General features: G+C 37.6%; 8 protein-coding genes across 11 annotated transcripts; 3 read left to right on the forward strand and 5 right to left on the reverse strand.

Annotated features, from left to right (window-relative positions):
* Positions 1-21,538: 21,538 nt before the first annotated feature.
* sema3fa (sema domain, immunoglobulin domain (Ig), short basic domain, secreted, (semaphorin) 3Fa) lies at positions 21,539-61,749 on the forward strand. Of its 2 annotated transcripts, XM_056749932.1 has the most exons (19): positions 21,539-21,806; positions 22,362-22,531; positions 46,373-46,533; positions 46,960-47,022; positions 47,231-47,350; positions 48,073-48,162; positions 49,327-49,420; positions 50,029-50,148; positions 50,912-51,051; positions 53,529-53,643; positions 56,478-56,547; positions 57,590-57,734; positions 57,817-58,039; positions 58,367-58,455; positions 58,560-58,601; positions 58,817-58,974; positions 59,507-59,574; positions 59,660-59,793; positions 59,963-61,749. In XM_056749932.1, exons 2-19 carry the CDS (start codon positions 22,402-22,404, stop codon positions 60,395-60,397), a joined length of 2,397 nt encoding a protein of 798 aa, XP_056605910.1. In that variant the 5' UTR covers positions 21,539-21,806; positions 22,362-22,401; the 3' UTR covers positions 60,398-61,749. The 2 variants fall into 2 exon arrangements, with proteins under 2 accessions (XP_056605910.1, XP_056605911.1); XM_056749933.1 differs by lacking the exon at positions 48,073-48,162.
* A 320-nt stretch (positions 61,750-62,069) lies between these two features.
* Positions 62,070-67,728, forward strand: gnat1 (guanine nucleotide binding protein (G protein), alpha transducing activity polypeptide 1). The gene is made up of 10 exons (XM_056749934.1): positions 62,070-62,209; positions 62,857-63,217; positions 64,288-64,330; positions 64,412-64,553; positions 65,368-65,525; positions 66,176-66,304; positions 66,494-66,623; positions 66,799-66,952; positions 67,241-67,436; positions 67,678-67,728. The coding sequence occupies exons 2-9, from the start codon at positions 63,112-63,114 to the stop codon at positions 67,429-67,431; spliced, it is 1,053 nt and encodes a 350-aa protein (XP_056605912.1). The 5' UTR covers positions 62,070-62,209; positions 62,857-63,111; the 3' UTR covers positions 67,432-67,436; positions 67,678-67,728.
* A 1,099-nt stretch (positions 67,729-68,827) lies between these two features.
* Positions 68,828-74,872, reverse strand: edem1 (ER degradation enhancer, mannosidase alpha-like 1). Its single transcript, XM_056751403.1, has 12 exons — positions 74,281-74,872; positions 73,584-73,656; positions 73,362-73,465; positions 73,107-73,278; positions 72,758-72,941; positions 72,427-72,601; positions 72,125-72,245; positions 71,818-71,988; positions 71,588-71,661; positions 71,371-71,467; positions 70,269-70,430; positions 68,828-70,090 (listed from the first exon to the last, which is right to left on the reverse strand). Exons 1-12 carry the CDS (start codon positions 74,742-74,744, stop codon positions 70,001-70,003), a joined length of 1,887 nt encoding a protein of 628 aa, XP_056607381.1. The 5' UTR covers positions 74,745-74,872; the 3' UTR covers positions 68,828-70,000.
* A 1,371-nt stretch (positions 74,873-76,243) lies between these two features.
* arl8ba (ADP-ribosylation factor-like 8Ba) lies at positions 76,244-82,723 on the reverse strand. Its single transcript, XM_056751079.1, has 7 exons — positions 82,478-82,723; positions 78,491-78,571; positions 78,307-78,380; positions 78,128-78,221; positions 77,972-78,039; positions 77,291-77,361; positions 76,244-77,166 (listed from the first exon to the last, which is right to left on the reverse strand). The coding sequence occupies exons 1-7, from the start codon at positions 82,598-82,600 to the stop codon at positions 77,117-77,119; spliced, it is 561 nt and encodes a 186-aa protein (XP_056607057.1). The 5' UTR covers positions 82,601-82,723; the 3' UTR covers positions 76,244-77,116.
* A 194-nt stretch (positions 82,724-82,917) lies between these two features.
* tnfrsf18 (tumor necrosis factor receptor superfamily, member 18) lies at positions 82,918-86,474 on the reverse strand. 2 transcript variants are annotated; one of them, XM_056750884.1, is made up of 6 exons: positions 86,303-86,474; positions 85,810-85,989; positions 85,475-85,562; positions 85,331-85,395; positions 84,233-84,382; positions 82,918-83,801 (listed from the first exon to the last, which is right to left on the reverse strand). In XM_056750884.1, exons 1-6 carry the CDS (start codon positions 86,430-86,432, stop codon positions 83,659-83,661), a joined length of 756 nt encoding a protein of 251 aa, XP_056606862.1. In that variant the 5' UTR covers positions 86,433-86,474; the 3' UTR covers positions 82,918-83,658. The 2 variants fall into 2 exon arrangements, with proteins under 2 accessions (XP_056606862.1, XP_056606861.1); XM_056750883.1 differs by having other exon boundaries at positions 84,233-84,385; positions 86,303-86,469.
* A 3,493-nt stretch (positions 86,475-89,967) lies between these two features.
* Positions 89,968-94,619, reverse strand: si:ch73-361p23.3 (tumor necrosis factor receptor superfamily member 4). Its single transcript, XM_056750993.1, has 7 exons — positions 94,503-94,619; positions 94,274-94,384; positions 93,545-93,676; positions 92,222-92,294; positions 91,435-91,634; positions 91,235-91,339; positions 89,968-91,146 (listed from the first exon to the last, which is right to left on the reverse strand). The coding sequence occupies exons 1-7, from the start codon at positions 94,585-94,587 to the stop codon at positions 91,085-91,087; spliced, it is 768 nt and encodes a 255-aa protein (XP_056606971.1). The 5' UTR covers positions 94,588-94,619; the 3' UTR covers positions 89,968-91,084.
* A 4,025-nt stretch (positions 94,620-98,644) lies between these two features.
* Positions 98,645-100,311, forward strand: tcta (T cell leukemia translocation altered). The gene is made up of 3 exons (XM_056751490.1): positions 98,645-99,008; positions 99,126-99,180; positions 99,906-100,311. Exons 1-3 carry the CDS (start codon positions 98,798-98,800, stop codon positions 99,946-99,948), a joined length of 309 nt encoding a protein of 102 aa, XP_056607468.1. The 5' UTR covers positions 98,645-98,797; the 3' UTR covers positions 99,949-100,311.
* On the reverse strand, positions 100,308-103,941 carry glyctk (glycerate kinase). 2 transcript variants are annotated; one of them, XM_056751489.1, is made up of 5 exons: positions 103,738-103,941; positions 102,156-102,566; positions 101,848-101,999; positions 101,438-101,613; positions 100,308-101,320 (listed from the first exon to the last, which is right to left on the reverse strand). In XM_056751489.1, the coding sequence occupies exons 2-5, from the start codon at positions 102,518-102,520 to the stop codon at positions 100,451-100,453; spliced, it is 1,563 nt and encodes a 520-aa protein (XP_056607467.1). In that variant the 5' UTR covers positions 102,521-102,566; positions 103,738-103,941; the 3' UTR covers positions 100,308-100,450. The 2 variants fall into 2 exon arrangements, with proteins under 2 accessions (XP_056607467.1, XP_056607465.1); XM_056751487.1 differs by lacking the exon at positions 103,738-103,941 and adding an exon at positions 103,439-103,564.
* Positions 103,942-117,448: the final 13,507 nt, after the last annotated feature.

The raw sequence follows: 117,448 nt of genomic DNA on the forward strand, positions 1-117,448 counted from the left end.
AAGCCAGAGGCGGTTTGGTTGGTGGACGGCAGCCAATTTCAATGTGTTCCTTACAGACTCGTTCATGCGTACAATCTATGCGGTTGTAGTGGAGACTAGAGCATGCAGTCATGTAGAAAGCAGGGGTAACAGGCGTCTCTTAAAAAAAACAGTGTTTCAAAACATAATTCAAAGAAGACGTTATTGTCAGATTAACCGAATGTCTTGTATGAAGCCATGATTTGATTAAAAAGTAATATCGGAATCTTCACTCATGGGGCTGAAAGCAGGATTATTATCTTGTCATTGACAGGATTAGTGTTGATGAAGAATGGGTGTACGAACAATAACGGGGGGAGATCTATCATCTATAGTATCACTCTGGTTATGTTTCTCTGTGTGTGGGGAGAGAAGGGGGGTTACAAATAACATGTGTAGATGTTACAGTAACATTTGTCTTTCAATTGCACATGGGTTGTTCTATTGTACTCATCGACTACTATAGTAGAACAATTTGCTTTATACATTTATTTGTTCTGTTGAACACAAAAGAAGATATTTTGAAGAATGTAGGAAAGCAATTTCTGGAGAGCTTTTGACCACCATTGTAGTTTTTCCTTACTATAGTAGTCAATGGTGGCCAAGAACTGTTTGGTTACAAGCATCCTTTCAAATATCATTCTTTGTGTTCATCAAAACAAAGACATTTATACAAATTTGAAGCAAGTAAATGATGACAGAATTCAATTTTTGGGTGAACTGGCCCTTTAAGATCTTCCCTAACGTTGTGCTTACCACAATTCATCTCAACATGCATATACATTCTCATTATTCCTAATAAAGAATCTTATCCTTTTTTTCACAGAAAATTAGCATAAATTAAAGTTAAATGATGACAGAATAAAATAAGTAAAACAAAACTCAAACGTATTCTTATAGTTTCGTGGGAATAACCAATCTGGATATTGTGGAGTGCAATAAATGAGGAGACAATAGACGAAGTTGCGTCGAGTCAGCTTTACTCTCCAATTTAATATATCTCACGCTGAACAGCGAGTGAGGTCAGAAACGACCACACGCATCTCAACCCGGAACTCGCCACAAAACTCCCTCCTTCCTCCCTGAAAGGTATACAGTACCTTGGTAAACGTCTCTTTCAGTCTTACTTGTGGTGCACCACAATATAGTATTACCCCAATCATTGAAATATCTAAGGACAGGTGTGCTGTACAATGATCATGGTTAATGTTACAAACATGACAGATCATTTTATTTACACTTTAACAATGCTAGTTTTTAAGCTTAGGTCAAGCTGAGATTCCTGTGGTGATTTTAATGGCATGGTGGCCACCTCTAGGAGGATGTCAGCTCAGCAGGATGGGTTGTGGAAGAGACGCTGGCAATTAATCACTTCCTTTGGAATCACTGTTCTGCTGAAACCTACTTCCTCTACCCCTCAAAACCAGAGTGAGGGGCCGTTTTAAAGCTCACTGGGGAGGAAGGACAAACTTTGAGCTATTGTCTTTGGCCCCAAAGGTTTATGTGGCCAGTAAAAGTGTGTTGGAGGTTAGCGGACACTAGTTGTGTTGTCGGAAGGTCAGTGTTGGTTATGATGTTTTACATTTGAAATACTGACATAATTTGCTTACACAGATATAGATTTCTGGTTTTACTAAATATTTTATTTGCTGTCACATTTGCTGACAAATGTTCTTAAATACTGCAGCTGCTCACTTATTTATTTTTGGGTAAAAATAAACAAAACATCAGTTAATGACCAAGTGAATCAACTTCTGTATTATTTTTGTATTATAAGCTTTCAAAAATAATGTTTAATTTAGAAGCTCTCTTATTTGTAAATCACTTTGGATTAAATTTATTGTTAAAGAAGTTGTTCACTTCAAAATTTCCCCAATTAACTTTCCATCATAGGATTGATGGAAATGAGCATGAAAAGTGAATAAGGGGAATTTTGAAGTGAAATACTCCTTTAAATGAATAAATGTAATGTAAATGTAATCATTTTATCTGTTCGCAGAACATTTAAGTGTAAACCACGTATAAATAAATGCATCAAGTTTCACAATTTTGATTCCCACTGAAGTCCATCAACTTTAGACACTTGAATTTAGATTCAATACACGTATTTGCCTAAAGCATGTTTCTTATATCACTCACTCTGCCCTCTGGGTTTTCAGATCAAGTCTGGGTGATGGTTTAAGAATTCCGTTTAACCCCGCAGCAAACAATCTTGTTCCTCTCTGAATGGTGATGCTAGTCTGTCCTCCTCCGAGACCAACAAATCCATTCTATCTCCAAACGTCTGTCATTGTGTCTCTCCCTGTTGACCTGTTCGCTAGGTACAGCAAGAATACAAACCTGAGCCCTTGCGTAAATAATCGTTGGAGGCCAACACAATCATTAACCAAAGGCAGCGCAATGTCAAAGATCAGCCAGAACATGTGAGGCCTATTCAGAAGAAAATAAGATTTCAGAAGGGAGGGTGTGAAGATTGAACAGATTATCAGCATAAGGGGACTGAAGAACTGATCTTTGACTGTATTAATAAACGATACTGGGGTTGCCATGTGACACCGTATAATGGAGAGGGTGCACTTTCAAGGTTTAGAAATACCACAAAACAACTATAGAGCTGTCATGGTGTACTGGTATTGACAATAACTAAGATATTAAAAACCATGATTATCAATATATTTACACATAGTATCAATAATATTGTAAATAGCTACAATCATAATTCACTGGGGAAAGAGAGAAAAGACAAATAAAAAAATATATTCTTAAATACATTTATTTCTTTAAAATAGTGTCAGATATATACAAAAAACAAGTACTGAAAATCTGATTTTATAGAGTTTAGATCAAAAGTAAAAAAATTATAATATATGAAATTGGTATTTTGTAAAACAACCATTTTAGAAGGATTGCGGTTTTTGCGTTGACGTTTCCATGATGAAAAAGCTACATTTCCCAACATTCTCATTTGTGTTCCAAAAATTTGAAAAATAAAATAAAAGAGAGAAGTGATGTATGTTTTTATAAAAAAATGGTATGTGTTCAACTGAAAAAAGAAAAGCATATGCATCGGCGATGGTACGTTTTGGATTAAATATGTGTATATAGTTCAGGCTTGAAACTCTAAACTTATTGCTAATTGGCTCATTCAAATGTGTCCCGAGCCAATCAGAAATGCTTCCCTACTTACGCAACCATATATTGTATATACAGCACTCTAACCTGTGCGCAGCATGCTGTGCGATTATGAATTATCCCTCCTCCTCCCCAGCTCCACCTGTAGAGATCTGCTACTGGGTTTTACATTCTTGCAGCAGCCTTCCTTTGTTATTGTTGAGTAAGCTGAACTATTTCTGTATTATCATAGCAGTGTAGCAGATCTGGTCCGCCAAAATCAAGCTTATGTCTATTTCATGTCTATGCTAATAAATGCAGGTAGAAATTATCACTCCGAGAGTTGTCATGATTGAACTGTTCCTTTTAAGATGGAAATGTGCTGTCACATTCCACAAAGTTTTTTTTTTGCAATTTCATTGCAATACATTTTTTACATTTGTTTGATTACCTCCCATTTTTATCCAAAGCAACTTAACAGTATTTGAAACAAATCATGTGTTCGACTTTGTGGCTCTGGTTACCATCATACTGCCTCAAGTTCCTCTATGAAGTTGTATTGTGCTATGTCGTCGGCTCGTAAGAATTTAAAAGACTTGAACTGTGGGCATACACATCATACACATCTTCAGGATTCCCATAAACAGATTATTTTTGGCTGTACTTGACTTTTGACTCCCCTGCACTTCAAGCAACATAACACGATAGAGGTCGCGGTCAAGTGGTGTGAAGTTTTGAAGATGGCGGACATGAACTGTAAGACTGCAGAGGTCAATGAAATCAAATCTTTATGAGCGAGAGTCACTACCGGTACATCAGAGAGATCGAAGGAACGTTTCAACGCTGCGGTTCAAGACAGCCTGTCTGTCGTGAATGATGTGGGCAAATTTATGTCTCTGTGGGAAACGTGCAAATAATAAAAACAAATAAATATGGTTTGTGTATCATCTCCAATGGCGAGTACTGAATTGAGTTACACAGACTAGCTTATAAAGAGGCCGCATAACTAAAAGTGAGTTGAGGTTCCTTGGGAATTATAGATATATGATCTATGTCTCGAGGTGTGTGTGCATGTCATGAGAAAAGTCGGTGACGTTGATTGATTCTGACGGAGGTCCCTTTGCGCTGTGATGTCTTCTCCCACACATGTGCTTGGGATTTAAAAGCACTCAAACCCATGTTTCGTTCCAAGTATAAGGCAATGATCATATTTCTGTCTCAAATAATCACTTTCACATTGTACTCTTCAACCTCACCTTTCCTACAATGCCGGTAGAATCAGACAAAGGTGCGCTTTTAAGCAAAATCGCTTTCCCTTATGGTGAAACCGAACCCTGTTTTCTCATTAATCTTTCCTGGGTCACACATCAACTTAAGCAACCATGAAAACTCAAACCAGAACCTGATTGACAGTGCAAGGCCAAAGATCAAGGGTCACATCCTTTGTGGTCAGCGGAAGCCTTCGACAGACATTACTGCACTAATATTTGGAAGCAAACGTTGTTTGGTGAAAGGAAGTTCTCCATATGCTAGAGGAAATGAGTGGACAAGCAAGTGACTGTGAAACGGAAGCTCATTTGCTGCTTGCTTTCAAATCATATGGCGTGTTTAGTCTATAGAATAACATCCAGGGTTGAAAAACATGGCAGTCCCTCAAATGATTTTGCATATGTTGTGTAGAATGTTTAACATGAATATCAATATTAAAAATATTAGTAAATAAATCAGCACCCATTTATAAATTTGCCGTAGTAGCCAAAATTGTTTCAAATCTCTTGTTAGACTCTCTCTCTCTCTCTCTCTCTCACTCACTATCATATTTTGGTTGTGATTCACTAGACAAATATATATATATATATATATATTAAATTTACTAAAAGCATTTATTTATTTATTTTAGTAGATTTGGCAATAATATTGTTTATTTTCGCTGCTTTCCTTCCAAAACCTTGGATGTCCAAATTCTCTTTATCAGGAAATGGAAAAACACTACTTTTTAAAGGATTAAATACTTTTTTGTCAAGTTCAAATGCACTTTTTATTGTTAGATATTAGCAAGACCCAGTGACAAACATAAAGGGCTACTAATTATAATTATGAATGGCAAAAATATATAAAATCACAAAACTGTGGAGATGAGGTAATAATATTTTGTATTTAGTGGACAGTAAGGTTAATAGAAATTTTATAGATAAGCTTTTGAATCTTTTCTACAGCTCCCCATGACATCAGCGGATTTATAACTTTTCATATTGATTTCCTGAAATTTCTTATTCACTTTTGTATTAGATTGCAGTTTCAACAGCATTTCTTTTTTACCTCTCACATTTTTTCAGACTGGCAGATGTCGCCGAATTGTCCATTCCAAAAGAAACAGAGCTGTGAAAAAGAGATGATGGTGATAATGTGCTTAAGTGAATAGGAAACCTGTCAAAATCACAATGCTATGAAGATGACAGGTGAGAATTTTGTGGTGACATTTTCAAAACATAAACACTTTTCTCGGTCTCAGATTTCAGTATTATGTGAAACCGACTACACTGCTCATGTTTTCACCCTGTAAATATGTTCTTCTATGTTCTCTGAACAATAATGTACTTGGAGACATCAGCCCTTGATTCTGTTTCCCATTGCATCTAGCTTGAATTACCTTTGTGCCTTCTTAAAACCAGCGAATGCTAAGTTCTTAGTCAGTGCTGGCATGCACAAACAGATTGGTTTTCTAATGTCAATGATAAAACCTGAGATGTGTCAAATGTTATGTGTATTTGCCTTGTGCGTTTGTTGGTTGAAAAAATGTGGCCCAAAAAGCACAGATGATCCTTAAAGGAAGGTGAGGAGACGTTTTGAATAGTTGCTGACCAGATGGATGTTCTTTAGGGTCATCTGGACATCTGAGAGTTGATGGACCATGAATCCTCTTGCACCAAATATTCGGAAGTTTATTCAACACGACTGAACCTTCATGTAGGCCGAGATTTTTCTCCAGATTTGAGACAAACTCAAACAAAATATAATCGAGATTTGCTTTGAAATTTACCATCAAAAGGGATTATTGAAGAAGTTGGCATTTAGATTGCTTGGATATATATAGCTGATATTTCTATGTTCTGACCATCAAGCATTTTTCTTTAGCTAGATTCCCCTTTGCTAACTTAGAATTGCGATTTATAGTCATTTAGAAGGGAAACAATTCCACCTGACAAACATAATTACGACAGCATATGATTAATTGGCTATTTGTAGCTGATGCACAACAATCATACACTGTCCAAGCAATTTTTGCAATATGATCTGCAAGGCCACGGCTTGGTGCCGATGATTGGACCTTAGAGATAGTGTGAAAGTTTTCTTAGTGTCACGACTGAAATTATTTTTTATTTTTAGGGGTGTTCTGGCATCATAACGGGCCAAGGAGACGCTTGGAGATGTTTCAGGGCCACACAGATCCTATTTTAAAGGACATTCAATACCCTGACTCTCTTTCCAACAGCTTCTATGAAAAACTCGCTGGGATAGTTTATAGTGATTTTCAGCTTCATGTTTCACATGATTTTCACCTTAATACACTAATGCTACTTTACTTAAAGCTTTTGAATCTTTTCTTAAAGGACCAGTGTATACTTTTTTGGAGGCTCTATTGACAGAAATGCAATATAATATACATAACTGTGTCTTCTGAGGTGACCTTTTATAATGAAGCGTTATGTTTTTATTACCTTAGAATGAGCTATTTCTATCTACATACATTATGTTGTTCCTACTTTAGACCTAAACGGACAAACTGCTCTACAGCGCACATTTCATGAATATGTTATCTCCTTTGGCAAAGAAGCGAAAACGCACCGCCATCTTAAGCGTAAATTATAGTGGTGCGTAGGACCTACACCATAGGTTAAGTGTCTGTTTTAATTAACACTTCTCCGTCGTTGTCCGCGTTGAGAAGGAATGACCACTAGGAGGCAGTACCCAAGCGCGTGTTACTTGTGTAGCCAAGAAAAGAGCAGAAGAAAAAAGTGTCTTGCTGCTTGAGATGTTAAATTCAGATGAACAAATAATTTACTGAGATAATTCCTTCAGAAATGCGTTTGAATAAACATGATGATATCGCAGAGTTTTTTGACCTCAGGGTGCAAACAGACCAATCACAGCGCTTGCAGTCCAGCGTAGGGTCCCCGTTGAGTTGACGTGTTGTTACATTTTTGGAGAGGTGGGCGTCAGGCTACGGTGTAGGGTATGCATAGGGTACACGATTCTAGGTAAGCCATGCCGTAGGTTACGGCGTAGGTCCTACGCATGACTATAACTAACACTTTAGTCCTGTCTCAGCCTTCGTTGTGCTTCATAAGGGAAGGAGGAGCTTTGGAGTGAGCTGCTGGTTGCAATTCGAAACCACTCCACTAGATGCCGCCAAGTTTCATACACTGGACCTTTAAGCGTTGTAATGTTTAACAGTACATTAATGTTACCTTTTTCATTATAGTTATCTATATACAGTATTTATTGCTTTTAGGTTGAAGCGCCATTTATTTTTATTGCTTACAAAAACCCGGCCCCAACTTTTCTTAATTGTCATTGAAGGAAGACATCATTTGGAATGAGATAAGTGTGAACACATACATACTGTATATAAATAATATATATATTATAACTGAAATAGTTGTATTCAGAATCTTTAGAAAATCCAAATAGAGTCAGGTTTTTTAAATTATGAGACACAAAAAGTGCAATAAATTGCATTACCATTCAAATACTCTAATTTAAATTACGGATATAAAGTGTCCAAAATATTTGATACTGTATTTTCAAAAATGTATAAAGTAAAAAATGCTTTCTTATAGTCGTTCAGAACTGACGTTTTGAATGGGTCCCGTTTACCAGTATTTACTCTTCAACCAACATGCTCTATTCATTAAAATGCTCATCCCTCCGTCTCTATGGTAACACAATTCTCAGAGATGCTGCTTAGAGAGTGCGAGATGTGCGAGTGTGTTTGTACATGTGTATGTCTTTGTGTACGTGCGATTGAGTGTTTGTGTTAATTGTCCGAATGTCTGTGACAGATTATCACAGATGGAACATGTTGGACGTCACCTTAGGCAAGCCTGAAGCACTTCCTTTAACACAGCATTTACTCTTGGCTCTTTCACTGAATAATTCATCACAGACAGGTGAGACTTGCCCTTTTCTTCATATTTCCATCTATCTTCATCTGCAGTCGTACTACAAGAGAGGATCTCATTGGGGTTTCGTGTATTCAAGGAAACCTCAGCTGGTTTATCAGTGATTACTACCTATAAGAGAACAAAGGACAAATAGATATTTTGACAAGACAGACAAAAAAAATCTGGCCCACAGAATAATAAATGAATAAAACCGTGTTTGTCGTCACTGTTTACTGGGCCCATCTGCAGAAAGTTAAACACTTTAAAACCATAAAAGCACTTAGTAATGGAAATAATTGAAAGTGGGCATGCTGTTCTGAGTATTGATAACAGCTTTTGAGTCTGTGTGGTCTGTAGCTTTGGCAGAGCGGGTTTGGATCAGCGTGACTAGTCTAACAAGCAGAACAGACCTAACGTGACACCAGGATCTCATAAATCACCTAAAGACGAGAAATCACACATTTGAAAAAGATTAAGAATGGCTGTTGAGAATCAACAAAAATTGACTTTTCTTATCAAATATGTCTTTAAATGCAAGGTAATTCCATTCCATTCCATTTTCTACCGCTTATCCGAACTACCTCGGGTCACGGGGAGCCTATCTCAGGAGTCATCGGGCATCAAGGCAGGATACACCCTGGATGGAGTGCCAACCCATCGCAGGGCACACACACTCACTCATTCACTCACGCACTCACACCCTACGGACAATTTTTCCAGAGATGCCAATCAACCTACCATGCATGTCTTTGGACCAGGGGTGGAAACCGGAGTACCCGGAGGAAACCCCCTGCAAGGTAATGTGATATATAAAATTTTCTAATTTTTCTTTAAGACAAAAAAATGCTTATTAGTTTAATAAAGTTATTAGATGCTCAAGGAATCATTCTCCCCAAAATTACAATTTTGTTATAATTTAATCACCATCATTTCCTCCTCTTTCAAATCCTGAACATAACTCTTACTTCTGTGAAACACAAAAGAAGATATTTTTAGAAATAGTTTTTTCTCCATACAATGGAAGTCAATGGGGTGTATTATTGTGGTTCTTCAAAATATATTTTGTGTTCTGCAGAATAAAGTTTCACATGTTTGGAATGACATAAGGATGAGTAAATAAAGAAAAAATAATCCTTAAAGACACTTCCTTATTAAAGGTAATAAGGCAGTTCAATTCCTTTTTTGCAGCAGGATTTATTTCCTTCCCAAGGAATAAAAGACCAATTTAACGTTGTCCAATCATCCGGAGTAATTTTGCACGTTCTGCTGTGATGCTGTTACTCACATAAAATGCTTTTTTGCTGCTGCAGGTGGAATCATGTTAACTGGTCCCAGTAGGGTCACAGGCATTAACAGATGCAGGTGCACATATGTTCAAAATAAATCGGGCACAAACCTGTCAACCGTCTCACAGGTTGAAACCGTCTGGTGCCGCATTAATATTGAATAGACCGCCCCTCTGCCACTTGGTCACATGCGATTCTTCACAGATATTAAGCCAAAGATCCCACCACAGCCTCAACCAATCCCCTCGTGCTTTCCCTATTGTGCGGATCGGGGTGCCAGGCCTGATGAGGTGGTCCTGGCTCCATCATGACAGCAGGGGGAGGGGTTGTGGTTTACCGCTGGGGAGCAATCAGCTTCTGCCTTCAGTCAACTGAGCTTGAAATGTCAAATTTGAAAATCTCAATTAAACACGAATCGGAGCTAAAATAGCAGCAATTTAGTGATAATTGTGCGAGTTCTACATCTTCCCAGCAATTAGATATTGCTTGATTAAATGCAAAAGTGGCTTCTGATGGTCAGGTGACGTTATTGTCAATTGTACCCAAACTTATTATGCCATAGAGAGAAAGCACACCATTTTCTCCAAGAATCAAAGACACAGCTGGATCAGGTCAGAAGTTGGTTGTTAATTGGATGATTTTCATGGTGGGTGAGCTAGTTATTGATAATTTAGCGTCAGTTGTGTCAAATTGGTAGTCTCCATTGTGATGAGAGGCTATCACACACGGTTCACTATAACTAATAAATAGGCCTATAAGGAAGAAACCGGCAGGACGTTTTGAGAACATCACTCACACAGTTAATTTATTGATTTTAATAAAATATTTTGATTATACAGAACATTTTATAATTATATTTACTTTTTAGCTCATTAAAAGTAGTTCACTCAAATCTGAAACTTTTCCCATAATTTACTCACACCCATGACTGTCATGACTTCTGTTCTTTTGTTAAACACAAACAAATGATTTTATATTGTATTAAAATGTCTTCGTGTCTCTTACGTTTCAAATTGCTGATGCAACATACACAAGCACATACATCCATCATTAAAGTCCAAACACCTCCAGTGCGGATTTTATTATAATATAAATTTGTTACAGTTTTATTATCATATAACAAAGTATTACAAAATGTTAAGCCTACAGTATTAAATATAACTGATTTAACAATGCATTGTCATGCTGATGTGGACAATTTTGCATCGATGCAAAAAAACAGAATAATTGAATATTACAAGATACTATGAAATATCACGTGCCAATAGTTACTGTTTTTGTATATAAATGACATATTCCTAATATGTGAACCTGGATCCTAAAACCAGTCTTTAGTAGCACAGGAACATTTTTAGTAAATGCCAAAAATACATTGTATGGGTCAAAAATTATCGATTTTTCTTTTATGCCAAAAATGATTAGGATATTAAGTAAGGATCATGTTCCATGAAGACCTTTTCTTAATTTTCTACCATAAATATATAAAAACTTTATTTTTGTGAGTGGATGGACTGCTACTGTACATCATCTCTGATTAACAACTTCAAAGGGAATTTTCCCAATATTTAGATTTTTTGGCACTCTCAGATACAAGAGTAAACTGTTGTAGCTCTGCCAAATATTGTCCCATCCTAACAACCCATACATCGATAGAAAGCTTGTTTATTCGCCTTTCGGAAATGCAGGAATCTCAATTTCGAAAAATTGACCCAAATTGTCTTATTGTCTTATTGCAATGCGTTGTGATGCTGTGTGACCCCTATGTGTCCTAATAAACGAAAATTAAGAATAAATGCATTGGATTTGGGACTTTCAAAAGCAATGGTTCAAATTTTGCAACAGTTTTCAGTCTTGGTTAGCTGTCCAGGACCTAAATCCTTATAGGATTTAAATTTTGATAGTTGTGTAAAATACAATTATTTAAAAGTAAAGTTATAAATGTAGTTAAATATATAATTTTGCTTCTTTTAAGATGGATCCCTCATCTGTGCTTTGTTTCTCTGATCTCCATCCTCCAGATGGTAAGATGGTTGTATTTTCCGTCCAAACAAATGTTTCATAACACCTTTTTTTAGGCTGTGGTATGTATAATATATATTGCCCTCCTGCTAATGGGGCAGAAGTCTGCTATGACGGTAGTGAGGGCTAATGGGAGTTGACAGCAGAGAGCTGCCTGATGTCCTCAGTGGCCAAAAGCAGTCAGCTCACATTTACACTGATGACAGCTGATTAGAGGAATACCGACCTTTGACGGACAGGGAAACAGAGAGAAAGAAAGAGATACGCAGAGATGCTGCTTTCATTTCTTTAGGAGTTTCATGTCAGAGTTAACGACCTTAAAGAAATAGTTTGCCAGAAATAAATCCTGCTATTTATTCACCCTCATGTTATTCCAAAACGGTATGACTTTCTTCACTACGAAGCTGTATAGTTGTAGATTGTCATTGACGGTCTTCAATATAATGAAAGTGAAAACTGTGAGGGTAAACCTTCAAAAAGAACCCAAAAGCAATATAAAAGCATCATAAAAGTAACCAAAAGTTAGATCAGATGACTTACAGTCGAGAATTCTCATGTCTTTTGCTAAGGATGTCAAGATACTGTTAGAATTTTGGCTGTGAGCTTTGGTCAGTTTTATTTTGATGAAAAGAATATTTAGGATATTCTTATGTCACATCATGTAGTTTGGAACGAAGGGGCAGTAAATAATATCAGAATTTCAAAATAACTGTATTAAATGGGATTCTTTGCTGACAGTAACAGTTTGAAGCAAATGTAGAATTGCAAATGCAAATTACCACATATAAACAAAATCACAGATATTTGTTGTGCGTTGCTTATTTTTTCTGGCAAATTAGTATTTTCACTTAATTCCTACAGCTGTAAATGAATTGGTCCAAATTATGGCACATTTTACTCCGTACGGAGTCTTAATTATAGCGTCTTTTACAGATTAAAGCTTGTTTGATGTGAAAAAAACAAACCCTAAATTACTTGGGAAAACTGTGAAACCCAACAATCACGCACGCACATTCACATTACTTCATCCGCAGTGCTAGACAGCATATTACATTACCCACAATGGTGCTGGACTATCATACATGACACAGACAGACACAAACAAGCACACACATGTGCACCATGGGATGGATATGACAGCTCTCTATAGCACTAAGCAGTTGAGTTGTAAACAACTCCAAAACCAATATATGAGGTACAAAGATGAATTTGACAGAATTTACTTTACAGCTTCATTACACATACAAGTTCTTAGTGTCTCAGTACAGGCTCAGATAAGCTCTCATGGGGCACAGTATGTAATAATAGTTTATACGTAGCGTTTGATAAAGCAGAAGAGTGGAGTTGGAGTGTGTGAATAGGGAGGGAAGACAAGCATGAAGATTGAGATGTGTGAAACGATGCTAAGGCCAAATTAAAGGTGTAAATTAAAGTTCAAGCTTTAAAGTACTGAAGGGCTCCTGCTACTTTGAGAAAATCCTGTGGGTTTCACAGCACAGTGTTTGAACTAGTCTCGCTAAAGCCTTTGGTGTTATGTATAAGACAATGGTTTCTGATCAAAGAACAAGTTGGAACTTTTGACTCCTGTAACCTGAAAATGAACATGCTTTTGTTAAAGCCATAATACATTGAGAACAAAAGTTACAGAAAGGAAAGTTAAGAAATAATTCAAACTTTTTCATTTTAGAAGTTTAGAAGCATAGCACCTGGGGAGTGTGTATCAAAAATGGCAACACATACTCAAAGTGTTGAAATTTTAATTCGTTTAAATATCAGCCCTGTGCAATATTTAGTAGTAGTAAAAAACTACTGAAACAATTTCCATCTTTTAAAATCTGACTTCGGATTTATTCAGCTGCATAGTACAAATGATCCTTATGATATGACCTCTGGGGCGTGGGGGAGGTTGGTAATACCGCCGGTTCTTCAAAATGCAAATTTTTGATTGACATCTAACTGTCTGTCTAAACCTGACCCGGACACCTATCATAATGAGCTCCATACCACATGATGGTTATCACAAATATAGACCAGATGCATGCGTCCATTGATCTGAAGTGTTTTTGAAGTGATTGTTTGCATATGTTTGTGAGTTTAGATTTCTGTGGAAATGCTGTTAGTGCAAGCGTCTGTCCAAACAATTTTGATTCTGTTTTGAAATCTATTTTATACACAGCGGTCATGTGACTAATGCCATTGTGCTTTTTTATACCCGCATTGAATGCTGAATTTTGTTTTTGTGTGGATGATGGATGAATACCGTGCAGTTGACTCCGTGTTCATAACGTCACCTCATCAGTCAAATCCTCATCAGTGTAAAATGTCTTGTCTCATTAGTACCTCATTTGTCTGATTAAAAATTACCATGTCAACTTTAAACCGCATATTTGAATGATATGATTGTGTGCTGGTTTTTATTTTCTTTTTTAATGCATACTCATTTAAAATCAGAAAGGATAATCATACCTAAATATTAATGATTCAGGGTGGCATCGCTGTCAAGCTTCACTCTCGTACCGGTGAGATTAATGAGTTGAATGATGTCATTTTTGGGTGAACTATTTTTTGAAGCTTTGTACGAAATCCATTTTAGTGTCATATAATAATGACATATAAACATATTTGCCTATATACACGTGCCTATTATCTGTATTTAACAGAATTGTTTGGTTTTGTAGATTCATAGCTGTGGAAATCAAAGCTTGATTTTTGTTACTGAGGGAGCTTAAAAATGTGGAACACATTGCAGCCAATCACAAACATTCCTCAAGGATTAATAAAAGGGCAACTGTGACATCACTGTAAGATCAGAGCCACATGTTGTGTTTTCTGGTGTTTAATCCAAACCACAGTGAGAACCACACACACACACATACATGCCAGATAACTCATACTGGGAGCTGACAACTGGGAAGGAGATAACATGTGTCTTGAAAACATGCATTTTGCAGGAAATTCCAGTAACAGATGTGTGAACATTGTCATGTCAGCTTTGTGTTAAACAGGATGGCTATCAACTCCACTAACATTTTTCATGCTTAAAAATCTTACTAGTTTTCCAGGAATGGAATATACACTTTTATTCTCTCTTAATGTAGGCTTCTGTACAATATTTTTTAAGCCTTTTCATTATATATTACATTTGGTAATATTAAATCAAATGTTTCTGCTACAAAATGCCTGTCAGGCAAAGTTTTGTAAAGCTATTTTGGCGATACACGCGATCAACAAGCAAGATGGACTGGAGTACGTCGTCTTCATATTTCTTTCATTAACATTGTGTACTTGTATTTGCATACATGTCACTCCTGGAAACATATACATTAATTCATTCAGCAGATGTTTTCATCCAAAGCAACTCAGAAATTAAAAGTATTCCAAATCACCCAAAGATATTCGTAGTGCTCAGACATAATGTTAAATTATCTCTTGTTTGTAGATTGCTTTGAATAATAGCATCTAATAAACTGATACATTTAAATGTACTGTAGCCATATCATTAAATTCGAAACAGATTAAACATTTACATTTAGTCATTTATCAGACGCTTTTATCCAAAGCGACTTACAAGTTGGGTAAACAATGGAAGCAAATGGGTCAAACATTAGTACAACAAAAAGTATAAAAACATCTCTCACAAAGCCTACTACAGTGTACACAGCCAAGTTTAGTTTATCTAAGCATGCCTTTTTTATTAGATATTGTAGAAAAGATCTAGAAATCAAAAATGATCAGTCAGGTGCAGACGGAAGAGAAGTGTTTTCAGCAGATTCTTAAAGATGGCGACAGTCATCTCTGTCATCTCCGATATGTGTATTTTGTAAACCAGAATACACATCATTTTAATTTATTTATTTTGTATGAATCAATGCTTCAAAAGGTTTAAATAAGTTATAGCTGCTTTCAGTATAATGGCATAATTGGATCAATTGGTCAAAGCTATAGCAGAAGTACAACCAAAAATGCATGAAAACCACTCATATCATTGAAGTTGTAATATCTAAAGCCTTATGTCCCCAAAGGAAGGCGGATTAACTGTTAGTAATCCAGAGGGATTTAAACATGCTCAGATGTGGCTCAGCAATTCAGGGTTTTGTGCATGAAAGTCAATGTCACTGCCCTAAATCAAAGATTCCAAGAAGTGGCAGACATGTCAGCATCTTTGAACTTTCACTATTGGTACGCTACTAGACATAATAAACCAAGTTTGTAACTTTTGCAATAAAATCCTCGTGTCACTGCAACCTGTTTGAGTTGGGGAATTCTGCACAAACCACAAAGTAGATATGATGTAGATAATCTTCTTTTAGAAAGGAGGCAAAGCCGCTTCTGTAAAACCGGCATTTAAAAATGGGTATGAACACGAGGACAAGGCATACAGAGCATTCAAAAATACTTTTTTTTCAGACTGCGATGCTACCGCCAATCCAATGCAGTGACCTGACATCAGTTCTTTCCTTTGTTTTTCTCATTTGATCAATCCCAAGAGAATTGGTTCCATCTCCTAAGAACGATCCACATAACATTATTTTCCACACTCAATAGAATCTCTCATGCCCTCAGTCTGTTTCCCTTGGTCAACAGAGCAATGGATTTTGTATATCAAGTACATGGTTCAACTTTCATTCACTGAGTTACTCATCCAAATAGGGGCTTTCTGTGGTTTTCTGGGGCGGCAAGTAGGCGTTTGAGGTGGGATTCATACAGCCAACACTGACAGGACGATGGTTACACAACCCTGCTTCCCGCAGGATGCGAGGAGAAAGGCTTTTTCAGACAGGGGCCATTTTGAAAAAGAAACCATTGTTGTTATTCGTGGGACACCTCAGTTTGTAATAGCCATGATTAGATCCATATGTGACCGCTAAAGTAAAGCTGGAAATGGATTTAGTGCTGGGAAAGAGGATTATTTTGTGATACTCAGTGCGTTTTAACTGTATGTACTGTAAGATCAGGCCTGTAGGCTCTTCCAAAAATTTAACACAAAAACCATCATGAATACTATAGACATACTTGATTCAGTTTCAACTTAATCCTCCAGTCCCTTTAAAACACAGTTGCATTGGCTGAACCAGAATCTGTAAAAGATTCACAACAACCAGGCTATAATCTTTGAAAGCTGTTTGTTTGAAAAGATTGAAATTATATGTGTTTAATGCCTCTAACCTTTAACCAAGCCTATAACTCGGGGTCAACAGATTAGATTGGAAAAGTTAAAGTCAACATAAAATTTTAAGGGACAGTACCATTGTGTTGCAAAATGTTGTATACAGTACATTGTATTATGTATGTGTGTGACAAGTGGTTTTAAATTTATTATTTTATTTGCTTTTTCTTAGAAAATAAGAAAAATGCCTCGCCTACACTTCACATCCCTGAAGCAGAATAGGATTTTCTAAAATGTACAAATAAGATCGCACAAATGCAGACAAATAAGTCAATTTGTGAAATTGTTGCGCATCGTCATGAGATTGTGTTTTTCATCTGACCTTTTAATGTTCCAATATGTGATTTTTTGGAGGATCTACTGACAGAAATGCAACATAATATACTGTACAGAACTGTCTTCAGGTGTATAAAGACCTTACAAAATGAAGAGTTATGTTTCTACAGAGCGCGTTTCATAAATCAGTTATATCATTCGGCAAAGATGGGAAAACGTGCCAACATTTTAGTCCTGGGTCAGCCGCCACAGTGTTTCAAATGGGAGGGGGAGATGTGGAGTGAGCCGTTGGATGCCATTTCCAACCTCACTGCTAAATTTCATACACTGGACCTTTAAATCTCTTAAGTACATTTGTGTGACCCATTCAACCCTAACCCCTACACTAAAACACAAGATTCAACTATTTTACGAGTTGCCAACTTCGTATGAATTCATATTTACATTTACGCATTTGGCAGATGCTTTTATCCAAATAAACTTACATTGAATTATACTGTACATTTGTTTCTGAGTATGTGCAATCCCGGAATCAAACCCATGACCTTGGCATGCTGGTGCCATGCTCCTACCACTGAGCTACTTAATATGAAGTGAATGTAAAAAATTAAAAATAAATAATGAAGCCACACCTAAACCTAATCATCTCTAGCCCCAAAGCAAATTGTACCAACACGTTTAAATAAGTTTGTACGAATTCATATGAATTAACCATCTTGTAAAATAGTCACATACTGCCATGAGATTGTGTAAACAGATCCTAAAGTTTTTCTCTGATATCGAGGGACTAGACAGAAATCTAGTTCACTGAAGTCACTCGTCTCATTGCTTTAGGTTTATGACTTGCAAACACGACTATCTTTTTCCTATTTAAATGCTAATGAACAGAGACTGGTGAAGGAGGCTGTGCAATTTTAATGTCTTATCTCAGAGGTAAACGGTAGCAGCTACTGTGCAATGACTGAATGGTGAGTACACGATCAGTCATTACATGCACCAGAGGTGCTCTAACCTGTGTGTGTGTCTGTGGGTGTATATAATCATGTCTTATAGAAAATTAGACAGAACTAAGCACGGATATTAATAAACCTGATCAAGAAGAGTGTATATTCGACCATATTGTAACATTTCAACTTGATAGTATTATATTCTTTTTGGAGATGAAAGCATTGTCACTTTAGCCACGAGTATAAAATTCCCAAATAGAAATGGAAAACAGCGACTAGACAACTTTCCCATGACCTCCGTCTTTCAAGTAACTACAAAGGAATTATGTCATTTCCTCTAGTCCCACTTTTCCTTGATTGTAAGCGATAAGTGTTTTTCCATTCTGCTGTAATAATGCCCTACACAGACAGGATCCATCCATTTCTCCAGACGTTTCTACTAATATCAAAGATAATCCAGAAAGAGGCAACAGAGCCCACCAGGAGTATTCCATACCGTCATATCTGATTCTAAAACACCTCATAAAATCCCAGGAAATGTCCATGTTTTTAATGTAATTTCACTTCATATGAATTAACAAGCATCTGGTTGCGCAATCACGGTATTAAAAAGAATAAAAAATCTGATTGTGAACAGTCGTAAAAAGCCACAGCAAATAACTTGTATAATTAAAAAGAAGAAACTGCACAGACCTAAAGATATAAATTAGAAAAGAGAAATGCATTGAAAGAATTGCATATGATGTACAGATTATCAAAATACAAATTTGAGGAAATCATTTGATTGTGTTTTTTAAGCGAAATGCATGTGATACTTTTAGTTTAAATCAAACTGCATCTAATACCTAAACAAACCTTCATTACTGAGTAGAATAATCAACTCAAGCTTAATCCATCTGTGCGTATCACAGTCTCTGTTCAAATTATCGGCACAAAATCCTCTGTAATAGACTGACATATACTCGCAGACGAGCTTTGACTGTCTGCTGATGCTGAGATAATGGGATGCTTCACCGAGTTGAGAGTGGTAATTGTCTCGCTTGGTGTTTGAAAATCAAGGCCATTTCGTGTCTCCATGTCATTGCCATCCTGGTTCACACCTGTTATCTGTCTCCTTTAGCCGACTGCAACCTGTCACTTACAGCTCACATCCTCTCGATTACACCTCTGTATTTATTTTCTTATTTCGATCGGAAGATATTTTTGAAGCGTTGGCTCGCAATGAGTCACTTTGGTTATAAAGACTTCAGACTTCTGTCTGTTCCTCGCAAACACACACATGCAGAATGACTTTGCTATGCTTCGCTAGCAGACAGTCAGGTGTTGAAAGAGAGAAATCTCTCTCTAATCTGTCTATCTTCATCTGTGCTTCTCCAAAGGGAGAGAGAGAGAGAGCGAAGAGAGAGAGAGCTCAGACCCACATTCCGACATCAAAGGGGATGCTTTGAGAGATTTGTTTATCACAGGAAAACTATTTGACGGAATTTAACTCTGACCCACGTTGTATTTCATTGTGCTCCTGAGCAATATATATTTGTCATATCTATCATAAATATTTTGTTTTCGTGCTTTCAAAAACAATATGTGAACATGCATACAATCAATTGTTCTTTGTCCTGATTTGGAGAAAAGTAACGATTATACATCCTTTTGAATTAAATTTTTAAGAAAGAGCTGTTGGTTTTTTATATGCTGAAGAACAAGTTGTATAAGTCATATTGGGTCTGAAGAGAATTTCAACACTAGCCACTGCCTTCACCATACTACACTATCCTAGTACATCCTTATGTTTTCTCAATGTAACCTCAACACTCAAACAGTAAAAGAAAACAAAGGCTATACTGTAACTCACAAATTCAGGGAAGATGTTTAATTAAAGCTTTGTGCATTGTGGTTTGATGTTTGTTTTGCGATTCGTCTGTTTATTTGATGAATAGGCCTGGCTGTCATGACTCCGGTCAGGCCAGGCTCTAGCTGTTTGCGCAAACCTGCTGTTACATCAAGTTGCACACATGCATCCAATATACACATTGAACTTTGACTGTGGAGTTTTACTTTACCTTGCAATATAGACTGGTGGTTTAAGAGTGATGCTTTAACAAATGTAACATCTTCACAAATAACATGTTTTTATCACAGAAATTCGACCTAATCCTCAAGTATTTAGCGTGTCCTTCTAACCAGCAAATAAAACCAAGGAAGCCTTGTGCCTCCTGACGGCAGAAGTCATTTTGTGGATTGTATTCTATTGGCATGATTTTCTTGGTATGATTAGATGGAGACTCTGAGGCTGAAAACTGTGCTCCTAGACTATAAACGTATACATACGTTTACGCCATTATGTTATGGAAATTCCATTCTTAAAGGAAAAAAAGAACACAGGGGGTGTAGACAAATATTTTAGCAGTTATTTAGAATCAATTCAAGTTTATTAATATAGCGCATTTCACAATGTGCATTGCTCCAAAGCAGCTATACAGGGGCAAACACAAAAAACAGAAAACGCAAAACACAGCACAGCGCAAAACACAGCACAGCGCAAAACACAGCAGAGTGCAAAACACAGCACAGCACAAAACACAACACAGCGCAAGACACAGCAGAGTGCAAAACACAGCACAGTGCAAAACACAGCACAGCGCAAGACACAGCAGGGGCGCAAAACACAGCACAGCGCAAAACACAGCACAGTGCAAACACAGCAGAGTGCAAAACACAGCACAGCGCAAAACACAGCACAGCGCAAGACACAGCAGAGTGCAAAACACAGCACAGCGCAAGACACAGCAGAGTGCAAAACACAGCACAGCGCAAGACACAGCAGGGGCGCAAAACACAGCACAGCGCAAAACACAGCAGAGTGCAAAACACAGCACAGCGCAAAACACAGCACAGTGCAAAACACAGCACAGTGCATCATGTTCCATGTAACTTGCAGCCCAGTAATATTTTACCTGATAATGCAAAGCTTACTTTACACTTAACATTTAACATAAGGCCTAAAAGGTATTCCTTTTGTGAGCATTCAGTGACTTCAAGGGTTATGAGTGTGTTTACATTGTTATGTGTCTGAATATAAATAAATGCTATACATTTTGATAAAGTTAACTATGAACTTGATATTAAAAATGCAATATGTATAAATTAACAGAAAACAGATGACGAAAAATGGTCCCGCATTCAACAAAAAACGTTAAATTCCCTCTTAACTTAAAAAATGTCTTGCCAAACACACATTTTCCCAAGAACAAAGCACTAAAAATGTGTTTCATCCCCAAATAACTGTTCTCTAGTGTCGTGGACGCGTGTGTGGCGTGGGCGTCGCCCAGGGTGAGTGAAAGAGCGCGAGGCGGGCGAGCGCGCTACAGATCTATTTGATACAACAGTTATTGATGATAAGCGTTGCACCCCCACTGCAAACATATCTCCTGTTTTTGTTTTGATTTTGCGCGTGTATTCGCGATGCAAAATTGCAAGGGAAATATAAATGGGAGTTACTTTTAAGGTAAGTCTCCGCCCAGGGGGAGTCACAGCGCTTTATCCACCTGCCAGACTCCTTCAGTGGCAGACGAGCATTGGACCTGATGAGAGCGGACACGCTTGGACGAAACACAAGGGGAGCGTTTAAAAACTCCTGTCGAGGGGTGTACGAGCAAGGAATCGTTGTCGAAAGCAGGAAAATAAGGAGCGAGTACTTTTTGGACACTTGTATGCAGTGACGGACGATTTACTTTTTGCCTTTCTTGATGCGCGTGCGTTTGTTTGAGGATTGCAAATGATTTGGACGTTGGGACGCATAGGATCGGACGTGTTGTAGGTGAGTTCTGCGGTAAATGATGTTTATTATAAGGTTAATTGAATGGAAATAAACGCATCTCATTCACACTTTACTCTAAATCGAACACTTTAATACAATCTTAAATTGGTTGCACTAACATTTGCTATTTGCAGATGTGACACGTTTTTTTAAGAGAGTGAGGTTATTGATATTTTTTTATACTCATTCAGAAGAAAAACTGTATGTGTAGATATATTAAGAATACATCCTGAATTATTTATTCTTGCTGGAAAGAGGAAATGCCGCCGCTGTTAAGAATTGAAGTTCATTTATAGCATCCTTTCGTGTCAACTTATTTTGTTTAGTGATTACAACACGCTGATGTTCCTATTGAATATTTTTATTGACCTGTAAACATGTTTAACAACAACCACAAAAAACAAGTGGGCAAAATCGGATCGAAATATATCTACACAGAAACCAATAATAACTGATGTGATCATTTGAGTGATAAAGGTAAAGGTAAATATATCTGGAACTTTTTTCAGTACATTCATATTTATTTGAATATTTTCTGCCTCCCTTCCCACATAGGACTGAATAAATCTCTAGTGGGTCTTTGGATAAAGCAACCATGCAGGGAGCCAGGACTTTGGTACTGGGGACCCTTCTGGCCTCTGTGTTCTCAGCTGTCTCGGTCCACGGCAACCTTTTGTCTTCACTGCCACCCGCCTCTGTTCCACGAGTCTTCCTGTCTTTCAAAGGTAGGATGCATCTCCTCTGTTTGCTTATTCTCGCACTGTTGCTCTGTGGATGCCTACAGCCCCTACTGGAGATGAGCTTCACTGCTGTTCAAATATATACATAACTGGCAATGTGATATAGCCTAGATTGAATCCATAGTGCATATTCAATTATCTTCCATTATTTTGGCTTTATTATATGCTATAATATAAAATTTAATTGAGTCTGGTGGGATTTTTTTCAGGTTTTGGCTCATAAAGTTCAGAGCAAGCTACTTCCCTTCTTGTGTTACGTGTCCGTTTCACCTTTCTATTTCAGAGAGTTTCACAGTCTGCTGCCTGAACTAATTTTCCTTTCTATTGGCCGTTTTTGTGTTTCTTTAATTGGTTTTTCTAACGCTCCTCGACGTGTGGCGTGCCAACCAGAAAGACCTGAATGTTATGTTTGCTCATCACTCTGTGACTGTGAGTTTAACCCATTCTGAGGGAATTGGTTTTCATGTTGGGTCTGTTGGGGTTTGTACACGCCTCTTGGTTGGCTAAGCACTGCAATTAGTTTTTAGTTCTGAAAGAGTATTTCCCTTGCGGATTTTCGGAACTATTTTCTTCTGAATGTCTGTTCTTGGTAGTTTCCCATTTTCAGGGACTGTGCGTTTCTAATTTCTTCTTCACAACACAATGGTTTTGGAAGAACATGGCACTAGAGTTTCATTCGTAAGGATCGGAAAAATGTACAGCTGCATATTACATTAAATATTGCTTGAATGTAAGAAAATGCCTAATTTTTAACATGTTACATTTCCTCATTTTGTTAAATTTGCTTATAAGCTTTAACAGTAAGGCTGTCTTTCGAAAATGAATACTGATACTGATAAATATATGACTTTGCTCATATTGTTATGATTGGTTGTGATAATGTAGTTCTATCAGTCAAGACAATGTCCACTCTTAACTGGCAAGACACACTGGAGAACATATCTCAAGCATGCATGGGAGGGATATTTCAGCTTGCGATATGACAAAACACGATCTGTGAGCTGTCTGGAGATTATCAAAATACCACAGCAGAACTATTGATGAAAAATAGAACTTGGTCTGGTTTATGTAGGACATATTGGACGCACATTAGATAAATCATGGTTTATATGTCTGGGTTCTTTAGTTAAAGCTGCTGGACAGAGAAATAAACACTTCAACCATGTCCCTGACCTGAAATTGATTGTCTTGTGCTAAAAGACTACATTTGTTGGCTTATATTCAGGTCTTCTGTCCCACAAACAGCTCAAGCTTAGCAGAATCCTGTTTTGGTTTTGTACTCTATCTGGGTCATTAGAATACCATTATGGCGGCTAGCCGAAAACCAAGCTTTGGCCATAATCATCTGGCTTTGTGCCCTGTGGCAAGTCTTTGAAATATACAGAACATCCTGTCATACGTCTCTCTCAGTTACTTAAATATGAGCAACGACTGTTTATGTAATGAGGTCAGAAGTTGTTTGCGGCTTTATCGGGGTGGCACAATGCTGAAGTGTTGGATGAGATTTATTACTTGTTTAGAGCACAATTGGTTAACTTTGGAAAGCTCACAGTCGGTGCCACAAAATCACAGTCAACATGTGAAGAATGTTGGCAAACGAACATCGGCGGTACCCATTTACTTATATTGTATGGACACAAATCCAATGCTATTCAATGGGTGCCGACGTTGGTCGGTTACCAACATTGTTGAAAATATCTTCTTTTGTGTCTTACAGTATTGTGCTGCAGATGTCCTTGATATAAACGATACAATCTTAACCGGTTTGGACATTTTAATGTTGCGCTGTACATGCTGTAATAACTCCAGCCCGGCCTTTAATCACTATTCTAAGAAGTAATGTTTGTGATCATTGCAGTTGCCATAATAATGACAACATCACACAAGCCAGAAGAACTCGAGGGCCTCCTGCACCCCGAGGGCCGCGTGTTAAATAGTTCTGCTTTAGACAATATGCAATTTCATGCATGGTGTGTGATGATTCGACGTAGCTTAAGGTGCCGTTTAAGAAAAAAACAGGGTATAGAAATTAATGCCTTTCAAAGTATCTTCCCTGGGGGAATTCAGGTAAAATGCTGCGAAGTGAAACTCGCACACACATTTGGTATCTCCCTCTTATTATTTTCCAGTACGATCATGTAGGGAGGGTAGGGAACCCTGCCAGACAGAGTCAGTTTCAGAGTCTGAGGGAGGACTTGGCTGCCTGTGGTGGTGTCGGTGAGTTAAGAGAGGAGATACAAGTGTCTTCTTGTGCCCTTTTACATTACAGACAGTCCAGGCCGGCACATTTTTGGAAGCCAAGATAAATCATCTGTGAAGTTCAAGGTCTAGTGAACCGTATCGGACATGACTTTATGACATGAATTATTATGGAATTTCAGGCCTTTTTATTTCGTGTTAAGGATTCTGCAAAGCCTAAAAAAGAGATTCTGTCATCATTTACACACCCTCTTGTCATTTTAAATGTGTTTGACTTTCTTTCTTATGCAGAACACAGTTGAAGCTATTTTGAAGAATGCCGGTAATAGAACAATGGTGGTACCCATTGACTTCTATTGTGTTGACTGTTGACACAAAACCAATGCAAGTCAATGGGTACCAACGTTTATTTGGTAACCAACATTCATCCAAATACCTTCATTTTGCTGAAGAAAGTAAGTCATACAGGTTTGCAATCACAAGAGGTTGAGTCTATGATGACAGAATTTTTACTTTTGGGTGAGCTATCGCTAACTTAAAGTGTCTGTGCAAAACAAGCTGACTTTTTCTTTCTATCACGCATACAAACAAGCATTTCTGTTTAAATCCCCTCTATTCCATCTTTCTCTGCAAGTCTGGGGGTACATGCTAAAAAGTAGCCCAGATGACTTCTGGAGTCACATGGCAAGCTAAGTTCATCTTTTTGCGTACCAGCACTCGCATAACTCCTCGTTTTGGACATGACAATGGATTTTGAGCGTGTTTATGCATATCATATCGCTGTACAGTGGTTGAGAATCCAAGGGCTGGTTCGTGGAGGAATGCTTTGTGTGCCTGTGTATGAATAGTGCCACGGGTGTTGTTTGTGCACATTGTTTTAATTTAAATTCCATAAGTAGAGTCTCAGAAGGATAGCACACTCATTGCTCAGTTAAACGAATGTATGCAGACACTTTGAAGCCATAATCTCAAGGTGCTCGAGGGACGTGAAGGTGGAGCGGACAGCAATGCATATATTATCACGATTAAATCAAGCATACAAAGTGTTATGACATCCTTGTGGGTAATGTTCTGCAAAACACGTTTTTCTAATACAGCCCGTCTGCTGTAGACCAAAGTCTGTGAAGATTTTCTAATGGGAGATTGTGAAAACCTCTTGGTTGAGATCTTTTTGAAATCTTGATAGACAGATATGTGCTTTATTTGAAACTCCTGTTAGCTATATCTGTGTCTGTTCAGAAGGACATTGTAAACAACATACATTCTCATTTAAATATTTGACCAGTGCACAATATGAGTGTGGTTGTCTGAGGTGGAGTCTATTTTTATCTTCAAACAAGCTCTAATAACAGCCTATTTAAGGGTGCTGGGGCTGAGGTTATGACCCCATAAACAGGAGCAGGTCCCTTTCAGGCACTCCGTCCTCACTCTGTGTGGGAAAATTGAACGGATTCCTCCTATAAATGCTTGTTAAACTAATCTGCCACCCCATTTGAAAGCATTTAACAGTTCTTGCTGTTTATTTCATCATTGTTGAGAAACACCTGGATGCAATAATGGGCCATGTGTCAAATGGAGACGAATATATCCAAACAGCCAATTGGAATTATACTTCTGAAGTGAGATTTTATTATCTGATATCCATACCGAACAATGTTTGTAAAAGCAATTATACATCTGATGTGAGGTTTTATTATCTTATATCCATACCAAACAGTGTGTGTACATCCCTATATAATGAAATGGCAGGATTTACTTTATTCCAGAGCATCTGCTGAGACCGAGATACCTGTATAGCTAAAGGATATGTTTGATTTCTTATATTATACTAGTGCTATATTACTTTCTATGCCCTTTCTTTGTTTTTCGTAATTGAAAATGTGTTTGGCTTTAAGCATGACATGTTTTCATTTTGCAGGAAGAGCAAGATAAAGAGAAAGTATTAGTAACACTTCGAATTATTGTACACTTAATACTTTACACTCATGAGTTGATTAAGTTCATCCTTATGTTACCTATAACTGGACTCTAACTGGGTCAATCGTGACACCAGAGAATTCACTAAGTGCTTCTCTCTAACACACACACGCTTGCAGATAGACAGAGAATGGAAAAATCATGTGTAAGAGAGAGCCCCTGAGCAATCAATGTTTCTCTGAAAGGTGAACCTCCTTCAACCTGCCAAGATCCGCCTAAAAGACCCGTTCAGACAGAAGATGAGACTGTCTCTCACAATTTCACATCAGAGATGAACTAACAGCTTAACGCACAATGCCAATCGGTGAGGATCGTTACTTCAGACATGTCTCACCTGTGGCGCTGATGGGAAATGATCTGAAAGCGATTGTGCGCGTGTGTGGGCACATTTGTCTGTGTTTTTGGCCCGATCTTCAGTCTCCCTCAGCCGCATCATGTATACATTTTCCCTGATCCAACTAAAACTGCGTTTGTCTTCAGGTAACAGACCGTTTTTATTTTTAGCTAAAGCTCACTCGTGCTCTCGTTTTGTACGCTCAAGCTCAGCGATGTATCAAAACGGTATTAAAAAGCACAACGAGATGGAAATCATCTAAAAAATGCATTATTCTGAGCTGCTCCCATGGGGCATTCTCTAATGGAGCGCTTGGCAGAGAAATAAACTTAACCTCGTGACCCTACATCGAGTTTCAGCTTCGTAAGAATCACTTAGAAAAGGCTGCATGGGACGCAGACAGGCGAGGTCTTGGAGGCCTGTTCTTTGTTCTCTGGACTCTTTTTTGTTTTTGCCAAAGGGTGATGTGGTCATGTGCTGTATTAACGTCTCAGTCTAGTGGTTGGTAACTTAGTATTGGCACTTGAAAGATTTTCACATTCATTTTATATGAGAGCAAATGCTTTTGTCTGTGATGCAGGGGTGCAGATGCTCTCAGTGTGGTTGTGTCAAGGTGTTGGTGTATCCCAGCATCATGTGCTGCTGCTCTGGATCTGAACTGTCACATTGAGCGGAGAGCCAAGGTGACAGCAGCAGAGCTAAATATAGAGACCCTGCACTCCTACACCACCCCTTACCTTCTCTTCTCTGGATTTCTCAAATAAAAACATACTGGAGAGTACCATAGTTATGCGTGTTTTTAGACATGTACTGTGACAATACTGACGTTTTTGTTAATCGTGGTGATCCAATATTTTGTTTGAAATTGTTGTAAACACCATGTCATGTGAATTTGGTATTCATTCAGCATCATGATGACGTTGAATACGTTATATTCATATAATACTTAAAATAACTATATATTAAGCCGAGTCACGGTATTGCTACAGAACTATAGTGCTTTTGAACTGTTTGGGTAAAAGATCTCTAGATAAAAAATATACCTATTTTATACTCTAATTGTACCCAAAATTAAAAAGAAAAATGATGTCTATCTCTCTCTTCAGAAAATGTTTATCTCTTGATTGTCATCTTTAGCTTTTCTCTTCATTCCCTCTGCTCTCAGGGGAGGTGTCAACATGTCACCCTCCCGAAGGAGTAGGAGCACAACCATAAGGAGAGAAAGAGCGCAGATATTCATTTTGGGTGATGTCTGGGTCACAACTCATCAGATGAGTCAAACAGATGGGCTTGTGAGTTGTTGGACGTGTATGACGGGGAGATGCTCATTTCAAGAAGCTGTCATGGGGACACAGGATCCAGGTGATCACGTCCAGGCGCTTTTGAGGGATCATCAGCTACTTAACTTAATAAAGAAAATCATAAGAAAGGTTTGCAAATAAGATATCTTTAAGGGGATAGTTTACGCAAAAATGAAAATTGTCATCATTTACTCACCCTTGTGTGATTCAAAACCTGTATATTATGTTTTCTGGGGAAGAAAAAGAATATATTTTAAGAAAGCATCAATGGTTTTGTGTCTACAATGGAAATCAATGGGTTACAGTGTTGTTTGTTTACCAACGCTCTTAAAAAAAATATTTTGTTTTCTGCAGAATAAAGAGAGTCATTTAGGTTTGAAAAGGTGAGCAAACTGTGAAATAGTTCTAATTTTTGGGAGAACTATCCCTTTAACCAATTCAATTGAATGGAGAGGTAGTGGAGATCTGCTGCTTCTCAGACTTGTGAGTTAGAAGAGATACTAATGTTTCAAAATGTGCTCAGATTTGCCAAAATCGCAACATTTAAAATATTTAAATGAAGTCAAACATTTCCCAAATATCAAAGTGTATTTTTAACTGTATAGTTAAAAAAATAATCTTACAACATTACCTTACTGCCATTTGTGTCCATTTTGTGATTTTTGCAGCCTAATCTAACAGGAACTTGTACTTTAGGATTTTGGACATTTGTATTCACATTGAGAAGTGCGCAAAATAGTATGATATTTAGAAATAAATTGCTGGCCCATAAGCAGGTTTTACTGTATAAAAGAGAAAAATATGACTATTAATATTTCTGTCTTTAAATGCAGCCCCACAACACATACGATTTGCTGCTGTTGTCTAATGTAAAATCATTTTCTCTTTTTGCACACATAAAATTTTGGTTGTCATCACTTTTGGTTATCTACATTGTACAACATGCCAAGCACATCCTTACTAACACCACTCCACCATCCACACTCATCTTACAACACTCATGTGTGCAGACTGCATGTTTTCACGGTTTTATCGTTCCTCTGTTCTCATCTAACTAATCACAGTTCATTCTGACACAATCTCTCCCCTCACGTTACATTTCGATCTGTCCGAAGCGCTCATCACTAATACATTGTTAGCGTCAAAGACACTTAAAGTGTCTAGATTGTAGATGACTGCTTTGTTTTGAAACAGCCTTCGAACCAAAGGTTATCCGATCTGGATAAACGCTTTGCCCTGTCAGCTGGTTTGATGTGTTTCTTTCACGAGTGTAACTTGAGGGATTCTGTAAGCTCATGTGGAGAATCAAAACATTTTTCTAATACTGTTGGAGAGCGAGTTTGGGAAAATGGGGAAATCTTTTTCTCACTGTGATGAGTGCGAGACAGTGATTCTCTGTTTGGGCATTGTGTTATGGTGCCTTTTGTGCCTGTCCCATGATAATTGTGGTTTGTGTGAATTAAATGTGTTAGAGAGACTGAAATTAACCCAATGGATGTATAGGTCTGACTGGGGTTAGTTGTCACACTTCTTACTCCCAAGGTATATTTATTTTGAGTAGTCAGTTTCTGTAAGCACACAACTTAAGACCCAGGTCTTGAGTGTATGAAAGTACCAAATATTTACACCTTTATTACCTTTTGTGACAACATGTACCATTTTGTGTAACTTCTGCGTACAGGAACTTTACATTTGAGCAAACAGACAAAAATATAAAACCGTTTTGAACGACAACCTTTAAAATCGTGTGAATTAATAATATTACATCATTTGTAAATTTGCCCCAATTGGCCATTATGAAAAAAAAATACAATTGACAATTCGAATCAAATGAAACTAAAGTTTAGTGTAATTTCGTAAATGCTGCAACTTGTTTAGTGAAATTAAAATGGAGTGACATGACCATTTCGGTGTCACTCAAGTCTCTGTTCTCTTGGACTCTAATTGCTCTCTGAAGGAAGTGAAATATCCCCTTTGACTTGTCCTATTGTGATCCTTCACCGCAAATGGAGAAGAAAAAGGACTGTGTGGTCCACCGTGATGTGACAACATTTAGGTCTGTTATAATGGGTGGTTACAACAGCCTTTGATACCAGGCAGCTTTACTGAACCGCAGACCTGGACCCCCGTGACACCTTTTGTACAGTCCGGGGAGTCCAGAACTTGCTATTGAAATGCTGTTTTACTCTAGGAACAAAAAATATATGCATCTGCTATGTAGTTAACAGTAGCTCTTTAGATGCAAGAGATTTAATGAACTCTTTGAGATGCCCCAAAATTTTAATTCTATTCTCTTTCAGCTGGTGGGAAAGATAACAAATGACAAAACAAATATATTTTTCAGGATATTGGCTTTAGAAAATATAATTATAATAAATGAATAAACGATATAATAATTAAATACAATATAAAATGATTTAATAAATATATAAAATAATAAAATGTATTAATTAGATATGATTTGTATATACTTTTATGTATAATTCTATTTTGCATTTTATATAATATTTTATATTTCTTAGACCAATATCAATTGTTTTCACACAATAATTGTTCATATTGTGTTATTATTTAGGTTTGGAACGATATAAGGTTGAGTATATAGTTTTAAGGTTACAGTGTTCCTCTAAAAAGGCAAAAAGAAGATAGTGGATTTATTTGATTATTCTCTATAAATATTCCATGTTTATGTCAGTGTGTGCATGTGTCCGTTCGTCCATTTGTGTCTTTCCATCAACAAAGACAATGCCTTCTCCTTGTGTCTGCTGGTTTAGTTGCCATGGAAGCACTTCTTTTGTTACCTGTCGCTGCGTTTTGGCAGATTTCACCTGTTATTCAATCGCTGTGGTTTCCTGCATCCAATTCCAGGAAATTTGTACTTCCTATTGATCTACAGTAATAAAAAAGCAAATAGCCTACTTTTTAAAGTGTATGCAAATGAATGACTCCAGATTAAATAATTTGAGTCTGGATTTACAATCGTGAGAAGCCAAATTGTTTAATTCCCTGACACGAGCACAGAAAGCCGCAGAAGGATCTCCAGATGTGGTTTGGGTGTGGGAGTTACAGCCTGGAGGTTACTAGACAGTCTTGACCTCGGGGGGGGGCGTGAGGTCAAGGGTTCCTCTCTCTTCATGTTGTTTTAGACTGCCACCATTTATTACCATCTGTCAGTCAGGCACGGACCCTAATGCCGAGGCAGTATTTAGACTCATACAATGACCCGTTCTGACACACCGAAGCATCGCGATGGGGAGAAAGCAGAGGGGGAGCTGGCCAATCCATGCGGCGGGATGGAAAGAACACGACGTGAATCACAACAGGGGTTATGGGGTGGTAAAAGGAAAAATGTGTCTTTCACTGACCTGCAGGCGTTCTTTTATGATTTTAGAGGACAGTGAAGGACATAGAAGAGAGAAAGAGATACATGGAGAAAGCCGTTTAGAAAGGAAAGAAGAGAGTTAATGCTTATGTTCTCTTAACATTTAGGGACCTCATAACTCTGTGTATGTGTAATTTTGTATCTTGGAAAGACGCTTTTCTAAACATATTATGTACTGGCTTTAGAATCATTTACATATCAAGAGAAAATAATAAACCTGGTTTTACTGTGCTTGTTAAATGCTCATGTAGTGTTTTGTAAAGTAAATACGAGTTTGAGTGTATTACATACCTGACAGTATAATGATATGGTTGATAAGATGTTGCAATCATAATTATTGTAAGCAGCACCAGTAATCTTCTCTTGTATTTAATTCAATGAGAGCTTGTTTGTGCGTCTCTCAGGTAAGTCACTCCTCCAGATGTCACTGTGGAGAAATTATATGTGTGGGCTGGTGAATTAGAAGGGTGGGAAGGTGCGTGTGTTTCTGAGACTTAAGTCTCAAGAGACTGAATTAAATGCTGTTTAGATGGTGTGAATATTGTGCGGGTGTGCCTGCAGTTTGTGATCGATGCTGGAAATAATGCTGGTTGCTGGTTGACAGGTTGTTGTTAAAAGTGATAGTTCACTCAAAAAAGAAAATTCTGTCATCATTATTCACCCTCTTGTCATTTCCAACCTGTATAGTTTTCTCCTGCATAACACAAATGAAGATATTTTCAAAAACGTTGGTTACAACTGACTTGCATTGGTTTTGTGTCTGTTTAAAAGAAGTCAATGGGAATGGCGTTGTTGTTTTCCTTTTTCTCTCTCCTCTCATTTCCGTCTTCTGCCTCTTTTCACTTTCCCTACTCTTGCATTTCACATCTCTTTCTCGCCCAAAATCAACAGTTAAAATTGGTCTCATTTGCTAATTCTCTTCTACCCACAGTCTGCTTTGAACTTTACATGCACCTCAGCAAAGAAGCGCCAGTGAAGTCTTATATAGGACGAAGTCATGTTCTCATCCCACATGCACACACTCACAAAATCCCCAATGAAACTATGACTGACATGTTTATGTTGCTGGAGTGAAATATTCCCGGCTACAATTACTCTGGAAATTCATTTTTAATGAAAAATCATTGTCCTTGCTGCCACCAACACAAGATGGGAACACTTTAGATACTTGGCTTTGGCTCAGATGAAATGGCGTGGTAATATTAACTCTCGCTTGAGCTTCTACCAGATATTGACAAGTGAATAAAATGTATTTGAACAACAGATCAATTCATTAGAATTTTAAAGAGATTATCAAGATAAACATGAACACATTGTGAATAGTAAAGACACTTAAAGTGTAAAAAGAATAGTAATTCTGTTCTCATTCTTGTCATTTGAACAATGTACTGGATCAGACAGCAGATGAAGGTACAATATTCTGAGAATTGCGTCCAAAATGTCTGGAAGAAGAAACGAGGAATCTTTTGGCACAGAGGCTAACAAAAGATTTCATTAATTGTGGTCTGATCACTACAGCGTCTGGACAGGACATTGAATCATTTTTACAGTTTTAGAATCTTTGCAGTATAGGGACAAAGGTCAAAATCATTCCTCTTTCAGACACAGTTTGGTTAAAACCAAAAGATTAAGTATCATCCCTTCATAGTTGAAAAATATAGCACGGAGGCCAAATCATTTTTGCTTTTTACAGTTTTCTGCAGCTTGAATCTCGAGTCCTTCAAGATGCTCCCAGTGGAGACATGAGCTTTGCAAAATAGATATGCTAAACCTTTATCCTGGGAAATAAAAGACAGAGAGAAACAGATGTGAAATCGGAGAGAGTGAAAGATAAATGTGGCTTTTAACATCGTGCACACGTCCCACCGTTAAAACCTTCCCACAATTCATCAGTTTGAGCCTCCTGTAAAATGAGAACCTATTTACTCGATAACAAGATAGAAACGGAGATGCGGAAAAAGAATGTAATAGGATAAGAGAAAGTGCGTGCTGGACAGACGCCAGTAGGAATGTGTTAGGTGTCTGTCTAGAGTCAACTAGCATCTGTTTCGCACTGTCTGCTGATTTTGTTATGAGGAAAAAATATTAAATACTTATAATATTACATGCATGCTTTCAACAGAGATGATCTGAAATCTGCTATATATGAACTGTTTGTTTGTAAATGTTATATAGTGGTAAAATATATAGAGAAAAAAATTCTGTTTGAACATATATGATGTTCAATATAATAAAAATGTATTTTCTTTTCATAATTTAGAATTTAGATCAGGGTTGGACTGATAGATGAAATCGCCCATCGCTGATGGCTGACAGACATGACGATATTGAGCCGGCATCGTGATTCCAACAAAATTTCGTCGCGTGACTCTCACTGCTCTATGCAAATCGGGTTGTAAATCAATGTGAACAAGGCTCAATCCGCGGTCACACTTGACTTTTCGCAAGCCTGTCCGAAGATATTTTATTTAAGTTTGTGATCTCTGACCTGCGAATTTGCCTCACGTGAGTACGTGAGGCCTAAGAAAGATCAAAATGTCACATCGTGACCTCTCGGTACAGAAATGGAAAAAATGGAGGAAACGTTACTGTTCCTTGTCGTACCATCGTCCGAACCAAATTCAAATCCTGCAGAATTAGGGGCATATAAACTCACAATGTAAAGATCAGACTGGCCTGTCTGCACAGCCCCCGTTGTATATAGAAGACTCAAGTCTGCGCAGCCCACGTTTTATATAGAAGACTCGTGTCTGCGCAGCCCACGTTTTATATAGAAGACGCAACTCTATACAGCCCGCATTGTATAAAGACTCACCTCATTTTATAACTGTTTTATTGAATGTAATATCAGAATAACAATTAAATCAAGCCTCGCTTTATAACTGTGTAGCTCGTGCTGTACAGATGAAACATGACTGAATTTATAAGTGCCCAGCGCGCGCTGTATAAAAAACGGCCTCACCTTATATCGCCGCAGGGTGATGTCATCGTCCGTCGGGATATTTTCCCAACCCTAATTTAGATACGTAATAGAAACAGAAAAAAAAGATGTAAGCCTTGCTAACAATACTTAGAAACGATGACGGCAATAGATCAGATCAGTTTTTTTTACCTTCATGTTGTTGCAGCCAACCTCTTTAATCTCCCATCATTTCGTTTCTCTCTTGTTTTCCTTCACAATCCGCTTATCACTTACTAGTTTCATTTGGCACGTGAATTTAATTAGTTAACCGAACAAGAGACAATCCCATTAGAAAATTTCATGGCTGGTTTAGTGTTAATTGCCTGTTACATGGATTAAATGATTGGTGTTATTAAAACAAGCAGGGTGATCCATCTCATGCAGATTTCAAACTAACAAATTAAAGAAAAATTGTGCTTTTTCCATATCGTTAGTTAACTCACATGCTCTCATTTAAATGCACTTTGCTCTCTTGCCCATTTCAAGTTATCTCCATCACGCTAATAGGACTTTAGCCCCTTTGAGATTTCTTTCATCTTGTCCTTCTGTTTCGGTTTAATATTGTCAGCTAAAGTGGCTCCAAGAAAGCTTTTGTTGGTCAGGGAGCGCTTAATGGAACAAAGGACAAGTGAAACTAAATAGAAGTTCATTGCCACCCCTCGTCGCAAATCACATGATCCTTGCTATCAGGCTGGCTCGGGGGTTACGGGGTCAGTGGAGGGGAGCGCCCACTTGTCTGTCAAATGAGAAAGGGGGCTTTAGCTGGAAAGCCTGTGCTTGTTTTTAGTGGGCGGAGTTTGCTTGTCTGTGACTGTGAACTGCAAAGAGGTCGGCAATCCATTGGCTTTTCAAACTGTCAATCAGCTTTGCATTGCATGAGTTATTATTATATACTAATGCAGAAGGAGGGAAAGCTTTTCAGTCTTTTTCTTGAAATTCATTCTTGAAATTGAGTTGATGATTACGGTTTCTCTCATGCTGATCTTGTATGACTCTAGAGGAGATGCCCATTTGCAAGGTAATTAGCTTTAATGTATGTGTTGCCAGAGGCCACATTTAGTGCCCGTGACAAATGGAGTGAGATGCTGGAGCTTGTGCCATTAATAAGAGTGAAGCCCTCTGTATTAAGATTCTGTCACTGGAACGGACTCGGTGGCCTGGTGTCTGTCTGATCTCTGACATTTAGCTTCTGTGAATATTATGCATAACTTTTGTACAAGAAAAATATAACAAATAGTTTTTAATATGCAGAAATATTTCCTGTAATATTTTGTAAATGTTTTCTTTAAGCTTTTTGTTTTAATGTACATTCGGAAAAGAATATGTAGAAAAGTTCACTTCACAGGGTTTACTTAATTTTCAACAGTGTATTTGATGTCTGAAGATTTTTTTATGAATGGTTGCTTGATGAAGGATGTTAACAATTTGGTGTGCATTACAATATATACGTTTGAAACAAAACATAATTTTACAGAATTTTACTATTATTGTTTTTACAGATATTTTACATTTAATGTCGAAAAAACTATAATTTTACAGAATTTAATTGACTAGATGTTTTCATATGTTTTTTTTTTGTCAAGTCTTCACATATTATATATTGTTATTTCAGCTTTGTTGTTGTTCAGTTCTCTGGTTGCTGGCATAAGGTTTTATAGAGTCATTGCACCCCAGCTTTCTCAAAAGACTTTAATGGTCTGTTTTGTGGTTAATATGCATTTTGATTGACACCTCCAAAGGGTACTCTCTCCAATTCATATGGTTCCTCTCCCATGAGACTGAGCTACATCTATGTTAATGTGTTTTGCTGTGTGTGCCCTGAGAGAGTATGTGAGAGTGAAACAATGAGAAATTGGAGCGCAACAAACATTAGAAAGATAAGAAAATGCAAATATGAGTTTTTGGAGTGAGCTGTCTCTTTAAGAGTTGAACCTGTCGTTGCATTTCAGAGCTTTTACAATCAAGGCAGAACAGATGTGAAAGGCACTCAATAAATGAATGAACAGCAATAAATGAACACGCACACACACTTCTCATCAGCAGTCCATCAGTAGCCGCTGCTTTCAAAAGCTTGTTTCTCGCCTGTCACATGCCATTAAGGATTTTTACTTGGTTACGGGTCACTGTGAGCATTCAGAATGACCTTTTCCCTTGTTTCTAAGCAACAGAGGTCAAGTGGATGTGTGTTGAGTATCCAGCAGGCACTCTGCAGACCCTACCTTTAGTGATCGGGGGCCGACTGGTGTTCAGTTCTGTGCTGGGGTGTATGATAACCTTTGTGAACCCTTGATCCTGATTTAGGGAACCAGCCTTGCCATTGTGTGTTGACCTTTTTTTGTGTGTGTCAAGGATAAAGGTACCAAACCAACCCACAATGGAGTTTGGAAAATACAGATTTTCACACTCATTTAAAATGAGCAAATATTGAATGCTCAAAAGGAACCTGCCCTTTTAAGTTTTAATAAAAAAATATTGTTAAATTATTGAGATCAGCTTTGCATCTTGTGCAAAAAAGGATTTCTTAAACGACTTAAGCAACTTTTGCATATAAAAAAGTTATATTTTTTTATATAATTTGTATTAACTTGATGCATAAAGATAGGTTGAAATACAAGGGAATATACATTCAATTTATAACCTATGCACTGTAAATCGCTTCGTGTCTAAATGTGAATTAGAGATTTGAATGAGAGAATGAATTCAGCAGGTGCTTTCACTCTGTATTTAACACTCTCACCTGACCCAGAAAAGAAGCGGGAGGTGAAAAATTATAGAGATAAGGGTGTGAATAAAAAATACATAAAAAATCAAAAATATATGTTATCTCTCTCCTGGTATGTAGACACACACAGCTGAATTGGGAATTGGAGCTAGGAAAAATGAATCTCTGCCGTTTGAATGCCATGAACTGTCCGATTGATATTGCAAAATAGGAAGTTGCTGGTCTTATCTTTTGACGCCCTCATTTAAAATGAAGCATCCTGGTGATTTGAGATGATCATTTCATAAACCTTTAAATCTTTAGACACTTTTGCGTGCTTGCTTGTATGAGGAGTTGGCTGTAATCATCATGATGATGAGATTATTTTGTTTTTGGTGGGTTATGTAATATTTATGAAATACTTGTTAGGAATCGGCTCGCCCGACATATAGCAAATCTGTTGCCGAACATCAAACACACCAGTAAAATACAACCAAATCGCCATTTTTTTACTGAGGATGTTTCCCATATTTCTTGCTTCCAGAATTCCACACCTACGGTGATTCGGTACTTTAGAAAAAGCTTCAGAGTTTGTCTCGCAAAGGCCGAACTTGATTCTTCAAGCGCATTAAGAGATATAAATCAAGAATCTAAGGTATTGCTTTTGGCTATGTTTAATACACAAAGCAAAATGGAACGATATGAACAGTATAAGCTGTCACGTGGAATCATAATGCAAAATAAACAGAGCTGACTATAACATAACACAGGCCATGATCTTGTGCAAACACGTTTTGACATCTTTAATTTAGCTGGAGCAAGGATTTTGGGTCATCACACCAAAACGGAGCCACGGCCTGGTAATTATTAACATGTTTCTGCTGTTCTGCTGCTTTTTGTGAGAAAAGCTCCATTAAAGGTTTTTTTTGAGAAACGATTCACTAGGACTGTATGGGCGAGGGCGGCGCGCTGTGCTGGGTTCGTCCCTATGCCTTTGAGCGTGAACTTTGACCTTAACTCTCACTGAAGCCATGGGCTAAAGCAAACATTGGCTCCCTTCAGTCCCTAAGGAGACGCTCCCAACCGTACACATCCCTCGCTTTTATCTGTTTTTGTTCTCTTATTCCTGCTGTGTCCCTTTATTTTGTCACTCTGCTTTTCCCAAATCATGCTGCCTTTCTTTCTTATTCTTTCTTTTCTTTTCTTTATTCTTTCTCTCGCTTTTATTTGAATTCTTTTACATCCTAAGATTTGATGGACAAATGTTTTCCCTGTGTGATTTGATAAAATCTTTCACTTTAATCGTGCCATCTTTCTAGAAGACTCGGCTGAGATAAGGAGGATGCAGTAATCCTTTGTTAGATATGAGGGCTGTTAAAATCAATGCCTCTTATACACATACCAAATGCAAATGGAGAGTTTTCATCTTGTTACGCATATCAGCAAACACGCACACACATGCACACTCGATTGCAGGCAATACAGGTAATGTCTCTCTCTCCTTGTCCTTCAACCTGTCATTCAAATCCATAGGATCGGTCAAGTGACAGCGCTTTGAAGCTTAGAGATAAGACCTAATCTTCAAGTGATTATTTAGGCTGGACAGCTGAAGGTAAAAATCAATCTCCAAAGCCTTAGTTGTATATTTGTGTGTGTATGTGTGCGTCTGTGTGTGTTAAATTTAGACCTGTCAGAGCAGATGAATGATTGTGCTTGTGAAGTAGTAAAACCCAAAGTTGCTCCGGTCTCCAGATGTCTAAGTGTCTTTGGTGTCCACAGAGATAGTTTTAAGCTGTTTAGACTTATTTTGTTTGTTTGAAATAATAGAAAAATAAGGTAACACTTTACTTGAAGCATGTTTGTATAATGCAGTATAAATGTCACGGTTCTGCCTATCTTGTCTGGCTAATTCTTGGTCTTGAGGCAGAACCAAAACAGAATTCCCTGTTTCATGTGGGGAGAGAGATTTTGGACCTTTTGGGCTTCCATACTCTCCCCGAGTCTCGTCTGTGTTTCCCGCCATTTCGTGTCATTAGCTTCCCCTTAGTGTTTCATCTGTTTCACCTGTCCCCTATTAATTATCCTGTCATTGTCTCCCTTTAAGAGTCCTCTTGTTTCATTGTCTTGTGCGGTTCATTGCGTTTGCCCTGCTTGTACTTGTGCTCTGTTCCTGTATACCGTGATCTTACCTTGTTCCCGTTTCCCGTGTCAAAGTGAGTGTTAGTTTAGTGTTCTGTTCCAAGTGCTTGTTTTCTTAGTTTTAGTTTAGTAATTCAGCGTCCTTGTTTTTTGTCAAAGTATATTTATCCCTGTATTGTTTTCCCCCATCGTGGGTTTTGTTTTGCTTGTTTGTTTAGTTTAGTGTTTATTGTTAATAAATATATTTGTCAAGTCTTCATCCGCCTTGCCTCTGCCTGCACTTGGGTTCTCTGCCATGCCTATCGAGAAGACTCATGACAGAATGAACCGCCTCAACAGAACCCAGCAGGCAACCGCGGACGATTCCTTGCGGTCCCACCAGGCCCGACTCCTGTTGGGTTTTAAGCAGGGGGATCGCGGGATCAGGCAGTTCGCTCGGGAGTTCCTGGCTGCAGCTAGGGAGACTGAGTTCGGTGAGGCAGAGCTCAAGGTTATTTTTAACTGCTGCCTCGCCGAGCCTCTCCGGCGGTCTGAGATGAGGATGTTGAGCTCCCTGTGGATGGGCGACATGATCAGGTATGTGGTCAACCGGGATGATCCCTGGCCATTAGTGCCAGACTGGGTGTCCACCCCCGTGGCTACCGTCCCGGAGGACCGCGCCCTGGCCGCCCTTACCCTGGGGAGCTCGGCACCCTCATCCGCAGCACCTCCTGCGGCCACTCTACCGTCGGCCAGTCCCACTGGCCGGCGGAGGAGAAAGAAACTACCCAGTCCGGAGCTACCCAGTCCGGAGCTACCCAGTCCGGAGCTACCCAGTCCGGAGCTACCCAGTCCGGAGCTACCCAGTCCGGAGCTACCCAGTCCGGAGCTACCCAGTCCGGAGCTACCCAGTCCGGAGCTACCCAGTCCGGAGCTACCCAGTCCGGAGCTACCCAGTCCGGAGCTACCCGTTCCGGAGCTACCCGTTCCGGAGCTACCCGTTCCGGAGCTACCCAGTCCGGAGCTACCCAGTCCGGAGCTACCCAGTCCGGAGCTACCCAGTCCGGAGCTACCCAGTCCGGAGCTACCCAGTCCGGAGCTACCCAGTCCGGAGCTACCCAGTCCGGAGCTACCCAGTCCGGAGCTACCCAGTCCGGAGCTACCCAGTCCGGAGCTACCCAGTCCGGAGCTACCCAGTCCGGAGCTACCCAGTCCGGAGCTACCCAGTCCGGAGCTACCCAGTCCGGAGCTACCCAGTCCGGAGCTACCCAGTCCGGAGCTACCCAGTCCGGAGCTACCCAGTCCGGAGCTACCCAGTCCGGAGCTACCCAGTCCGGAGCTACCCAGTCCGGAGCTACCCAGTCCGGAGCGACCCAGTCCGGAGCGACCCAGTCCGGAGCGACCCAGTCCGGAGCGACCCAGTCCGGAGCGACCCAGTCCGGTGCTACCCAGTCCGGTGCTACCCAGTCCGGTGCTACCCAGTCCGGTGCTACCCAGTCCGGTGCTACCCAGTCCGGTGCTACCCAGTCCGGTGCTACCCAGTCCGGTGCTACCCAGTCCGGTGCTACCCAGTCCGGTGCTACCCAGTCCGGTGCTACCCAGTCCGGTGCTACCCAGTCCGGTGCTACCCAGTCCGGAGACCCCGAGTCCGGAGCTTTCCAGCCCCAAATATTTTTTGGGGGGGCGCTGTGGGAAGGTGACGGTCCGTCCGGCACCCAGCCCTGCCCAGCCGCCGTCAGAGAGCGCTGCCCAGCCGCCGTCAGAGAGCGCTGCCCAGCCGCCGTCAGAGAGCGCTGCCCAGCCGCCGTCAAGTCCGGCTGCCCAGCCGCCGTCAAGTCCGGCTGCCCAGCCGCCGTCAAGTCCGGCTGCCCAGCCGCCGTCAAGTCCGGCTGCCCAGCCGCCGTCAAGTCCGGCTGCCCAGCCGCCGTCAAGTCCGGCTGCCCAGCCGCCGTCAAGTCCGGCTGCCCAGCCGCCGTCAAGTCCGGCTGCCCAGCCGCCGTCAAGTCCGGCTGCCCAGCCGCCGTCAAGTCCGGCTGCCCAGCCGCCGTCAAGTCCGGCTGCCCAGCCGCCGTCAAGTCCGGCTGCCCAGCCGCCGTCAAGTCCGGCTGCCCAGCCGCCGTCAAGTCCGGCTGCCCAGCCGCCGTCAAGTCCGGCTGCCCAGCCGCCGTCAAGTCCGGCTGCCCAGCCGCCGTCAAGTCCGGCTGCCCAGCCGCCGTCAAGTCCGGCTGCCCAGCCGCCGTCAAGTCCGGCTGCCCAGCCGCCGTCAAGTCCGGCTGCCCAGCCGCCGTCAAGTCCGGCTGCCCAGCCGCCGTCAAGTCCGGCTGCCCAGCCGCCGTCAAGTCCGGCTGCCCAGCCGCCGTCAAGTCCGGCTGCCCAGCCGCCGTCAAGTCCGGCTGCCCAGCCGCCGTCAAGTCCGGCTGCCCAGCCGCCGTCAAGTCCGGCTGCCCAGCCGCCGTCAAGTCCGGCTGCCCAGCCGCCGTCCAACCCTGTCAGGCTGATCTTCAGACCCTGGTCCAGCCCGGCATTCCAGCCGTGGTCCAGCCCTCCAGTCCTGCAGGGGACTAGGACGGTTCCCCCCAGGACTACCCCTGTCAAGCCTCCTGGGGCTCCGCGCCCTGGCGCGTCCCCAAGGGCTGGAACTTTCCCACCCAGCCCTCCCCCCCTTGGACTTCCCATGTCTTCTTGTTTGCCCCCACCCCCCCTCCCCTGTTTGTTATTTTTATTAAGTCACCCTAATCCCCTATTGATTCTTGCCTGTCTGCCACTGATTTTGTTTTCCATGTTTTGTTTAGTCTTGTCTATGTCTCAGTCTGTCTTGTCCTGTGAGTCTCCTTGAGGAGCGTCAGGATGTCGCTCCTTAAGGCGGGGGTTCTGTCACGGTTCTGCCTATCTTGTCTGGCTAATTCTTGGTCTTGAGGCAGAACCAAAACAGAATTCCCTGTTTCATGTGGGGAGAGAGATTTTGGACCTTTTGGGCTTCCATACTCTCCCCGAGTCTCGTCTGTGTTTCCCGCCATTTCGTGTCATTAGCTTCCCCTTAGTGTTTCATCTGTTTCACCTGTCCCCTATTAATTATCCTGTCATTGTCTCCCTTTAAGAGTCCTCTTGTTTCATTGTCTTGTGCGGTTCATTGCGTTTGCCCTGCTTGTACTTGTGCTCTGTTCCTGTATACCGTGATCTTACCTTGTTCCCGTTTCCCGTGTCAAAGTGAGTGTTAGTTTAGTGTTCTGTTCCAAGTGCTTGTTTTCTTAGTTTTAGTTTAGTAATTCAGCGTCCTTGTTTTTTGTCAAAGTATATTTATCCCTGTATTGTTTTCCCCCATCGTGGGTTTTGTTTTGCTTGTTTGTTTAGTTTAGTGTTTATTGTTAATAAATATATTTGTCAAGTCTTCATCCGCCTTGCCTCTGCCTGCACTTGGGTTCTCTGCCATGCCTATCGAGAAGACTCATGACAATAAAAGTAGTTTTAAAGCATTGTAATGCACATTTTAATGCATTGTTATGTCTTATAAATAATTTTTGTTACAGTTAAAACATTATAACACTTAGCAATTCATTTTACCCTACACATTTTAAATTGGTTATACTTATTAACAATTACATAGAATTAATTACAACACACATTATGAAGAACTATAATGCATTATACAAACATGCTTCAAGGAAAGTGTTACCAAAACTAAAATTCTGGAACTGTTAAACAATAACAAAAAAGTCAGAATTATGAATAAAAGGTTGGAGCAATGGTCTTGGGGTTAGTAGATATTGAACTTCGTCGCAAGCCAGATTAAAACCCAGCATTGTCTGCGGAGTCCTATCTTATTTACATCTTCTTCAACCCATCAATTGATCAATTCGGTGGCAAAAAATAAGCACTTTGTGAGAATGTAGATTTCTGATTTGAATACATTGTGTTGAGTGGCACAAAATAAATCACTGTCAATACTGTATCAAAAAAATGCTGCTGTCAATGAAAATGCATGTTCATTTACCACGACTGATACTAGACTGCATTATTACTTTTGGCAAAGATACACAAAGATGTCTGAGGACTTGTGGAAACACGGTGGATCTGCCTTTTGGCTTAATTAGGACCTTGAAATGAAAGAGATGAGGAATTCTAGCTATGTGCCAAGAATGCCCACACAGGTAAATGGGGTTTTATGTTGTCTATGGCCCCATGCTAACTTGCTTTGTATAAGACTCGAGTAGATCTCATTGTCTGATAAGATATTCGTATACTGGTAGTGTGCAGAAGTGGATGCATCTCTATCGTTTGCACATTCCAGTGTATTACCATTGTTTCCAGTGAAACTTGGCAGAGGTTGTGATTTGTGGTCTAGTTAGGATTTGTATAGACAAATGCGTTAAAACTTGTTGTTTTTTAATTGCCAGCTAGAAATTTGATGTTTTTTCAAACAATGCTGTTATTTTAAAACCGAGGAAATAATTTAGTTTGAGGGGAAATCCTTGAGAAAAGTTGATTCCAACATTTATGTAATTTGCTTGCCTTTGTAATTCTTTCCAAACCTAAATGACCAGAATTGTCATTATTGCTGTACAAACCACAATGCAGATACCGATTAAAAAGATTTAATGAATATTTCTTAACTTTCTTAATGATATGAATTCATCTTATGGCTATTAATATTGAGCATCAAACTGTGATGAACATCAGACTGTGACATTTACATTTTGTAAATGAAAAGCACAAATTCAATGTTTTTTCCTGTCCTCCTTTGATTGACAGGATATATAAAGCCTGATCATCAGCTGTTTTATCGACCGATAGCCAATGGTGTGAAAATTAGCTTTTATCAACCAATACTGATTATTGACCGATATATCGGTTCATCTCTAGTCAAAGAATCGGCATCTGCATCGTGATTTGTACAGCAATCTTTATTATATTCTCGTTCATAGTCTCATCTCTTTTAATTTTGAGGTTGCAAACTTGATTTTGGGCTGCTGAGCATAAGCAGTTGTTCTTTTTCTGTCATGGGCTTAACACCAGCTAGCTTTCAGGCTTTGATTTGCTGGTACTTTGTCAAGTTGGACCTACACTGTGGAATCTGGCACTGATGAATGTAATTTGTAGGTTTGTTCGTGGGTTCAGCTCGATTTTCTCTGGATGGAGTCAGACGGGAGGGTGACCTGCAGATCCTTTGAGAATACAACCCTGTATTCTTTTTTTAAGCTTGAAGATTCATGACATGGATATCTTTTATGACAGGCAGTCAGACTTGGTGTGCAATCATTGTATGCATTTTATCTACATGTGTGTGTTTTCTAGGAATGGAACCCTTGACCTTGGCGTAAGAAGTGTACTTTATCATCTGAGCCACAGGAACATTTTATTATGACAAATAATCATGTTATTCGTTATCCCCCCCATTTATTTTATAAACTTTTGCTTCCTCAAGGCCTTCAGCACAGTTTTCTTTCACAATACAACTGGGAATTGTTACACTTGGAATTAAACATGCAATTTTACTTCGGCCAAACTCTCTGTGTAGTTTAATTTGTATGTAATCCATTCGCCACTGCCAACTGTCTGCAATGCATTATTCCCCTCCTCTACCCAGCGTTCTGCAATCCATCCTCAGGTAGACCTTATCAGCTTCAACCTCGCCAGTTCTCAGACAGGAGCCGAAAGTGTGTTGTGCTACAGTAACATGAGTAGTGGCATTCCATTCTCCAAAGGCTTCCCTTGACACGCACCGTTCCCCTGGACGCCGCCTTGAAGGAACATCCAATGCAGACCTCTACGGTCATCCAAAGAGTCTTTCCTGTGAACTCTCTGAACCATAACCTACAAAGCACAGACCCTTTATTGAAATGGTGGCAAGCTCGGTGTGGCTGGAGACTGCTTGTGGTGTTTTGTGGGATATCTGTTTGGTTCATGGCAGCGGACATAATTAAGTTTAAAGGCGTGCACTGAGTGTAACGCAAAACATTCTACATGGTTTCACGAAAAATTAACACACCGCAATACATGGAAGTCTCCAGTAAACCGCAGTTTGTATAAATACTCGCTTTCCAACAATGGAAATTACGCCTTTTGGGTAAAGATGAAAATAAAGGGTGACACCACAATAGTAATATTGGATGAGTAGTACTATTGGAAGGCAAGGTCCAGAGAGCCAAAAAGCCTAGAGAAATGCAACAAAACACTAAAACAATATAAATAGCAAAAAACATACTGTAAGAATGAAGACAGTTCATTGAACCTCAGGGAAACACTCCAGCGAGTGTTCATGTCCAGGCAGCTGTACAGATTTAGCATTTAGGAAAATTTTTGACTTATGATAGTTGGATTGATTGTTTGTAAATCCTTTTAGAGTTGTAGAGTTTGCAAAGTTGGAACATGGAAAAGCTTGTTGTGTGGATGTTAATTCAATAGAAGCCTACGATCAATAGAAATAAATCTTGTTTTGAGTTAAGTGTCCAGTGTAAAGAAAGTTTATTTTATGAATCTGAAGTCGAGGGTTCTCGACTGAATATGTAATCTAGAAACCGTTGCGGTAGTTACTTTGTAGAGCACCAGACCCAAGTGCATAAGGCTTGGCCCCCAAGTTTAAGATTGTGAGTTTAAGTCCCATCTGGAATGGCTTTCATAGTAGTGTACGCTTGTATTTTAACTAATTCACAACAATAACAACACCAAACCGCTTTTGTAACTTCTTTTCTGTAACCTCTTCTCTTGCTGTTTATTGTTCTGGTTTATTGCGGTCATGTATATTGGTATTTCACTGATACGTTTCTAGTATTTCTCCTAAAGTCGCTTAAGATACAATTATTTGGTAAATATACAAGTATACATTTATTTTTTATTTTTTCTGTCTTCTTTTAGAATTGAAGTCAACTGGAACCTCCCATCACTTTGCGTTCCTGCTCAACTCGACAGACTACAGAATCCTTCGCATGGACGAGGATCATGATCGCATGTATGTGGGGAGCAAAGACTACATTTTGTCTCTAGACCTGAACGACATCAACAAAGAGCCCCTCATAGTAAGAGCCTTCTGTTACACTAGCACAAATGTGGTACAATATAGAATTTTGTTCACTTCAACAAATGCTTATAATTTTTATCATTATTATCTTAAAACTTCTGTTTTGTAATTGTTAATCAACCATACAGATAATGCACAATAAATATACAGTATTTATTTGTATATATATTTATTATAGTGTTATATTTATGTTTTATATTTGTATATATAAGATTTGATAATTATATTATAATTTAATGTTTATGCTTCTAGTGTTTTCAAAAAGAAATGGGACCCAAATGTGTGCTGTATTTGTGGAAAATGTCTTTTTCTTTAACTCGAACTTGCAACGAATGAAAGCGGAGTAAATTTTGGCAGTGAAAAGCTGGTCACTGGAGATTTGGATGACCAACATTTGTTTGTTTATTTCTCTCTTTCTCATCAGATTCACTGGCCCGTCGTTCCTCAGAGAAGAACCGAGTGTGTCCTCTCAGGAAAGGACATTAATGTAAGAATTCATAAGGGAAAAGACATTTAGACATTGATGTTCTCTTTAGGAGTTTTCATTAAGATCAGTCTAGACTGTTGCCAGAGTGCCACCATCTTGGCCAAGCAGAAAACCAACTGTGTCATTCCAGCATGTACATGTCAGAAACTACTCTAGCATTCATTCAGAAATTAACACAACATTCATGACAACGCTCTGTTTTCGTCAGGGTGAATGCGGGAATTTCATCCGTCTCATCGAACCGTGGAACAGAACACACCTGTACGTGTGTGGAACGGGAGCTTACAACCCCATCTGTACCTACGTGGACCGAGGGCAAAGGTCACAGGTAAACCATCACTCACAGGTGACCTGTCGCCATTTGCGGGTCAAGGGTTTAATCTGTTGACTACATTAGTTAAAAGGTATTATGTCATTAGAGGGGAATGTTTCCCCACCCTAGATCAAACAGTATAATCCGTACCACCTGCAGGTTAATTGACTGTGTTTAGGAAAGTAATTGTATTTCAAGGTAATTTCTATTCAATTCAACCTCCCACCTTTCCCATGACCACCTTCCATCTTCAACCCCTCTTTCTAAAAATGTATTTTATCAAATGTGACATAAAATAAAGAACACAAACAGTACTTTGTTAATTGATCAGTTGACCATAAACACATAATTAAATATATATATTTTAAAAAAAATGAAACTTTTCACTCAAATTCTTATCATGATAATATCATTTGCCAGCAAAGTAAAGCAATTTATTTCATTAGAAAGCTCTAAGCATTTTCACATTTGGTTTCCGACTTTTTTTCAAATGTTTTTTGCCCACATTTAAAGGGTTCTACTTTTTGCATGCCCGTTTCTTTGCATTTCATGAGCATGTGCTTACAAATGTCCAGCATGTTGTGCATGTACTGTATAAAACACAACCATCATTGTAAATAAATCCATCTTTACACAACAAATATAGATATCCATAAAACACAGATTGGGTCAATCTCTTGGGTTTAACGGTATGACCAGAAAGAGGTCTTTATTAAGGAACACACCTTGTTTTATAGGCCATGCTCGAAGATCAGCTGCCTCTTGCGGGAGGCCGAACCAGTCGAGCAGCAGACCCTAGCGCTTCACCAGAGCCATTCGCACCCAAGGTGGGATATGAGGTCCTCCTTTTGTTTTAAACTAAGGCCATTTTAAAGGTATTTTAGGTCATACTAGACATTGAAGGGTATATTTGATCTTAGACGTTCAGTAGCTTTGTGTGGAAAGGTTCTGTTCACACATAATAATTGGATTTTCAACAGTTGGTTTTCTCGATCGCTGAAGGCGATGAGAGGAATATGAGTTGAGCTGTTAGCCGTTGAGCCTCTCTTTCTCAGGTTTGCCTACACTTGTCCGAAGGCTGCCTTTGGCGCGGAAATCTAGCAGAACGTACAGAGATTACACCCACACCCATCATCAGACTCCATCATGAGTTCAAAGCGATTAGTCAGCACAAAATCTATCTGCGGTTATTGTCTGAGGGGCGTGTAGAACTTCGAAGTAGAATGATTTTCCGAAGCAGATATTTTGTCGAGACATGTTGATGCGTTGATGTTTGCCGAATGGGATAAACTTCTTTGCTTGGATATCTACATACAGTAAATCCCCTTCAAAAAACAATCTGTAAAACATGCGATGTTTCCATTTGCTGTAATTGGCTTACATATTTTTGCAGGTGTGAAAATATTGGTTTGACTGTAACTGGCATGCAGACTGCATGAGTAGAGTGGTTTCTAAGCTCGAAGAGAACCTCAAGATATTTTCTTAAAAAAACAGAATGAAATAACCATCACTAACCCTAGACGCTATATAGATATAAACTTTTCTTAAAACCAAAATCCTAAAGTGAGAATCATTTATTTTCTTTTGAAACCACCAAGATCCTTGAACTTAAGAAATAATAAAAAAAGAAACGATTATGGTTTCAATGTCTTTTCAGCATTTACCTGGGCAGTTTCAGACTAGCCAGCTTTAGTTAAATGCCTTGATGTTGGCATTAGACAATATGTAAGGTGCCAACAGAGTGAAAGGAGATAAAAAGGTTGTTATTACAAATAAAAATAAATAAATAGGTACCTAATTATATTTACTGTATAACAACCTCAGCGAAGCAATGCCGAACCTTCCCAGTAACCCAGCGTGCGTTTTCACTTCCTGGCTTTACCTCTTAAATACTGGCAACTTAAAGAGTCAAAGTAATCTGAGAATCAATACTGCACATCTTATTAACAAAAACCCTTTGCGTATGTATGTGTACCTTCTTCCCATTCCAGGAATACATTTTCCGTCTGGAACCTGGTAAAGTCGATTCTGGGAAAGGAAAATGCCCCTACGACCCTAAACTAAACAGCGTCTCGTCTTTGATAAGTATGTGACTAGTTCAAGAAATTGAAATGTTCTTTCATTCAGTCATTTACTCTCTTATTCTTAAAGGGATACTCCACTCAAAAATGTAATTTCTGTCATCTTTTACTCGCCCACAAGTTGTTGCAAATCTGTATAAATTTTGTTATTCTGATGTAGACAGAGAAAGATATTTGGAAAATGTTAGCAACTGATATTTCCGGGACATCATTTATTATCATAGTATCATAGTGTGTTCTGTGGAACACAAAATTTGATATTTTAAAGAATATAGGAAAGGAAACAGTTCTGATGCACATATTAATTTTCCCTACTATGGTAGTCAATAGTGCCGCAGAAATGTCAGTTGCTAGCGTTCATCCAAATATCTTTGTTTGTGTTCATCAGAACAAAGTTATTTAAACAGGTTAGGAACTCCTGGGGAAGAGTAGTCTGACACAATGTTTTATTTTTGGGTGGAGTATCCTTTTAAATAAGATGATAAATTCTTCAATTAGATACAATAAAGTTTTTCCTCCTTTCGTCTGTCTTTTGTTTCATAATCAGATCAGTTCATCTTTCTTAAGCTTACGTTTCAATCTCTCGTTATCTCACTATCTCTGTTTTGGCAGATGGCCAGCTGTACGCCGGAGTCTACATCGATTTTATGGGAACAGACTCTGCCATATTTCGCACGTTGGGCAAACACACTGCCATGAGGACTGACCAGTACAACTCCCGCTGGCTTCATGGTACAGAAATACATAAGATTTCTTTTATTGTACCGTTAAACCAAGAACCTCTTGAATATTTATCATTGACCCTTTTTTATACGATTTTTGTCCAAATATCTGAACTCTGTCTTTTTTCTTTGAATTTTAAAACGAAGAAAAGTTATTAACATCAAGTAATATTTTTAATTCTGCACAATTTTTTAGGTCACTTATCAAATATATCCAAATTAGTGAAAACTAATTCATGGAAATGTTTCAATTTTACCTTTTTGTTTGAATTATGCTGCCTGTTTATTTTATAAGGATGTTTTTATAATTAAGTTATTTAAATAAGAAAAAAAAGCTTTTAGAGACTTGAACCACACTGTGTGTGTAAAAAACCAATATTTTATTTAGAAAGAAAAAAGCTTATCATACTCTTAAAGCTGAGTGATGGTTTGCCCTTTGTTTGAACCCTTGTTTTAGGCAGATCCTAATGTTAAATATGATCCCTTTTACTTGGCTCCCATCGGTTCTACTTGAGTTTTATCATTCCTGTTGCAATAGTGTCCAATGTGATAACATCACAGATGCTGTCAGAGACACTCTACATGTGACTGTAGCATGTTATGAATTAGATGAGAGACGAACTGCTTCTCATCAGTTGCACTTGCCAAAGTATTTGAAGTTCAAGCGAGCGTTATTTAATACGATCCATTTGCTCCTTTATTTTTCTTTCTCTATGATTCATCTCCTATTTTTCTCTTTCTGGTTCTTTTCTTTCCCTCCTGCCTCTTCTCAGATCCAACGTTCGTCCATGCCCAGCTCATTCCTGACAGCGCAGAGAAAAACGATGACAAGCTGTATTTCTTCTTCCGTGAGAAAGCGTCAGAGATGGGTCAGACTCCCATGGCCCAGTCCCGGATCGGTAGAATCTGTCTGGTAAGAGCCTGAGCGGAGGCGGACCCAAACAACCCACATATTGTTTGCCGTTCTTCATTTCGGAGTGTATAGCAGTTTGCTGTGTGAAGCGTTTGGCACCTCTGGATTTGATTAGATTTCAATTCAGAGAGTCAAAATCTGATTCCAAAAAGATGCCTGATAGATGAGGGGCGCAAATCTTATTTCGCTTTTGTCTTTGTCTATTAAACTACTTGGAAGGCTCCTGCATACTTTGTTTGTTTGCACATTGCAAATAACACAGCGGGCAGCGTGCATCTGTGCTGTGCAACATAACTAATGGCACTTACAGTATTTACAGTACAGTAATGTTTTGTCTTGCGTATGGTTCTGCAGTAGACCAAATGTTTTATATTGATCAATCCAGATCTTGTGGATCAATCCAGAAACATTTAAAATACATACTTCCATTTTCCTTGCCCTTTTTTAGATTGCAACTAAACAAATAGCATTTACAGTATCTATAGTAATGTTTTGCCTTTCATACAGTTGAGCTTCTGGGTCGATGCAGAATCATTTCTGATTTTTTTTCACGCATGTTTATTGCGACACAACAATTTCCTTTTACAGTATCTAAATTTACAGTACAGTAATGTTTTGTCTTTTGTATAATTTGCATAGTGTTACAATAAACCACATTACTAACAATAACTTGTGGATAGATCCAGAATCGTTTCAGAAAAAAATCAAATTTTCCCAGATGTCATTTTTTCATTGCAATGGCATTTACAGTATCTACACTTACAATCGTTTTGTTTTGCCTTGAAAGGGATAGTTCACCCAAAAATGTAAATTCTGTCATTTTTTACTCCCCTTCGAGATATTTCAAATGTGTTTAAATTTTTTGTTCCGATGAACACAGAGAAAGATATTTGGAAAAATGCTTATAACCAAATAGATCTCTACAGTCATTGACTCCTATAGGAGGAACAATAATGTTATATTTTTTATTCTGTTGAGCACAAAAGAAGACTTTCTGAAGAATGTAGGACAGTTCTGGGGCACTTTGACTCCCATTGTATTTTGTCCTACTATGGTTGTCAATGGGGGTCAAGATCTGTTTTGGTTATAAGCATTTTTCCAAATATCTTTCTCTGTGTTCATCAGAACTAAGACAAAGATGTTTAAACAAGATTTGGAGCTTGAAGGTGAGTTAAATAATGACAGAATTCGTTCAGTTTTGAAATAAACATCATTTTTAATAATGAATTACGAATGCTTATGGATCAATCCAGAATTGTTTCATAAAGAATACAATTTTCTTCCATGTGGTTTTTAACAGAACAAACAGTATAGTTATGTTTTGCCTTTTGTACAGGTTTGCTTTGCGCTAAACTTCATGCATTAAAAATGCATAATGAATCCAGAAGAATCAATGTTCCTCTAAACCATTTTTTCATTCTTGTGTACAGTTTTGCAATAAATGACATTGCTAATAATGAATTAGAAATCCTTGTGGATTGATTCAGAATAATTGAATAAGATAAATTGTTCCTTTATGCAATTTTTGCATTGCAACATAACCAGTGCATTTACAGTAACTACATTACCATTACAGTGATGTTTTAACTTTATACGTTTCGTTTGTTTATTAATAATGAATTAACTTCTAAATGCTTGTGGATCAATCTAGAATTGTTTCATAAAGAATTAATATTTCCCTCATGCCAATTTTGCATGCAACACATCAAATGGCATTTAAAATATCTACATTTACAGTTAGGTTTTTTCAGTTTTCCGATAAACAGCATTAATAATAATAAATTATGAATGCTTGTGGAACGATCCAGAATGATTTAAGAAATAATCAATATTTTCCATTTTTGCGTGCAACACCACAAATGCATTTACAGTATGAATATTTACAGTACAATAATGTTTTGCTTTTTATGCAGTTTTGCAATGAACAGCATTATTAATAATGAATCGTGAATGCCTCTGGATCAATTTTCTCCCAGCACTAATGGCAGTTTCTATCCATCAGTGGTTGTTCCTGTGCTAAATTCACATGTGCATGCACATGCAGTGCAGGACAGAGACACACTTGATTGACAGATACTTGTCTCATCATGAGCCATCATTGTCCAGTACCTCCTACATGAGCAGCCGCTTGTTCCTTGGTTATTTTTGCTGTTGTAATGTGAATCAAACAAGCATGTTTGTAGTGTGTGGGTAGCTGCTGGCGGCTGGTCACCGGGCATGGCTGTGCCTCATTATTGAAGTTGGCTGCCGTTCACAGCAGATGGGGCTTAGCGGAGCTCGAAGCCAATGTTTACAACCCAGTCACAGCCAGTTAATGCAAACCCACAGAAATAACAGCGATGTAAAGCAACGTCTTTATTTCACAGAGACAGCCTAGGTGTTTGACAGGCGTCCGTCAAATCGATAATAGCGCTTGGACTTTGTGTGGTGTCTGACATGATTGTTTAATAGCTAACGTGACATCACTTCCTCCGCAGAACGATGATGGAGGACACTGCTGTCTGGTGAATAAGTGGAGCACCTTCTTGAAGGCTCGGCTCATCTGCTCCGTGACGGGCTCAGATGGAATCGAGACACATTTCGATGAGCTTCGTAAGTCTCTTTTTTATTGGAGCTTTGCAATCTGGTTTGCCATTTTTACTTGTAATTGAGATCATCTGTCAATATGCAAAACCATCAGGCTTCAGATTTCTTGTTGAATTGGCCTTTTATACTTAAATGTCTAAAACACGTAATTTCGTTATTATACTCCTATTAAAAATAAATAGTTGGTGGTACGAACTTTTAACATTTTCCCAAAATTGCCATTTAAATAGAAAATTCACGAATACCATGGTCGTTTTGTGGATTGTTATGTACTTTTAATATGTTTTTGTCTAATTGTAAGACCTGGGGCTATCCATGTATCCTTGATGATATCATATAAAACCTTAGAAGCGAATTAAATTGATTCCTAGATTGACTTCCCATGTGAAGCGTATATGAAGTGTATACCGGAGGCACAATTCCATTCTGTTTTGTTCATTCTCTGTATTCTCGATGAAATAAGAGACCTCTTATTTCAGGAAAGGGCATGATATAGCTCATTTGTGGAAAGCGCTTATATCTGATGGTTCAATGGATATGTCTCTCCGGAGGGTGTAAAGTTGGAAAAAGTAATTTCCTTCTTTTCCTGTATGTGCAGCGTGTAGCGTGAAGAGAAATATCTAAAAGCAAGTAGTTCTGAATGTGAAATAGAAGGTGCTGTGGATTACATTGTACCACAAATGCTGAATATAGCTCAATTGATAGAGTATTGTGTTAGCAGAACAAAGCCCATGGGTTCGATCCCAAGAAAACATATTTTGATCCAAATGACCTTGAATGCATTGTTTATTTTGTATGAAAGCATTATATAAATGTATGTTTTTGTGGAATTGTTGATATACGTGATTGTGCATTTATGTGTGAGTTTAATCACGGATTAATGCTTCCTTGTGAGATGCAAGATGCATATTAACAGGCTTACACAAAATGGTGTGGGAGAGTTTGATTGACAGGACAGAATAGGATTGGCTGATAAACCAGCTGTAACAGCCTCTGCCACTCTTCAGTGGCAAATGAATCGAAACGCATGAATGCTAGAATTTTATTGCTTTTGCAATGTGGTTAAATCGGGTAAGCGACCGCTCTGTGTTTGCTTCATTTCACAGCACACAAGGTGCCCTCAGGACTGTTTTCCCTGCCCTCTTATTCCCTCTCCGGTTCACCGTCCCCGTGTCGCTGTGTTTGAGCAATGAAGCTGTCGGTGGAGTTTTTGACTGAATGTTTTCTCATATCCTCAGTGGGGCAGTGAGGTTTTTATGGCTTGTTTTTTTTGCTGCTTGGCTAGAGAGAGATTTTCACGCCGGATCAATCGTGCAGAGTGGGATTTTCCCTCATTGCTTGATCACACGGTGTCCGTTTAGCTGTAACTATCCGTGTGAGCTCATCCATCTGTTTTTGACGGGACATCTGTCTGTTCTTTTACCTCTTACCCAAAATATCTGAAGATTCACTTTACTCTAAAAACAGTTCTTGTTTAAAAATAAACAAGAACCACCTATTAAGTAAATATGCGAACAATCGCAGCGATAAGCTTTCACAACGATTTGAAATAGGTGTTGGGTTGGATTTTAGTGGACATAGAAGTTTTTTGTAACACGCGTAGAGACAAGCCAACACAATCTCACAGCAAATACGGATCTACTTTACGATGTTACTAATTGTGGCTATTCGTATGAATTTGTGCGATCTCGTTCGTACATTTTTGTACTATTTGATTTTTTGCCGATGACCTTCGGTTTAGGGGCAGGGTTAGGGGTGGGGCTTCAGGTTTGCTTTTTTCTAGTAATTGTACGTTTATATGATTAAAAACGTACAAATTCATATGAATTTGCCACCTCGTAAATAATTACCAAGTCCTGTAAGGTCAGGTTGGATAAGCAAATAAGGTAAATTGCAATTTTATGTCTTAAATAGAGATGACAAATGTTACGAATTGCAGCTATAAAATATGACATTTTGCGTGCTGTGTTTCTATGCAGAATAACGCTTATTTAGTAAATGTTTGCAATCCAATTTAATGAGATGAATGTGCTTAAGGCTGCAGCTCTTTACCCATTTGTTAAAAATGAACAAAAATAAGCCATTGACCAAGTAGGCCTGTATATTAAAAACGCAGAGATCAAAACTTTCATTACTGTACCCATGATTCGATTAATATGATCCTTATGTAATAATTTATTTAGTGGTCTCTCGAATGCGATTTGACAGTGAAATAAAAAATTACTTCACCCTCCAAAATGAATGTATGTAAAGTTCTGTGCTCGGATTTCATGGACGTGTTTAACTGAATAATAAAAACACTATCGGCAATTCATTCTTGTTTCTTTTGTCATGTTTCACCGTTATTCCATGTCTTCAGATGTCTTCCATCCCCAATAATATCCCTCAACTAGAACTGCTCTCACGATGAACCCATTAAAAGCGTCTCGCTCTGACCAATTCACTGTATTTCTCCCTGTGGTCCTGTCCAGTCTTTTTCGTTTTGGCTAGGAGAACATCACTGGTCCTTTGTGGCTAATTCGCCTCGAAACATCTAGCTGAATTTTGGATGCGTTTTGTCTGATGTCAGCAAACCCGAACATGGCATAGAACATAGTGGCTTTTTTGCGGTTGTATCTGTCAGGCAGTAGATATTTTTGACAAACGTTATTTTTAAGTATCAATAATCTTGCTACTACATGTACACAAGAAGGGTTTCCATGGTACCAGGTCATCATTAATGACAATGACATATGTTCCAATAGGTCTCAAAAATATGTGCTTGGCCATCACCATAGCTTAAGTATGCAAGATAGGCTGCTGCTCATCCAAGACCTAAAATAAATACATCTATCTTTCAGGTGACGTGTACATCCAGAAGACCCATGACACCAAGAATCCCACCATCTACGGCGTCTTCTCCGTGTCTGGGTGCGTAAGTTCACCATCATCTCCAACACCAGATTCCATCCCTACTTCTCAGACGCCTCTTAGTAATCAGGCAGCTTATCAGATTGGCAAGATAGCTTGAATAGATTTTCTTTCATATTCACACTCCAGTTGCCCGCGGGACAACACCCCCATTTCTCCGCTCCTAAAGACAGTTTCTGCCATACTGGAAAAACAAGTGTTTGGCAGCCTTCTCAGGCGCTCTTATGAGTCCTCCAGCAGCACAAAAGAAAGCAGTTTTTTTATCTGAGATGTGATATTCTCATAAGGATTTATCTGCATTATGCCAACGTTATTAGATGTGCTTAAGAGTGTTATTTGTATGCATGGAAATATTACACAACTGGCCTTCGAGGCAGCTGTCAGTGTTTTTGATGAGCTGCACATGCTAATCATACACAAGACTGTATTTGTGTGTGCGTAATGCTCACAGTCTCTGTAGATTTTAGATTTAATTAGTGAAGCCCCTCAATTCTGTATCTCATTTCTGTGTATTTATGTTAATAAGCAACGAAGAACGTCCAATCAACATAAAATAGTATTCGAAAATTGTACGCTTTTCAACCCATCGTTGAGTCAAAAAGGGACGCACCCAATCGTTGGGTTGTAAGTGAATCTATGCTGGGTTGTTTCAACCCATTCTTGAGTGAAATAAGCATTTTCTGGTTCAGTTTAACCCAGTGGCTGGGTTTGTCCCTTTTCGACCCAACGCTGGGTTAAAAGTAAGTGTATTACTTCCCTAACGTGACGTACGGTGCGGTCCAAAAGTCCACTGGTCAACATGCCTCTAGTTTCTATTTTTCTATTTTAAGGAATCAAAGTGACTGTTCATCCAGGTGTCAGAAGGGCAAATGAGCAATTTAAAAATATATATTTTATGAACATTTACGAAGAAAGTATGGGACGAGAGTTGGATTTGTGTTGACCCTAACATATTGTGCATCTATATCTACTCGTACACCATGTTAAATGTCTCTAATCCTTTGTACACCCCTTTACGTGTCTACATCTCTTTCATCTATAGGTCTGTATTTAAGGGTTCAGCAGTATGTGTGTATTCAATGGGTGATGTGCGTATGGTCTTCAATGGCCCTTTTGCTCATAAAGAAGGACCTAACTACCAATGGGTGGCATACCAGGGTAAAATTCCTTACCCCCGACCTGGAACAGTGAGTATCATTAGTGTTCAAATACATTTGGCCATTTCAGTAAAATACACATCAATAATAATTCCTATCCTTCTAATAACAGTGTCCAGGAGGGACATTCACACCCAACATGAAATCTACTAAGGATTACCCAGATGAGGTTATCAACTTCATGCGCAACCATCCCACTATGTTCAACTCCGTTTACCCAGTCCACAAGCGCCCCCTGGTGGTCCGCACCAACGTGGATTATGAGTTTACCACCATCACTGTAGACCAAGTGGCTGCAGCAGACGGAAACTATGAAGTTCTGTTCTTGGGAACAGGTAAATGCTCTTGAACAATAAAAAGAGTATATTTCGGATACATATTTTACTGTTGTACTGCTTAAAAGTTAAACTTGTTTTCTTTGCAGTATTTGAGGTTGAAAAAACAACTGTCTGTTATTTTGACTTGTTTCTCCAGTTTTCATTTTCTGAAAATAAATGCAAATAGAAACCATATTTTGTTTAAAATTTGGGAGGAATATTGTTAGTAGTTCACAGAATTAGAAATATATATTATTCTACCTAAACACATACTTATTAATAGTCAACATTTATGAAAATAGTTATAAAATGGTCCCTTCATTTGTTCCTTCTGGTCATTTACAGATCGAGGTACAGTTCAGAAGGTTATTGTTTTACCCAGAGATGATCTTCAGACTGAAGAGCTGGTGCTGGAGGAGGTGGAGGTCTTTAGAGTAAGTTTCTGTTTTTCTCTGACATTCTCTGGCGGCAAATTACAGGCGGTATGAATATTCAGAGGACTTCAAATTCCTTAAACGTTGTCTTTTTTATATCACAGGTTCCTACTTCAATAACTACGATGAAAATTTCACCAAAAAGAGTAAGAATTCCGAATTATTTATAGACTACTTTATTGCCTTGTGGCTCAGTCATTTTCCCAATCTTCACTTCTTGTTACACTTGTGTACTTCCACTGAAAAATCCACTTGTGTAAAAATAATAAATAAATAAAATAGTACTGAAACACAGAACAGGATTTAGCATGTACTGTTCTTTTAAACAAAACTGAAGTTTGTTTTCATCCTGTGTGTGCAGCAACAGCTTTATGTGAGTTCGGCGGTGGGCGTTACACATCTGGCCCTGCACAGGTGTGATGTGTATGGAGAGGCCTGTGCTGACTGCTGCTTGGCCAGAGACCCTTACTGTGCCTGGGATGGCAAGTCCTGTTCTCGCTACTCCGCAAACCAAAAAAGGTTAAAGCTCTTTATTGCATTTGGTTTAGTGAGGTGACAGCTTATCTCCAAGGAGTAGCTCACCTTCAAAATGAAAATTCTGTCATCCTGTACACGCTCTCTGTCATTTCAAACCTCTATGACTTTCTTTCTCCTGCACAACACAAAGAAGATATTTTGAAAAATGTAGGTAACAGAACAGCACAGCCCCCCATTCACTTCTATTGCAACCAATGCAAGTGAATGGGGGGCTGTTAACAACATTCTTCAAAATATCTTCATTGTTTTCCGCAGAAGAAACTACTCCTTTCAGTAACACTGCTCAAGAATTCTACCCAAAGTTTTAACATATTAAAAAGTCAATATAGTATGTTCAAATGCTAAATAGATGTATCAGAATGCAATGCACTGTATGAATTATTACTACACACTAAACTCAATATACAAAATACACAAAGCACAGTTCAAAATGAAGTGACAATATACAAAAGTATATTCTAAGTCTGAGACTTTTAAAGTTTCTTAATTTGCTATTGGTTTTTGCATCTTGTAGGCGGAGTCGAAGACAAGATGTAAAGTATGGAAATCCCATCAGACAATGCAGAGGCTACAATTCCAATGGTGAAAATTACGACATTGCTGATTTAGTAAAGAAATAATGATTTGGTTATTGTTTTAAATAGTATTTTGTTTTAATTCCTGGCAGCCAATAAGAACACATTGGAGACGGTGCAGTATGGAGTCGAAGCGAGCACAGCCTTCCTGGAGTGCCAGGCCAGATCTCCTCATGTGTCAATCAAATGGCATTTTCAGAAAGAGAACAGTGACAGGAGAAGAGAGGTGTGTGTGATTGTAATGCCTTACTTTTGTGCCATATTTATACACACAAAAATGTAATGGAATATATGTAATGACCGACATTTATATAGTGAAGAATATCATGGTGTGAATGTTCCCCCTCAAGCAAAGATTCTTGATGTGCAAAAAACATACGTCTGTGTTGTTCCAGATCCGATCCGACGGACGTGTAGTTCGCACAGACCAGGGTCTCCTCCTGCGCTCTCTTCAGCTCTCTGACGGAGGAGTTTACCAATGCACCTCCACAGAGAAAAACTTCAAACACATGCTGGTCAGACTGCAGCTGGTGGTTCTCTCCGCCCGCACCGTCAACACCATCCAGACGGAAACCACCGTCCCCGCCGTCCCGCCTCTCCAGTCCAGCGCCTGGACGCCCAGCGCTGAGCAGTACAAAGATCTTCTGACCATCTTGAGCCAGCCTGAGATGGGTCTCATCAATCAGTACTGCCAGGACTATTGGCAGATGGGGGACGACCCCACGGCTCACACCCACAAGAAGAAAGACCTCAAGGAGGCAGCGAAGGACCTACGGAAGCCACGAAACAGGAGACACCACCAAGAGCAGGACAGCCTGGCTGAGACATGAGAGAGTAATCATGACAAAATGTCGCAAAAATTTGGTTTCCGGCATACAAGAATGGAAGTTGACATTGAGGTACTTTCGCAAAAGGATTCAACCACAAATGACTGATGAGAAAACAAACAAAACATTTCTGAGAATAGACAGTATTTATTGTAGGCTGTAAATACTTAGATTCTGTGGATATCTTTGTATGGAAATGGAGCGAAAGAAAAAGAGGGAAAAAAACGTTTGTGTATAGATCCTGTGCAAATATTTTGTTATCATTGTACCCTTCCCTTCCGATGTATTTATTACAATGGGTCATAACACGCCATGTTTTCACGTCCTAAGCTTTGGTGTGTGTGTGTATATATATCACTAACCAGATAGTTAGTGAGTATCAACTCTGGACATTTGATGGACGGTTGGACTGCCAGTGATGTTTTGATACCAGAGCTATGATCGGACTGGAAGCTATTTTGTGGACTCTTGTGTGAGCACATGTTCACGTTCAACAGATGTACGGAAACATTTTGACATACATTTGTGCATCCGAGTATTACGTGACCTTGAAAAGGAATGTCATTGAAAGTTCTTTTAATCTTCTTCTGATCTTCCATATGTTGCTATGCTAATGTGTGTTAAATATAAGTCGTTTCTGTATGTTCAGATATTCAGTTGGTTAGCGAATACAGCTTCTTGTACAGTATGTACATCAACACTATTTTCATTTGTAAAATATGTACTATTGCACGCACACAGTTTAAAAAAACAAGAACTGGGGTTCAAAACCTCTTCATCTCTGCAAATTGGAATTTGGAGCAGCATATGAGAAATATTACATACTGTATGTATCTCTCCAGAATTGAGTTAAAAACACACTAGCAAGGACATTCATAGGTGATCTGGGCCATGCGTTAAAGATCTTTAATCTATTCTAAATGTTTGGAGGCTCATTTGAGTTTGCATGAAATGTATTTGTACTGTACAGATATGAAGTCTGGATATGTTGCTATGTAGATGTCTGTGGATGGTCTGTGACAATGATTTGAGAGAGATTGATTTCTATAGACAAAGGACTTGAGTGACTGAAGCACAAATATCTGTATGATCCTGTAAACGGACTGTGCGAACTGGCTGTTGTAATTTTTCTTTCTTTCATTTGTAAGACATTTATCCCTGTGGTTTGTCCAATTGTTTTGTCTTTTTTAGGATTCTAATGTGAAAAAAGATCCAGATTAGATGGTATGAACAGTTAATGTTAGAGTAATGTATTTTCTATTTGTTTTCTTTTCCATCATTGTCGTTGACTAATTAAAGTTATATATTTTATAACAAATTTAAGTTGAAAAGTTAAGATTGACCACAAAGTAATTTTCCACTAAGATATGCAAACTAGGAACACAATATAGATAATATATACATTTACCATATCAATTGGATGTCCAAATTTGCTGTTTTTCAGAAAATGGAATGAATACTGGACTCTTAAAATACTGTGTTGTCGAAGTTGACAAGCACTTTTTAATAATTTTTATTTGTAAGATATTTGAAAAACCTAGTGACAAATATGAAGGGTGACTAATAATGATTTATTTACGAAATATGGAGATGGGAGGTTTAAAAGGACAGCAGCGATATACAAGTTAAATACAGATGTCGAAACGAACAGCTTTGAAGAGAGTTGTTCCTATAACTCTCACCTACATTCAGATCTGTCCATCTTCAGATTGGGGTCAATGAGCTCGGCGAGGGAAAAGACTAAAGCTCTTTAAATGCAGCATTGCGCAGTGTACACTACATGGAAAATGTGATCCTGTTGACTACAGTGGGAAGGTGAGATTAGAATTACTCGAAGAGGTCTCACTGTTTGCTATCAAATAAAGCTTTTAGACTCATTTATTATCAAACTAAGTAGGTAATGACTTAAAATATTTTTGATTTAACCTACACTGTAAAAAAATCCACAATTTTATGGCAGCTGGGGTGGCAGAAAATTCTGTAAAATAAAAAAAATGTATGTAAAAGTACGTATTTTTCACGTTTTTGTTGTAAGTTTATTTAAACCAATTGTTGCCCATATTATACCTTACCATGCATTGAAAGAACTCGACTTGTTACAGAGTGCAGATTTTAATCAATAATCATATTTGTAAAAAATAGATCAAACAATTGTGTTAACGTTTTTTTGTCAAACTATTTGCTTAAATGATTGGTAGTTGAAACTTGAGAACATAGACATGCAAAAACATCGAGGTGTTGTTATAGCTGTAATAAAACACACAGACAACCAACACATATGAGATCCATTTTATTTGTCGCTGACATGTACATTTTATTACCAGAAGTTATTATTGGTCATGTTGTTCATATTTCAGAATATTTGTGATATGAAATCATCACCCTCAAGCAGACTCAATGACTTGTCCTTTCACTGTGCCTGTGAATACACTAACCAGCTTATCACCTTCTGCTGACCGCAGCACCTCCACCTTAAATCTCAGAGCAGATGACCTCTCCATCCTTTGGATGCCGTCTGTCCTTGTTCTTCATTGGCCCTGCCAGCCCAGGTGGTCAGAGACTTCCCCGAAATCCCCCTAAGACTCAATTCAGTAGGTCACCGAAGCAAAGCGGGAGCCAGTTGAGGTGCGAGCCGCATTGTTGAAGGCATCTGAAGGCCTCTATAGGCAAACAAGTGGTCTTCCAGAAGGACTTTTTATTAGGTCACAAGAGTCAGGATGGGGGCCGGCGCGAGTGCCGAGGAGAAACACTCCAGAGAGCTGGAGAAGAAGCTGAAAGAAGATGCAGACAGAGACGCCAGGACAGTCAAACTTCTGCTGCTAGGTAAAATCACACAGGAATGGACTTTGTAGAGATCACGTGTGGCGGGGGATAGTAGATTAAGAGAAAAATGAAGTTTGAAAACCTGGTTTCGACATCAATTAAAGTGTATTTGATGTATTTTGAGGCCTTATGGATGGCATCAGCGGTAATTGCTTAATGATTTTACATGCAATTAGGAATTTAGAGGGATTTATCTTGAATATATAATGTAATATATTAAACATATTTAATGTGGATTTGAATCATAAATTCAAAAAGCAATATTTTCAAGTGAAGTTCGAGTCAACCAACAATCCACAATTTGAATCGTTTGTCTTAACAGAACAGTATATTGAGACTATAACAATTGACTGTATGTTGAAAAATCTTTATATATAAAAAATTTATTTGGCATCTAAATAATATTGACATAACAATCTCTAATCATCACTACTGTACACAGTGTGCTGTTGTCCAAGATATAATATGGGTCAGGTTTAAGGCACAAGGGGGATTAAGACAAGTATAATAAGACCCAAGCCTCTTATATTAATCCTCCAAAAGATAAACAAATGAGAGGAGAAGAAAGTATTGAGGAGAGTCATTTGTTTGGAAAGTTCAGAAAATATCAATATGCAGGAAAGACTTCCTTTGAAAATCAAAATAAGAAAACAAACTTTCAGTGGCCTATTTTTCTCACTTGTAAAGCTGGTCAGACACCCTCCTCTATCTAGTATTTTCCTCATTGAAGACTGATAAAAGCACACAGTGATTAAGTCTCATTAGACCGAATGCAGCCGACCTTTTTCTTGGGAGTCAGAAAAAGTCAGCTGGCTCATAAGTGGGCAAATAATCCATTTTAGAAATGTCATCCTACTCTCCATCAAATGTCCTCATTATACTGATGTAGTTTAGTTTAAGTGTTTTATTTACAATCTATTGCCAGCCGTTTTAAATTCTGGTTGAATGTATACACTGTCTATTAAATGACTGTTAAATGTTACAAAAGCCACTGGCTATATAATGATACATGACAAATCAGTTGAGATCTACATCACCCGACATTAAATCCAACATTACCTACCTTTCAGGTGCTGGTGAATCAGGAAAAAGCACAATTGTCAAACAGATGAAGTAAGTTTCAAACAACATAGGTATGACATTTAAATCAACCGTTTTAACTTTAATTTGTAAAACTTGTTATTATCATCCCAGAATTATTCATCAAGATGGTTACTCCCTTGAAGAAAGCATGGAGTTCGTTGTTATCATCTACAGCAACACTTTGCAGTCTATCTTGGCCATCGTGAGGGCCATGACCACACTCAATATGTCATATGGAGAAGCTGCTGCACAGGTACTGTTCAATCTATTCTAACACCTTTGTTTGTGATGGGGTTTCAGAATGATTTCACTTTTTTTAGATTTGGCCCAGACATAATTTTATCATGTTGAGTTAAGTTTTGTAAGAATGATTTAGATTCAGAGCATTTCCAGTTCCCAGAATGCTTTGCAATGGGCTGGATAATGAGAGTAAACGTTGGAATAAAGTGCTATTTTATGCATGTTTAATCAAAAGAGAATCGAATGAGACATAATAACATTCACTATTATATTCTGTAGATATTTACATGAGTTTTTGTTACATTTTGTTACCCCCGAGCATTTGCTTATAGGCTGAGAACAGGATTGTCACGTTATTACGTATTCCTAAATGTTGTTTTGATCTGAAGACGATACATTGGTGATGCATTGGTTATTTTTTGCTCCTTTATGGCATCATTGAGTATTTTTTAAATCAAGTGAAAACCAACATAAAGTTTAGTGTGTAGAAAGTTCAATAATAACCTTATGTGGATATAAACGGATTTCATTGAAAGAAGTAAATCAAATTGTGTGTGTATGAAGAGTATTCAATTAAGGTTAATAAATCCAGCTTTGGAGAGAAGTCTCCAAACAAACAAAAACTCTTTTGTTGAACAGATGTGATTTTCGAATATTTCTCAATGTATTACTGACTTTTAAATGTAAAACCTGTTGATATTCAAAAGTTGTTCCTTTTTTTCTATAAAATGTGCCATCCAAGAGATCCTAAATTGTTTCTTGAGAACATACTGTATTTTAAAGTCCAGATATGCTGATGTATGCAATTACGGTATGTTTCCATAAAGGATGATGCCAGGAGGCTGATGCACTTAGCTGACACCATCGAGGAAGGCTCAATGCCCAAAGAGTTAGCTGACATCATCGTAAGGTTGTGGAAGGACTCTGGTATTCAGTTATGCTTTGATAGAGCCTCAGAATACCAGCTCAACGACTCTGCTGGATAGTAAGTTCCCTAACTACACTGAAAAAAATGAAACTTTGAACTAACTTAAATTATGGATAGTGGTTCCACACAACAGAAATATGTTATCTCTGTTCAAATACTTAAAGTATGATGAACTAAACTGAACTGAGAAAACTTAAACAACCACTTCCAAATAATGTCCAAATAACATTATATTGTAACCTTTATTCTCCCTATTCAGACAAAGCATGAGGGGAAGTGGAAATCCTGTTCCTAGTTTCTATAACGCTACTTTAATACAACTAAATTCATTTAAATTCATGTATCTCAACTCAAATGGATTAAGTAAAGTGGTTATAAATAATTGTGTTGTGTAAACTTGATTTCTTTTAGTAAATTGAACAAGCATCAAAAACTATTTTCATCTACTTGATTGAAACGTGTTCTTTTAAAATATAAACATTTAGCTAAGACAAAGGATTACTGTTTTTTGTCTGTTTTACAATGCAATTGCATAAAACCTAATACAATGGTGTTAAAACAAAAATGAAGTGAACAGTATCGTAAAATCATTAGTTTCTATTGCAAAATCTGTAATCAAATCATCTGTGGAAATTGCAGAACATCACTTAAACTCCTAATACATTAATAAACTGGAATGAAGTCTCATCTCTGATTTTTTCTCTAAGCTATCTGAATGACCTGGAAAGATTGATCCAGCCTGGCTATGTCCCTACTGAGCAGGACGTACTGCGTTCAAGAGTCAAGACCACTGGTATCATCGAGACCCAGTTCTCTTTCAAGGACCTCAACTTCAGGTACCTCTGGAAATGTTGGATAGATCTTCATTATCTTTGTACACGAATTGAACACACCTCAAATTGGGATAAAAATGGCAAAAATAGTAACACGAGATAGACAAACCTCTCCAAGATGGCACCCTTGATACTGTGCATTCAATGGATATCGGATGCTGTGATAACTGACCCTCCTCTCTTGGTCTGCAGGATGTTTGATGTGGGTGGTCAGCGTTCCGAGAGGAAGAAGTGGATCCACTGCTTTGAAGGCGTGACCTGTATCATCTTCATTGCTGCTCTGAGTGCATACGACATGGTGCTAGTGGAGGACGATGAAGTAGTAAGTTGCCATTTCTGGTCCACAGGTAAAGCGTTTCAACCAGAATTTCTAATGAAGAATTTTACGCCAGGGGTCTTCCACTGGATGTCCAAAATCTCTAGAAATGTCTGGCCATTCTGCAGTTAGATCTGAACTTATAGTTACAGAAATCATGATCTTATGTTTTAAACCACAGAACCGAATGCATGAGAGTCTTCACCTGTTCAACAGTATCTGTAACCATCGCTACTTCGCCGCCACATCCATCGTACTGTTCCTCAACAAGAAGGATGTTTTCCTGGAGAAGATCAAGAAAGCTCATCTGAGCATGTGCTTCCCTGACTATGATGGTGAGACTGAAAACAGCATCAGAAAGTAAAAGAGAATCTATATAACACACCGTACTTACAGGTTAAAAATAAATATAAACATCAAAAATCAAAAAATGGCTTTTGTTTTTAAACGACAAGTTTTGAGCAGATCTTCACTAAGATGGAAACGTAATGTTTAACCGGACATGAAGTCTTAATTTATGAAAACAAAATACAGATTATCCTTGCTTGAGAACAGAGAAAGCATCTTCCATTTGATCTGCAAAATTCTGTGACAGCACAGTGCAACATTCACATTCCTCTCAGGTCCCAACACCTTTGAAGATGCCGGTACCTACATCAAGATGCAGTTCTTGGATCTGAACTTGCGGCGGGACATCAAAGAAATTTACTCCCATCTGACCTGCGCCACAGACACAGAGAACGTCAAGTTTGTGTTTGATGCCGTAACAGACATTATCATCAAGGAAAATCTCAAGGACTGCGGTCTCTTTTAAAAGAGGTGAGAATTATTGCAAGAATTGATGTTGTACCTTGACAAGATTTGTCAGAGGCTTACAAATATGAATATAAAAGTGCAAGTATGAATTTTTAATTTGATTTAAGAATTATTTAAAACTTCCCAATAAGATCAATTTTTGTATTTGCTTAATAGACACTGATGTAGTTTTGTTCTGGTAACATCGGAAAAGTCCGTTTTGGAAGTTTCTGTTAAAGTAAAAATGTTGCTTGTTTTCTTACAGAGAGGCTCAGCTTCTTGAACAACACCCAATCATAAACCCCTGGCCCTTGCCCCATGTATACTATGTAATGAAGAATTTTCGAACTCACAGAAATATAACTGAATACAACTGAGAGACGAAACTGTATTGTTGCTGTCAAGACCTTCATTTAAACAAAAATAGCAGAGCTCAATACATATGCATAACAGTATTTCATGTACTTCATTACAATCACGCAGCATCACAAAGAAGAATTAACTTATGAGGGGGGCTCTGATATTACTTCACAAGCAATCTATCATGAAGATCTGTGAGTTTGAGACATATGCATTTGCACTTCGGCATAATGTTTTACAAGAGTACAATATGATACACTCTGAGAAAAATTAGATGAAAATTATAGCAGTGATTAACTGTGCAAGATTTATGCTTTTAAGCTGATTAAGAAAATTGTCAACATTTTGATGTTTCATAATCATATTATTCACAGAGTAATATCAGAATCTCAACAGAGAGCGATGACTTTTATGAAAATATAGCAGGGACCGTTATTTCTTAAAAATGCTTAGCTAAGAAACACTGTTATATAGCTGATGATGAAAATGTTGTACATTAATTAAATTATGACATCTAACATGTCCATTTAAAGGGCACAATTGATTGTAAAATCACCAAGATGTAAATCTAAAATCAATAAAGCTTATATATTTAGAAAAGACTAAACCTGATGTATTGTTTCACTCCTTTCACTGCACAACCTAGTCTCTGAATTTTTATTTTGTTGTGTGAGCTAAAACAATATAGGAAATACCAACATTTTGTCTTTTATCTTGAATATCTAAAGAGACAAGACTTAAACTGATCCCAATAATATTGTTTCTCTGTATTGTTGTAAAGCATATCTATTTGTATGAACCTTTACAAGGTATACATTTTAAAATATCTTTTTCAAAAAGATATACAGGAAATCGTTTCAATGTGTTTTTTTTTCTGAAACAGGTGTTGTATTTAACCTAGATTGAGCACTCTCTTTACAATAACAGCACCAAACTATACAACTCACTGCATGAGATGTGATGGTAAAGTTATGTTGTTTTTCATCGTTTGTAAGATTCCTTCTTGGAATTAACTTCAAATATTATTTTAAACAATATTGTCAAACACAGCCAAGTGATGGTTTTCATTTTAATTATATAAAGTGCACAGTGTCACCTTTTTAAACCATGTTATATCACAATTAAATCAACAGTTAGCCAGATGATGCTATTAACCTTAATCTTATCAATTTAGAATTCTAGCATCTGACACCAAAGTTGAAAAACTGTCATTAATTACAGTCTATGCTCTGAAAGTCCCCTAAGAAAACAGAAAATCGAAGGAAAGCATTCAATCTTATCATGATGATCATTATCCCTTTTTATGGCTTTATCCAGAAAATATTTTCACCAATATCAACTAGGCATAAAACATCAATAATACATCTTAAACATCACATATACTAATGACCCTGAGGACTAAACAAAACTTGTAAAAGGCACATGCTGCATGCTAAATGCTGTGATATTTGGCCAAACATGTTAAAGTTTCTTTTTTCAAAATTATGTTTTAATTAAATTTATTTAATTGACAATAAAATGCTAAGAAATGAAGACTGTACCAATTATGTAGTCTATGTAACAAACCTAAACATAAAACCATGTAAATAAAAAAGCCACAGTGTTCTGAAAAGCAAGGCACAAATTTCGACAACCTAAAGACTGTGATTGCAAACTAGAAGAATTTTCGCAAAGATTTGTATTAAATAAAACCCATGTTGTGTGTGTTGCTAAAAGGCGCACAGAAAACAAAAATGTTGCTTTTCTAGAGTAAAACTTAAGCAAGAGTTTGTTCCTTGAGACAAGTTTTAAAACTGTCACCCTATTATAGCCCTTAATAATACTAGATCAAGTTTTCATTAAACATGGCACTGTAGAAAACTTGCTGGAAAACTGTGTGTAAACATACACGATTGCACAATATAAAATTGCACATAAAAATCAGCCCAGAGAATCAAAAGTAGTTTAACAACGGATTTTTCTGTTTTGAATTCACAAATCGCCCTGAATGTTTCCTTTTGCCCTTTGAGCTTTGCTGTATCAAAATGTGCAATCAAATTCCAAGGCTGGTCAAAATTGACTATGTCCACAAAGAAGATCACTTGGTAACGTTCAGTTAATTCATTTAACCAGCACGACACCACTCTCTGTGCAAAAGAGACTTAAAGTTTGTCTGTATACATGTTTAACCCCACCAGGGGGTTCCTAAAGTCTTGAGGCCTCCGGGGCTCCAGTGGGCAATACTGACATCAATACAGCCCAACCATTTGGTCAATCTGCCGCATGTACACGCTTTTTAGTGGAAGCCCGAAACGTCGCTCTTCAGGAATCCGTTCACACTATTTGACAAAGAGAGATAGAAAATTCTCACTTATTTGACAGAAAGTGTTAAAATATCTCAAAGCGCAAAGATGCAAATCTACTTCCCTAAAACGTAAGTGACTTTAAATCTATCAACATTATTATTTCTATCACTTCTCTATTAAAAACGAATATGTATTAAATAGACATTCTTACGTTGCTTATGTTGGCATGTGGCTCTTTTTGGGGCGCTTCAGAGGAGAACTGCTCGTCCCAGCTCTTTTGCCTAAAGCGTTGATCTATTGGCACTACATGGCCCTCGGTAGTGAAGATGTGTTTATTCTCAGACTTGTGCAGTGGGTTGTCTTCATCAAAGAGCTGTCAAGGATTTTACAAATATTTTAGTGGCATTGATAAGTATGCATATACAAAATAAAATTGGTTGTTTCACAAAGGTAGCCAAAGGATGGCAAGACATGTATTTGTATTTAAAAACTAAAGACTTCATAGTTACGGTTTTCTGTTAAATCAAATATATTTTTTTATTATACAAGCATTAAAAGTATTACATATTGCTAAGAGTTTACTTTTTATTTTAACCTACAATCAAGAAACACTACAATTTTTTCCTCTTTATAGTAATAAGATCTGTAATTTGAGGTTAAATGACCAGGGGCCTCATTTATAAAACTGCGCTCAGAAACCTTCCTAAAAGTGAACGTACGCCAGAATGCTGAAAAGATTTGTAAAACCTTGTGCGTGCACACCTGCACGCAATTTTTCCTATATAAATCACAGCCTACCTGAAATCACAAATGGCCACAAATGAGATTCACTGATTAATATCAATAATTAATGTTACAAATTAATAATTGTTATTGTTATTAATAATTGTTATTATTATCATTATATTAAAGCCAAATAAGGTCTCTGCAGCATTTAAAAGTTAACAGCATTGATTGATCATTAACACCGCATAATCCGCATTAAAATCACATCATTCGTTAGCGGTGTCCTTCACCAGAGATCAAATTTGAAGATTTGATTAATGCTTATATTCGTTTTTATCACACTTCCTTTCTGCAATCTAACTTGAGTTCATTAACTCACCATCGGTCTCCAAAATGTCCGTATGCATGGGTCATAGTTTGCGTGCAGGTGCGCAAATCTTTCCGTCAAGTTTGTTTTTATAAATCCCATCTTTTGCATGGGAAGTGACGTACGCCTCTTTCAGGGCATGTTTTGCGCGTACGCAACGGTTATAAATGAGGCCCCTGGACGTTTCTGTACAGTTTTCATGAGATTCACCCCTACTGACCAAATAAAGGTATTTGCAGGTTTCACTGAGGAAGAAACTCTCCATGCGATCCTCCTTGGACTTGTCCACAACGTGATGTAGCGTAGCATAACCACACCTAAACATCACCCAGACACAAGAGTCTTAAATCTAATCCAGACCTCTGTTTACAATATGATCTCATAACATAATCTGCATTCATCTCAAGTCTGACTCCGTTTACTCTTAAACCACGTACCTGACTTTGGTATTCTTTTCAATGCTTTCCAGAATGTCCATCCCCACATGAAGATAAAAAGGATTCTTGGTAGCCTGCAGCATAAAAGAGGTTTAAATGTATTTAGAGAGAGATTTGAATCTTCTTCAGCCAAACTGCCTCCAAATTAAATGAAAAATAAAGTTTTACACTGTATATGGGCCCGAAACCTGATCAACAAAAAATGAACAGACAATGTAAAAGGTTTGTACCTGATAAAGCAGGTATGTGGATTCTACAAGTTCAGGTCTCAGAGGGTAGAAAAGCACATCTGGGGCCTGAAGCTGCCAGTTGTATCGCTCAGGAAGTGCCCCGAAACGCTTCCAGATTGCATAGTAGAAGGCGTGAAGGCAAATGGCGTTTTCAACATCTCCATTCAAAACCTGAGTAACAAAGGTGGTGCCCCATCAACAGAGAGTGAGAAAAACAGATATCTTAAAAAGCGAATTATTGTTGGAAAAGCATTTGTTATATGAAGAAACTTAACTTAAAACACACAAAATATTACAGTAGTGATACCTGTAGTCCTGGGAAAAACGCCTGCAGAGAGTCAATCCAAGTGTTCATGATCTGTCCGTTAAACATGTTTACATTTACATACAGCGGTGGATCGCCCTCTCCTTCATTGCATGCCTCTCTTCTGTTAAAAAAAAATCACATTTTCGATCAACAGTTCATTATAAACATACTTCCTTGCAATGACCTCAATGGCTGCAAATCATGAAAACATAATCACACATCCCAGGAGACACAACATCTGCAGGTGGTTACAAACACAAACGTGCAAAACCACAACAACAATCACACACATTTAAAATCACCCTCTTCTCAAGTGGCTCTGAATGCTCTCGTAAGCCGCAGTGAACATCCTGTAGTCCTCTTTCTCTCCGAACAAGATGTAAGACTTCAGCAAGTACTCATAAAACGAATCCATGCCCGCACCAAGACCACTCTGCCTTCCGACCCACTGTCCAGTCTGAATGTTCACAACGTTCCCTACAAAATGAAAGGATCTGATCACGAAAACAATACGATAGTGATAAACCATAAAGCGAAACAAGCTAATCTGACAGAACCCAACAAATAAATCAACCATTATAAACAAAACCTTATTGGAAAACAAAGACACGAGACAGAGAGACATCCACTTACCCAGCAACCCGGTTTCATTGCTTCTTAAGTTCCACAGAGCTCTAACAGCCCGCCGGGCAACCCATTCAAATGTAGAGTCACCAATCAGACGGCTCAGCATCCCAAACTCCACGAGCAGCGAGCCCGCTCCTGCAGTACACGTTTCATTAATGCTGTCAGGTGGGACACCCTTCTTTAAATTCACCTGTACAAAAATGAACATAAAAACATTGTTCACGAGCAAGCTCCACAAGCAGGCTCGTGAGTTTTTACGTTTCACAAACATTCCCTCGATAAAGCCTTTCATCAGTATACCAAGAGAAGAAATAAGGACAAAAAACAAGCCAACATAAAAGAAGACCGCCCTGACCCTGGGGTAGGGGATGCCCGTGCTTGTGTTCTCAAAGGCAGGAAGCAGTCGCACAGCCAGGTCGTGTGCAAGGTGCAAAAGTTCATTATCGTAGTCCTTCAGTCCAACGTCACCAAACGGGTGTCGTGGGTCAGTGAGCAAAATATGGGCCGAGATCAAACTGCCAAGGATTCTACGAAGGGAACAAAACACAGAGACATCAGAGTGTACCGAATCATTCCGATTCATTATGACTTAAGGCAAATAAAACACTACCTAATGTTGGCCTCAAAGACCTGAACGGTGGAGTCCTTGTCAAAAGAGACCGTATCAATAACTAGCTTGACAGCTCGATGGAATTCGGTCACATTTCCAAGAACCTGTTGAAACATTTGGTTCACAAAAGCATTAAACACAATCATGTTTAGAAAAATGGACTAATGTATTATGCCGTCAACAGAAGATGACATTCATTCCAGTGTTAAAGGGAGAACTTACCAACAGTGTATCAAGAGCATCGATGAGCGTCAGAGAGTAGTTTCCAAGGACATCATTGATGTTGATATTTGACCTATCAGAAATACAAAAGTATCACCATTAGTGCTTGAACTGTGCCATTATAGACCAACTTATTTAAGCCAAAGATCCTAGGAATTTTATCCATTGACCTCGGTAAAAACGAAATGTTTCAAAGGGTTTGCATTCCAGGCGTGTTATCGTAAGATTACAGTAAGAGAAAACATCCTTCCCCACATTCTTTTAATAGTGAAACAGCAATGAGCTCACTTTCACAACACTGAACCAGTGTGTAAACCCAATGCAAGTACGAAAAATGAATAAATACTGGATGGTTTGGACTGAGGAATAAAGTCATAGATAGCAGCGTTTCTCCACCAGGGGTCTCAAGATAACTTGGTTACTTAAAAATAAAACAAAACGTATTAAAATATGCGTATACAAACAAAAATCAAGATACTTTAATGTGATTTGTTTACACATTGACAGTTTTTAAGTGATGTTAAGCTCTACAATATTTTATTTTGTTGAAAAAGTCAGTCGAGGTCCTTGTTGTTGAGTTTGAAGTCAAAAGATTGAGATACACCGATATGGAAATGTACCTTAAGGATAATACGGGAAATAATAAAGACTTGTGTTTTAAAAGGCGAGCAGTGGATTAAGTTAGTCATTAACTTACGGGTTGAGCACGTCAGGCCCTCGACCTTTACAGGCTATAGGGTTGAGTTCATCCTCCGGAAAGGCAAACTTCATGTAGTTATCGTATCCGAAATAAAACATATCCCTCGCCCTTCCCCTCATCTTGACTTTGAGTGCGTCAGGGAACGAGCTGTACTTTTTGTCGTACTCATCTCTGCCGTCCCGAAAGAAACTGACGTAGAATTTCTTGGGTGAGTTCTCGCTTATCTTGGAGCAGGTCTTTGCCTGCGGGTTTCTGTCCTCGTACATGTGCTGTGACCATTGGCTGGGTTTGGCCGTGGCTTGGTCTTCATTCTTGAGGAGTTCAAATTTATGCAAGTTGAACGTGAACTTTATGGGGAAATCAAAGCCCCAGCTGGGACCCAGTCCGAACACGAGCCACACGGCGCAATGTAGAACCACCCTCAAAACAAAAAGACCCACGACTATTGACCTCCATTGCATGATCTTTGCCTGCCGTCAGCCTTAAAAGTCATAATTCACTTGGTCGTTTCGACTTATCGAAGCGCAAAACTCTACAGATTTCCTTCTGTTTTCAGTTGTCGCACACACTTCCTGTCATTAAACCAACCCCTCCCTCGTCCTCGACGCTGATTGGCGGCCTGGTGTCACGTCATGACGAAAAGGCGAATGATTTATGTTTTGCGTCAGTGACGCAAGTGGCGCTTCGCAGACGTCGTGGCATCCCTGCAGTCTCGGAGCCAATGAAAAATACACAAGTGTGATAGACTTCTGAAATTGCGTGTAGTGTCCATAAGGAACAATTATTAATATGAAAATATATGTTTTAAAATTTGTATTATTATTATTATGTAACATTAACGTGTGGTGATATTAAGAGAGCCAGGCAAATACAATATTGACCCGCATTATAACAGCCTGTAAAATCGACTTTCAAGCAATTAGTCAAAGTGGGCCAATTACCTTCTCATTCATTCATCTATCAATCACGAACTCTTTACATTTATTTAAACGGACAATTAGGGGAACTTTTTTGTCTTCATTTACTCACCCTCGAGTTGTTCAAAATCTGTACGAATTTATTTGTTCTGATAAACACAGAAAATAAATTGGGAAGAATGCTTGTAACCAAACAGTTCTTGGCCACCATTGGCTACCAAAGGATACAATAAATATGTAGTCAAGAGTGCCCCAGAACTGTTTGTTTCATACCTTCTTCAAAATATCTTCTTTTGTGTTTAATGGAACAAAGAAATAAAAAATGAATCCTACAATGGTAGTTAATGGGGTCCAGGAACTGTTTGGTTACAAGCATTCTTCCAAATACCTTTCTCAGTGTTTATCAGAACAAAGAAAGTTTTACAGATTTGGAACGACTTAAGGGGAAGCACATTACTAAGGGGCAGTTGTGACCTAGTGGTTAGAGAGATCGACTCGTAACCAGAAGAACGCCGGTTTGATTCTCAAGGCCAGAAGGTAGACTGACGTGCCCTTGCCAGGTTTGCTCCCCGGGCGTTGCAGTGAAAGCTGCCCATGCTCCGGGGGCGTGTGTGTTCACGACTTGCATTGTGTGTTTTCACTAATCTCTAGATGGGTTTAATTCAGAGCTCACATTTCGGTTATGGGTCACCATAACTGAAAAATAAGTCAATTTCATTGAGACAGAATTTTCAGTTTGGGGTGATGTATTTTTATGTATACGTAAAAATCGTATTGAGGTAAGTGTCTTTCAATGGAAAAATCTGAAATAATCTAGTTTTATTAGTTTGCAAATGTTTTTCAAAATGTAATATTTGGAAAAAGAAAACATAACTGTATGCTACCATTTTTATATTCTATAACTTGTATGATTAGGAAAAAATAGATTAAGATTATATACAGAATGCGTCTTTGTCTGCATAGATGCTTACGTCTCACCTTCATAGACCACAATTTTGGACAATAAAACTTATCAAATCAGCCACAACAATGCAAAATTCCTCTTACATGTCAACAATCTATTTATTGGTTCATTGTATTTACAAAAGTGCATTGATAATAGTGGGGGTTCAAACATTTTTTTGATAATGACAACAATAATCAACCTTAAAAAAGCATGCCTTCAGTTCTTGCAGTTTAAAGCTGTTTTTATTCAATCTAGATCCAGGCAGGCACACCCGGTATACTGTTAGCTTGAGGGACAGATACACTGCACAAGGCACTTTAACTTCACTGACTCTCTCTCAGAGCTCAAGAACAGGACATCACTGAGCTAAATGAAAACTACATCTTTACCATCAATACAATCATCCTCTCAAATATACTTGTACACAACGCTTGAAAAAATCTTACAGTATCATCATTTATACATTTCTGCTGAGCTCTTTATGTACCAAACGAATCCTCACATCTAAGTATAACAGATTTGTCAGGAGGCCAATTGTGGTTGAAAAGACAAAATGGAAAGAAATAAAAACAGTCCGAATAATATTTAAAGGACACGTGAGCAAAACCCAACAGACTGGAGGAGAAAGGTTTGGTTTATTAAAGTTTGGATTCTTCCCGGTTTGTTTTTAAATACATTTGTTCATAAACCTCAAATGGGTCCCGTGGAGGCAGCTGGAGCTAGAATCCAAAGCGGACAGCACGCTGTAAAAGGAGGAACTCGTTTTGCAGACTAGCGTCTTTTAGCGACTGATGTATCGTTGAGATGACCAATGAAGTTGGGAGGAGGAGCTTGTAAAGGATAATGGGGTCAGGTAGGCAGGGTGGCATGAGGGGAGCAGGATGGAGAACTGTACAGTTTCACGAAGTGAGCAGGACGTGGTACGCAAGTAAGATGGCAGCGGACAGACCGGGGCCTGTTAAAGATTCTTTCAGCTTCTTCTTGATTTTGAGTGCTGGATTAGCCACTGAAGTGTAATGTCTGAGGACGAAACGGTTCCATAAGTAAGACCGACTAAAAATATAGCAGATAAAACAAATACAAAAATACATGTGTTTTATGCTGGAATACATGGATTTCAGACTCCCCAAAGAGTCTTACTTACCAATGTTATCTTTTTCTTTGCAGGAAATAGAGTAGCAGCAAATCTCCCTATCTTGAATAGCAGCCAAGTTCCTATAGAAACACAAATGCTGATTAACAATAAATATTAACAATGTATGAGGTTTCATTTAAACAAAACAAAAATATAAACACAAGCTAACCTCGCAACAGAAGCTCAATGGAAACATATTACATTTCAACTCAAAGTAACGTTTTAGGAAGGACCAATAGGTGGCACTCATTATTATAACTACAGAAGACCCCCAAACCACATGACCTTTTCTTCACACCTCAGACCCAGATGAGTAAACTCTAACCTAAACACTGACTCAACTACTTCTCACAATTCATAGACAACGTAACAAAATCTTTGACCCAGGAATGATAAAGGGGGTGGGGAGTTCACTATAACGAAACTACGAAAGAAAGTACAAACGGGCAACAGCTGGTGTGACACAATCAAAAAGAGTGAAATCCTAACAAAATATTGAAACGCATTCTGGATACTAGATAAAAAAAAGAAGAGAGCAAGAAATGTGATTGCCTAATGTTAATTACTTTAAGTTATGAAGGAGTAATCTTATTAGCAGCATGAGATGATTTGGCAGAGTGATGTGGAGAGACGTTTGTGTAACTAGAACGCACGCAAACATGCATGCACACACAGGACGAAGCTACTTACATTTTTTCAATGAGCTGTTTCTCATCCAATGCATTGGGTAGATCTCTCTTATTTCCAAGCACCAACACCTGAAATTAAAAATAAAGGAATAGCAGACATAGTAAAGGTAAAAAGATGTTTGTGCAATGGTGTGCAGAACAAAAAAGTGTGGCTTACAGGGATTCCTTGTAGCTGTGGCTTGTCTAGAAGATTGTGCAACTCGTTTCTGGAGGCTTCAACTTTCTCCCGGTCAGCTGCGTCCACCATGTAACTTTGAAATATATATTTTTTATTTCAATTGCATTATTTTGCAACAGACTCTTCCCTAATAAATGATGGGACAGAGATATACTTACACTATTGCGTTCACTCCACGACAGTATCTCTCCCACATGCTCCTGAACCTAGGCTGACCCCCTATATCCCAGATCTGCATAAAAGCATACTCAGATTAGCATGCCATTGGTTTACAAATAAACAAAATTGTCTAAATCTTACAGCTGCATGAGATTTAATATTAAATGTTAAAAAGCACTGGACCTTGATGGTGACATTGCCTTTTGTGACCTTCCTCATGTTGAACCCGACAGTAGGTATCATGTCTTCACTGAACATGCCGGACTAGGGGGAAAAGAAATAAATGACAAAACTTGATATTACAGGAACATTTCAAGATTCAAGATTTTGTTTTTAATAAATCAGGTGATCAGAATGTACACAATGTTTTTTTCAAAATCCTTATTCACTTTTATTCTAGGAACAATGACGTTTTTTGTTAACACATTTTTTGTTCTATGCAAAAAATTAAGTCATACAGACTTGATCAACATTAGGGAAAATCAGAAATATTCACACACATATGTACTTTGTTTATGTTTTCCTGGTGGTTTTGACACCCTGTTTTTTCCCTTTTGCTGTACGTGTAGGCCTGTATCAGCGGCCGTTAAGGGGTTCCCATAAGAAACACAAAAAAGGAAAGTTCTTAAACTGACTTCAAAGCCAGATAAAGGAATCTTCCGACAGACTTAATGTGGTATACTGCCATATTGCGGGCCATTAGATTTCCTCTGTATATTTCCACCACCAACTCATCCTCAGTGTCTAACAGAGATTTTGGATATAATAAAGACTGTGCCAGTATCACATGGAAAAAAACGAACACCATCATGGCAACAAACCTTAACTCTGCCCATGTGTAGGAAAGTGCAAGAAATACAAATAGTATAAACAATAATGGTTTAATTATTTAATTATTATTTGCGCTTACAATTAAGTTACATATATTGTATATCTTATAACTTTAATAAAACCACATCTCCCACCTCACCACCAATGACCCAGAGATGAGGTTTGCATTTATTGGAAAACTCCCTCCCCCCAAACTCACTTTCCCCTCACACTGATATTAGTTAACCACATTCTCTGAACTCTAAAATGCTTTACTCGGTACTTGACATTTACTGCAGAACACCGATTACTAAAGTTAGTTAACATTGATAAAAAACATCCACCAACATCCATATCAGATGAGGAAGTTCAGAAGTTCGACCTTACCCAATTCCGCGCTTGTTGATAGTAATAAAATACAAACGTGAGAGTTTACCCATGATCACTGCAGGAAAAGTCTGTTAAAGCCTGTACTTAGTAAGTTGATAGTGACAATGATGCAGTGACTTAATGGCCCAGTGTATGAAATTTAGCGGCAGCTAGTGGTGAGGTTGCGAACTGCAACCAATGGCTCGCTACTCAACCCCACCACCCTGCCTTTCGAAGCATTACGGAAGCTGACACAGGAGTAAGATGTTGATACGTTTTCACTTTTTTGTCGAAGGTGATAACGTATTGACAAAAAGCTTCTGTAGAGCAGTTTAACCGTTTAGGGCTACTGGAGAAAAAACATGGCGAATTCCATGCAAGAGGACACATGGTGTCAATAGAAATGGCTCATTCTACGCTAATAAAAACATAAACCCTTATTATGTAAGGTCTTTATACACCTCTAAAGACATATAATTTATAATGTATTTTATATTGCATTTCTGTCATAGATCCTCCAAAAAAAAATTCTCCTAAAAGTATTCAACAGGCAGCTCAGAACCGGATAATGTGATGCAACAAACAAACCAGCCTTTCACCATCTGGTCAGATAAACAGCACCTCCATACTCCCATATGCTCTGAATTCTTGACCTGTTTTAAAAAACAGGTGTAAAAGCACTACTGTATGAACTTCACCTACTGAATAGATTCTATCTGTGGCTAGTGGCTACCTATATTTAAGTCTGGCCAAACAGTACAAACACAAATGTCTCAGAAATTCCAGTTACAAAATGACGCTTCTGGTTACTGTGACCTTTTCATACACCGCTCTGGGGGAAATATGACCAAATCTACTTATTTAGTCACATGACACATGCAGTACCGCATGTTAAGGGTTCCAGGGATTCCAACTTCTCTTTAGCATAATCACAATTATCAAGTAAGTAGACGTCAAACAACTCTGCCTCAAAAACCAGATATTTCAGAAGAAATTTTCAGGGAAAGAAAAAAATCCACACTTGATCTCATCTGACAGTTTGAGTGAAGTGAATCCAGAAAATGAACAAACACATATGGGCAAAATGGTAGGGAAATGCTTAAACACTTAACACTTCAAGCATAAGGCCTCGCTAGCTTATGCCAACCTAAGCCTTTTTAGCACAAATGGAATCCAGTAAGCTGTCTCAGTCTAATTTACTTAAGGATACATTTCAACCTTGGGTATCTAACTGAACTACTGTGACCAGCACACTGGCTTATCTTATGCTAATGCATCAATCACATGATAAGGAACGTCACTTGACCAGGAAGAACCACATTTAACCGTGCAAGTCTTGTGACTAATACCAGAAACTCCCAACCATCTAAACACACAGACACACAAATTGTGCATTTACAAATTAACAAAGTGACAGTCAGACAGATAATAGTTTATATAACATTGTTATATATGTAAACTGTTGTTTGCAATTTCACCGAGATACAGTATAGCTATGGGATATAAATCTCTACCAAAGGTGACTGTAAATCAAAGTTAACATTTACAATAAAAGGGAAAATACAACAAAGAAAGTATTTCATACATTACTCACGGAAAATACTATTCATATGACTTGTGCTTACTCACACCTATTCACATTGAAACTCTTCTGTATGACCGAAAATGTCTTGAATGCATCGCAAAACTGCACAACTTTTCAAACTCTGAGCTACACTGCCGAGATAAGACATGTGTAACATTTCTGTGCCCACATCAAAGACACACTGATTAAAAACATAGTTCTTTTCTCACCATTAAAGAACATACTGCCTTCTGAAGAGTTCAACTGCATGATTTTATGATACACATCTTACTCTTTTAATCCAACGAACAAAATGATAGGCGTGAAAATGATTTGTCAGAGGTGGACTGATGTATAGTACAAGCCATATGGCATATCAACAACGCAACTGAATATAATGCAAACCTGTAAAAAAATGTTTTATCTTGAATCTATCACTTAAGTGTAACTTTGCATATTTGTCTTGTGCAAAATTTAAAGCAATAGTTAGTTCCTTAAATATATATATATGTCATCACTCTCTCATGTCCTTCAAAACCCAAAGCTAAACTAGGGGTCTTATGACTTGACTGCACAGGTAATATTAACTACTTCTATTAGTATCTTTTCTGAGCGTATTTCCAGTCCAGTTTCACTTATGGAAAACAGCCCTGTAAACAGAAAGGTTTTGTACAACATGACAGTGAGTTAATTATTCATTCATATCATACAAATGCATATGTAAACATTATTATAACGGATTTATATTTTTTAAGAGAACTATCCCCAAGAACTTCAAAAGTGAGTCACTAGACTGATGTTGAGGGCGGTGCTGACGTGTGTTAGTGTAATACTGCAGATAAACAAGACTGACGTGTGTTGAATCATGTGCTACGCAGACCTACAGTAGCATCACGTTTCCTATCAGCAAATACAACACATCAATGTACAAGAATCTGGTAGAGGAGTGTGTCACTGCAATGCTTTCAATATACTGTAAAGCCCTTATTTCCATAAAATGGTATTTTTCATAACACAACTAATAAATCCACACTTATCCATCAAAACATTCGTGTTACAGTAAACTGCCTGAACCAATTGTACTGCGTTGTCTTGTATCAATGAGTTCAAGAGTAAACAGAGCTGAGAGTGACATAACAAGTAACGTTAACTTAAACGGAATGATATGTTTACTCTACGTTTACAGTTTGAATTCAGTAAATTAGTAATCAATGTCAACAAACAGAACTATCAAAATAATCTGGGTCCTCTAGGAGCGAAAGTTAGCATAGTCTGAAATCTGCTAACGTGTATCGTTATACTTTTAATAAATGTTCATTATTTTTTCTATCAGTAAATCAACTGCTATCATCGATTGGTGTACTTAACTGACAGTCAGTCGCCTGGACTAGCTCATGCTAACAGTCCGGCTAACCACAAAAACTCACCGCGATCACATTAACAAACGTCGTTTTCCCCGAATACTGCAGCCCGACGAGGGTTAACTCCATCTCTTCCTTCCAGAAGAGAGACTTAAACCAGTCCAGGAGACGGTTAATCATGGCCAACATTTTCAGATGCTGGATTTATTGGTCTATGATGGTTTTGTTTGCAACGTTTTTGTTACCACTGATATGTAGCGTAGTGTTTGGGAGGAACTGACGGCTGTCATATGACTATTCCGTTTGCGTAGTCTTTTGTGTTTACACGGGTTAAAGCTGCACCACGTTTGCGCAGGACCGCACAGGCAAAACACTGGCCACTGTCAGGTGTTTTCATACTGGGGTCCGGGTTCTAGTGCTTTATTTTAATACACAAGAAGATGAAATACAGTAGAATACCGTATTATTTGACAACAAACAGGATTTTATTAAATGAGCATTTTTCTTTACAATATTTACCAAAAATATTGTATAACAAAATCTGATTAACTGTAATCTATCAACATATTGTAAGTAAAATCTCTTTTTTGTATATTTTATTTTCACAGCTACAGCAAATAACAGATATGCAAAAAAATAGAATAAGATCAACAATATTTTGAAGCTTTAAACAAGATTTATATAAGATTAATAAGTGCTATAAAAATAAGTTATAAGACATGGCGTAAATGAGGTTCTCATACAACACTGTTAGTTCTTAAGTCATATTCACTTCATTCAATGTATTGCATGAAAATAAGTTTACGTGTATGTACAATTTACTGTTCAGTATACAGACTTTAGTTCAAGAAAGTCTACAACAAAATAAATGACAGAATTATTTGACAAACTGTTTAAATTGTAACTGTTACCTGATGTTTAAAAATACATCGTTGCATCTTTCAATTACTGTCTGACGTTCACTGTTTTTTAACTCCTGCGTGTGGTCTTTAGGTGGTTTAACAAAATAAATACTTTAATAAAGTTAACCAACACCAAATTCAACGGTAAACAGACTCGGAGAGGAAGTTCTCAATCATAGGTTATCTATCCACGGTCAAAGGGACCATCCACATGATCAGCAGGTCTTCATTATTTGTTACATAGTAGATGATACTGCATCAAGATGAGATGATTGTCATAGATGTTATATCCAAAACTGAAGAAAGGGCAAGTTTATTGTCTGTTTTTCAAATCACAAAGATCTTTCAAGGTATTAAGGATTCACACTTTAAAGAAAGTTCCAAAGTTGTCTTGGAGTCACTTTCATCATCACCCTTTTCCTCCTTTGAGAGTTTGCAATTACATGCATCTGAGGGCAAAGCCACCTTGTATGTGAATGGTTGAAATACTGTAAAAAAAATTACATTATCATAGAGGGTCATTTCTTACAACTTCAGTTCTTCGTTAAAAAGTCAACATAAAGACAAATTAAACTTGAAATCATTTATTTCACACTGTCTAAGTAAAAATTGTGTTACATGTAAAAAATATAAATACAAATAATTGAAATACAAATATTAATTAAATTGAATTATGAACCAGGTTTTTAGGTCACCAAGATTGAACAGTAATAGTATAATAATCATTCATTCAGTATTTTTGAATATTTTTAAATATATCACAGTATGCATTATTAAGCTCACTATACAGCCAACTATATAGAAATATAGAATATAGTAGAATATTTTTCCTTTTAACTGTCTACAAAGATTAGTAAGTAACATTAAGCACTTAAAGAGATCTCTCAGAAAACTGGACTAACATAAAAACGTTACTTACATTTTTTTTGATTTCTGCGTTTGAAACGTCGAGAAGCAATGTACATGACGAGCAGAAGGCAGATAAAGACAGTGATTGTCAAACAGGCCATCATAATGTAGTAATAATTGTCAATATGGGGTGCTTTACTTGCTTCTTTTGCATTTGTGTCTTCTGAGGGAAAAATACAAATAGCAAAATTAAACATGAAGAACATTTTGAAACGTTTGGGAAATTATAAAAAGATACGTTTAAAACAAGACTATGATCAGTGCCGATATACCCTGTGAATCATCAGTTTGTCATGATAAGAATGAATAACATTCAGATTAATGTTAATATAATCTTCAGAAACCACTCTGAATAAATGCTATCGAGTACGGCATAGAAATTTAGGATCCTAATAAATACCATCATAATAAATACCTTTCATTATAAGTGTAATATGTTATAACTGCATCCAACTGCACCTCTGCTGCCGATACCTTGAAGCTGTATATACAAATACTGGTACTTAGCGTTTTTCTGCTATTTTCAATACTATTTACCTAACTTGTTATACTGTTTGTGTTCAAATCTGTTCAAATCAATTTTCAACACTGATAAAGGGATAGTTCACCCAAAAATAAAACTTTTGTCGTCATTTTCTCACCCTGAGGTCGTTCCAAACCTGTCTAAATCTCTTAGTTCTGCGGAACAGAAAGGAAGATATTTGGAAGATGTCAGTAACCGAACAGATCTCATCCCCTATTTACTGCAATAGTAGGGAAATAAATACTATGGGAGTCAATGGGAGATGAGATCTGTTTGCTTACTGACATTCTTCCAAATATCTTCCATTGTGTTAAGCAGAAAAAAAGAAATGTATACAGGTTTGGAAGAATCTGAAAGTGAGTAAATGATGACACCATTAGAATTTTTGGGAGTGAACTATGCCTTAATATTTTGTTATTTATACGTTTACTGTAAATATTACGTACTTGTATATAATGTTCATTCCTGTAAATATGTGGATTTTACTTTATTTTATAATGCAGCAATGGGCAGACACTTATTTATTCATCTAATTTCTTCTAATGATGTCTTTCCATGTGGCATGATGAGGATGAAGATACAGACCATAACCAGCACATCTTGCATTGTGGGTTCTGTTTCCAGCGAAGATCATTCTAAAGCCATCGCACCTGATTTCAGAAACTCAGTTATCACGTGACAAAAATATATTAAGGTACATCTTAAAATAAAAATATAGCAGTGTTTTACTTTGCAAAGGATTTACACAGTCCATCCTCATCATCCTTGTATGTACCGTTAGCACACGACATACATATGTAATTGTAATCAAAGTCACCTGCCAAAACCCCAAAAAGAAAAACAGAGAGATGAACGATTTAAAAAAAGAGTATTTATGTATTATTTGACAGTTTTCACATCTTAAATGTGGTCCTATATCTGAGACAGGGGTCTCTCTATATTACAACCACAAAAAAATTCCCTGACCGGCAGGAAAGACCCAAAGACTGAGTGAACTCATGCATACTATTTAATTTGAGTTCTGTGAAACAATCATGGGTTATTTATTGAAAAGATGAGCTTACCATTTCTTATCAGTCGTAAGCCAGGTGTACATGTTGGTCTGGGCAAACACTCAGTGCATGTATTGTCATTGCATAAAGGCTTGTCAGTACAGAAGCATCTTGAATCGTCCGAAGCTGCCGGACATTTCCCACACACACTCTTACCATTGTTCTCTGAACAATGTTTTGTGGGATACTCCCCTGTAAGATACGACAATTGATGTAAATTGAAATGAAAAAGACAGAACAAGACTTAATTATCACAATTTTCACAAAATTGAGAGAAAATACTATATGATTTCAAGACTAAGATATCCACATTTATTTCACAGTCCCCTAATGTTACTATACTGTATGTCAACAACTATGGCATCCATATTTCATTTTATTAACATCTCAAAAGACATCTAAGAATTAAAGTTGATAAACACAACATTTATATCAAAAGACAATGAAATCACACCTAAACTGTGCATACAGTATAAGTGTCTTTTGTCTATCATAGTGGTCTTACCTGAAGGGCAGGCTTGACAACAAATCCCACCATTTTCGTATTGGATCGCCCAGTCACAGTCATCAGCCATAGTTAAAATCCAGACATTAGGAACACAGAGCAATGTAAACCAGAGCTTAAAGGTGTCCATTTCATTAGGTTGGTAGGCTAGCTATCGTTCTGAATATCTGCTTTCTGTTCTCACTCTTTATCGTTTCTAACCAGTGACGTTGGTTTCAGTTCACCCCACAAAGCAGAGGCGTAAACACTCGACCAAAGCCCGTGTGACCAGCATTGAGAAAAAAGAAATGACGAACACACACACAACACAAAATTACCAAACAGATCTCCACCCCCCATTGACTCCTGTTGTATGCAAAAACAATGGTAGTCAAAAGAGCCCCAGAACTTTTTGCTGTCCATCATTCTTCAAAATGTCTTCTTTTTTTGTTCAACTGAACATAAAATATGATTAAGTCATTTTTCTTCCTATGGGAGCCAATGAGGGTTGAGATCTGTTTGGTTATAAACATTGTTCCAAATATCTTTCTCTGTGTTCATCAGAACAAAGAAATGTATACAAATTTGGAACAACTTGAAGTTGAGTAAATGATGACAGAATTTTCATTTTTATGTGTCATTTTTAAGTCCATCCCAAAATCTATATGTGTGATTTTTTTCTTACCCACATGACGTTAAACATGCTTTGAGACCTCCCTGCGTCTTCAGTGCACAAATAAAGATATTTAGGTGACATCCGGGAGATTTCCAGGCCTCCTCATAGACAATATGGTTCAAATTGAAGTCAAGGTCCAGAAAAGTACTAAGACATCGTAAAATCGGTCCATCAGCTCATTGTGGCTTAATTTCATTTCTTTGAAGGGACGACAAAACTTCGATATATTCTCCAATGTCTTGCAAGTGCGTGTTTACGAGAGCAATTCCATTCATGCATTGCTTCCCAAAAAAAATTATTGAGCCACAATTAGCGGATGGACCAATTTAACAATTTGTCTTTAGTATTTTTCTGGAACTTTTTTCTTTCATAAAACAAGAATGAATCTTAGGTCACTTTTCTTTTTATGTAAATGTATACTTATCATAAAGTTTTAAATAGTTTGACAAGAAAAAAAGACAAATATACTTAGGAAGAATGTTAATTTTGCAATGTTGATGTGCTAATGCCAGTAAAAAGACCAGTAAATGGATCAACGAAGAACTGAAAGTTAACACTCAGAAATCTTTGCAAAATTTGCATGTCAGCTATGACCTTTAATTTAAAGACACATAGTATACACCCACAACCACCAATACGCTTTAGTTCTCATTTCGTACGTCACTTTACGGAAAGAGTCCGAATTCAAACCTATTCCTGTTTTACTAACTCATGTACTCTATCGAAGTTTGAGAAAAGAGCTTTTTTTACGTGCACATAAAAGTACATTTCTATAATAACTTTCTTGTGGTAGCAAATTCATCCAAAACTGAACACCTTGGACGGGTTGGTTTAAAACCACCTTCTATAAGGAATGATGTGCAGTACATTCAGCCAATCATTATTGTAGAATCTGAAAGAGTGTTTATCAGGCAACTATAATGTATAAGGTATTAACTATACTTACAAATAAAAAACATTTTTAAATAGTAAGTCAGTCAGCAGCCATGCAGGAATAAGATACGGATTAGAAAGCAATTATTTTATTTTATCTTATTTTGTACTTTACCTCTCTATAACATCACCAACAGATGGTAATGACTTAAGTGTTCTTTACATCAGCTTACTTGATATTTAACCGAGATTTTCTTTCAACTTTTCTCTAGATTCTCATAACACAGGTGATGATGTCACAGAGAAGAGGTGGTCTGTGTGGTCTTTAGTAGACGTCTTGCAAATATCACTCGCACGTGTCTGTGTGGTTTCGTTCAGAGACTCCCTCTCTCGCTTGCGCAAAGGCATGCCCAGCAGAAGTGCAGTTGACTAAAGTGGTCTAAACGAAACGTCACATGCTCAACATGAGGTTAACTTGTTGGCTGATTCTCACTTGTGTGTTGTTAAAGTGCTGAGCCACTGCATGTCACTTATAACTTACTGCAGTAGAGAAGGTGTATCATGCACATACTGAAAAAATATTTAGAATGTTATATTTGTGTTGAAAAGCATCCAGTATTTACCGAGTGTACAGTATGTTTTGGTAGGATTGAATGGTGTTCTATTGATTTCCATCCGTTATAACATCCCACCACACTTAAACAAATCAGCATTCTCCAACTAAGAATTTTCTATTGATATTTTGCATCTATTTTTCACAAATGCCTGTTGAAAAGATTGTTGATAACAGAATACAGATTCAGTTGAGTCAATAGAAAAGTGTTCAAGATACTACCAGTCACTAGAAGAAGTTCTTCTTCCAATGAATAGAACGAAACACATTACCAGTGGAGACCCAGTGGTCACCTTTACAGTTTCCATTAAAACCAATAATTCCCATTAAACAATGCATTAAAAATCCTCTTTTTAGGGTAATTCAGCAGGGACTTAGGCCCTACAATTTGATCAGTTATTAATTTTGTTGATCATCTATTGTGGTATATATGTTATAGTGTATTTTATACTCTCCCTGGTCTTTAATCAATAAGCTGTGCGCAATAAGCCTCTTCACTTAATGTAAGCACATCTATGCGTAACATGTATACAAAGTTTTTAATGCATCTTTAACAATATATTTGAATTCAAAGCAAAGACAACACTTTTGTACTTTATGTAATTAATGATGTACAGTATGTCTAATTAGCATTGATGTTGTCAAAAACCTCTAACAAAGTGTAAAGCTTGATGTAGTAATTATCGTGTTTGCAGATTTAGTTTTGACATGATAGTCAAACCTTTAACAGTCTACTCTTAGTTATAGGAATTAAAGAAAAAGACTGCATGGGAAACTTTCAGCTTCGTAGCAATGAAGTTCACTGGGGAACACAAGGGATGTGGTTCAGTCGCTAAAAAAAAAGATGTTTTACTGTGTAGATGAATACTGAGCTGTCAGACCACGTGTGCAACGCAATCGCGTGCAGTGTTTTTTGCAGGCATGGCAGAGCAGTTAAATGGAAAAAAAATAGATTTTTAGATTAAAATAAAAACAAAGTGCTGATGCCTGGGTTACACCAGGAAGCAGGATGTTTTTATCTCGAAAATGTGTTTTGCAGCTGTGAGGCCCTGTAGAGGTTCTGTTATAAACAAAAGGCAAAGAAAACCAAGATAGTGCATCAAAATGGTATTATCAACATTGTTCTTGCATCAAACATCAAATGCCTTTCAATGTAGACTTTAATATCATTACACCCTGAAAAGTGCCTCACCCCTTCGTGGTTTGGGTGGGAGGCGTTGAATTGGCCACCCAGACACCTTTGTGTTTATCAGCCTACTTCAAATTTCAGATCCTCATATTAAAAAGTTTCACCTGTGTAGGGGTCACCGCACTCTGACGCCAATTGAGAAGTCATCGTTCATAAGCTGTGACTGACGTAAACCAATAACAATAAAGGTATGGTTTTGTTAAACAGAACTTGAGTTTGATCTACATCACATAGACTCGAGATTCTCTATTAAAGTAATACTGAGTGCGTGCCATTTGAAAAAAATATATACGCATTACACATATTAAAAATTTTAATGCACCTCATGTGTTGATTTTCAACATTACAAGACTTTGACAATGACTGTAAATGATAAAAAGCATTAGTGCTCAAACAAACTTAAACCAATCTCACAATTTGAAAATGACAAATACTACCCACAAAGTTTTTAAGAATTGAATTGAGATTCCCTTGGTGTAAACCACATGCAGTTCTTCCATTTTGAGCTGTGGTGGTTTCATACACGATACAATGACGCTTTGAAGCCTGGAACGTGAGTACTTATGGGTGGATGGAAATTTTGAAGAAGACTTTTAACCGAAATCTATCGCCTCCCCGGAACTATGGTTCAAGACACAGAGGGAAGCGATGCCGTTAAATGTTGGAATAAACATAAATGTAGGCGGGGACAACACCAGCTCTGTATTTGAATGTACAATTTAGATACAGAAATCAACACAATGAAAATACTTTAACACATTAACTGTATGCTCAATCTGACCTGTAAAGGTTAAAGATGATTTGAATGAACTATTATTAAAAAACATAAATATGAAAATAGAATCACCCTGAATGCTCTCCCCCGATCCAAAATTACAGTTCACATTTATTTTCATTTCATAGAAACAAAATCAAACCTTCAAAATGAGGCTACATAAAAATAGACAATTAAGATTCTCAGGAGTTGTCCTTAGCCCACCTAAATATGGGAAATTCAGATAATTCATCATTTTTCCTCTCAGGAATGCATGAGTCAACAGGATATATCTGCGGTTGACAAATGTGATGCCATGGTAACTGTGGCGTCATTCCAGCCATCCGTTTAGCCTATACAATGAGGTGTCGACTGAAGTTGCAGTTTGAGTGTTATGATGAAATTTTAATTCACTGTTCAGCAGTGAATTCTCGGGTAAAGAACAAAAAAAATTTATGCTTTGAATTTTTCTCTTGAGCCACCTGAAATCACATGATCCTAAACAGTCTTATTATGGTAATAGCTACAGTTGTTATAAACTGTACATAAAGCAAGTAAAAAACACACACAACCTTCAGAAAAGCTGAAAAAAAAACGGTAATAGGAACGTTAAGATTAAAAGGTTTCCAACAAAGAAACATTGCTTACAACTTCAAGTTTTCCACAAAAAGAAACAAGGTAAGGTTTTAAAGCCAGTGTTAGACAAGCAGAGAAAGACACTTCTCCCCAGATTCTTCAACAGGCTTTTTGCATGAGCTTTCTAGAGAGAAAAAGTAAGAGGGATGTAAAACAGGGACATGCCTGTAATCACAAATATCTTCATTTTGTACATTAGGAATATACTCCACCTTTCCGAGACACCAGCTTTGTTTTGTTAAGAATGCAGTGGTGGGTATCCTTATGATACAATAGCCCAATCAGGAGAAGAATAACACCGAATACCAAGACAAGCCCTAAAATGAATTATGCAAATGCTATATAGATTAGTGTTTTTCTAATAAGAAACAAATACAAGTGTTTAATAAAAAAGGCGGTAAGGGGTAATTACACAAGATGTTGAAACGGTCTTTGGGGTATGCTGCAGTGATGGAAGGCGCAATATTAGAGGTGATTGTGTTCATTGGAGTCGAGGTGGACGTGCCTGTGTGAACATCTGTCCTGATATAAGAGGTGGTTATGGTCTTTGAAGCATTTTTACAGATGGCATCGGATGTGTTGTTTCCTGGAATCTTAATACCACTCTTACATCTAGGAATGAAAAATAAATGAAATTTTATTCATATTTCAATCACAGAGCGTGAAAATCTTTTCTAAAGTGAAAAAAGACTGAACATACATTATAAGACTGATAAAAAAAGTTAATTCAAAATGGTGATTCTCTCATTATTTACTCAACTAATTCCATCCCAGATATACGGTATGTTTTCATAAACTTATCTGTCACTATTGATACATGTGCTTTTTGGAGCTTCAACATTTTGAGACTTAATGTATATGGACATAAACTGATGTTTTTTTTTTTATTGTTCCGCTGAGGGATGATATACTTTAAAGTACATTTGTGATGGCATGAAGGTGAGTAAATAACGAGAGATTTTTCATTTTTTGGTTGAACCCTTTGGACATTCAGTAAGACATTACAATCAAATCATTTTATGTGCATACAGTATATGCATTTTTTGTTTAGCATTTTTTAACACCTATCCTTTTAAATCACTTTAAGATCAAGCAAAACATCAATAAGATCAACCGTGTCCAAACTTGTACAAAACATTACTGGCTTTAAAATGAGGGCATTTAAACATATAAGCATTCTTGCCATTCACACAACTTACTCTGTCCATTTTTTACAGACCCCGTTTTGTTTGTTTGAGAAAAATCCATGTGGACATTTCATGCAGTTATTTTCTAAAAGGAAAAAATCAGTGACAGGATTATTTTTATTAGATTCATTGTATTTGTTTGATTTTTCTCAAAGTATAAAGGCAAAGCATATTCGAAGTATAACGGCAGATTCTGTCAGTGTTTTTTTTGTTTTCTTTTCTTTTGCTATGCTGCAACATTTTGTTTTACATATATTTACTTTGTTCGAAATAAAAATGTATCAATCAATCAATGAGTCAATCAAATAACTAAGAATGGTCCCGAAAAGCTCCTTTAAAGTTTTATCTTTGACTTTTAACTCAGAAAGTGACATCTACATTTAATTCATAGTATTTGTCATAGTTTCTCAAGAACCGACAGGTGGATGACATCACATTACCGCAATAGTGAGTCAAAAGAGAGCAGTCAGCTCTCGAACTCTCTCGCGATAATGGGATGTCATCCGTCTGTCGGCTCTTGTGGCGCCACATGAGGTAGAACAAGCCTAAAGGTACAGTCACACATGTCAGTTTGTGGTATACGCTAAGTAATGTATACGCAAAGCAAGTAAGGTGGGCGTACTTGTCAGTACAATTGCTTTGGAACCTGATGTTCCAAATGTGTTAAGAGGCATTACATTTCCATCAACGTTTGCAGTATTCGACAAATCACAACGCACTGGTTAACTGGCCATTGCACACCTCGGTTTTCAGAGCGAAGAGCTTTGTAAAAAATCTACGCATTTCAGCGAGATGGGGCAAAGAGGAGATACCAATGGTATCTCACAACCACAGCTGACGTATCACTTCCTCTGCCGGTAATTTTAAACGTCTGCTCAACACGGAAGTTCACAGGATTTGAAGATTGACTGAAGATGGTGCTTAAAGAGTCTTTTCCTCCTACAAATCGATCTTTGCCCTCAATCAACAATTGTGACTGTTTTATATGCTGTGTTTTATGTTATATAATAAATAAATGTTACGTTTCTTGCTCAAAATTTGGGCATGGTGTGTAATGTGTATTATAAATTCAGTTGAAACTCACTCTCCAATACGTGTCATCATTGCAAAGTTATAGCTCATTATATAGTTTTTTGATGATGGTACAAAAATACGGTTTCTGACAACATTTCTTGAAACTAATTGTTATAAAACTAGTTGCAAAAATACTGTGGTGACATGTATTTCAAATCAGTCTGTTTATTTGATCTGGTCCATTTGCTCATTGCCTCCCATAATTCTACTGTAAGTAGAAAATTGATCTGGGTTCTTAGAGGTAAAATATTGATCACTTACTTTCAGAATCCAGTCCATATCCTTCTTCACAAATACAAAATGTTTTTTTTTTCTCATCTACAGGTTTAAAGCCTGTTTTACATCTGCAGCGAGTGTCGCTTATAAGATTGCATACTACTTCTTCCTCGCTACCTGAAAAAAAACACATTGTCATTGCATTTTTTGTGTAGAAATAAATATGTGGTCATTGCCTGCATTACTCAGTCCAGAACCCTTTACACCAAATGCATTAGTGAGCAAACATGTAGTGCACTTTATCTTTGCTTTGTTTTTTAAGAGACAATTTTGAAGTTGCTTTGACTATACTTCTCTCTGCACAATTAAACAATTTCTGAAAGTAAAAGTGACGTGTTTAGCAAGGTTCGGTAGCCCATACTTTGAGCTTGATCCCTGAGGTCAACCCATCCGGTGTATAGAGAACACGCATGCAATTCGGAACAAGCACACAGAGAGCGTGGGTCGCCATTCAGTTATATCAGTTATTGCATTATTAACCATGAACTTACAAAGCAATATCATTTCTTATTCATTGTTGTAAGTTAATGCAAATCTAATTGTTTATTGTTTGTTCATGTTAGTTCATTGTGCCTTCATTAATGTTAACAGATATGACCTTTAATAAAAAATAAATTAAGTAATTAACTAATTCTAACAAAAAGAACCTTATTGTAAAGTGTTACAGTACATATTCCTTAAGTTGTTGCATAGTTTAAGTTCTCCGACACTTACCTTCTCCACATTTGCTACAGTGACGACAGGTAATCCAGTCTCCCTCATTTGGATTGTATTGTTTCGCTGGACAGTCCTCACACCTATCTTGACCGTAAACGTTCCTCTGACCTGTAAGTTACATCTACTTTTATATGTACATGTAAGATCATTCTATTTTTCGATGACGACTGCAGATTATAAATTCAGCTATTTAGTATTTGTATTATTACCGTAAAATCATACATACCTGCTGGACATAGTTTTGTATTCACATTATGATAAAGTAACAGGAAACAGAAAAGAGCTGAGAGGATTTCGATGTGCCGAAACATAACAGCAGTAATACCTGAGTAGAAACGGTGTGTTACCCTACACTGAGAGGAAACAGAGACTGAAACCGCTACAAAAAAAAGTGACATTTACGGTACCACATGCCTCCCCCATATTGACGGTAATAGGTTTCCATCAATAACTGTGGAAACAGTTGGATCATACATTTAGGGTAAGGTTTTCGACATGACAAAATACGACTTAAAATTTTAATTAGATTCTAAACAATCAGATTTTTAAACCTTAAGCGGCTTATAGACCTACAATTCATCAATTTATCCATGAAATATTGACTAATATACAAGTTTCTCATACTTTCTTCAGGTTCTGATTGTTTAATTAATTTACTAATTTCATTGATATATTATTTAAATGATAACACTCACTTAAAACAATCTCTATGTATTCTGTTGACTAGATGTTTTGTGTAGGAAATTCTACTTTTATGGTTTATAACAAGTAAGATCTGACACACACACATACACACGCACACTGCACCAGCTCAAAGCGTTGAGGTTTGTCTTCAATAAGTGATCAGCACATGAGGAAAAATTGTAGGTTATATAACATGTTGACGAGTTTTACAGTTACTCTTTATCAGCAGCTAATAAAAGAATTGTAATAATTTTGACATCTGGAACACAATAAACAACATTTACATTAGAACATTTAAATATGTTTCAGAAAACTAAGAAATAGACCTGTGCAATGGAAAAAAACACCTGCAACTTTTTGCAGAAAACAGTGCAGAGCTCCCATGACACAGTGTAGATTTTATCTCAAACCTTTTCCGGATGTCAAACACAATGAACAGGTGTGGAGTTATATGAGATAAATAAAGAGTAAAAAAATAAAGAGAGTTGGATTAAAGGGAACATCAATTTAATTTGCTTAATTGGGTGTTTCCCCCACACCTCAAAAACAAAATGATGCTCTTTATTAGACATCTAACTCAGCTTTGAAGGTAAAAAAAGAAAATGAAAGGTGGTTGTGGAGGGGGACACTTGAGTTGGAATAATAACTCTAGGTTGACCTATTTTTGTTCATTTATATAATTTCTGTCTTTTCATCAGCTAAAATAAAAAAAAATGCTATCTATTGGTGACATTATTTTCTTAAGTTCACTGACATTGGTATAATATATATAATATAGGAGCATAACTGTATTTGTGATAGCATTTTATTGGACAAAAACATTTATGAGAAGCTGAAGTGCAGAAAGATCTCATCGAAATTGTAGACATGTTTTGAAAACGTTTTTTTTGAAGATTGAGTTGATTGTTCACCCATTTGCTTGCATTGGTTTTGTGTCTATACAGTAGAAGTAAATGGGTAACGCCATTGTTTTTGGTTGTTAACATTCTTCCAAATTGTTTCTCCTGTGTTCCGCAGAAGAAGGTAAGTCATACACGTTTGAAATACACGGTGAGTAAATTATAATAGAATTTTAATCACTTTAAGACTCAAAACTTCCACTTAAATTGACTTCAAAGTTAACATGAAATCAAAAATGATTTAATCAGTTTTGATATTTCACTTTCTTAATATTCATTTTTACTAATCCTGTATGATTCATTAAAGCATGTCATTTCTAACAAAAAATGCAAAGACCCAAAGAAGTGGGTGTTCTGTTCAATGCACTTGCATAATTTGCTCAGAGGAAATGAACGTGTAGGGTGAGATGTGTTGAGTGGCTCCTCTCCTTTTGAAAATAGGTTATGTAGGTTTACCCCACAGCCTGCAAAAATGAGAAGCTAAAGTGCACAATGATTGTTGCTTCATACTGACAGAAATGAGAGGCGTAAATTTTGAACGCGTAACCAGCTAGCACAGGTACGTCTGTAAGACGTCTGCAAAACATCTGTATAAAATGTTTAGTAGAAACCTTGTCACATTTGATTTTACGTTCATTTCTCAAAGTGCGTATACCTAATGTGTTTGGCCAGTTAATGGCAGTTACTGTTTCCTTGGTAGAGTTGGTTGGTCAGTGTTAATTTACAAATGTCACACATCTAAACGTAAATTTAGGGGCAATTAAAGGCAGTAGGCTTTTATATTTCTTTCTTTATGTATGCACTGTTTGAAAAAGTAGCATGCTAATATGAAATGTCAATATTAAACTATGCCTTGTTAAGGAAACTAAAATTGGTCTCATATATGTAAGAGAAAAGATTAAAGTATGTGTTCACATTTAGCAGCACATACGGGCAGTAATTTCTTTATTTACGTATGCAGTAGTTTGACATACGTTTGTGATTTCATTTTTCCATAATAACATGCACATATGAAATGTCAATGTTAAAATATGCCTTATAAAGGAAATTAAATTAAAATAAAATAACATTCTGCTTGTTATTCCATGTCCATGAGTCATTTTATACAGTACTGTTCAACGTGTTGAATGAACTTAACATTCCAAGTAAGATAAACTAATTTCAGAAAAAGTAACCTGGCTTCCTTAAAAAGATAAGTTAATTCAATGTTTATTTTATCTAGTTTGCACAACTAGTAATTATAAGTGTTTGCAACAAGATACTTAGTTTAAACAACTAAACATTTGTTGGTCTTACTAATTTTATGTTCCTTTTACTCCAATTTATGTTTGCGCAACTTTCTTTTCTTGTTGGTCCAATTAAAGCAATTGTTTGTCAAACAAAATATGAAGTTGATAAGACTTAACCATTTTAACCCCAACTATTGATTCTTAATTCAAAGAACTCTTAATATGTGTCTACAACTAAAGATTTTTACCAAACTGAACTCAATATTTTAAGGCAACCAGGTTACAAATTCTTTCAAGTTGAATTAACTTGTATGTTTACGCCTCTCTATTCGATGTGAAAATGATAAATCTATAAAAAAGAATGACTTATATTTCCCAAAACCTGCAGCAATAGGACAAGCAAAAGTGCATACGACATCAGCGCATACCCAAATTAGACCCTATTCTCAGCCTCAGACGTCATGCCTACGGACCGTTGGCTCAACGTCTGATGCATAAGGCACACTTTTCTGTAAACACTTCAGCACGTTCGAAGTCGTCATCTGATTTGGTTGAAATTCACAGGATTTTCGGGAGACGTTTACAACTGTTGCTATAAGAATTCATCACGATCGACGAAACGCTTAATTCTTAAAAGTAGGCTGGGTTCCCAGCATAAACTTAGAATAATTTTGTTGCTGTTAACTTTTTACACCTTCTTGAATGTACACCGGTCTGTGACTGCGGGGACGTTTCTTTCCACGCCTCTAAACATGACTCGGGACAAAACGAAACGTGATTCGTTGCTTTACCTGTCAGTCATATGGTCTCTTGGGCGGGCCTTGGCCAAAGAAAGCGGTGATAAGTGATACCCAAGACTTCTCAGACCCTTACGTGGCGCTAAGCACTTTCACACGTCAAATATAGTTTTTATAAATATAAACGTTGCCGTGGATTATTGCTTTTGCACGCTTTACGATCAAATTTGTGCGTACACACGTTTTATAAAAGAGGCCTCATGGGGATCTAACATCTGCAGTGTAATAACATCTGCTAAACATCTTAGTAGAGCAGTTTTACATCCATTCTAAACCATAACATCTTACAGACCTCTTAAACATGTCTTTATGACATCTGACAGCAGACGTCTCATAGATGCTATGTCTTGCAGATTTATAAGTGCAGACAAAGACGTTTACCAGATGTTTGTGTGCTGTCATGGAATATCTTCTTAATGCGAATGTTGTCATGTTGAATGTTTTGGAGCACACTAATTTGACATATATCCTTAAGGCTGAAATGCTCATAATAAAAAAACTTCATTTTTTATTTCATGGGGACTTTTAAAACAGTTCCACTGTAGGCTACTGCTTGTATCTTGATCTTCAGAGTAAATATTTTGGTTAAAACTGGGTTGCTCCATGTACAAAATATGTGTTATTTGCGCTGCAAAGTTGGTAAAAGCTAGATCTTAAAATCAAGATGTCATATGACAACTTCTAATAGGATGAATTTGTATAGTTTTAGTACGCAGAAAGCCCTCTCTCCAGTCCGGCAGATGGCGATGATGTCTCACATGCGTGTTCGAGCTTACGGTTAGCTCTGAGAAGAAGACCGCTGCTAAGCTTTGTTTATTTCGAAGACGAAGGCTAAATATTTATGTTTCCCGAATCTCTTGTAGGTGTGCAATTTGAAATTTACCCCGACCATGTGAGATAACAAACCGCAGTATGGAGGAAACGTGGGATTTTGAATTCGTCTCTCGGATAGTTGACAGTCTGGTGTCGTTTCTGTCCGAGTTCGTGGACGACTGGCTGGCCAACGACATGAGAGTGGCAGTGTTTAAAATACTGTTCAGCTGGCTTATCCTGAGCCTCATAGCGATCCACTTTGCGTGGAAAGTGTACGGGAACACCGTCAACGATATGTACTACAGACAGGGTGAGTATAGACTCAGGCAGGTGCGCATTTATTGTGCGGAGTAAGGACATGCTGCTTCCGTGACTCGGCTTATTTTATTAAGCAGTTAATTAAATAGTAAATATAGATATTTCTTAGGTACTGGAGGACAGAATGGTGGAACCCCTGACACAGCCCCTCACATGGGAGGATGGTAAGTAACCTTGCTAAAAAATACAAATTCTAATGGTTTCCAATACAAACAACATCAGCTGTGTACCCTTGAAACCATTACGAAATGTTTTAGATTCATGTTCGATTTGTTGGTGGTTTAATAGTCAACAAATTACCAATAAAGACCTACAGATAATATATTTTCCATAACAACCAACACAATGTCCATTATAACCATTAAATTTACATTTACACATTTGGCAGACGCTTTTAACCAAAGCGACTTACATTGCTTTATCCTATACATTTTACATAGGTATTTGGAATCCCCTGGGATCGAACCCACAACCTTGCGTTGCTCTTACCACTGAGCTACAGGAAAGCTGTAAATCCATCAGAATTCATGTAATGGTTTCTGCTGTAGTTGTTGCTTCCTTTTCAGCAGAGTCATCGGGTACGCACACTGGAAAATAACAGTCCTTAGCTTTAATTTATAGGAAAGATTGTGTTTAAAACTTTATTTTTTTTGTATTTTGCATATACAGTTTATCAGGATTTGGCTTGTCGGTTACAGTTCACTACAAATGTGGTGTGTAAAAATTCAAGGTTAACAACATTTGTAAATGTTTAATATACAATAGTGGGTGTAACATTTTGTATCCCAAGATGCAATACACTTTATTTGACCTTACATTTAAAGTGTGGAAAAAATAAAAGCAGTATCAACTTTGATTTTAACCATCACTTCTTTTCTGTTTTTTCTAGGGAGAGTGCAGCTGGGGATAGAATGAAATCCCACCGTGAGTGATGTACAGTGACTGTGCTGAGAGCACAAACTACCTTGATACCCGTGATGTGCTGTGTCTGTGACAGACTGTGGTACTTGAGGCCAAAATGCATGTACATGTGCACAAACTCATGCAGACTGTAGCTGTGTCATGAAAAAAAAAGTATAAATGGAACATGACATCTAGCTCTGGCTCTTTAATTATGTTTTGGAAGCGTGAGAGTGATTAGAAATCAAGTGACAACGTAAAGTTGCTTGACAAAACAATGGTCTCAAATGTTCAGTCATTTGGTCTGTTTGTAGAAATCAGATTGGATTTAGGTGATGTAAGATAATCGTACTGTACAGATTTATGCAGTAAATCAAATAAAAAAACTGTGTTTAGTTATGTGTGTTTTTTAATAAGATTTACATTTGATTCATACATTTTCCAATACTTCAAAAATAAATTTCAAATTTACTACCTTCTGAAAACAACCACATTTTATCCCTCCAAAATTACCACACACAAATCCCTCTAAAATCAAAAAGCTGGTGGAGGCAGCAGCATAACATGCACATCCATAACATTGGTGCCTGTCAGTCCAGGCATGAGTAACCGTCGCCCTTCAGAGAGCTGTGAGAAAAACGTGAATGAATCATTATTTTTAAGCGCGCTATTAACGTCCAGACCTTGATTCTTGGTCTCATTCATCAATTCCCCATCAGTGACTGCACCAGCAGCATCAGTGGGACCGTCCTGCCCATCGGTTCCTCCGCTGAGGAATACTGCACCACTCCTCACTTCACCACTAAGCTCAACGCCCACACGCAGGGCCAGCTCCTGGTTTCTTCCTCCCATGCCCCTTCCTGTCAGCTGCACAGTGGGTTCTCCTCCAGCCAGCAGACAGGTAGCGCCCCAGCCTTCCTTCCTCTCCTTTTCCAATACGGTCAATGTACGACACAAGTCCCAGCTTTCAACCCCAACCTCTGGTCCCATTTGGAGGATCTGCGCAGCAAGCTCTGGAGGAGGTTCCTTCCCAGGGTAGCATGCAAAACGCGAGAGTAGACCATAGAGGTGTGCAACAGAGTGGACGTCACCGCACACCGCAGGCGATAGAATCACAGGCCGGAGCCCTAATTCACTGGCCCTGCGGCTGGCACACTCAAGAGCAATAGTGTTTGAGCCAATTACAATGTTTAAAGTGTGATCTTTGAACGCTTGTGGCTGTTCTTGCAGCTGGATGGTTTGACTAAGCACCTCTTTCACAGAAGAAGGTAGAGAATCAGAGAGTTTATAACGTTCAAAGATAGCCAAGACCTCCTCTGGTCGTGTCTCACTTCTAACTGTTGGACCGCTGGCTATCAAATCCAGGGGATCTCCAATGACATCTGATAAAATCAAAGCCACCACCTTGGAGAAGTTATAATTTCAGTGTTTAAGCAAGTATTTAGCATCACAGGGTCATGCTTTACATTAAATCAATTTCACTGGATTTTAATTATTTTATGGACTTATTTGTGGTGTTACCTGGGCTGGGTAGGCACATCGGGCAAGGCCTCCACCCTTTAAAAGGGACAGGCCTCGTCGGACTGTATTTAACTCCTGTATTGTGGCGCCTGCCGCTGCAAGACGCCGTGTCACATCCTGTTTCTCCTGTAAGGACATGGGTGGAGCTGGAGCAGGTAAAAGAGCAGAGCCACCACCTATATATGTGTACAGGTAAAAGATTAAACGTCAAAGATTACTTTTGCGTTTTTTCAACAAATATTGTAAATAGTACTTGAAAAAATAGTAACTGATTATTTTGCAAAGGAAGACCCTGCATTATGTAAACTAGATGCATTGCGTTTACACAACTATGAAAGGAATTTAGGAATGAATATGATGATAGGAATCATCTGGAATTATTTTACAGATTTATGGATGAGTCAGAGTACCAGAGATGAGCACAAGAAGCAGATCTTTCTCAGTCAGGCCACTGGTTAGTTCTTGAATACACTCAGCTGACCTCTGGGCATTTTCATCTGGTAAATTGTGCTTTGCTCCTTCCATTACTGTAATTTTACTGCAGTTCTCAAGCAGCATCCTCCTGAAAAAAACATAGTTAAACAACAGTTTCTTAATGACTTCCGTGTCTAACTTTGTGCAACCTGAATGAACATGCATGGTGCCATAAAAGGTAAGAAAAAATCAACAATCGCACATAAAAAAAGATCAATATTACACATCAACGCAAAACACTTACTGTTTCCCATGATTCCGTAGTGTTTTCTGGATACCTTGAGGCACACTGACCACTCCCTTAACTAGATGATCCCCGACAATCTTTTCTGTCTCTGCCGCCATCCCCAGGACTGCTTTACCAAAGCCCACCACATAGAGATTATTGCTAAGTGTAAAACTCTGACCACCCGCTAGTAATTTGTTCCCTTCTCGCTTCAGACCCCTCCGGACAACTATGTCTGGCTGCACACTTTCAACCGCTGCGGAGAACACGGCTCGGGCTCGCTTCTCTAATGATGACATACTGCGAGTGTGTAATGAAGCAAACCCCATCAACGATGGACGCCACAGGTGAAGAGGGCGAGCGAGGGCAAGAATCTGAGCCATAGACAGATTAAACTATCCACACCAAAGGAGAACAGCCACACAGTTCCTGTGGGTACAAATACATTTATTAATAATCAATTACATAGATTTTCATCCTCAGTGATTGATATATGCTGGTTGTGAGTTTGAGTTACAAGACAATATTCCTAACACAAATTTATCAGCATGACAGATATATTGGGTTATAAATAAATAATAAATGTATATTAGTGTTGTATTAATATTATCATTATCAGAAGGAGCTTTAATAACAAGATTGTTTACACACACAAGGATTGTGACTTGGCAACAGGCGCTAAGTGCAGAAGAAAGTGTACACATAAACTTCATAATATTTAACACATTAGCTAAATAATAATGTAGTTAAAGGAGAACAGCCACACAGTTCCTGTGGGTAAAAATAAATTTATTAATAATCAATTACATAGATTTTCATCCTCAGTGATTGATAAATGTTGGTTGTGAGTTTCTAGTTGTTTGAGTTACAAGACAATATTCCTAATACAAATTTATCAGCATGGCAGATATATTGGGTTATAAATAAATAATAAATGTATATTAGTGTTGTATTAATATTATCAGAATCAGAAGGAGCTTTAATAACAAGATTGTTTACACACACAAGGTTTGTGACTTGGCAACAGGTGCTAAATGCAGAAGAAAGTGTACACATAAACTTCATATTATTTAACACAATAGCTAAATAATAATGTTGTTAATATCATTAAAATACTCCGGAAGCCTCTTACAAAACATACAAATAAGAGTCCAAAAACTTTACAAAGTATCCGAAACTAACTTTGATGGGAGTCAATGCAAAGACATAAATTAATGCAAATATACGTATAATTAATCGATTTAAAATAGCATTCTCCGTTCAAATAACACCTCAAAACTTTAAATTATATTTTAACTTACCAGCACACTGCCTACAATACTTTTGCACAACAATCCTGCACGCGCTATCTGACGTGCATTACACTAGATCTGTGTACAGAATGAGTAATGATTGACTAAAGCTTGACCATAGGGCACAGACATTTTGTTTTTGGTTTATGGATTCAGCAAGGGTCAATACCAAAACAGGAAGGTTCAAAGGGCTGTTCTTAAAGGCTGACTAAAGCTAGGGTCCAGTTTAATGGTCAGTAATGGACCCAAATAAACAACACTTATGTAAACGTCTATCATGACCACTGACAGAATGTCATTTAAGTTACCTGTGTTGTTCACATCTCTCCGGTATGCTGACAGTCACGCGTTGTTATTTAACTATTTGGTCGTTGCTCGACGAGAGTTTTCCCTCAGTTTCTTATTTTGTTATTCATATATTGTTCATGTGAACCCTTTACAACCCCTTTGTCAGTGTTTTTCCTTGTCTTTTAGTACTTATTGTCCAAACCGCTGCGGTTCATAGTTGTTGTGATCACGTGCAAACATTTATCAGCTGGTCAGGATGGACCAATCACAGAGTTTGTTGCTACTGGGAAGTATGAAAGAGATTTGCCTTAAATGAATTAAGTTGTATATGTAATAGACTTAAACCTAAATATTTCAAAGTGTAAAATGTTTCCAATATATCACAACTAGCCAGGAAAATTAAATAAAAGATCCGTTCAAAAGAGAGCACGAGACGCAAAGGTGTCCTCCGACAGGGGGTGCTTTCCGCCGCGAGTCGGACCAAAGACACGGTGGAATTTAATTTTTTTATATATAATTTTGTATATATTGTTATTTTTATTGCAAGGGTAAACATTTGTAAACTATTAAGTATAATAGTTTATAAGTATTTTTGTTCCGAGGCTAAAGTGGAACAAATAGTGGAGCAAATAAAGCAATGGCACTGCGATCAATATCAGTTTTAGTTTTATTTATTAGGTTTTTAAAAGGTATATTAAATAATATAGGGGGAAACAAAACAATTAATTGAACCAGTCGTGGTAAGACCAAGCCTTTTCCGTCTGTACATATTTTAGGTCTGGAAAGAAACAGCTTCATTCGTTTAATACTAAAATAAAAATAATGATAAAAACGCAATATGAATTCACTGAGAGTAGACACGTGTTCTTCTCTAATTACAGTTCACCAGGAGGGGGCAGTATTAAACAGTCAACGTCAGAGGTATGGAAACGTGCTGTTGAAACACAACAACACTAACTAAACTCACACTAACGTACGCACAACTGTAGTCACACTTCACAAGCCTATTTGTGGTACCAACAAAGTATAAGTGAAAGCATCATACTGTGCATGACATCTTCCCTTCTGTAATCAGAGTGAACTAAAATTCATTTTAGTCGTAAATGGCACAAGGCAAAGCTCAAGAATATGGCCATTGTTTCAACTGGAACATTTTATACATAACAGTTCATTGCTTTAGACAAAATGTCACCAAAGGTAAGATTTCAGGCTCCGATCAGGTTTAAGAACTTAATCTGAAAGTGTTTATTGTGTGACAATAACTATCAGTATTTTAAGATGTTTTATTTAACATCCCAAGCAGCAAAAATGTTGCACCTCATGCATCAAAAATGTTATGCAGATATATAGTTGTCAAAATAGATTTGATAAACACAAGGCTATCTGACAGCACTGCTCTCTTTTTTGTTTGCGTTGCAGTTCACTGTGTTTGTTGTACTATCTATTGCAACACTTTTTTTGCGTAGTCATGGATAATTGATGTACAGAAAGCGACGTAATCAGGTGGCTGCAGCTAGCAGATGGTAAGAGGTCACAACGCTGGCTGGTATTTCCATTCTGCAGTGCTAGTGACCCTCTGTGTGAACACTAACCTCAAATCCTTTTGTTATTTGTCCTTGTGGCAATCATATGCTCTGTTATTTTATAAAGGGCCTGGATTTGGACATTTTCCATTAGTGACAACATCTTTTGATCATTAACAAGAGTTATAATAATAATAATAATACATTAATTATAAATGTATAAAATAATGTTGACCATATAAGATGTTTTTGGGTTTATTTACAGACAGTTTTTGTACCTTTCCTTGAGCTGTAATGTTAAGTGCGATTCAAGACTTGCAGTTGTCAAACACAAAGACACTGACATTGGGAATGCGGGCAAGACCTGAGTGTAACCCAATAAGAATATGATGGACTGGAAAGAAAATTGTACAGATAGCAAAGAGACGGCAGGTGATTTCCAGCGGATGCCAAAAAGAGGACCCGATTTATGAATGCTCAGCAATAAAGAATATAATTTGCATGACCAGGGGGTATCTGAAATCAGTACAGGGTACAAGCGTTACTCTGAGGTGACTGAACTCTCACTTTCAGTAAGTGACTAAGATGTATCACTTTACTGTGTGCAATTAGATCTTCTCACTTTTTCATTTAAGCCAATAGGGGAAATAATGGTAACTGGAGAAGATGGAAACCGAATTAGCAGCCCTGAATACTTTATCATACTCCATTTCACATTCATCGTTGCGGGTTTTCTCTATTGCACCATCGCTCTTGTTGTTCCATTACAGGAGAAACAAAGAGAAATCAGTCATAAATGTATTTGGCTTGTGAATGGCCGTCTTATTGCCTTTGTGCTTTAAATATCCTGAAGCCCGTGGCTGTGATCTACATTCATATAACATGCAGAATAAACATGAAGTAAAGTTCTTTGATACCTTATATCTGGTGTTTGGAGTGTGAATGTAATTTTTCGACTGACAGCACATAAAGCCAATGCTCACTATAATCATAACGCATGCAATAAGGTTTGTGTACAGCAATAGTTTCATACATTTTTGAGGTAACATGCAGCTATGTGCCGTTTATTAAAAAATAATAAAAACAGAGGGTTCATGAATGGCAAATGTGAAGGTTTTGTGTGCGGGATCAAATCTGGATATGCGAGTTAATAAACCAAACTTGACAGCCAGTTTTTTATTATATGGAGAATTGCAGCTATTTTGGTCCTTTAGTGTTTCTCTGGTAAAAAAAAGTATTTCCAAGCGAATTGAGGGAAACAGAATTTTAACGGTAGGTTTGACTCCATTGGACTGAACAAAGGTTACATGTTAATGTGTGTTTAAGCATTTTAAACAATTCCTTCTTTTCAAGGTAGTAATCATGCAAATGATTTTTTATTAACATTTTAATTAATTAATTTTGTTTGGAAATTTAATTCAAAATTCACTTGCCTCTAGGCAAGATAGCAAACTGTATGTCAATACAAATGCCCTCAAGCTAACTGACCTTATCCCACAGTACTGTTGAAGGCTCTCTCCAGAATGCAAAAATATAATGATCTTGCCGCTTCTGCTGGACCTCACAGGACAAAAGGAATCGTTCAAACTTTCTGTCTCTCTTCATTACCTTTTAAGGCTGATTATTTTTGTGACTATGCCTTTGCCAATTATTCCAGCTTGTCAATGTAAGACCACCTACAGTGACCCTCTGAAGTCCTTCACTGAAGACCTCAGGTCTTCTGCATTGGAAAAATGGGGAGTGACGGCTTCATGTTTTCACAACAAATTGATTCAATAGAGGAATTAGTATGTCATTGAGTGGAAGAGACAGCTTAACAAAGGCAAAAGAGAAATATGTGGATAGGGGGGCAGTGAGAGGCGAAGTATATTGGTGATGGTTTGAATTCTTATACTTGTGCTTATACATGACAATTATAAAAATGTTCTAATGAAAACCCTTTATAGTGCCCTTCTGCTTTATAGGGAATTGCTTGTGCCAATACTATGTGACTTATCACCTTTTTTTCAAGTTTTTATTTCGAGTGTCCATTTGTTTGAATATCCACAAACCTGCTATACCAGATAAAGGAAATGTTCAAGAAAATAAAAAAAATCTAGTCAATGAACATTCTCTTTGGGCTTAAAACAGCAAGCAATTTAACAACTTTAGATTTGTTTACAATTCTGTTCTGTTTTCTATGTGTTTCCTTTATTTAACCAGGAAGAGATTCATTGAGATTAAAAATCTCTTTTTCATGAGTGTCCTGGCCAAGATAGGCAGTAGTACAACCATACATACATACAGACATAAAATACACTAAAATAATAATAACATAAAACAACTGAAAATAGCTATCCTTTAAAGTCAACCATAATCCATAACACATCACACAAAACATCTACATCCAGAAGTGGGTGCCTTAGTTAACATCCTCTTAAAAGCTTCCAATGAGACCAACTTATTCAATTTCATAGATTTCTGTAACTTGTTCCAGGTAGAGGGAGCTGCATACTTAAACGCCTTTTTCCCAAATCAGTTCTAAACTTTGGAACAGACAGAAGAAAAAGATCCTGGGAACGAAGATTGTAAGTCGCAATATTTTTTACACTGATGTAGGTCAGAAGGTACGATGGAAGTAGAACTAAAATAGCCTTGTATATGAAGATATACCATTGTTGAAGTCGCCCCATTGATAGAGAAGGCCATCCAACACATTCATATAGTTCACAATGGTGAGTGAGAACTTTAAAACCAGTGATGAACCTTAGAGCTCCATGGTATACAGCGATCAGTGCATGTAAACTTTGAGACGAAGCATGCATGTATAAAACATCACCATAGTCAGGTATTGACATAAAAGTGTCAGCAACCAGTCTGTTCTAGATTCAAACGAAAGCCAAGATCTGTCTGAATATCTAGTTCAAGTTTCAATCTTTTGCTTGCTGCTGAATATGAAAGGTAAAAGAAAGAGCTTCATCTATTAAAATACTAAGATTTTATTATTTTATTAGTATTTAGAAACACATTCAATCTTCGTACCCTGGGAAGTGAAGATTGAAGGCAGATTTGATTTGGATTTCAAATTTAAAAAAGGCATGACTTTTGTTGTTTCAGCATTTAGAACAAGTTTTAAATCATAAAGATTCTATTAAAGCGTGTTAAAATCAAGTTTTAATTGGTAGAGGGCCTGGTCTGCGGTGGGTGCTGAACAATACAATACATTGTCATCTGCATTAAGATGAAATTTTCCTTTAGACACGTCACTATCAGTGTTATTTATTTTGTTTACAAAATCGTGAATGATTGACATTTAACAATAACTATGAAAACATATTATTCTACAACCACATCCTGTTTCCTGTTTTCTTTGGATAGGTGGAACCCACATTATTTTCTAAGAATGGAGATAATGCAGATATCCATTAGTCAGCACATTTGAGAGACAGAAACGCAGATATAGAGATTATCACACCTGTGAAGGAAAAACTATTGCAGATTAATAGAAAAACATCCTGAAACGTGTACGCAAATATGTACGCATCATATCTTTACAGTTTCACTGTTACTTAAAACAGACAGCTTCAAGGAAACAACGTTGTCAAATACGTTTTTTTCATTGGAGTGACTCTTCATGCGGTCATTATAACAGTCATTACCATAAAGAATGTTTGAGGAAAGGGAAAGCCCAGAAGTGCAGATGTCAGTGTTATCTGTTGAGGGAGTAAGTGAATGACCAGCAGCAAATAAAAGTAAACCTGACCTTTGAACTAGTTAACCTTATACCAAGTGAAATGCATAATGTAATATAGCAGATTTTTTCTACAGTAGCACTACACAGACAAAGGTAACGTAAATACATTATCTTCTTCTGCAAAATTGTCTTAGTCCGGTGTCAGCTGACATATAGTACTTCGAAAGATGGGGTAGACTGAGCCGTTGGTTTCAGTTGACAATATCACCGCTAGAGGCTACTAAATTTGGACCTTTATCCCCACATGCACATTTTTTGCTCTTTATTATACAGCAGATTGCTGGTTAAAACGCTCCGCTTGGCTGTTCTTTCTAAACCTCACTCTACTGAACATCTCTGGGATTCTACGGTTTTATCCCTTTCCATCTTCGGATAACTCTGTAGGATTAACAGCGACAGAACTACAAAGAACTTGAAACACTCTTCCCTGCCTCTCCTTTCGCAAAACTGATGGATTAATCCATTGTGTGAAGCAAATGACTCCAAAAGATTTTTACATTTCTGCTGATGCGTTTAGGAGACGTGTCTAAGAATATCTTTTAGATGTATTTATCAAACTCATTAGTCTGAGATGCATTATAATTATGCAGAACAGCATGGTTTCACCATAAGCATTTGTTTCAACCCAGATTTCTTTGAATGTTTTTTTGCCGACATTCTTAAATGTGGGTAGATTTGCATTTCTGCATTTGGCAGATGCTTTTATTCAAAGCTACTTACAGTTAAATACATTTGTTTTTGTCAGTAGGTATGTTCCCTGGGACCGAACCTTTGCATTGCTCTGCATGCATGATGCTCTACCAATTGATCTATAATGAAGGACGCTACAGAGCAAAGGAAGGACATTTAAAACATTATTTTATCATCACTGTTTTGTATTTTCTCAGCTGTAGTTTCTCAATACAATGCTATGTGTGAGAACAGCAGGACGCATCTGCAAAGTTGTGGGGTTTCAATGTTTGCCTTATTTCGTCATTTACCATCCAAATAACAATAAGACAACATGTAAGTGTCTTAGATTCACTTGCTATAATTACAAGGTTAATCTTTGTTTGATCGACATTGCTATGCATATTTTTTATTATTGTAAAGGCATAGTTCACCCAAAAATGAAAAACTGTCATCAATTACTCACCCTCAAGTTGTTTCAAACCTGTATACATTCTCTACAGTTCTGCTGAACACAAAAAAAGATATTTGGAAGAATGTTTGTAACTAAACAGTTCTGGGCGACTATAATACTATAGTAGGAACATTCTACTATGTTAGTCAATGGTGACCAAGAATTGTTTTCCGCCCCACATTCTTTAAAATATCTTCTTTCGCGTTATACATTACAAACACAGCTGTGTAGATTTGGAACAATGTGAGGGTAAATAAAATATGACAGAATTTTTATTTTTGAGTGAGCGATCCCTTTAAGGTATTACACAGTAGCACAACAAAATATTCACCAATACAAATGAAAACATTTACAAGTGACAAACATTTACAACAAATAACGGCTTACATTTACAGTAGTCTGTTCGACTTCCTTTTAGACTTGGATTAGATGGGTTTTGTGAGGGAAGAACAAAGAACAAGAAGTCAAAGTAAGGTCATAATAAAGCTGCTGACAGTAATGTCTAAATGCTGAGACTGCAAATGTTTCCTCCTTTGAAGCATGCACTTCGACACAGGTATGTGCAGATCTGCAATCTCTCTCTCTACTTATGTCTGTAAGATACACGCCCACATTAATTAAAGGGATACTTCACCCAAAAATAAACGTTCTGTCATCATTTACTCACGTTCGAGTTGATCCAAATCTGATGAAACAAATATTTCCCCCATTGACTCCCATTGTAGGAAAATGTACTTGCTGTGTTCATCAGAACAAAGACATTTATACAGATTTGGAACAACTCGAAGGTGAGTAAATGATGACAGAATTTTCACTTTTGGGTGAAGTATCCCTCTAACAAACACTGCGGACAAACACAAAACTAGCCAGGAAAGCCTATAAAACAGGACAAAATTTAGGCACCTCAAAGAGAGCTAGATATGTTTAAAGCTTCACCATCTCAGAAATTAGGTCAACGGAAGTGTGATGAAGTGGATCTGCCTTTGATTCTGTCCTTTCACCCATAAATACTGCATCCAGGGTGGAAGCAGACATAGCTGCTCGTGGAGAAGAGAAAATTGAGAAGTGAGGAGTGAGGATTAATGGCTTTTCTTCGTGCTGTGACAGATTTATTGTGTGGGGAGACCTGATACAGCCTGGAGGTTGTAGAAACATCTGGTCATGATAAAGAGCACAACTGTAGATAACATGACACTCATTATGCGCTGATCCTTCATTTACATTACATTCATACGTTTGGCAGACGCTCAGAGCGAATTGCAGCGCATTCGATCCATACATTATTTTATTTTTTTACCAGTATGTTTGTTTACTGGGAAGAAACCTTTGATCTGTGGTTAAAACCATCTAAGAAATTTTTAGATTACACAGTTTATTATATGACTAGATTCTATCTAGAAGTCTGACTTTGACATGATCAATTGCACAATAAGAATAAAAGCCAATCTCTTGTTGTCCGTTTGATTTCAACAGTGTGCAAAATAACTCTGTTGTGTTGCTGTGCTTTGTTTAAAATCTGATTTTATGGTGTGATTTCACAGCGTTCTTGTTATATATTATTCATGGTTATTTATTCTACAGATGGACTGTTTGATAGAGTAAAGACAAAGACAGTAGAACAGGTGCACTCTCTGCAGGATGTCATTGAGGTCCACAGTATGAGCAAAAAGTCCCACTGAAACAGAATCAACATCCCTCTGTCAAGATAAAGCTCCCTCTGTCAGTATCCATCCTTTCATCCTCACCCTTTCATCTTTAGGTTGTGTTCATTCTCTCCTCATCTCCACTGTTTTCTGTAGCCCTTTGTTTTTCTCTCCTTTTAAGGTTTTATATCATAACAGAATTAAAAACAGAAAGCTTCAAATCCCTAAGCTTTCATAAAATAGGGTACTTACGTCATAAATGTTATGCTTTTTTGGATTTTAATACATTACGGTGATGTGCAGGAACACTTTTAGCTGGTTTAACAATAAACATTTGTATTTGTATATTTCATAAAATAGATTCTGGTGTTATTCACGTCTTTTGCATCCACAATATACAACCAATCAAAGTGCATACTGCAATTTTATACATAACATTTTTTTGGAAGATTTTAGAGACATTTATGACCCACTTCAAAATATTATGTATAGTATGTTTACTTCAACCGAACAGACAGTCTCTAATTTATTCTGAAAAAATATATTCTTTTGTTCAGCACAGGGACATAAAAGCTAACAGCTGTTTAATCGGGCACAAAGTGAAGCCACTTGCTCTTTATCTTCATGGCACTTAATGATAATAACCAATTCAAAGTATTTACAAAGCAGAGCTGTAGGACCTGCAAACTTAAAAGGGAATTTAAAGTACTCTTTTTTTTACCCTGAATCCTATGGAGGACCAGGAGAGTCATGTGTAAAGTAATAAAGCATTTCATTGTTTAATAACTTATTCTTCAATAAAAATAGGCATTAATCCATTTATTTCTAATTTCATTTTTTAATGGGCAATAAAATGCGTGATTGTAAAAATAATTATTAAATTAAATATTAATCCATCAATAAATACTTCAATTTAAAATGGGACTTTTAAAAATCAACATAAAACACGAAATAAATACACCATTTTAAAGCGCATTAATGAATTCCTTTATAAATAGTGGAATTTCAAAATCTATTTCAAAATGCGATTTAAAAAGAGGAATAAATAATTGGATTTACAAATTAAACTAGAAATAAAAGTTTTAATCCGTCATTTAAAAGACTATTTCTTTTAGCATTTGCATTTCCATTTCCCCTCTGCATTTCCTTATCCGATTTGCTATTCGATTTGCCAAATCATTTAGCTTTTCCATTTAGCCTCTCTATTTACCATTTCCGTGACACTCTGGGGCCTTGCATGCTCAAACGAGGTAAAACAATGCAAATTAGCCGCGGTGAGACAGATGTAACAAGCTCTCTGATTGGCTAGTTCATTTTACGTCATGTTCAGAGGTGTGTCAGATGAGCAATGGAGAAGAGAGGATAGTCTGTTGTTCACTACACGTGTAACCAGCGCGTTATCAGCGCCTGCTTATTCTCTAACACAAATCATAGAAAATGAAACTTATTGTTAGAACAGGTTAGAACATTCATACTGCACGTGGAAGCAGCAGTGCTGCGCTCATTTTGGCGCCGAGTCTATTTATGATGCGATGCTTACGCGGAGTCAACGTGACATAAGTTACGGTGCTTATGGCCCAAATGCTTATAGATTCACGCGAAATTTAACAGTTTTACCATTAAAGCATGTAACTGATGTCAGCTGTGTTTTAATCCGCCAATATCTACTCTTTATGAAACCGCAAACACACACCATATGCATATAGTAGATGCAGTGCCGGTGTTACAAATTTTCTGTTACCCGTGATATTTTGTGACCGCAGTAGGCGCTGTTGTCACTGTCGACAATTCTCGACGCAAATAGCGTAAATTCGGGCGAGGATGCCCTTTTGCTCGTGCGCAGCTTTTTAATCTTGGGGCAATAACGCGCTTTGTTCTCGTGCACGTTACTGTGAGCGGGCTTTTCGGAAAGTCTGTTAAGAGTGCTGACGTGACGTGGGTGGCTGAACACGCAGATTGAACTGTACAAAGCAGGATCATTTAATTCCTCTACTGATTGCGTTTGGCATTATTGTGATTGCCATGGTAGTTGTTTTATAGCCAACATGTAGGTGTGTGTATATATATATATATATATATATAGACATATATAAAAAGTGAATACACACACACATATATATATATATATATATATATGTGTGTGTGAGTGCGTATTACCCTTTACCCAAATAATAGAACAGCAATCACGACAATCTAAACGTTGTCCATTTAAGAAACATGGACATAAATGAGCTTTGTGTTATACATAAATACATGCATTATAGGCTATAAAATGTACATAAGAACATAATATTATAAAATGATATGTTTATAATGTACAGAGTAACCTTGTAGTACAGCAGCTCACCATATTTCACTATGCACAGTAACAGGCTAAAAAAATCTTTTAGCTTCCCCTGTTTTACACAGAATATCCTTATTGTTCTTCATATTCACTCTTTTGACATGTAATGCCTTCTGTGTCTTATCCTGAAGAGCATTTAGCTGTGATGAGAACAGTGACTGTGGAACAGCAGGTCACCATATATCACGATGCTTACTAACGGCCTAAAATAATCCGTTACCTTCCCCTGTTTTACACAGAATATCCTTATTGTTCTTCATATTCACTCTTTTGAAATCGAATGCCTTCTGTGTCTTATCCTGAAGAGAATTTAGCTGTGATGATAACAGTGACTGTGGTACAGCAGGTACCATATCTCACGATTCACAGTAAAGGCCTAAAAATCTGTTACCTTCCCCTGTTTTATAATATACGGGTTAACTTTCTGAAATGAGTGACAAAAAATATTGACCTTTTTTATTATATTCTATTTTTTAGCTTTCCCTTTATCCCATTTCTGTATGGAAAGTTTTTTACACGTTCTTTTTTGGTTCCCCAAAAATAACCAAATGGGAACCAATATTAGGGGAACGTTCTGTGTTTGCTTTCGTTAACTTCATTGTAATTGATAATAATTTATTGTTAAAGATGTTGTCGATTTAGTGTATGACAGTATGTTTTATATACATTTGAAAACAGTTTAATTTATTTTTTCTATTTTTTTATGAGCATTAAAAAACTATCTGGACCTCTCTGACCTCATTGCTAGCTATGATTATGATTAGCCAAAATTTTGCGCCACTAAAGTCACACCGTTTTTGGCTGAGACATGTGATTAAATCATCACAAAATGAATACTTTATACCTTCAAATGTTACATTACTAAAAATACAATACTGTAATAATTTAGTTAAAAAATATTTTTGAATTTGTGTTTAAGTTATTTTAAATCTGTTATAAATGCTATCAACGTCCTTCCATGAACTGTTGCCATGCATGCATAATAAATATGTACAACATGGGTGAAAAATTTCAAATAATAGCGATCGATGCTTTTGCTGATTTATAACAAATTAAACACAAATACCATGCTTAACAGTTACTGTAGTAAGACTATATTTATAGTGGGGATAATGAATATTTGAAAAGCCTATAGCCATGCCCACTAGTGTACTTTTCTCTCAGGTGTTTATTAACATTACCTACCAATGATACGAAAGTAGTTAGCTCTTCTTTTCAAAATGTAACACTGCTGTTTATCAGCATCTTTGGGATATTCCCCTTTTAAAAGACAGTTCTTCAGTCCCAGCTGCATGTTACCATCCATTTTGCACAGATATAATATCAGGGATCCGATCACGTTAATCTGCTTTCCAGTTGGTGCAAACTAGCTAACGGAGTCCCCACATGATTGGCATGTGCGATATGGGGAGATGGGAAGAATATAAAAAAATAATTATTTAGTATTTAATAAAAATAAAGCTTAAAAAATAGAATATCATGAAAAAGGTCAATATGTTTTGTCACTCATTTCAGAAAGTTATGGGGATAATGAATATTTGAAAAGCCTATAGCCATGCCCACTAGTGTACTTTTCTCCCAGGTGTTTATTAACATTACCTACCAATGATACGAAAGTAGATAGCTCTTCTATTGTAAAACAGGAGAAGGTAACAGATTTTTTTAGGCCTTTACTGTGCATCGTGAGATATGGTGACCTGCTGTACCGCAGTCACTATTCTCATCACAGCTAAATGTTCTTCAGGATAAGACACAGAAGGCATTACATGTCAAAAGAGTGAATATGAAGAACAATAAGGATATTCTGTGTAAAACAGGGGAAGGTAACGGATTATTTTAGGCCGTTAGTAAGCATCGTGATATATGGTGACCTGCTGTTCCACAGTCACTGTTCTCATCACAGCTAAATGTTCTTCAGGATAAGACACAGAAGGCATTACATGTCAAAAGAGTGAATATGAAGAACAATAAGGATATTCTGTGTAAAACAGGGGAAGCTAAAAGATTTTTTTAGCCTGTTACTGTGCATAGTGAAATATGGTGAGCTGCTGTACTACAAGGTTACTCTGTACATTATAAACATATCATTTTATAATATTATGTTCTTATGTACATTTTATAGCCTATAATGCATGTATTTATGTATAACACAAAGCTCATTTATGTCCATGTTTCTTAAATGGACAACGTTTAGATTGTCGTGATTGCTGTTCTATTATTTGGGTAAAGGGTAATACGCACTCACACACATATATATATATATATATATATATATATATGTGTGTGTGTATTCACTTTTTATATATGTATATATATATATATATATATATATATATACACACACCTACATGTTGGCTATAAAACAACTACCATGGCAATCACAATAATGCCAAACGCTATCAGTAGAGGAATTAAATGATCCTGCTTTGTACAGTTCAATCTGCGTGTTCAGCCACCCACGTCACGTCAGCACTCTTAACAGACTTTCCGAAAAGCCCGCTCACAGTAACGTGCACGAGAACAAAGCGCGTTATTGCCCAAGATTAAAAAGCTGCGCACGAGCAAAAGGGCATCCTCGCCCGAATTTACGCTCTTTGCGTAGAGAATTGTCGACAGTGACAACAGCGCCTACTGCGGTCACAAAATATCACGGGTAACAGAAAATTTGTAACACCGGCACTGCATCTACTATATGCATATGGTGTGTGTTTGCGGTTTCATAAAGAGTAGATATTGGCGGATTAAAACACAGCTGACATCAGTTACATGCTTTAATGGTAAAACTGTTAAATTTCGCGTGAATCTATAAGCATTTGGGCCATAAGCACCGTAACTTATGTCACGTTGACTCCGCGTAAGCATCGCATCATAAATAGACTCGGCGCCAAAATGAGCGCAGCACTGCTGCTTCCACGTGCAGTATGAATGTTCTAACCTGTTCTAACAATAAGTTTCATTTTCTATGATTTGTGTTAGAGAATAAGCAGGCGCTGATAACGCGCTGGTTACACGTGTAGTGAACAACAGACTATCCTCTCTTCTCCATTGCTCATCTGACACACCTCTGAACATGACGTAAAATGAACTAGCCAATCAGAGAGCTTGTTACATCTGTCTCACCGCGGCTAATTTGCATTGTTTTACCTCGTTTGAGCATGCAAGGCCCCAGAGTGTCACGGAAATGGTAAATAGAGAGGCTAAATGGAAAAGCTAAATGATTTGGCAAATCGAATAGCAAATCGGATAAGGAAATGCAGAGGGGAAATGGAAATGCAAATGCTAAAAGAAATAGTCTTTTAAATGACGGATTAAAACTTTTATTTCTAGTTTAATTTGTAAATCCATTTATTTATTCCTCTTTTTAA

Source organism: Triplophysa dalaica, chromosome 6 (assembly GCF_015846415.1).
Source record: "Triplophysa dalaica isolate WHDGS20190420 chromosome 6, ASM1584641v1, whole genome shotgun sequence".
In the NCBI taxonomy this organism is placed as follows: Eukaryota; Metazoa; Chordata; class Actinopteri; order Cypriniformes; family Nemacheilidae; genus Triplophysa; species Triplophysa dalaica.

What these genes read in the sequence shown, in the direction of transcription:
- edem1 (XM_056751403.1), bottom strand. Translation starts at nt 74,744, where the DNA reads ATGCAATGGAGGTCAATAGTCGTGGGTCTTTTTGTTTTGAGGGTGGTT. An exon ending in CGGGCATCCCCTACCCCAGG is followed by an intron (nt 72,942 to 73,106) that starts GTCAGGGCGGTC and finishes ATTTTTGTACAG; the next exon opens with GTGAATTTAAAGAAGGGTGT. An exon ending in CACATGCCAACATAAGCAAC is followed by an intron (nt 70,091 to 70,268) that starts GTAAGAATGTCT and finishes TTTGTCAAATAG; the next exon opens with TGTGAACGGATTCCTGAAGA.
- arl8ba (XM_056751079.1), bottom strand. Translation starts at nt 82,600, where the DNA reads ATGTTGGCCATGATTAACCGTCTCCTGGACTGGTTTAAGTCTCTCTTC. An exon ending in CGTGGAGTGAACGCAATAGT is followed by an intron (nt 78,222 to 78,306) that starts GTAAGTATATCT and finishes TATATTTCAAAG; the next exon opens with TTACATGGTGGACGCAGCTG. An exon ending in CACAGCTACAAGGAATCCCT is followed by an intron (nt 78,040 to 78,127) that starts GTAAGCCACACT and finishes TTTTAATTTCAG; the next exon opens with GTGTTGGTGCTTGGAAATAA.
- tcta (XM_056751490.1), top strand. Translation starts at nt 98,798, where the DNA reads ATGGAGGAAACGTGGGATTTTGAATTCGTCTCTCGGATAGTTGACAGT. An exon ending in CGATATGTACTACAGACAGG is followed by an intron (nt 99,009 to 99,125) that starts GTGAGTATAGAC and finishes GATATTTCTTAG; the next exon opens with GTACTGGAGGACAGAATGGT. An exon ending in GCCCCTCACATGGGAGGATG is followed by an intron (nt 99,181 to 99,905) that starts GTAAGTAACCTT and finishes TGTTTTTTCTAG; the next exon opens with GGAGAGTGCAGCTGGGGATA.
- si:ch73-361p23.3 (XM_056750993.1), bottom strand. Translation starts at nt 94,587, where the DNA reads ATGTTTCGGCACATCGAAATCCTCTCAGCTCTTTTCTGTTTCCTGTTA. An exon ending in GTCTGTAAAAAATGGACAGA is followed by an intron (nt 91,635 to 92,221) that starts GTAAGTTGTGTG and finishes TTTCATTCCTAG; the next exon opens with ATGTAAGAGTGGTATTAAGA. An exon ending in AGACCGTTTCAACATCTTGT is followed by an intron (nt 91,340 to 91,434) that starts GTAATTACCCCT and finishes AATTCATTTTAG; the next exon opens with GGCTTGTCTTGGTATTCGGT.
- glyctk (XM_056751489.1), bottom strand. Translation starts at nt 102,520, where the DNA reads ATGGCTCAGATTCTTGCCCTCGCTCGCCCTCTTCACCTGTGGCGTCCA. An exon ending in GCTTCTTGTGCTCATCTCTG is followed by an intron (nt 101,614 to 101,847) that starts GTACTCTGACTC and finishes ACACATATATAG; the next exon opens with GTGGTGGCTCTGCTCTTTTA. An exon ending in GATGTGCCTACCCAGCCCAG is followed by an intron (nt 101,321 to 101,437) that starts GTAACACCACAA and finishes AACTTCTCCAAG; the next exon opens with GTGGTGGCTTTGATTTTATC.
- gnat1 (XM_056749934.1), top strand. Translation starts at nt 63,112, where the DNA reads ATGGGGGCCGGCGCGAGTGCCGAGGAGAAACACTCCAGAGAGCTGGAG. An exon ending in AGTCAAACTTCTGCTGCTAG is followed by an intron (nt 63,218 to 64,287) that starts GTAAAATCACAC and finishes CCTACCTTTCAG; the next exon opens with GTGCTGGTGAATCAGGAAAA. An exon ending in TTCAAGGACCTCAACTTCAG is followed by an intron (nt 66,305 to 66,493) that starts GTACCTCTGGAA and finishes CTTGGTCTGCAG; the next exon opens with GATGTTTGATGTGGGTGGTC.
- sema3fa (XM_056749932.1), top strand. Translation starts at nt 22,402, where the DNA reads ATGCAGGGAGCCAGGACTTTGGTACTGGGGACCCTTCTGGCCTCTGTG. An exon ending in ACCGAGGGCAAAGGTCACAG is followed by an intron (nt 47,351 to 48,072) that starts GTAAACCATCAC and finishes CTTGTTTTATAG; the next exon opens with GCCATGCTCGAAGATCAGCT. An exon ending in GGCGTCTTCTCCGTGTCTGG is followed by an intron (nt 56,548 to 57,589) that starts GTGCGTAAGTTC and finishes TTTCATCTATAG; the next exon opens with GTCTGTATTTAAGGGTTCAG.
- tnfrsf18 (XM_056750883.1), bottom strand. Translation starts at nt 86,432, where the DNA reads ATGGACACCTTTAAGCTCTGGTTTACATTGCTCTGTGTTCCTAATGTC. An exon ending in TTGTCAAGCCTGCCCTTCAG is followed by an intron (nt 85,990 to 86,302) that starts GTAAGACCACTA and finishes CGTATCTTACAG; the next exon opens with GGGAGTATCCCACAAAACAT. An exon ending in TGCAAGATGTGCTGGTTATG is followed by an intron (nt 84,386 to 85,330) that starts GTCTGTATCTTC and finishes TTTTTCCCTCAG; the next exon opens with AAGACACAAATGCAAAAGAA.